The sequence below is a fragment of the Suncus etruscus genome, chromosome 18, assembly GCF_024139225.1.
Source record: "Suncus etruscus isolate mSunEtr1 chromosome 18, mSunEtr1.pri.cur, whole genome shotgun sequence".
Classification (NCBI taxonomy): Eukaryota; Metazoa; Chordata; class Mammalia; order Eulipotyphla; family Soricidae; genus Suncus; species Suncus etruscus.
Genome location: NC_064865.1, coordinates 54,170,546 through 54,277,166, shown reverse-complemented (window position 1 = coordinate 54,277,166; position 106,621 = coordinate 54,170,546). Strand labels below are relative to the sequence as shown.

General features: G+C 46.8%; 4 protein-coding genes across 5 annotated transcripts; 2 read left to right on the top strand and 2 right to left on the bottom strand.

Annotated features, from left to right (window-relative positions):
- The first annotated feature begins 27,870 nt into the window (after positions 1 to 27,870).
- Positions 27,871 to 39,194, top strand: C18H6orf62 (chromosome 18 C6orf62 homolog). Its single transcript, XM_049765047.1, has 5 exons — positions 27,871 to 28,550; positions 30,555 to 30,731; positions 32,483 to 32,605; positions 33,490 to 33,624; positions 38,795 to 39,194. The coding sequence occupies exons 1-5, from the start codon at positions 28,422 to 28,424 to the stop codon at positions 38,918 to 38,920; spliced, it is 690 nt and encodes a 229-aa protein (XP_049621004.1). The 5' UTR covers positions 27,871 to 28,421; the 3' UTR covers positions 38,921 to 39,194.
- A 2,226-nt stretch (positions 39,195 to 41,420) lies between these two features.
- Positions 41,421 to 54,479, bottom strand: ACOT13 (acyl-CoA thioesterase 13). Its single transcript, XM_049765065.1, has 3 exons — positions 54,337 to 54,479; positions 44,148 to 44,332; positions 41,421 to 41,646 (listed from the first exon to the last, which is right to left on the bottom strand). Exons 1-3 carry the CDS (start codon positions 54,415 to 54,417, stop codon positions 41,478 to 41,480), a joined length of 435 nt encoding a protein of 144 aa, XP_049621022.1. The 5' UTR covers positions 54,418 to 54,479; the 3' UTR covers positions 41,421 to 41,477.
- A 384-nt stretch (positions 54,480 to 54,863) lies between these two features.
- TDP2 (tyrosyl-DNA phosphodiesterase 2) lies at positions 54,864 to 71,074 on the top strand. 2 transcript variants are annotated; one of them, XM_049765006.1, is made up of 7 exons: positions 54,864 to 55,064; positions 55,358 to 55,440; positions 58,789 to 58,962; positions 61,342 to 61,433; positions 65,440 to 65,558; positions 66,606 to 66,776; positions 70,383 to 71,074. In XM_049765006.1, exons 1-7 carry the CDS (start codon positions 54,876 to 54,878, stop codon positions 70,662 to 70,664), a joined length of 1,110 nt encoding a protein of 369 aa, XP_049620963.1. In that variant the 5' UTR covers positions 54,864 to 54,875; the 3' UTR covers positions 70,665 to 71,074. The 2 variants fall into 2 exon arrangements, with proteins under 2 accessions (XP_049620963.1, XP_049620964.1); XM_049765007.1 differs by having other exon boundaries at positions 54,869 to 55,001.
- Positions 71,075 to 85,003: 13,929 nt separating this feature from the next.
- ALDH5A1 (aldehyde dehydrogenase 5 family member A1) lies at positions 85,004 to 103,705 on the bottom strand. The gene is made up of 10 exons (XM_049765119.1): positions 103,385 to 103,705; positions 99,723 to 99,806; positions 96,932 to 97,102; positions 94,876 to 94,992; positions 92,431 to 92,574; positions 91,776 to 91,919; positions 91,028 to 91,186; positions 88,984 to 89,153; positions 87,726 to 87,784; positions 85,004 to 85,359 (listed from the first exon to the last, which is right to left on the bottom strand). Exons 1-10 carry the CDS (start codon positions 103,661 to 103,663, stop codon positions 85,154 to 85,156), a joined length of 1,533 nt encoding a protein of 510 aa, XP_049621076.1. The 5' UTR covers positions 103,664 to 103,705; the 3' UTR covers positions 85,004 to 85,153.
- Between the last annotated feature and the right edge of the window lie 2,916 nt (positions 103,706 to 106,621).

Below are 106,621 nucleotides of genomic sequence, written 5' to 3'. Positions count from 1 at the left end.
GAATCCAAGCTCCTTTGTGAAAGTTTCAGCACATCTATTTCTAGCCTAACTTCAGTGCAGAGAAGGAGAGCGGTTTGCTACTGGAAAGGCCAGGAAGTGGTGGTTGTTTTTCTATTTTTTACAAAAACCCAGAGGGTAACTATCATAGGCTTTCTCTACTGCACAGTCTGTTCCTTATTAGAGCCCTTATATTATTTTAAATATTATAGCTTTCAGGTAGCACAAAATTATACCTTGGCTTGACCTTGGCCTAGGACTATATTTTGCTAACCTTTGTTCCAGATAATTGACTCTCTCTTAAATTGACTGAAAAGAGATGACGAAGAATATACCAGAGATGTTCAAGTCACTTCCTACCATTCTTCATAAGACGATCCTAAAAAATTTGATCATTAATTTTTTTTTCTGTTTTTTTTTTTGGCCACACCCGTTTGATGCTCAGGGGTTACTCCTGGCTAAGTGCTCAAAAATTGCCCCTGGCTTGGGAGGACCATATGGGACCCCAGGGGATAGAACCTCGGTCCTTCCTTGGCTAGCGCTTGCAAGGCAGGCACCTTACCTCTAGCGCCACCTCAATGGCCTCTGATCATTAATTTTTTTTGGGGGGGGGTCACACCCGGCAGTGCTCAGGGGTTACTCCTGGCTGTTTGCTCAGAAATAGCTCCTGGCAGGCACGGGGGACCATATGGGACACCAGGATTCGAACCAACCACCTTTGGTCCTGGATCGGCTGCTTGCAAGGCAAACACCGCTGTGCTATCTCTCCGGGCCCTGATCATTAATTTTTAAATGTATATGTGCATTACTTTCTCCCTACCTACTGAACAACGAAAGGGCGTTTATAGGCCAGGAAAGACAATTTAAAAGATTGAATACATGCTTTGTATGCAGAAGACTTAGGTTCAATTCCTGGCACCTTGTGTTCCCCTGACACTGTCAGAAATTATTCTGAGCACTGAACAGGAGTACATGTAAGTACTGTACGGTGCAAACCCCCCCTCAATAAAAAGAATGCAAATAAAATGAATCAAACTAGATAACTGGGCCTGGAGAGATGACCTGACAATTACGGGGTTTGAAAGGTCCGGAAGTCCTAATTTTAGCTGCCCGGCGCAAAGAAATGAAGAGGCTTATGAGTTCCAGCAGATGCTTTAAAAAGTGCTTTTAATACTGACCATTATGAATGGTCAGGGTCTATGAATTCCCACCAGAATCAAAGACCTCGTGGGTCCCTCGTTACCCCCTTATATAGGATGGGAAGTGGGAGGGGAAGAAGAGTCCTTGAGGGCTGGACTTCCGCTACGATAACACCAATGATTCGTGAGGTAGGGGTAGAGGTGGGGCCGAGGCAGTGACGACTTCCTTAAGGGGCGGGGCACCCACCAAGGTTGGTGGGGGGGGGCTGATTTCCCTTTTCAATCCCCACTTCTTGTACTGGAGGCTTCTAATCCTAGAAGCCAATGTGATTTTGGGGCCTTTACTTTCTGATATTACTGGTCATAATTATTTGCATGAGCTAACCCTGCATGGGCCAATGGCTACCAGAAGTAAAAAGGCTTAGGAGGGGCCCCAGTAGGAGTATTAGATAGGGGAGAATTCCATGCCATAAAGACCATAAGGGACCATTTAATAGCTTTGTATCTTGGCCAGCTACTCTTGATGGTGCTTGATTTTGTTTTACACATTTGAAATTAACTTTTGTGAGAGTTTGTTATTTCTGTTTAGCCCTGCTAGTTTTGCTTTTCCAGTTACCAATTTTCCTGCAACTTCTGAGCCCTACCAGTAGAGTGCTCAGACCTAGGAGTGCCTAAGAAATGTATGCTAGGCAGAGGGATGGGCTCTGTTCCTGGGATGATGTTAATGTTGGGGAGCACTAATGCTGGGATGCATAAGCCAAATTTTTACCACATATTTATATCCGTTTCGGAGGTAAATACCCTGGGCTAGAGGGATCAGGCAGGACTTTTGAGCACTGAGTACCTTCTACCTGACCCAGGTTTACAGATTTGATGCTGTTATGAATAGCAAACAGAAGATTTAAAGCTAAACGGGATTACCTTTTGACATAAGTACAGGTAGAAGAAGCAAAGGTTAGATTACCTAGTGAGACAGGGACAGCCAGAGGCCAATTTCCCCCACCCCCAAGAGGGAGGCAAAGGCTGAGGTTTTGCTTTACACACCCATTCTGGCCCCCCAAACACACACATGGGAAGTAGAGGACCGGAGGTAAGCAGTTCGAGCCCTTCCTTAGCAAGTGCCAGGGAGAGCATTTTCAGAGTTAGTGAGTGCATTAGGGCTGAAGTGTGCCCGCCAGACCCGTATCTTGAGAGGATCCTCAGTGTGCTTCACTTTTCAGGTTTTGGATGGAAGGCGTGAACCCAGGAAGCATGCAGTTCACCTTGACAGCAGTTCTTTTCACATAGGCTGTGAATTCCACAACGAAAATAAGGAGGTTTCTGCTTTCTTTTCTTCAGTTTTGCAACTTAAACAGCTGTTGGGGTAGAGAGCCCTAAACTCCAGTTGCCTTTCCTGCACTGGGTTAGACAGAGATGAAGAAATTTTATTTTTATTAATGACTGTTTTACTTTTTAACATTACCAAGAGAAGCATAATTTTTGCTACCTGCTTTAACCTCTGGGATAGATAGGCATAATGTTATTCTTAGTAGTTAACTTGGCTTATTAATTTCTGCGGCCTTTATTTTCCCCTTATAGTTTTTTTTTCTTTGATGACCATTTTGCTTTAGAGATTTCATTACCCTAGAAGTTATTAGAGGGAACGTGGTCGAAGATCAATCTTCTGTAGCTACTTCAGGCTGACAGGGGACTGCAGTTTCAATCTCTAGATAGGGTGAAATCTCATATTTCCCTAAAGGAGCAGTTAACTGGTTTACTTTTACAGTTTTAACACCTGAAAAGGATTAGATTAATTATACAGGGGAATATTACTTAACCCACTCAGGCCTTGGAGCAGTAAATAGCACAACTTGAATGGCATAGCTGTTCTTATTGTCTGTAATGATAGCACAAATTAATTAACAGAAAACAAAGCATAATAGCATTATGAATAAACAGTTTTGAGTTACTTCAGTTAGACTAACATTTGCATTTGCAATTTATGATTTGGTTTAATACAACTAGTAAGAGCATTTTTACATAAGTTACTTTAAAGAAGTGGGTTTTAAGTTAGGCCCACTAGAATTTTAATTAGCTACCAAAAATGGTTTTTCTCTCCACCTTTACCTTGTACCTTACCCGGTATTTGAATAACTTGGCTTTTTTCTTTGCACATATACAGCACTGTTGGAGAAATCTCCATCTGGGGCACCCCCATTACTTACAGAGCTTTTTTGAGGATAGGTTGTGGACACTGCAGGTTTTTCACAGTTACTCAGGTTTGGCTGATGAGTTGGTCGGTTCAGCATGAGGTTCTTTCTGGCTGGGCATCTCACCCTCTGCAGGAATTTTTAGAGGTGACTTGTCTGTTCCACTCCTCTCCAGGTTTGGAAGAGACTGACCTCGAATTCTCTTCTGAGCTTGAGGGAGAGAGCAGGGCCCACAGGCTGTGATAATCTTCTAGGAAAATCTTCAATTTCCTTACTCAGGCCATTTATTTCAGTTTCTCGCCGGTGCCTGCTTGTCACACCGCCTCAACTCCAATTATTCCTCTGAAAGAGGGCTTTGGGGTTCCCTTACTAATTTTTTTTGATTTTCTGTTTGCATGAGGACTACTCCCCATGCAGAGAGAAAAGCCATTTGCTTGTATTCTGTGCAAAGCAACATGATGCCATGACATAAATGGTACTAAAAGGTTCTGGGAGAAGAGAAAAAGCAAATATTACTTAAATTACTTAGATAATTTTAGAATTTTTTTCTGCAACGAAACATTTTATACATTTTCAAATAAAACCATGACCAATTTTATAAAACCTCCTGTGATACTGTTAAGTTCAGGAGAACGATGCGCCGTTCAAAGACACCAAGACCACAATCTCTCATGCAATAGCAGAGGGTTTATTTTTCTTACAAGCATGCAGGGGCTGTCAGAATCCAGCATAAGCCAGAATCTGCCAGCCCTGAACCATGAGCTTACAAGCTATATATAGTATTTTAAACAATAGAAAGGTACAGTAGATTGATTTGCTTTAGGAAGTACATGACATCTGGCATTTTCCCACAATTGTGAATGAAGGGGGTGGGTAATCAGGGCAGTCAGGAAACTCCCAGAATTGTCATGGATGCCTGTACGACCCCAGTGTTTTTGAGGGCCACGTCTAGCCCACTTTCCTGTCCTTGCCTGATGGCTGTTTCAAGCTTCCTTTACATTCCCCCCTTTTCTTTTGTTTGATCTCTAATCCTAGAGATCTGGGTTGTTTGATTAAGTGCCTTATATTGCTGCCTAGTAATCATTAGGTTCTATAGTCAGTAATAGCAGCAGGAGCACAAGCGGGCCTGTAATGGCAGACATTAGAGTTGTTAGCCAGGGGGACTACTTGAACCAGGACTGAAACCAATTGTTTTGAACCCGGAATTTTTGTTTTAGCCTTTCTTGAAGGGGGGTGGGTGATTACTGATTTGATTGGCCCCCCTTAAGAGCGCAGTTAATTAGCACACAATAATGGAAGGTCAAATTAAAAACTTCAAGGGCAATGCAAGGCATTTCTCTTGCCTGACCCCTTCCCCAGCTGCTTTTTAAAAAGTGTGATTTACTACTAATCTGGTTATTACGATTCAGTTCCAACTGGAAGGGAGCTTCCAGTATGCCTGACCGGTGGTTTTACAGTCCCATGCTGTCATCTGGTACAGTAGGTGATCTTCATTTTGCCCCGGTCCAGGAAGTTGAGTCAGATGGATATGCAGGGGGGGTCCTTTGTAGTCTGTTCAGGCCACTGACCATTCAAGCTGCGGGCTTCTGAGAAGTATCTGAAAAAGACTTATGAAGAGGTTTTCCGGGGGGTTTCTTACTTGTTCTGTATCTAAGGTTTTTTACACCTAGTGTGTAACAATTAATGATAACACAAGTTAAACAACAGAAATTAAAGCATTATAGCATTATTAACAAACAGCTCTGAATTATTTTTAGTTAGACTAATGCTTACATTTGTAATTTATGATCTGTTTGAGTACAATTAATAAAAAATGCTTTTACACCTAGGTTACTTTACTTTAATTATAAAAATTATTTTTCTCTCCACCTTAACCTTGCACCTTACTAGATATTTGAAAAAATTTTGGCTCCTTCCTTTGCATAAACACAATATTACTGGAGAAATCTCCATTTGGGGCACTCCCAATACTTACAGAATTTTTGAGGATAGGGTGGGGACACAGCAGATTTGTCACGTTACAGTTACTTAGGCTAGGCTGATGTAAGAACGAGTTGGTTCTCGGATGGCTGTTGTCTTCTCACCCACTGCAGGATTTTCCTAGAAGTAGCCTGTTCCACTCCTCTTCAGGGTTGGAAGAGACTCTGACCTCAAGTTCTTTCTTGAGACTGAGGGTGAGGGTGAGAGTGGTCGTGGCCAGTTAGTGCAGGTTCAGAAATCTGCCATTTCCTTTTTCAGGCCATTCATCTTGATGTTTTCCTGGTTTTGTTAGCCAGATGCCTAACGGTGCCTGCTTGTTACACCACCTTAAGCCTGATTATTTCCCCAAAAGAGGGCTTTGGGGTCCCCTTATTAATTTTAAGATTTCTTGTTTGCACGGGGATTACTCCTCATGCAGAGAGGAAATTTACCTGTTTGTATTTCATGCAAAGCAAACTGATGCCATGACATAAAAATGATATTAAAAGGTGCTAGGACGAGAGAAAAAGCAAATGTTACTTAATTTTGCACAGAAAATTTTAAACCTGATTATTGTCTGGAGGCTTTTACAATAAGATTTACAAAGTTCCTTGTGATACACTTATTAATATTCTTGGCAGTAAATAAATTTACATACAGAGAGTAGAAGTTTGCTTATTCTTCTGGACTTAGCTTAAAGCAGAAAACATATTAGACACCAGCAATTTAGCAATTTATATTTTACAAAATTTTCTGGCAGACTTTAGACCTTTTTTAAAAAAATAATCAAAAATTTAAAATATTGAAGTTCAGTTTAAAGGTGTTTAAAAATATATTAGCTATGCTTTAGACCAAAGCAAAACATAAATTTTCTTAAAAGTATTTTAAATTTACAATTTAGAGGAGTTATAGTTTTTAAAGTTTGATTTTTTTTTTACTTAATTTTAATTACTTTACTTTTCTGAACAACTTAGTACATTATTCAAAATGGTTTTTTGTTTTTTAACTATTTCAAACATAGCATTTTGCAGTTTCTAAAAATTTATTTTACAATTTTTTACTACTTTATAACTTATCATAGGTTCAAATGAGTTTACTACAAATATACCCTGTTTATTGATTAAAATGCCAAATTTATGACAGTGTTCAGAACATATTATATTTTAAATTCCAGTTACCAAGTTACTTAAGCTTTACAAGATGCAACTTTAGCAAATGAGAGGTAGGTATTGTAACCATCCAAGCACTACAGTATAACTTAAGTTATAAAAACCTTAGAGATATTAAATATGACTAATTTTACTTTAATTTTAAAAGGTTTGCACTTTATACAAATACCTAAAACTTTTATTTCTTTTATTTTTCCCAATTAGAAAACAAATTGCTAGAATTACTTTTATCTGACAGGACCAAATTTTTTTTGTTACACTTAGTAAAGACAATCTAGGCATTTTTACATTAAGACCTTAAAACTACATTAAATTTTATATTGTTATCTAGATTTAGGCATTTCAACAATATTAAGCGTTCACAAGATTAACAATATTATCAAAATGCTAACCACAACATTTTTCACACAGTTTTGGCCTTTTAAAATTAATATTATTTTTAACAGACATAGAAATACAAAAATTTGTATTATTCCCACATTACAATGCTGTTGGAACCTGTTTCTGAACTGATTGATAATTTCTTAGAGTTGGTGAAATTTCTTATGGCAGGTGGCATTTTCCAGTCTGTATTAGAACTTAGTTTCATCCCAGCCACTCCCAATTTCTTCTTCGATATGTAAACCAGGGGGGGGAAGGGAGTTTGGTAAGTTTTCCTTTCTTGGATAAGCTCCAGTAAAGAATTTTTTTTTAACTGACTAATTTCTTAGCTTCCCAGCCAGAAGCAACAAGACGGCAGCTTCCAAGATTTTTCTGATTTTTACCTTTTGGCTGAGGTGTTTAGTTACAAAGTCCAGCCCCTCCAGGACAAATTTAAGTCCTGCTGGCCAGCAAAGAGGCAGAGTTTGCGACCACCACCTTGCCCTGTCTCTAACAGAGCCTGCCTTGAAATACAAAAACACAACGAAACAGAAAATAACAAGGAAGTATAGAAATTGCCACTTAACACCAATTTTTGCACCTCTGGGAAGTTTTCCAGCAAGAGACCTTGGACTGAGCAGTCTGAGCCTGCTTCATGGTTGACTGAGAAAAGGCAATAGATAATAACAATCAAGAAATCAATTATCACACAAATTCCCCACACATTTTGCCAAGCACTTCACCACTCACACTGACCGGTCTTCACTCTCACGTTAAAATTTACAAATTTCTTTTGCTCTCTGGGCCATGCCCAATGAACTCCACACCTCTCCAGGACTGGGAGGGATTTTTCCCTCACTGAGTAACTTCCAGTTTTGAAGAGAGAGACAGGAGAAAATGAACCAGAGAAGTGGAAAGCCAAAAAATAAACCAAAACTAAAAATGAGATCAAAATGAAATCAAACCAACCTGAAGGATCTGCGAAGGGCTCACACCCACTTTGGAAAGCCCGGCCGGGACTTGCACTGATCCTTGGAGCTCCGTGGAGTCTCCTACGTTTGGAGCCAAGATTTCTGTTCCTTGCTGAGGAGGCCTCGCCCGACCTCCTCCCTGATGAGAAGGGCCCCTCTGGCCACTTCTCCCTAGGGCTCCTCAATAAAACCAAGTCACACAAGACAAGGAGAAACAACTCACACAAAACGGTAACAGACAGACAGACAAACAGAATCTGACCTAGGTCCCGATACTTGGGCAGTTTACCAATGTATACCCCACTAAGGGTCATACATACAGAAGGGCTCCCGAGCGTCCTCGGGATCCCCAAACCTCACTGAGGCGTCCCTCAGATCTGTGACCTGCGGCCCCCTAGACACGTCTGTCAGCCGCCACCGAGAACCCTCACGGGCTCGTACGGCAGTCACACTGCCCACACCAAGTGCACATTTTACCTCCTAGGCGCCGGTTTTCTCAAAACCCCGAGGTGAAGCGTTGATGTCCCTGAACAGGCGTGAATATCTCGCTGGGGCCTCCAAATGTTAAGTTCAGGAGAACGATGCGCCGTTCAAAGACACCAAGACCACAATCTCTCATGCAATAGCAGAGGGTTTATTTTTCTTACAAGCATGCAGGGGCTGTCAGAATCCAGCATAAGCCAGAATCTGCCAGCCCTGAACCATGAGCTTACAAGCTATATATAGTATTTTAAACAATAGAAAGGTACAGTAGATTGATTTGCTTTAGGAAGTACATGACATCTGGCATTTTCCCACAATTGTGAATGAAGGGGGTGGGTAATCAGGGCAGTCAGGAAACTCCCAGAATTGTCATGGATGCCTGTACGACCCCAGTGTTTTTGAGGGCCACGTCTAGCCCACTTTCCTGTCCTTGCCTGATGGCTGTTTCAAGCTTCCTTTATGGTTTTTCTCTCCACCTTTACCTTGTACCTTACCCGGTATTTGAATAACTTGGCTTTTTTCTTTGCACATATACAGCACTGTTGGAGAAATCTCCATCTGGGGCACCCCCATTACTTACAGAGCTTTTTTGAGGATAGGTTGTGGACACTGCAGGTTTTTCACAGTTACTCAGGTTTGGCTGATGAGTTGGTCGGTTCAGCATGAGGTTCTTCTGGCTGGGCATCTCACCCTCTGCAGGAATTTTTAGAGGTGACTTGTCTGTTCCACTCCTCTCCAGGTTTGGAAGAGACTGACCTCGAATTCTCTTCTGAGCTTGAGGGAGAGAGCAGGGCCCACAGGCTGTGATAATCTTCTAGGAAAATCTTCAATTTCCTTACTCAGGCCATTTATTTCAGTTTCTCGCCGGTGCCTGCTTGTCACACCGCCTCAACTCCAATTATTCCTCTGAAAGAGGGCTTTGGGGTTCCCTTACTAATTTTTTTTGATTTTCTGTTTGCATGAGGACTACTCCCCATGCAGAGAGAAAAGCCATTTGCTTGTATTCTGTGCAAAGCAACATGATGCCATGACATAAATGGTACTAAAAGGTTCTGGGAGAAGAGAAAAAGCAAATATTACTTAAATTACTTAGATAATTTTAGAATTTTTTTCTGCAACGAAACATTTTATACATTTTCAAATAAAACCATGACCAATTTTATAAAACCTCCTGTGATACAAATATTAATGTTCTTGGTAACATATAATGAAAAATTGCAAAATAATATTTTAATTATGCTTAATTCTAAATATAGAAATTCACTTAGTTTTCTAAACAGAAACACCAGGAATTTACGTTACACAAATTAATGTTGAAAACCAGAAAGAATGAATACTTACTACTTTTGGTAGAACATGCTTAAAAACATTTACATTTTTTTTTAACCTAGAGACATATTAATAATTATTTAGATTGATTATACACATTTTTATTACACATTTTTAATTTTTTTACACCACTTTTCTTTCTGCATGCAAGGCAAACGCCCTACCATTCGGCTCCTTCTCTTTTTTCTCCCCCTTTTTTTTTTTTTTTTAAGCTTCGCCACTCATTTTTTTGCAGTGGTTTCGCTGCTAAAAATTTTCACGTGCACCGAAAAACAAACAAAAATAACAACAGTAATTTGCAACATTTTCTTATTAATTTTTTTAAGAAACCTTTAAGTTAGAAATTTAAATGCTTAAAAAAATTTTTTTTTTGACTTCCAAACCATTTGCTAGATTTTTCTTTGATATGTAAATGACCTACATTCCTCAGCCAGGTGGAGCTGGGAGGACAATAGTTTGCCCTGGGGCGTGGTGAATTTCTTCACCACGTGGTGAGTTAAAAAGCATTTTTTTTTTTTTTCGGCTAGAAAAAAAACGGCCAGTTGCTCTTTTTGGCCTGAACGCATGGCAGGATAGTTGGGGAATTGCAAAGTTCAGAAATTCTCCAGGAAAATTTATTCCCGATGGCCATTTGAGAAATCTGGGATTTGCAATTTCCAACACCCCCCGCCAAGTCCCTAGTGTGGACCTTGCATGCGCCAGCTTCCTGGTTGGGTGGGGAGCGGGTTAGGCGGGTTTCGGGCGCCCTCTCGCCGCGCCGCGGGCGGCGGGGGTTGCGCGTTTCGCTGCTGGGACGACTGACGGGCGAGGGAGACGCGGGCTCACTGGCGGTCGGCCCCTTTCCCCAGGGGTCGGCCCTTGAGAGGGGGTCGGGCTTGCGTCCCGTGGTCAGACCAAAAAAAAAAAAAACATAGAACACACAGACAAGAAACAGACAGACAAACAGACAGCGTGGCGCCACAAATAACCAAGCAAAATGCGTTCAAGTAATCTCTGCATTCCACAATAAATCCTAGACAGACAACTATGCCAATGACCAAGTTCTTGAGCTCCAAAAATCACAGACAGACAACCTCTTCAGCAGCTCGGAACGTCTTCCAGCTGCTCTTACTAAACCCCTGGGGTACCACCAGGGTCGTGACCTAAGCAGCCAAAGTTCGTCAACCTCTTGCCCATCTGGTATACGCATCAGATGGGGAACCACACACACCTGGAAACGCATCAGGTGGAAGATTCCTTAGTCACCCGGGGGGACTTTAACCCCCCTATGAAACAAAGTCTGCTTCTACTCGGTTTCCACATCGAGCAAAGAGCTCATAACATTTGCCAAACCACCACAAAGCTAGCTTCCCACTGGACACAGAATACAACATAATCTCAGACTAAGACAGACACGAAGCAAAGCGTGCTCACACACACACATACACACATCAGAACTCACCAGACACCTTTTCATAGCTTTGTGCCGGGCAGAATGAGTGAGGACTCCTGGTGGCTCGCCAAAATGAAAGGTCCGGAAGTCCTAATTTTAGCTGCCCGGCGCAAAGAAATGAAGAGGCTTATGAGTTCCAGCAGATGCTTTAAAAAGTGCTTTTTGATTTCCCTTTTCAGGTTGAAGGTTCAATCCCTGCTACCTCATGGGCTTGAGGTGCTAGAGAGATCGTTCAAATGGCAAAGCATGTGCCTGATATGCTTGATCCTCTGAATTCAATCCCTAGAACCACAGGCCTGAACTATCAGGCACAAAGCAGTTAGCACTGCTGGGTGGAAGAAGGGAGGGAGGGAGGGAGGGAGGGAGGGACGGAGGGAGGGAGGGACGGAGGGAGGGAGGGAAGGAAAGATGGAAGGGAGGAGGGAGGAAGGGAGGGAAGGAAGGAGGGAGGAAGGGAAGAAAGGAGGGGAGGGAGGAGGAAGAATGGAAGGAAAGAGGGAGGGAGGGAGGGAGGGAGGGAGGGAGGGAGGGTGGTTGGTTGGTTGGCAAACATTACTGAGAATTTATGTTGGCCCAGATGGTGTGCTGATTAAGTTTCAGGGTAACCCAAATATGGGAGCAGTGATGGACTCAGAGGCTTAGCTAAAGGGCCTCATTTCCCTCTTGGGACAGGATCTCTATAAAGATCCCAACCGGGGGCCGGAGATAGCATGGAGGTAAGGCGTTTGCCTTGCATGGAGAAGGACGGCGGTTCAAATCCCGGCATCCCATATGGTCCCCTGTGCCTGCCAGGGGCGATTTCTGAACATAGAGCCAGGAGTAAGCCCTGAGCGCTGCCGGGTGTGACCCAAAAAACATAAAACAAAAAAACAACAACAACAAAAAATCCCAACCAGCAAAAGAAGCAAAAATAGTGCAGAGAATAAAAAGTTGCCTTGTATGCAACTGACCCCAGTTAGAACACTGATGTTGGATGCCCTCTGTGACTCTTTCTTGGCAGAAGGAAACCCTAAAAAAAAAAAAAAAGCTATTTGTTCCAGGGGCCCCTGTAGAGGGATTGTTCCAGGATTCTCCTTGAGGCTGAAAGCTTCCAGAGACAACACCTCGCCAGAGATGGAGAGGGACAGCACAGAGGGATAGCACAGAGAGGCACAACACTCCCCACTGATTAGTATTCTTTTTTTTTTTTTTTTAGTAGCGGTATTTGGGCCACACACAGCAGTGCTCAGGGATTACTCCTGATGGCTGAGATCAGAAATCGCTCCTGGCAGGCTCAACGAATGATTTGGGATGCCAGGGAACAAACCAGGGTCCATCTTGGGTTGTCTGCTTGCAAAGCAATTGCCCTAAGGCTGTGCTATCACTCTGGCCCCTGATTCGTATTCCTAATTGGGCTTGACCTTGGACTGTCCCTCCTTCCTCACAGAGTCATGGTTATAATGCCTATCAATACTGCCTTGCTCCAGGACACCCTTAAATTTCATTGTTCATCAGAGCTTCTCCCTAGTAAGTACTTTACCTTTCTATCCCCCTGGGCTATGTCCTGTTATCCTTCAGATATCCCAGTTCCTCTTTTGGTCCCATAGAAACACTGTTGAAAGGGAAGTGAATAAAATGTCTGGTTATCAGGCTGGGACCCATTCTTTTCAGCTTATGAGCTGGGGTGAAACATCCTAGGTTCCTGGAAGCACTTGAAGAGGAAGTTGACCCTTGCTGCCCGACAGGGTTGGCACAACTGGCACTGCACAGAGGTCCCAAACACCTCCAGTTGTGACCCATGAGTATGACCACAGGTGTGTTCTCACCTTTCCATCCACCCCCCAAAATTGGGTTGGGATTATAGCTCAAACCTAATACTTGCCCTGGGCTTGATCCCTGGCACCACAAAATATTTATGAAGAAAAATCAAAAGGAGAGAAAGAAAATAGCTAAGGTAGGTAGGTACCCTAAAATAAAAAGGAAATTATGGAAATTATGGGTATCTTCGGTCAGTGCTCAATAGGCTGAGTTCATGCCTTGCAGGTAGATGGGGGGGGGGCTTGTGGTCCCCAGTATCAAATGGTCCTGAGAGCATTTGGTTCACCACCAGAAGCAGACACACTGTAACAGCCTTTGGTACCTCTGGATGTGACTCAAGGCCCAGAGGAAAAAAAAATTCAGCAAGCTAGAAATGGTATGCTGCTTTGTTTGTCTTTTAGGAGGGGTTGGCTTTGTTTTAGGGGCCACACCTGGCAATGCTCAGTGCTTACTCCTGACTGTTCTCAGAATCAGTTCTGGAGCGACTCTGGGGTCAATATGAGCTTCAGGGGCTCAAACCCTGGTCAGTCATATGCCAGGCAAGCACCCTTCCTGCTACTATCTCTCCAGCCTCCCAGGACCTCAATCTTTCCTTATGGTTTTTGGAGAAGGGGACAGCAATAGTACATTGGATAGGGCACTTACTTGTCTTGTACATGGCCAATCCGGGTTCAGTTAGTGGCATCACTAATGGTACCCTGAGTAGAGCCTGGAGTAAATGCTGAGCACCAGTGGGTCCGGCTCTCAAACAAACTGAACAACTAAAAAAAAAAATTTAAATGTGGAGAGGCCCTGGGAATTTGGCTCATTGCTAGAGGGCACATAGAACTGGATTCCAGGGACAGCAGAACAATGAAAGAATCAAAGGGGGGTGAGTGTCATAGTTACAATGGCCAATGGCTGGTCTGGAACAGAACACTCCACAGTGATGAGTCATCTCCCACGATGTCCTTGGCCACAACTCCAACAGTGACAGATGAATCCACAGTTTGGACCATTGAACAGTGTTGACGAATTAGCACATCCGTGTCAGCCTCTCCCATCTGCCCTGCACTCCTGTTGGCCAATTTTACTGAGAATTTATGAGTTGGCCCAGATGGTGTGGTGATTAAGTTTAAGGGTTATTCAAATGTGGGGGCATTCGTGAACTCGAAGGTTTCAACTCTCTCCTAGATCCAGATTTCTATCCCAATCAATCAACATATTTTTTTATGGGGAGGGGGGCTTAAAGTGCTATTTCCCTGAACCCACTTTTTTTTTTCCCCTAATAGATGAGAAGGCTTAAGCAGAGTGGGTAAGCATGCCAAGTACTTGGGTCCCATCCTGGCACTACATATGGTCCCCAGAGCCCTTCCTGGAGTGATCCCTAAGAGCAGAGCCAGAAGTAAAGCCTGAAATCTGCCAAGTGTGGTCCCAAAACAAACAAACTGGATGAGGAAGGGTCCATTTACAACGTTTTTGCCTGCCTCTGGCAGTTATATCTGCCCTTCTTTAGGCTGGAGGCTGACTTGATAAATGTCTCTACCACCCACTCTTACTGCCCGGCTCCAGAGAGAAACAAGGCCCTGAATGCAGAATGCAGAATGCAGAAGCAGAGAAAAGAGCCCTGAGCTCAGAGACCAGCAGCTGCTTTCCTGCTCTTCAGAGCTCCCACGCTGGCTGTCCAGGCTTTGGTAAAATCTCTCTCCTTGTCCTTCACTGACCTCCAAAGGTTCCCTCTACACTGTATTTATCTCAATAGGCTTCTTCCTTAGCTCAATCCTTCCTTCAGGAACTTAAGAAGTTACACTCCATCAATGAGGCATGAGAAGACTTGCTTTCTTGCACTTAGGGATACTGCCAGGACTAACATGTTTTGAGTTACTCCCTAAACCTCTCCTTAAATTATTTTTCTCCTCTGCACCAGTGCCATTAACTGTAGTAATAGTAATAGTAATTTTTGAATCAGAACCAGAGTGTTCCGGGTTTACTTCTGGTTAAATCCATAGGGAACACTCCTAGAGGTGCTGGGAATAGAATCCAGGTCAGCCATGTGCAAGGTAAGCACTTTACCACTTCCTTGATTATCTCTCTAGACCCTATTTTTATTTTGGGTCCACAGATGGTTGTGCTCAAAGGAACCTTTATGAGGTAATGAGGACCAAAGGAAGCCATATACAGATATAAAGATGTTTTTCTTTTGTTTTTTTGAGCCACACTCTGAGGCACTCAGGGGTTACTCTTGGCTCTGTGATCAGAAATTACTCCTTGACAGGCCTTGGGGACCATATGGGGTGCCAGGAATTAAACTTGGGTCAGCCATTTGCAAAGAAAGCAAATGCCCTACCCCTTATACTATCACTCAGGCCCCCAGATTTTTTTTTGTTTGGTTTTTTTTTTTTTTTTGGTTTTTGGTTTTTGGGTCACACCCAGCAGCACTCAGGAGGTATTCCTGGCTCTATGCTCAGAAATCGCTCCTGGCAGGCTCAGGGGACCATGTGGGACACCGGGATTCAAACCACTGACCTTGTGCATGAGAGGCAAATGCCTTACCTCCAAGCTATCTCTCTGGCCTCAGATTTTTTTTTGAACTGAAACATTCGAAAGTTTTCATACTTTGCTTCCTCTTAAGTTTCCCTTCTTTCAGTTTTAAATTTTCCCACACAGAAGCCTTTGGCATGAATTCCTTGCCCCTGAGGCAACCCTTCTAAATGGCCCCAGCTTGATTTTTTTTTTCCAGTTGAAGGACTAAAACATTTTGTTCCTCATTAAAAGTCCAGAAGACAGAGGCCCTTCTCTGTGAGGGCGACCCCACAGGGCTGTCTGCTTCTCAGGACTCCTTGTTTTCCAGCCTCCTGTTATGTCCAGGCTTGACCTTCAAACGTCCCCAAACACCACCCTCAGAAGCTGTTCAGACCCAGGAATGTGGACAGAGCAAAAGGCAAGTTTTCACATTGAGGCCTTGGGGGAGAATACACAATCAGCCCGTTTCATTTCTCAGTTATGAAATTTTGAACTGTAGTGGATAAAGTTCTGTAAAGTCTGGTCCCTCTCCCCCTAGAACTTCAGGTCTGTTCAACTGACTCATCAAGAACCCCACTTCTGTTGCTTCCAGTGCTCATGGACTTAAGCTGTAGGGCGTGAAAAAGCTGTGTTAATCTTTTAAGCACCCAAAGAGAAAAGCTGGTTCAACTCTCGGTTTCACTTGGGTTCTAAGGGCAAGTTCCCTTCAGGAGTTCCAAGCTAGAGAAGAGACAACACCTCCTGCTGGGAAAAAAGGGCCTGAGCTGAGCAGAAGTGGGTCTTGGCTTTGGGGAGAGAAAATGAACCAGGATAAAACCAGAGGCATCATTTATGATAGGGGAAGGAAGGGAGCTTAATTCTTGGGTAATATTGGGGGAGAAATAAAAAAATAGGAGGTTGGTGCTGAAGAGATATCACAGCAGTAGGGTGTTTGCTGATCCAGGACAGAAGGTGGTTTGAATCCTGTCATCCCATATGGTCTTCGAGCCTGCCAGGGGTGATTTCTGAGCACAGAGCCAGGAGTTACCCCTGAGCACTGCTGGGTATGGCCCAAAAACCAAAATAAAAGGGGTGGGGGTTTAAATCAACAAAAGTACAGCAAATAACTTAGTATATGTAAGATCAGAGTGAATACTAATGTGTTAAAGTTTAAAAGAGGAACTTAAAACAAAGTAGCTTCCTTTTTGCTTTGCTTTGCTTTTCCAAATATGGTTAAGACTGTGCTAGCTACAGATTTTACAAAAGCAGAAACAACTGACATTAGGAAGTCACAAATGCATCTTGGCTGACTTTTAAAAATAAAAGAATGCTTACCTTGTCACTTTTCTCCTGTGTTTCTGGTTAATTTGGAAAGAAAAACAAACTCCAAGGATCAGCTGCTGTACAGATAGGCTGCCATTAGCACCTGTGGGTACTCTTGGGGTGGAAATCACTGCTTTGTGCACCAAATAATTCGTCTTTATTTATTTATTTTTTTTGAAAATTAATAAGACAGAGCCAGAACAATAGCACAGCGTGGAGGGCGGACCATATGGGATGCCGGAGATTGAACTCACGTCCGTCCCAGGTTGACAGCGTGCAAGGCATATGCCTTACTGCTGTGCTATTTCTCCAGCCCTAATTCATCTGTTTTTTTTTTTTTTAATTAATAAGACTGGGCCGGAGTGATAGCACAGCAGGGAGGGTATTTGCCTTGCATGTGACCAAACTGGGTTCGATCCCCAGCATCCCATAGAGTCCCATGAGCCTGCCAGAGTAACCCGAGTGTCACCGGGTGTGGCCCAAAAAAACAAACAAACAAAAAGAAAATAAGATACAAAAAAAAAGTTTCAGAAAGATGCATTTCATCAGAGCATATAATATAGATTTCATGTTCCTCTCTAAGGGAATAGAGAATAAAGCACAAAGACATTGACTGGGATGCAGCATTTAGAGCAGTCCTCCGTGGCAGGGCTCAGCTCTCTGCAAGCATCCTCCTATCTGCCTTTTCCTGCTTTTCTACTTTGCACCTTCCTTCGTGGGTGATTAGCTCTCTCCCTGTTTAGCTAAGGCATATTCTTTTATTGTTTGTTGTAAATGAAGTCTACATCTGGTCGTGCTCTCAGGCTATTTCTGTCTGTGCTGGAGATGGAACCTGGGTCATTCATATAATAGGCATTGCTCTACCTGCTGTACTCTCAGTCCCCAGACATAGGTATTGTTTTTTGTTCATGTTTTTCCTTTTGGAACACACCTGGAAGTGCTCAGGGGTTACTCTTGACTCTGCACTCAGTAATTATTCCTGGCAGGTTGTGGGGACTATATGGGATACTGGGGATCGAACCCAAGTGGGCCCTGTAGAAGGCAAATACTCTCCTCATCATGCTATCACTCTGGCCTCAGACATAGGAAGCCTCAGGCATGGAATTCTGACATAGGACAGTAGTGGGATGTAAGATCCAGTTCTCAGGTCTTTGAGATTTGCAGAATATCTATTTCAGGAAAGATCATTTCCCTTGCAAAGAGTAGCCCCAGGAGGATGAAGTGATTTGTTTTGGTTTGGTTTTAGTCCACATCTATCAGAGCTGGGAGCTTCTCCCAACTTTATGCTCAGGAATTTCACTCAGAGATACCCAGGGGACTGTGCAGTGCTAGAGATTAAACTCCAGTGGGCCACATGCAAGGCATGTACCTTAATCTCTCTATCTCTCTGGTCCAAGAATAAAGTTATTTTTTGGGGGGTAGGACCACACCCAGCAGGTTACTCCTGTCTCTGAGCTTAGAAATCACTCCTGGTGAGCTAGAAAGAGCTTATGGGATGCTGGGGATCAAACCCCTGGTTGGTTGTATGCAAGGCCAGTACCCTGCTGTATTATCACTCCAGTCCTAAGATACAAAATTTTGCTTTCACTGCCTTTGCTTTACCTTTGGCTGTACCTGGGATGGGGGCTGGAGGAGCGCTTAGAGGCGATGACTTGACAAAAATAAGGACTGGTATGACAGAAAGAGTGTGTGAGCTGTGACTCTGAGCTGCTGTGTGAATACCAGCTACCAAGTTGCAGAGTGACTCATATTTTTCACTGAAAAGTCTTGGTATTTATTTCAGGCTTAGGATATAAAGAGGTTGACTCTTGGTTCGCAATATATCTTCTCTAAAGCTTTTAACCATTTGTCTTTGCAGACAATATATTGTCTGCAATGAATAGGTGATTTAATATATACTAAAAAAACTTCTTGATAAACTTTTTAGCTTTGTGTTATGTAAATGACTCATAGCTTTTGGCTCTACAGAAATGGCGATGCAGTAATAGAAATTGAACTCTGCTGCTTAGGAGTCACCATCCTGGTAATATGAGGTGTGTGTGTGTGGGGGGGGGGACCATATGACGCTGGATAGAGAACCTAAACTTTGATCAAGGCTTGTACTACAGCTCATTGGCCTATCACCCTGCTTCAAGGTCACTCTTTTTCCTTGGAGAGGGAAATATGGTGCCACAACTTGTTGTTTAGGGGATTATATGTAGAGCTAGGATTTCAGGTTCAGTGTACATAGGTATCTTAGCTTCTGATTCCCCAAAATAATTATTGTTTTTTGTTTTTGGATCACACCCAGCAGCATTCAGGGGTTACTCGTGGCTCTGTGCTCAGAAATTGCTCTTGGCAGGTTCGGAAAACCATATGGGATGTGGGGGATCGAACCCGGATCTGTCCTGGGTCACCAGAGTGCAAGGCAAACACCCCACCTCTGTGTTATTATGCCATCCGCGTCCCAAAAAAAACTTTTTTTTTTTTTTTGGTTTTTGGGCCACACCCGGCGGTGCTCAGGGGTTACCCTTGGCTGTCTGCTCAGAAATAGCTCCTGGCAGGCACGGGGGACCATATGGGACACCGAGATTCGAACCAACCACCTTTGGTCCTGGATCGGCTGCTTGCAAGGCAAACGCCGCTGTGCTATCTCTCCGGGCCCGCAATAAATCATTTTTGATGTATTATGTCTTGAAGAGATTGACTGAAAAGCCCTTGGATATCTTTGAATCAACGGATAGTCAGGAATTTGATTCTGAAGAGGAAATTACTGATTCTGAAGTGGAAGACTCTGAGATTGGGACACGTACTGAAGAAACTGGTCCCCTGAGCCTGCCAGGAGCAATTTCTGGGTGTAGAGCCAGGAGTGACCCCTGAGCGCTGCTAGGTGTGATCCAAAAACCAAAAAAAGGAAGAAAAAAAAAAAGAAATCGCTCCTGGCTTGGGGGGGCCATATGGGACACCGGGGATCGAACTGAGGTCCGTCCTGGGCCAGCAGCATGCAAGGCATTAAATGCCCTACCGCTGCGCTATTGCTCCAGCCCCCATATCTCCTTTGGCACGCCCCGGAGACCATATGGGATTCCAGAGATCAAACCCTGGGTATACTGCATGCAAGGCAAACACCCTACCTGCTGTGCTATCACTCCAGCCCCTCTATCTCCTTTTTTTAGTCTGTTGTCATTTGGGCCATACTGGGTGGTGCTCAGGCCTACTCCTGGCTCGGTGCTCAGGGATCATTCCTGGGAGTGCTCAGAAATCACCGTGTGGTGCTGATGATCCAACCTGGGCTGGATGGTTGCAAGTCACTTGACTTCTCTTACCTGATATACTAAGTCTTTCTCTTCTGAAAAGATGTAAGAGGAGAGAAAGAGAAGAAATAAATGCAAAACATGGAAAAGGCAAGCAAAGATGTGCCATTAAAAGCAAACAAGATCTGTGTTCAGGGGAGAACATGGGCTTAAAGAACAAGCCCCAACTCAACCTTTTTTTTTGTTTCTGTTTTGTTTTGGGGCCACACCTGGCAATGCTCAGGAATTACTCCTGGCTCTGCATTTAGAACTTAATCCTCGCAGTGCTTGAGGGATCATAAGTAGTGCTGACTTGAACTTGGGTTGGCTCCTTGTAAGGCAAGTACCTTAACCATCTACTGTCTCTCTGACCCAGCTCTGAACTTTTGTCCAAAGCAATAGAATGGGACTGGGATGGGTACAAGTACCGAAGCACCAGCCTTGCGTTGTGGAGGCTTGACACCAAATAAATACAACACATTTTTCTCCTGTCTGTGCCATCTCTCCTCATTCCTCCCCCCAACCCCAGCACCACAAACTGTGTTTTTGTTGACCCAATGACCCTGCCCTAGCACGGCTCCTACAAGAACAATAAGAAGCATGATCAAAAGTTTAAAAAATGCTCAACATTGGAGCCAGAGACAGCACAGCGGTAGGGCGTTTGCTTTGCAAGCAGCCGATCCAGAACAGATGGTGGTTCTAATCCCAGCATTCCATATGGTCCCCCATGCCTGTCAGGAGTGATTTCTGAGCGCAGAGCCGGGAGTAACCCCTCAGCGCCACTGGGTGTGATCCAAAAACCAACCAATCAAACAAAAGTCAAATCCAAATCATTATAAAATGCCATCCTGTACCTACTAGGATGTTTGTCATCAAAAAGACACTTAATAAGAATTATTGACAAAATCACCCTCATATCACACCTCATACCAAACCTCAGTACCAGCAGGACTGCAAAGTGATGCTACCTCTTTGGAAAAGTCTGACAGTGCTTAAAGTAATTAATTTTTTTTGTGTGTGTGTGTGGTTTTTGGGTCACATCCGGCATTGCTCAGGGGTTATTCCTGGCTCCAGGCTCAGAAATTGCTCCTGGCAGGCACGGGGGACCATATGGGATGCTGGGATTTGAACTGATGACCTTCTGCATGAAAGGCAAACGCCTTACTTCCATGCTATCTCTCCGGCCCCTAAAGTGATTAATTTTAAGACAGAATTGACATTCTGTTCTAGTGATTTTAATCTGAAGTTTAAGTTCATGCATGCCCAAGAGAAATTAAGTGTCTACACAAAAATTCTCATCATAGACTTTTTCTAAGAGCCAAAAAGCATAAACAATCTAAATATTTATTGCCTGGTGAACAAGATATTGGATATCCATGCTAGGAATATTATTTGGCAACAAAAAGGAATCAAATACTGAAACAAGCCAGAACATGGATAAAACTCAAAAACATTCTACTAAGTGTAGAAGTCAGACAGAAAAGAAACCATGTCGGTAGATTCTATTTCAATGCAATGCCCAGGGAAGCAGATTACAGGAAACAGACAAGGGGCTGTTAGGGGCTGCAGAGGAAGAGAGGAAGTGATTTATTTGGGTGGTGAAGATGTTCTAAAATTGTGACTGCAAAGAGCAGGTGGTTCAAAGGGCTAAAGCACACACTTTGCATGCAGGAGCCTGTTGTTTTTGTTGTTTTGTATTTGGGCCACACACAAATACACACACAGGGATCAATGCTTGGTGGTGCTGGCGAATGGGTGTGGTACAAGAGAAGCACTCTTATCCACAGAAGCTTTATTTTCTCTATGGCTCCAAGGCTTGAACCCCTGAACCAAGGAATCCCTTTCCACCTCACTGCCTGGAGCAGACACCAAGCAATATCAGGTGTAACCACAAACCCTTAAATAATTCAATAGTAGCTATAGCTGTACAACCCCAAGAACAGCCATTAATGAGTACACTTTAGGAAAACTTGTAACTTATTTAAGAAATAGGTACATGGGGTCAGAGCAATAGCACAGTGGGTAGGGTATTTGCCTTGCATGAGGCCATCCCAGGTTCGATCCCTGGCATCCATATGGTTTCCCTAAGTGATTTCTGAAAGCAGAGCCAGGAGCACTGCCTCTGAGCACCACCGGTTGTGATTCCCCCCCAAAAGAAATAGTTACTGTTAATTATATTTCATTTTCGTTATTTAAAAGAAAAGTCTTCCATGGAGATGATAACTGATACACATCACTATGAAGTTCAAGGAGGCATGATGCAGTGCTAGTTTTTCTGAAACTTTTAGAACAAGAACACAAACATCATCATAAAGCTAATTGAAATCTTTCCCTTTCCCTTTGTAAGTTGACCAACTACTGTTATATAATTGTAAAAAAAAATAAAGAAAATGAATCAGGGCAGCACGTTCCTAAATTAGAGTTGATAACTTGAACACAGCAGAAATCTCATTTTTTTAATTTTATTTTTGGGTCACACCAAGGCAGTGCTCAAGGGTTACTTCTAGCTCTGTGCTCATAAATCGCTCCTGGCAGGCTCGGGGGACCATATGGGATGCCGGGATTAGAAACACCTTCCTTCTGCATGCAAGGCAAACACCCTACCTCCATGCTATCTCTCTGGCCCCAGGAATCTCATTCTTTAGCAGTGGATCCTATTGAAGGATGGATCTCAATGATCTTTTTTTATTTGGCTTATGGCTGGAAACAAAAAATGACTGCAGGTAACCTATTTTGATTTTCCAAGCTGAGAGTGGCAACTTAGAAATTTATTAGACTTATAAAATCCACTACCGTTTCATGAGAAGAGAGATGACTTTGTTAGTCAGGTATTAGGTTTGACAACCTATCACTTATGTCTCTTTTGCATGTTTATCAGCATTAGAGCTTTTGGAAAGTGGGTCTCAAGGCTCTTTGGTGCCAAGGACCAAGAGTCAGCAGCAGCAACCATCGAAAGGTAAAATAAATGAAATAATTTTTTTTTTATGAAATAATTTTTCTCTGCAACTTCCTGAGGACTCGCCCTTGATGCCCTGGATCCCATCCCTCCCTAAAACCCAAGAACTTGCTCTTGACCAAAAAAATACATTTTTTTTTTTGTTTTTTGTTTTTTTGTTTTTGGGCCACACCCGTTTGGTGCTCAGGGGTTACTCCTGGCTATGCGCTCAGAAGTCGCTCCTGGCTTGGGGGGACCATATGGGACGCCGGGGGATCGAATCGCGGTCCGTCCTAGGCTAGCGCTTGCAAGGCAGACACCTTACCTCTAGCGCCACCTTCCTGGACCCCCAAAAATACTTTTTAACTGTTGCAAACCTTATGACTTGTGGTTATCTAAATCTTGCAAAAAGATAACTGAGCAAATGTCAAGTGTCACATACTCCCTAAAATGGACCACCCTACTGTAATTTTTCACTGTCTGAAAAGCTATATAAAAGCTTGTTAAATCTGGTTCGAGGCTCTCATCCTCTGGTTTATGTAAGGCCACGTTGAGAGCTCCTGTATGCTTATATAATAATGCTTGCTTTTGCATGGTCTCTGCCTCTTGGAGTCACTAGAGGGGTTGCGTGTGGAATTCCCAACCTTATCACCATCCTGGTACCCTCCTGATTGTGGAAGACAGATCATCTGATAAGACCCAAGTTTTAGGTGCTGGGGGATGGCAGAAAAAAAAAAAAGATCTATGTCCTGAATGAAAAGGGGGTATGGAGAGAAGAGAGAAATCCAGGGGTCCAGACGTGCTGGCAATTTGCTGAAGTTCCCAATGGCGTCTTTGACCTTGTTGGGGGGCTGGAAACACTCTAGGGCTTGTGTGGAGGCGGAGACAAGTGAACCACATGGGCCCAATGTTGAGCCAGCCACAGCCAGGTTTAACAGTCAGTACATTGGGGGCTGCAAGCAAAGAGTCAGTGGGTTGCCAAAAACCAAAAAAAAAAAAATAATAATAATAATAAAAAATAAAGGAAAATAAAACTTCATGAAACGAGCCTCGGATCTCCTAGGCCCTTCCAGCATCCTCCATGGCTTGCACATTGACCCTGCAAATTCCACCCAAAAGGCCCAGCCTGAAAATAGCCTATGCAAACAATTGCCACTCTCACACCCTTATTACTGTATTAGTTTGACTCTTATCTTAAAAAAAAAGAAAAAAAAAGAGAAAGAAAAGGAAGAGCTTGCTAAACTTTCTGCGAGTGCTTTCATGAGTTCCTTGGTGACACAATCCTTTTCAAAAAATAAACTTGCTATTCCACTTTGTTTTCTTCTTTCCTTTCTCTTCCATCTCTTTTAGTTCTTCCAATGTTCTATTTCTTCTTTGAAAAATCATGTTACTTTGTCAAACATATACTTGCTACCGAACCTCTTCTTTCTCTTCCATCTCGTTAGTTTTTCTATTGGTTTTAAATAACTTTGCCTTTGTTCTTCCTGAAACAAACGTGTTATGATCAATGTGTCAACGATGTGATATATTTTCTTTAAATAAATAAAAAATATATCATGTTGCTTTGGGTCTTCCTAAGGCAAATGGATTAGGATCAGTTATGTCCATGATGCATTTTCTTTTATTCATTTATTTTTATTTTATTTTTGTTTTCTTCTTTTTTTTTTTTTTTTTTTTTTTGGGTCACACCCGGCGGTGCTCAGGGGTTACTCCTGGCTGTCTGCTCAGGAATAGCTCCTGGCAGGCACGGGGGACCATATGGGACACCGGGATTCGAACCAAACACCTTTGGTCCTGGATCGGCTGCTTGCAAGGCAAATGCCGCTGTGCTATCTCTCCGGGCCCTTTGTTTTCTTCTTGCATTTTCTTTTATTTATTTATTTATTTATTTATTTATTTATTTATTTTGGTGTTTGGGTCACATCCAGCAGGACTCAGGGTTTACTCCTAGCTCTATACTCAGAAATCGTTCCGGGCAGGCTCGGGGGACCCTTTGGGATGCCGGGATTCGAACCATCGTCCTTCTGCATGCAAAGCAATCGCCCTACCGCTATGTCAACTCTCCAGCCCGAAAGATTGTCTTTGAATAAATTAAAAAACAAACAAACAAACACGGAAGTGCGACTCCATCCGGGTCCTTACAAGCCCGGGCGCCAAGAGGAAGGGAAGAGGGCGCGGCTTAGTGACGTCACAGAGGGCGAGGCGGGGCGGAAGAAGGAAGCAACTCTTCCTTTCCCCGCCGCCCCTGGAAAACTCCCATCTTGCATCCACCCGAAGAAAGCCGCTCCAGTCGTCTCCAACTTCCCCGTCTCCAAGGCCACATAGACGTAGTAAGAGCTCTCAATTCTTCAGAGCCAGCCGCTTCTTTCCTACACCTCCTTCACCCATCTATCTCCTTTCTCCTCTCCTTCCGGCCATCTTTAGTCAGTCTTGTCCTGCGCGCTTTCAACTCTCGCGAGACTTTACCGCTCGCATCCACGTGACTTCCGGCTCCGGGGCGGGATCCAGCGTTGCGCGCAGGCGCAGAACATCCGTAAACGGCGCCTGGCGCCAGCGCCTGCTTGGCCGCTCGCGAAACTTACACACGTGACTTCTGACTCGGGGACGGGATCCCGAGTTGTGCGCAGGCGCAGAACGCCGGGGGAGGTGCCTGGCAGCGGCGGCTTTGACGCGGACCACGTGACTTCCGGCTCCGGAGAGGGAGCCCGCTTGGTGCGCAGGCGCAGAACGCCCGGGGCGGTGCCTGGCGCGGGCGCGAGCTGACGCAGCTGGGCGCGTCGCTGCCATTTTAAGTCGTTTGTTCTCGCTGCTCTGCCCAACAGCCACTCTCTCTCCTTCCCCGGACCCGGGAGGAGCCCGAGGCCCGCGTCGTCGTCGCCGTTGGGGGACGAACGAGGCCGATTGCTGCCTGTCCACCCACCGCCTGCGCTGGCTTCGGCCTGGGCCTGGTCCCCCATCAGGGCCTTGGCAGAGGACTCGCGAGCCAATGCTCCTTCCACGACCCCAACTTTTTTTCGGTTTTATTTTTTATTTTTTATTTTTCCTTCGCTGACTGACTGACCGATCGACTGACACCCCACTTCCCTTCCCCTCTCACTCTGGTAGAGCAGGGCGATCCCCCCCATTTCCCCTTTTTTTCCCCCCTCCTGCCACAGAGGCCCCAGGCCTTCCTTGGCCTCTCTTGTGTTGGCCTGCTTGCTCCTTTGGGGTCGTTTTGGATTTTGATTTATTTTATTTTTTTTGATAGTGATTATTTTAAATTTATTTTTTTGCATTTTCATTTTTTTTGTGCATTATTTCGATTCTGATTTTTTTTTCTTCCCTATTTCCGCCTCCTCCGTCCAGCCAGCCCACCCCCAGATTTTAAAGCATGGGTCTCCCCACGTCGGGGGTGATCGGCGGCAGCATTAGCACCAGCAGCAGCACCAGCAGCACCAACAACACCAGCAGCAGCAGCAGCAACGCGGGCCTGGAAGGGCGCCCTGTGCGCTCGGCATCCGGCCTGGAGGGGCGCCGCGGGCTGGTGCTCTTCTCTTGACATGGCTCCCCCCGCCCGAGCCGCCGCCTGTTCTGCCTCTGCCTGCTCCTCCTCCTCCTCTTCCGCCACCACCGCTCAGCCCGCCGCCGGCTGCGGCTAGAGAGACAGAGAGAGAGAGAGACAGGGTCCCGCCCGTCCCAGCGACGCTCCCGGGTCGTGTCGTGCCGTTCCGTGAGTCGCACGCGGGGGGCCTGGGGAAGGGGACACAAGGCCAGCCCCCACCCACTCCCACTTTCTGCAGATCAGGATCCTCTCCCCACCACCCTGGAAGAAACCTTGTCCGGGTAACTTCACCTCGGCCATCGCATCCCCCCCCCCCAACCCAACACCCGTGCACCCCCAATCCTGCAAAACCAACCATCCCTGGACTCGGGGGGTGCACACGCATACACGGTGTGTTGCACTTGAGCAAGAGCGAGCACACTAGGAAAAGTTGTCCTTTTTATTATTATTTTATTTTTGCATTTGGCCCGGATCTTTGGGGGCCCCTAGGCTCTTCTCCTTCAGACAAGTGTTTTATTTTCCTCCTCGCCCTTTGATCCTGTCCATTTGGGGCAGGGTCTTTAGGCCCCTAGCTCTTTTTCTCTTCCAACTTGTCCCTTGATCCTGTCTTGCGATCACCTCCTTTTTTAATTTAATTCAATTCAGTTTTTTATTTTTCTTGCTCCCGCCGCCTCCTCCACCCCGGGTGGGTTGCTTGCGTTCGAATCCACGCTACCATGAGCGAGCCGGGCCTGCCCGCGGTGCGAGTGGCTTAGTTGCCGGGGCTGCTAAAAGCAGCAGCAGGAAAGAGAAAAAGGGAAAGGGGTGCAGATCTACCTCGAGGTGCGGCTGCGCCCCTGCGGCTTGGCTGTGGGAAAGGGACCCCGACCCCAGCACTGCGCTCCCCTGGCCTCTCTTGGCCACGGCCGGGTTAAGGGAGGGGGAGGGATGTAGGGCGCTTCGGGCCGGGCTCTCTCTTGGGTCTTGACACCCCATCACCACCACCACCCGTACCCCAAACGCCTTCTTTCTCCTCCCTCCCCAGCTGGAAGGATCGTGCCGTTCCGCTCGCGAGCTTCATCCACCCCACCGCCACCCCTGGTTTCGTTTCCCGCTGCCATCATGATTCTCCTCCCGGGCAGCCGCGTCAGCAGCCGCCTGCGGGTGCAAATGTGGGTGCCGGGGACGTTGGCGATGACTCCGCGCTTTTCCCTCCTGGCCTCCTCGGGCACCACCTGCCCGCCCCTGGTAGACACTGTAGTTGATGGCAGGGAGACCCTGTGCCGCTGCTCCCCTTCCTTCTCGGCCGGTTCCGCCCTTCTCTCCTGGCGCACCACCCAGTGTAACCAATAACAAGCACTGGCGATACATAGCAATAGTGAAATCTGAAATAACTACGACTTAATTACCTGCGACAGCCATGGGTCTGGCTGGGTAAAATCCAATTGGAGATCTATTTCAGTTTCATTCACCTACCCTGTTCTTTTTTCTTTTTTTAAATCCCCCCCAAACTTTTGGGGAGTGATTCCCCCCCCCCTTTTTTCTTTTTATTTCCCCCGTTTTTGGAAAGCAAGGGTCACATTTACCCCCATCCCTTTCCTTTTTTGGTAACTCCTCACCAAAAGGGGGAGGAAATACCCGAATGGATTTTAAGGATAGGATTGGTGTCAGCTGTGTTACATTGCACACCTAAATCCTGATAATAGGCTTTTCACGACACCCTCCCCAAATCCTGGGCAGTTAAGCCAAATGTGTTTTCCGAAAATCTAGTTCGGGTATCATTTTTCTCTTCCCGTCTTCCTTTTTTGGCCCATCTCGCCCCAAACATTCTTGTCCAAACATGACTGGACAGCGGCTTTGGTTTCGTGCCCCTGTAATATGACAGTCTGCTAATACTGCCAGAAGGTGCAGTGTTTGGGTTACAGTCGTGATTTTTAGCTATTCAATCATATTAGCAGGCAAAAAAAAAAAAATGACTTGTTTCTGTTGTACTTGAGTCTTAAGAAAAAGTGCCCATAGTTTAGTGACAATTTCCAAAGGCTTTAGTACCACCTGTATTTTCAAAATGGGGGACCCAAACTCCCGGAAGAAACAAGCTCTGAACAGACTACGTGCTCAGCTTAGAAAGAAAAAAGAATCTCTAGCTGACCAGTTTGACTTCAAGATGTATATTGCCTTTGTATTCAAGGAGAAGGTAATTGAAAGTTCTTAATGCGTATAATTAGCACAAGTGGGTTTTCTAAGCTTTTATTATTTCTAGTTTTTAATGACAATGTTAGAGTCACAAGTGGTTGGGGGAAGAGATGAATTCCAGGACTGATGGTTTAACTGGGATCAAGCTTGCATATATGCAAGACCCTGAGATCGGTGCCTGACAGTGCAAAAAATCCATCCATACATATATATGTATAGGTATATAATGCTGTAACTGCTGTGTTTATCTCTGAATGTAGTAGTTGCAGTGTAATTAAATGGCTTAGACCTCTTTGTGTGTGGTTTTTTTTTTTTTTTTTTTGATTTTGGGTCACACCCGGCAGCACTCAGGGGTTACTCCTGGCTCTATGCTCAGAAATTCGCCCCTGGCAGGCATGGGGAACCATATGGGATCCCGGGATTCAAACCACTATCCTTCTGCATGCAAGGCAAACCTCCATGCTATCTCTCTGGTCCTGACCTTTTTGGTTTTTGTTTTATTTTGTATTTGAGCCTACCCCATAAGGCTCAGTCCTGTCTCTGCACTCAGGAATTAATTCTGGCAGTGCTTAGGGGACCATATGGGATGCCAGGCATGGAACCCTGGTTAGCCACTATACTATCTCTACCTCCCGAGACTAAATCTTGAACAATAAATTTCATCTAGGTGGAGTTAAGGAACTTTTTTTGGGGGCCCACACCCAGGTTCAGGTTATTCTTGGCTCTGTGCCCAGAAATCTCTCCTGGCTTGGGGAACCATACGGGGTGCTGGGGATCAAACTAAGGTCCTGGGTTAGCTGCAGGTCAGCCGCGCGCAAGGCAAAACGCCACGCCACACCGCTGTGCTATCGCTCTGGCATTAGTTAAGAAACTTGCATTTTATAAAGTAAATTTAATACCTTAGGAATAAGAAGGATGTTTATGAAAAGTAAATGAGAATAAGTTTTATTTTAAAATCAGTTAATTTTGGTACAGGGGGCAAACTGGGACTCAGACACGGACAGTTTGTGCTAAATTGTGAGTTAAGTGAGATCAGAAGTATATTGGTAGCTAATATTTGGATGTGTTCCCAGGTTACTAGCTTGACTTCTAAGGATTATTAGTATTTACGAATGTATGTGGCTAAACTGGGTTCTGTCTTTGGTTTCCTATGTGGTCTCCCAAGCACCCCCAGGAGTAATTCCTGAGTGTAGAGCTTAGAGTAAAACCAAAGCATAGCCGAATGCGGATCCCAAACAGTACAACAGCGAAGGAGGCCCGCCTACCTGGGTTCTATCCTAGGCACCCCAATGGTCCCCTGAGCCTGCCAGAATGCAAAACCAGGAGCAAGCCTGAGCACTGTGTGGCCCCCAAAAAGCCTGCATTGGCTGGTAGTGTATAGCATTTTAAAAAGGTTGCAAAAAAGTTTTGTTTTAAGGTCACACTTGTTTCACAGGCCACCCCTTGTTCCGGGGTCAGTTTTGGGGGTGTAAGATGGTCTGAAGTAATTTTGCAAGATGTAGAAACAAGAACTAATTTGATGTTTTTCTTTTTTCACTAATAAGTCAAGATTAGGCTAGATTTTAGTTGCAGACATTAAAATAAGCCTATGAGTAATTAATATTGCTCAGGCTTAGTACTTAATCCAAAAGACCTCATTGTACTATATAATTCTTTAAAGAAAATTTCTATTTAGGTTTTCTTTTTGGTTGTATTTTCATTCAGATGTTGACATTTACAGTTAAGTGGTGTCCAGGAGTATTGCAAGTAATATTAATTAAAACATTTCATGTCTTGGTATTTGGTTAATGCACTTTCACATCAGGGCTCTGATCTTAGCCACTTTTGTCTTGTGGCTGGGGTAGGAATTGAGGGATGGACATCTTCCTATCTGAAAATGTTCAATAAAGGATTATTTTTGGTTATGAATTTTGCTGAGTTAGAACAAAGGTACATAACAGTGTAATATGAACTGAGCATTAAGAGATTATTGCATTGAGTTAATGATAGCCTGTTTTTCTTGTAGAAGAAAAAATCAGCACTTTTTGAAGTGTCTGAGGTTATACCAGTCATGACAAATAATTATGAAGAAAATATCCTGAAAGGTGTGCGAGATTCCAGCTATTCCTTGGAAAGTTCCATAGAGCTTTTACAGAAGGATGTGGTACAGCTCCATGCTCCTCGATACCAGTCTATGCGAAGGGTAAGTTCCATTGATTTCTTCATTTGGTACCTTTTTTATGAGGTGAGCATGCATTTCTTTCCCCCAAGAATTGTTAGCTTCTGTGGCCTCTTATTTATGTTTTGGTGTTTGGGCCACACCCAACTGCACTTAGATTACTCCTGGCTCTGCACTTAGGAAGAACTGGCAGGTTCAGGGTACCATATGGAATGCTGGAGATTGAACAAGGTTGGGCTGTGTGCAAGGCAAACACTATACCCGTGTGCTATTTCTTTGATCCCTGTGGCCTCTTTTATGTATTTAATTTTTTCTCTGTGCTCAGAAAATTACTCCTGGCTGGCTTGGGACCATAATGGATGCCCTTCAGAATTTGTGCAAAGATGCACTAAATAGGGGAGGGGAACTTAAAGGAGATAGCTTAAAGGGTTTATAATCTTGTTTTGCATGTGGGACCTTGGATTTGATCCCTGGTGTTGCCTTGCATAAAATTAAGTTTTGTAAAAGAGGGGAAAAAAAGTTTTGATGTGAGGAACATTGCAGTGTATGTGGGCTCTTGGTCTGGCTCATTGATCATTCCTGGCAGGCTCCAGGGATCATATATGGTGCTGAGAATTGAAACTGAGCCATCTGGGTGCAAGGAAAGTACCCGACTGGTGATACTATCTCTTCCTCTCTTGTGTGAGGTGGGGGACATCTTGTGGTGCTCAGGATTTACTCCTGATGAGTGGGATCATATGGGTTGCCAGGGATTGAATCTGGATTGATCATATGCAAGGCAAAGTACCTTTCTATTGTACTCTCAGGCCCCATGAATGCACTTTTTTTTGGTATGTACTTAAGATAAAGAATTAGAAATAGGGGCCAGAGGGACCAAAGAGATAGCATGGAGATAAGGCATTTGCCTTGCATGCAGAAGGTCGGTGGTTCGAATCCTGGTGTCCCATATGGTCCCCCAGCGAGCCTGCCAGGAGCAATTTCTGAGCGTGGAGCCAGCAGTAACCCTGAACACTGCTGAGTGTGACCCAAAACAAAAACAAAAACCAACAGAAATAGGGGCCAGAGAGATAGCATGGAGGTAGGTCATTTGCCTTGCATGCAGGACAGTGGTTCCAATCCTGGCATCCCATATGGTCCCCTGAGCCTGCCAGGAGTGATTTCTGAGCATAGAGCCAGGAGGAACCCCTGAGCACTGCCGGGTATGACCCAAAAACCAAAAAAAAAAAAAAAAAAAAATTAGAAAGGATTATGGGATGATAGCACAGCAGCAGTGCATTTGCCTTGCATGTGGCTAATCCGGGGCAGACCCAGGTTCGATTCCCAGCATTCCACATGGTCCCCCCCCCACCCCCCAGCCTGCCAGGAGCGATTTCTGAGCACAAAGTCAGGAGTAAACCTTGAGTGCCACTGGGTCTGGCCCCAAATCTAAATAAATAAATAGATGTTTTGAAAAAAATGTGGGGCTGGAGTGATAGCATGGCAGGTAGGGCATTTTTGCCTTACACATGGCCGACCCAGGTGTGATCATCATCCCTTGGGCCTGCCAGGAGTATCCTGAGCTCAGCCAGGAGTAACCACTCAGTACCTCTGGGTGTGGCTCCAAAACCAAACAATTACAATTAGATTATGATCTGTTTAGATGATGTGTAGTTCTGTTACTATTACTATGACCTTGGTGTATGGTGGGGTTTGTCAGCTTAGGAAATGTTCGTATAGTTACAGTTTCATCGCTCTTTGTTAGGATGTTGAAAGTATTTTTTGTTGTTATTTTATAGGATGTAATTGGCTGTACACAGGAGATGGATTTCATTCTTTGGCCTCGGAATGATATTGAAAAAATTGTCTGTCTCCTGTTCTCTAGGTGGAAGGAATCTGATGAGCCTTTTAGGCCTGTTCAGGTATTTTATTCTAATAAGAGTGGTAAGCACTTGTATAAATCAAAATTGGGAAAGGGTATAACTTAGGCAGATGTTTGTTTTCAATAATGATTTGTAGTAACTCTTAAATCTTTTCTCTCTAGTTCCTTTAAATAGTTCAGGGAGTGAGGAGAAAGCATTTGGGTTATAGAATCTCCTGAGACTGAGGTTCTAATTACCCGATGTATCTGTAGTTATACCCAGAGAGAGTCTGAGATAAAATTTATTGATTAGACAAGGGAGCACAAGGATGAGCCTCAGAACATCTCTTCCCTCATAGTTTCTTGAAATAATACAAATAATATACTGAACTTCTCTAAGAAGTCTAATGTATGTATCTTGAATTTTACTACGTGGAGTAGAGAGTGATTGCTCTTAAAGACTTTGACATCTTGCTGACTTCTTGTGGGGTGTTGTTTTGGTTACACCCTGCTGTGCCAAGGGCTTCTGTCTTTGGCTGTGTGTACCCGTACTTGGGTCACATGAGTAGGCTATGGTAGGAGATAATGAGTGGGTTTTAAAATCTGGTTTTATGAAGCGTACCTTAAAATCACTTAGTATTCACTGATGCAAAACTTTTATTGAAGATACATAATAATGAAGGAAATAGGTCTTTATTTAAAATACTTCAAAATACTGGCCACAAGCTATATATGACTACAGAATAATTGAAGTGTGGCTAATATTAGAGAACTGAATTATAAATTGCACTGAATAGAGGTAAAATGTGCTCACTATGACTTCGGTTAGGTATATGTGAGTACTGAAGATAATTCAAAAAGCCACGTGTGTCTGGTTACTTACAAATGTTTGTACTTTTATTTTTTTGTCTTTTGTTTCTTATTATGTTTGTACTTCTTTAATAGGCCAAATTTGAGTTTCATCACGGTGACTATGAAAAACAGTTTCTGCATGTATTGAGCCGCAAGGATAAGACTGGAATTGTTGTCAACAATCCTAACCAGTCAGTGTTTCTCTTTATCGATAGACAGCACTTGCAGGTAAGCCTTCTTGAGTTTGGGAAACAGTTAAAGGGTTCATTTACAATTTGCATCCCTGGCCTTGCATGGTTTGCTGAGCACTGCCAGGAGTGACTTTCCAGGGTTTGTCCTTGATTACCTCCTGACCACTGCTTGGGAGGACTATAATCCTGAGACACTACTGTGCATGCCAGGCAGATGTCTTGGAGGATGATCTTCATTCTGGGGTATTCTAGTTTCTGTCTGTGGCACTGTATGGTCCCCAGAGACTGCTGGTGTACCCAAACAACAAAACACTTAGCAAGCTGGCCCTTAATCTCAGAGGGTCTGCTCGGAGACTTGGCGGCTGGTACTGGCAGGCTATCTGGCCTTGGCAGTTCAGTGCTAGCTTCAGTACCAGGCCCCTTATTGCCAGAGACCGCCAGCACCACACCAGCAGTGTTGGATGAGAAATGTGCTAGGATATCTCCTCCTGGCCTGTTTTCTTTCTCACTGTTTTGTATGTTTATTTAATTTCATTTTCCTCTTTAGCATGTACACTTTTTGTTTGTTTTGTTTTGGGGCCACACCCAGTGATCTCAGCTCAGGAGTTACTCCTAGCTGTGTGCTCCTGACTCGGGACCGTATGGGACGCTGGGGGTCTAACTGTCAGACATAATCCCAGCCTAAGATTGCTTTTCCTGCCTCCAATCCTTAAGTTTAAAAACAACTCTGCGGCCGGGCGGTGGCGCTGGAGGTAAGGTGCCTGCCTTGCCTGCGCTAGCCTAGGACGGACCGCGGTTCGATCCCCCGGCGTCCCATATGGTCCCCCAAGAAGCCAGGAGCAACTTCTGAGCGCATAGCCAGGAGTAACCCCTGAGCATCACAGGGTGTGGCCCGAAAACCAAAAAAAAAAAAAAAAACAACTCTGCAACAGCAATTTGTACAATGTTGCATATTAGAATTATCTGGGTAGTTTCACGGCCATACCTGAATGTTGTCATTGTACTTATTTTTCATTGAATCCACAGTGTAGGTTTGACACTATGCTCAGGGATCCCTTCTGACGGGTCTTAGGGGAGGGGACCATGTCTGGTGTTGTGGAGTGAACCTGGATCAGAACCTACCGACTGCACTGTCTAATATTACTGGGGAGCTTCTTTGTTTTGGGGGAGCAATCAGCAATGTTCAGGGTTATACCTGGCTCTGCACTTAGGAATCACTCCTGGCCATACTCAAAAACTGTATGGGATGCCAAGAATTTAATATGCGTTGGCTGCTTGCAAAGCAAATGCCCTCTTTGCTGTGCTGTTTCTCTCTACTGAGCAATTTTATTTTGGTGGGTCAGGTGGGTATGTGTTGAGCCACACCTGGCAGCACTCCGTGCAGGCTAGGGGGACCATATGAAATGCCTGGGATGGAACCTGGGTCAGATGGCTTGCAAGGCATCTGCTGTGCCATCACTCCAGCCCTACTGGGGAGCTTTTAAAAGACAGTATTCTAGTGTGCAGTACTTGGATTTATTGGTTTTTGTTTTGGGACCACAAACTGGGGATTTGAACTGGAGTTAGCAGGATGAAGGGCAAAGCTTCAGCCCCCTGTCCTAACTCTTTAGCTGCCTAAAGTACAGTATTTTGAGAACCACTGTCCTAGATCTTTGTTTTTTTAAGCACTCCCATAGTACTATGCGGCTTTACTTAGGTTGCTCAGGGGACCATTTGTGGTGTCAAATGAATTGGGTAAGCCCTACGCATGACAAGTGTTTTGCTATGTAAGAACATCAACAGGTATGATAACCTGAGAACGTAAATTTCTATGCTCCATTCTTGCTTAATAATTTGCATTATGAATCTTGGGTGGTTCATAACTCAGATTTGGACATGGTCTTGCCTAGTCCTTAGACATCTGGTTGGTTGGCTTTTTTTTTTTGGGGGGGGGGGAGCACACATTGCAGTACATAGGTGTTATTCCTGACTACTCAGGCTCCTGGAAGAGATCTTGGGACCATAGGGGATGTGAGAGATTGAACCTGCATCAGCTGCTTGCCTTCCCTGCTGTATTATTATTTTCTTTTTTTTTGTTTGTTTGTTTTTGTTTTTTTGTTTTGGGGTCACACCTGGCAGTACTCAGGGTTTACTCCTGGCTCTACACTCAAATTGCTCCTGACAGGCTCGGGGGACGATATGGGATGCTGGGATTCAAACCACTGTCCTGCATGCAAAACAAATGCTTTACCTCCGTGCTATCTCTTCGGCCCCCTCGCTAGACTATTTCTCTGAGCCCTTTACCTACACAGTTTAAATCAAAATCCAAAGGGATGGACATGTGTGTTAAGATCACTGTATTATATTTTATTAAAATCATTGTGATTTACAAAGTTCTTTATGGTTGGGTTTCAGTTTGAGTTACACTTGGTGGTGCTCAGGTCAGGATCATTTTACATAACCATAGGGGGTGCCAGGGATAGACCCTGAGTTGGTTGCATGCAAGGCAGGCTTTTTTTTTTTTTTTTAATCCCTGCTGCCCCCATTAAGCTTTCCATTCAAGTATACTTAAATCACTTTCTCAGTGAGAGCTAATTAACATTAGCTGGGTGCTGGAGGCATAGCATAGTGGTAGGGTGTTTCCCTTGCAAACGGCCAACCTGGGTTTGATCCCTGACATCCCATCCCATTTGGTCCCCTGAGCCTGCCGTGCGTGCGTGCATAGTCTGGAGTACCCCCTAAGTGGCACTGGGGGTGGCCCAAAAACAAAACAAAACACCAACTGTCTGATTTGTTTCTTGGAGATAATTACTTGAATCCTTTCTAAGTTGTAAACTAATCTGAGTTGTAGATAAAGTCACCTGTAGTTGGTGCCTCTCCCAAGCCCTGGAAACACTTCATGTATGCCTGGCATCGGGGTGGTTGATCCCTTAGTTGTGGCTGAAGTTTGCTCTTGGGTGTTGTTGGTTGGGGGATGGTGCTGCTCAGCCTGTGGGTCTGAAGGTGACAGCGGAGAAATTCCCAAAGCAGTCAGTTGATGTTCCAGGAGTCAGCCAGATTTATTTCACATTCCTAACCGCCATGTGCATTTCCTCACATGGCTTCTCTGCTAAACCTTTCCAAGCAGCCACTTCTCTGTCCTCCTCGCTCTCTGCCTCTGTCTCCCATTCATCTGCTGTCTAGGCTTCCTTGCTGTGCCCTAGATACTGTGCTATGTATTGGAGGAGGTGTGAGTTCCTTTACTTCTCCCAAGGAAGCGCCTTCCCTTACAGGTGTTTCACCCACATGTGTTTGAAATTGTTTTTTTTTTTTGTTTTTTTTTTTTTTTTTTGGTATTTGGGTCACACCCGGCAGCGCTCTGGTTACTCCTGGCTCTATGCTCAGAAATCGCCCCTGGCGATTTAGGAGACCATATGGGGTGCAGGGATTCAAACTACCGTCCTTCAGCATGAAGGGCAAATGCTTTACCTCTATGCTATCTCTCCGGCCCCTGAATTTTTTTTTTTCTTTTTTGGTTGGTTTTTGCATCATACCTAGCTGATCTCAGGGTTTACCCTAGCTCTGTTCTCGGTAATCAATCCTTCTGGGCTCGGAACGACCATATGCGATGGGGAATTGAACTTACAGCCACATGCAGGGTAAAGCCCCTCCCCACTGTACTATCTCAGATCCTCCTGGCAAGGCTCATGGCACCTTTTGGGATGTCAGGCACTGAATCTGGGTCCGCCGTGCACAAGGCAAGTACTCAAATTGCTGTGCTGTCATTCCAGCCCTTGTATGTGGTTTTTGTTTTTTAATAATATACATATAAGTATGACATAGTATTTTGTCCCATTGAGATAACTGCTTCTGGGGCCGGGTAGGTGGCGCTGGAGGTAAGATGTGTCTGCCTTGCAAGCGCTAGCCAAGGAAGGACCTCGGTTCGATCCCCCGGCGTCCCATATGGTCCCCCCAAGCCAGGGGCGATTTCTGAGCACATAGCCAGGAGTAACCCCTGAGCGTCAAACGGGTGTGGCCCAAAAACCAAAAAAAAAAAAAAAAAAAAAAAGAGATAACTGCTTCTAATCCAGATTTTTTTTTAACTTGTATTTTTTTTGGGGGGGGCACACACCTGGCGGTGCTCAGGGATTACTCCTGGCTGTCTGCTCAGAAATAGCTCCTGGCAGGCAGGCTTGGGGGACCATATGGGACACTGGGATTCGAACCAACCACCTTCGATTCTGGATTGGCTGCTTGCAAGGCAAACGCCGCTGTGCTATCTCTCCGGGCCTTTTTTTTTTTTTTTTTTTTAAATTTGGATTTTTGGGTCACAACGGCAGCGCACAGGGGTTACTCCTGGCTCCATGCTCAGAAATCGCTCCTGGCAGGCTCGGGCCCTCAGCAGTGGCACAAGCAGTAAGGCATTTACCTTGCATTCGATAACCTAGGATGGACCGTGGGTTGATTCCCTGTTGTCCTGTATAGTTCCCAAGCCAGAAGCAATTTTTGAGCACATAGCCAGGAGTAACCTGGGCGTCACCAGGTGTGGCCAAATAAACAAAAACAAACTAAAATAAAATGTATGTGGTCTATAATTCTGGTAATTTCTATATTTTGTGTGGCAAGTTTGTTTTAATTTTCTGTTTTTTTGGTGTTTGGGACTCCTGGCGCTGCTCAGGAATTACTTCTGGTGTTTCTGAGGGACTTTATGGGATGTTTTGGATTGAACCTGCTCTACTGTCTCTCAGGCCCCAGATTCTGTTTTCTTTTTTTTTTTTTTTTTTTTTTTTTTTGGTTTTTGGGTCTCACCCGGCAGTGCTCAGGGGTTATTCCTGGCTTCACGCTCAGAAATTGCTCCTGGCAGGCACAGGGGACCATATGGGACGCCGGGATTCGAACTGATGACCTCCTGCATGAAAGGCAAACGCCTTACCTCCATGCTATCTCTCCGGCCCCACTGTTTTCTTTTTTGTTGTAGTTTGTGGTAGCAACTCAATTCTTACTCCTGCCAGACTCATGGGACCTTATGGGATGCTAGGAATCAAACCCAGGTTGGCTGCATTGCAAAGCAAACAGCATACCTGTGTGATCGCTCTGGCCCCTGAGGCCCCCCTCCTTTTTTTTTTTTCCTCCATGTTACATGATCAGGTAGCTTGTGTTCATAGTTGCCTAATTGTAGAGGTGGACTCTTGACAATTTTGGTCAGTTATATGTCGTCTTTGAGAATTTTAAACCTTTTCTCTTTCCAGACTCCAAAAAATAAAGCTACTATCTTCAAGTTATGCAGCATCTGCCTCTACCTGCCACAAGAACAGCTTACTCACTGGGCAGTTGGCACCATAGAGGATCACCTCCATCCTTATATGCCAGAATAGAGTCCGGACCAGCAAAATGGCGAAGATCAGAGTGCAGCAGGAAATCTTGTCTTGTTTTCTGACCACTTTATTCTTTCAGAGTTTAAAGAAAATGGACTCATGCACAGAACACTATGCATTTTGAAACTTGTTCATCCTGGATTTTTTTTCTAATCATTTGTATCTCAGAACTTAACAAAATTTCAATGTCTTCTGCACGGACTGTGTGAAAGAAGATGCTTTGCATATTTGCTGCACTGCATCGGCATCTTACTAAAATGTGAAATGAAAGGACTCTTTGTACACTGAAATGCTTAATTGTATCTGAAAGCACAAGGTGATACTCGTTTTTGATGGTCTTTCCATTTGCGCTGGTTTTTGCCTCTCTGACATCTGCCATCAGTATTTAGAGGGTGAGGAATATATGTCACAGTATAAATAATCTAAAAAATGCAATAGCTTTGTTATAATCACTGTTGATCCAGAACACTGTCAGATTCACTCTAGTGACCAGAAGTGGTTGTTCTAAAAAGAAACTACAACCACGGGAAAGAAATCTTAAATGAAAAAAAAAGCATCTCATTGGAGGCATCCTTGCCTCTTGACTGGGCCATGTTTGTTTCCTGGTACTCATGAATATATGTCTTTTATTTCCAGATCTTTCCCCAAGTTGCTGTTATAAAAGAGTCTTCTGGGGCCGGGCGGTGGCGCTCGAGGTAAGGTGCCTGCCTTACCTGCGCTAGCCTAGGAGACGGACCGCGGTTCGATCCCCCGGTGTCCCATATGGTCCCCCAAGCCAGGAGCGACTTCTGAGCGCATAGCCAGGAGTAACCCCTGAGCGTCACCGGGTGTGGCCCAAAAACCAAAAAAAAAAAAAAAAAAAAAAAATAAAAGAGTCTTCTGCTAAGTGTGGAAACAGTAATACACTTTCTTAAAGCAGATTTGGAGTCTGGAGTAGCGAAAGCAGCTATTCTAAAACTGAGAAATACATTCATAGCTGCAGAAACCATGCTAGGTAAAGGACTTTCCTTTTGGGTTTTTGTTTTCTTTGTTTTAAGAGAAAGGATTTTTTCATTGCAAAGAAATTCCAGTGAATTGTGCAGACGTACTGATTCTACACAACCGAAAGGAAAACGTATCGTAGGGTTTTGAGAAGCAGATAAGTTATTAAAAGTTGGAATCTTAAATTGTCAAAGCAGCCATGCGTGTCGAAGTTCAAAAACAACTCATTTCGTGCAATGAACACGAGGAAAGACTACTGTATAGGTTTTTTTTTTTTTCTTTAAAATGAAGAAAAGCTCTGCTTCAGGGTTGCATACTTTTATTGGAGTAAATCTGAATGATCCTACTCCTTTGGAGTAAAATTTAGTGCTTATCAGTTTCCAATTGTATTTAGCTTCTGGTTGGAATTTGAAAAAAAAAATGAAAACCTAAATAAAATAGGTGAAAGTTTCCTGACTATTCAGGTGAATACACAAAGCTTGAAGTGGTAACTTATTTTTTTCCTAAGTCATTGGGTAGTTGACTGACTGAGGGGAAGGAATGGGAAGAAATGAGAAGACAGCACAGTTTTGGGCCACACCCACCTTTGTTCTAGGGGTTGCCCCTGGCAGTCTAAGGACTATATGGGATGCTGGGGATTGAATCCAAGTTGGCCATCTACTCCTTGTACCTCTCTTTGGGCCTTATGTTTTTCACAGTAACTTTGTTTTATTTTGGGACCACATCCGGTGGCATTTGGGTTATTCCTAAGGCAAGCACCCTACTTACTGACCTATCACTCCGACCCCCCACAGCTAACTATTATGGCTCCACATATTCTTCAAGCTGACTGAAAGATAGGATTGCAAAAGAACAATTGGATGCTCTAGGGGCTGTTGTGTGGATATAGATGCAGAGGTTTATTAGTCACCTTGCTGCATGAGTACAGGGAAGACAAAACCAGACATGGGTGCTGGAGACTGAATACACAGTGGGGAGAGTTCCTTGCATGTACTTACTTGGCCCAGGTTTGATCCTCAGCATCACACATGGTCCCATGAGCATTTCGGGAGAGATTCCTGAGCATTGTTGGGTATGGCTCCAAACCCGAAATCAATTTTTTTAGTTTTTGGGCCACACCTGGCGGTGCTTAGGGGTTACTCCTGGCTATCTGCTCAGAAATAGCTCCTGGCAGGCACGGGGGACATATGGGCCGCTGGGATTCGAACCAACCACCTTAGGTCCTGGGTCGGCTGCTTGCAAGACAAACACTGCTGTGCTGTGCTATCTCTCCACCCGCCCCCTCACGCCCCCGCCAAATAAATTTTAAAACCCAAGTAGTCTTGGTTCTAGGGGCCAAGCTCTGCATGATCTGTGCATTGAGAACATGGGCTTGGAGAGCGAGAGACCTAGAACTGAGAATGTATTAGACTCCAAGTCTGAAGAGACTTCAAAGGAATAGACACCACATTCCCCACTTGGTCACTCATTCTGCCCCAAAGAAAGGTCTTGTTACTGTGGTTGTACTGATTTATTTGAAAAAAACATCTGTTGAGTCGAAGGCATCCATCATGGGTCTCTAGGCCACCAGGGAGCTTCAAAGCGCTTGTCTGGTGCCCACGTGTTTTGTGTGTCTTCCTTGTGCTATCATTTTCCCATTGGCCTTGTTGGTCAGATCCACAGAGGCGAATGCAAGTGTTTTCCCTTGCTTTAGAATATATGCTGTAATCACAATATCATCTCCAAGCTTAGCAGGAGACATGTACCTGGGAAGGAAGCATTGAAACGAGTTAGCAGAGTTTGGGTTTTGGGCCACACCTAGCATTGCTCAGGCTCTACTACAGGATCACTCCTGGGAGGGCTGGGGATTGGATTGGGCCTAGCGAGTCAGGATCTTTATCCTAACCCTGGCACTGTCTAGCCATGGCAGCATATATTTGGCTTTTACTTGGCATATATTTTGGCTTTTAGACAACACCTGGAAGTGCTCAAGAGGTTCTGCTGTCGGGGATCACTGAGAGGCTGGGGGTGGGGGATGGCCTATAGGTGCTGGGGATGGAACCTGAATTAACTGCATGTAAGACAAGTTCCCTGCTTGCTACACTATAGTTCCAGCCCCTGTGAAAGTATTGTATTTTTTTGGTTTTTGGGTCACACCAAGGCTGTGCTCGGGTTACCCCTGGCTCTGCGCTCAGAAATCACCCCTGACAGGCTCGGGGGACCACATGGGATGCTGGAAATTCGTCTCCTGGATTGGTTACCTACAAGGCAAATGCTCACCGCTGTGCTGTCTGGCCCTCTGAAAGTATTTTAGAAAAAGTTTTAAAACAGGGCTGGAGTGATAGCACAGCAGGTGGGGAGTTTGCCTTGCATGCTGCTAACGGGTTTGATCTCAGTATTCCCTATGGTCCCCTGAGCCTGCCAGGAGTGATTCAAGTGCCATTGGGTGTGGTCCCAAAACCAAATAAATAAAATCTGTGCTAAGGGATTACTCTTGGCTCTGTGCTTAGGGATCACTCAGGTGGTACTTGGGGAACTTTTTGTGGGTCCTGCTGTGTTATGGCTCTTCCTCCACTCCTTACAAGAGCTTTTAGCAGTCATCAGCTGATCTTACCCTGCCATGAAGTATGGCCAGTATTTTTTTTTTGTTTTGTTTTTTTGTTTTTGGGTCATACCTGGCAGCGCTTAGGGGTTCCTCCTGGCTCAGAAATCGGGGGACCATATGGGATGCCGGGATTCGAACCACCGTCCTGTGTCTAAGGCAAATGCCTTACCGCTGTGCTATCCGGCCCCGATGGCCAGTATCTTTTTTTTTTTTTTTTTTTTTCGATGGCCAGTATCTTTTTTTTTTTTTTTTTTTTTTTTTTTTTTTTTTTTTTTTTTTTTTTTTTTTTTTGGTTTTTAGGCCACACCCGGTGACGCTCAGGGGTTACTCCTGGCTATGCGCTCAGAAGTCGCTCCTGGCTTGGGGGACCATATGGGACGCCGGGGGATCGAACCGCGGTCCGTCTCCTAGGCTAGCGCAGGTAAGGCAGGCACCTTACCTTGAGCGCCACCGCCCGGCCCCGATGGCCAGTATCTTAAGCAAAATGTTTACACTTGAGAATTCCTTTCTAGGGCCGGAATGGTGGCACAAGCGGTAAGGCGTCTGCCTTGTGTGCGCTAGCTGCAGTTTGAGCCCCTGACATCCCATATGGTTCACCAAGCCAGGAGCGATTTCTGAGCGCATAGCCAGGAGTAACCCCTGAGCGTCACCGGATTTGGCACAAAAACCAATTTATTTTTAGATGCCAGAGAGTGACTGGATCCAGATCCTCCCCAGTCATGGCTGCATTTGCCACTGAGCTGTGTCCCCCTAATCCCCTAACACTTAATTTCAAAACACTGTATCTTATGGCTGGCTCATTGCATCTGCGACTTCCTTGCACAGTAAACAGGGCATGGGTGTTCCATATTTACACATGTACAAAATATAGTTAATTTTGGCTTTGGGTCAAACCTGATGATGCTCAGGAGTTACTCCTGGCTGCACTCAGGAATTATTCGTGGCACTGCTCAGGGGAACATAGAGGATGCTGGGAACTGAACCAGGGTTAGCCACATGCAAAATGACACCTGAACCAAAAAAAAAAGTCAATGACAGGTGGGGCCCGGAGAGATAGCACAGCGCCATTTGCCTTGCAAGCAGCTGATCCAGGACCAAAGGTGGTTGGTTTGAATCCCAAAAAAATTCCAAAAACCCAAAAAAAAAAAAAAAAAAAAGTCAAAATGACACCTGACCTGCTGTCCTATTTCTGATCGCCAATCCTACTCATTTTTTTTTTTGTTTTGTTTTGTTTTTGGGCCACACCTGGCATTGCTCAGGGGTTACTCCTGGCTGTCTGCTCAGAAATAGCTCCTGGCAGGCACGGGGGACCATATGGGACACCAGGATTCGAACCAACCACCTTTGGTCTTGGATCCCCTGCTTGCAAGGCAAACACCGCTATGCTATCTCTCCAGGCCCCAATCCTACTCATTTTTTAAAAGACTACAAAATCTAGCTATCTAGCATATACTTCCATAAACTGAATCTCTGTTGCTCTCACTTAGCAGACTGGCTTCCCCACTTCACTCCTGCCTAATCAGCTTCCTGGGTACAAGAGGAATAGTAAGAGGGGAGGTGGGGAAGGCTATGCATTTGGTTTATGTTTTATATATAAAAGCAGCTGAGTGTTTAGATCTCCTTTTTTGAGCATGTTCTTGGGGGTCGAGCGTGGATACGTACGTTATGTTCATATCAGTGCTCACTCCAGGTATCCCCACTTCTGTGCACAGCAGGGCCATAGTGGATATGCTGTCCACCAGCGTGGCAGTCAAACCACCGTGGAGGGTGCCCATTCTGTTAGTGTGCTCCTCTTCTATTTTCATTTCACAGACCACCTTCCCAGGAGCAGCAGAGACAAGCGTCACCTATGGAAAAACCAAAAAGTAAATAAATAAATAAAGCACTTTGATATTCTTTGTCATAAGCCCAAAAGCCCATCAAGGGGCCCGGAGAGATGGCACAGCCGCGTTTGCCTTGCAAGCAGCCGATCCAGGACCAAAGGTGGTTGTTTCGAATCCCGGTGTCCCATATGGTCCCCTGTGCCTGCCAGGAGCTATTTCTGAGCAGACAGCCAGGAGTAACCCCTGAGCACCGCTGGGTGTGACCCAAAAAGAAAAAAAAAAAAAAAAAAGAAAGCCCATCAAGAATGATCATTGAGGGGACGGCCAGAGAGATGATAGCACAGCGGGTGGGCGTTTGCCTTGCAAGCACCTGACCCAGGGCAGACGGTGGTTCGAATCCCAGCATCCCATATTTTCCCCCATGCCTGCCAGGAGTGATTTCTGAGCTCAAAGCCAGGACTAACCCCTGAGCACCTGCGGGTTGTGAGCCAAAAACAACAAAAAAGAATGATCATGGGGGAGGGCGGGCAGAGTGATAGTAGCACAGCAGTAGGATATTTGCATGCAGCTGACCTGGGACATACCCGGATTCAATCCTGGCTAACCCAGGTTTGGTTCCTCTATGGTCCCAGGCAGTGCCTCCAGTAATTCTATGTGCATCCAGGAGTAACTAGAGCATCATCAGGTGTGACCCAAAGCCAAAATTACATATATTTTACACACATATAAGTATGGAACATCCACTCCCGAAATTTACTGTGCAAGGAAGTCACAGGTGCAGTGAGCAAGTCATAAGACAAGATACAAATGCTGTTTTGAAATTAAGTATTAGGGGACCAGGGGATACACAGCTCAGTGGCAAATGCAGCCTTGACTGTGGAGGATCTGGATCTAGTCACCCCTTGGCATCTAAAAAGTTCTGGGGCCTGAGCAATAGCACAGCGGTAGGGCGTTTGTCTTGCATGCAGCCAACCCAAGATGGACTGGTTCGATTCCCGGCATCCCATATGGTCCCCCAAGCCAGGACCGATCTCTGAGCCCAGAGCCAGGAGTAACCCAAGCATCGCTGGGTGTGGCCCAAAAATTAAAAAAAAAAAAAAGTTCTGATGGGGGCACATCCGGCAATATTCAGGGGTTACTCCTGGCTCTGCACTCAGAAATTGCTCCTGGCAGGTTCAGTGGACCATATAGGATGCCAGGGATTGAACCCGGGTCCCGGATCGGCTGCATGCAAGGCAAATGCCCTACTGCTGTGCTATCACTCTGGCCCCCTGCTAAAACATTTCTAAGGGGACCATTAAGTTTTCAGGTCATCATGCCACCTATTGCTGAAAACTCAGATGAAATTTTTTTTTTTTTGGTTTTTGGGTCACATCCGGCAGCATTCGGGTTCCTCCTGGCTCTACACTCAGAAATTATTTCTGGCAGGCTTGGGGGAGTAACCCCGGTGGCACTCAGCCCAAAAAGCCCGAAAGCCAATAAATAAATAAATAAATAAATAAATAAAGCCACTAGCTGTGAAGTCCCATGATGGCAAAATTCCTCAGGGAAGATTTCCTCATCTTGAGAAGTGGACAGCATAGCACTGCCCCTTTGGGGCGGGGGTTGGTTTTCTTTTTATTGGGCAAGAGCTTGCTTGGGCCATATCCAGCCATGCTGATGGGTGGGGTGGGTGATCAAACGTGGTGCTGGGGATCAAACCAGGCTGAGCAACATGGAAGGGAAGTACCTTCATCTCAACAGCCCGTTTATTAGTTTTTTTTTTAATTGAGAGAAAATTTAAATTACAGCCACTAGCACTGGGTCAAATAAATATGAGACGATCAATTAACTTTAACATCCTTGCCTGAGGATGATTAAAATAAATAGCTGCCCTCCCCCCAAACAAATAACCAAGGGAAAGTCTTTGTGGTTTGGCACGAGGTCTAAGAAAGAGCACAGTGTTTACTAACAAGGTCAATAATGACTTAATCCCTAAATTCAATACATACCTTTCAGCCCTTCCCTAACCTGGCCTCTCTCTGCCCTGGCCTTCTGCATGCCCCTTGCCAGGACCCAAAGCTCATACCTGGAGCCTTTTTTTTTTTTCAAATTTAATTTTTGCCACACCCAGTGGTACTCAGGGGGTGACTTTCACTTTGCACTCAGCAATCACTCCTGGCAGTATGTGGGGGACCATATGAGATGCTGGGGATTGAACCCAGGTAATGTCCTTATCTGGGAACCTTAGGCCAACCCGTCACTTACTCTTGCAAGACAGATGCCCCAAGGCAGATGGCATCTGGGCTTCACTCAAGGGCACAGGGCAGGTTCTGTCAAGTTCGGCTGGTTTTGTAATCTGGGCTTTGAAACAATTTAGGTTTAGATCCTCCTTCCCAGCTCTAAGACCTGAGGCTGGTTAAGCTTGACCTGACACTGGTTAAGCTTGAATTTTCTCACGTGTCAAAGGGGAAAGCTCCGTTGGAGGGGTGAGAAGAGTAGGTGAAAAAGTATTGTTAGTGTTGTTCAGTAACTTTTTTTTTTTGGGGGGGGGGCACACCCAGTGATGCTCAAGGGTTACTCTTGGCTCTGCATTCAGAAATTGCTCCTGGCAGGCTTGGGGAACCATATGGGATGCTGGGGATTGAACCTGGGTGGCCCTGGCCTGTTGTTCAATCAAAATGCTAACCAGTGATTTCTTTTTTTTTTTTTTTTTTTTTGGGGGGGGGGGTCACACCCGGCGGTGCTCAGGGGTTACTCCTGGCTGTCTGCTCAGAAATAGCTCCTGGCAGGCACGGGGGACCATATGGGACACCGGGATTCGAACCAACCACCTTTGGTCCTGGATCGGCTGCTTGCAAGGCAAACACCGCTGTGCTATCTCTCCGGGCCCAACCAGTGATTTCAATGACTTCTCTACCCCACTTTACTTTTCCGTCTCTCCTTTTTTTTTTAGGAGGGGATGGAGATCAAGTCTAGGGTCCATCCTATACATTGGGCTGTGTACTCAGGTCAGCTTTTCATCTTTTTTTTTTTTTTTTTTTTTGGGTCACACCCAGCATCGCTCAGGGGTTATTCCTGGCTCTACACTGAGAACTCGCTCCTGGTTGGGCCCAGAGAGATAGCACAGTGGCGTTTGCCTTGCAAGCAGCCAATCCAGGATCAAAGGTGGTTGGTTTGAATCCCGGTGTCCCATATGGTCCCCTGTGCCTGCCAGGAGCTATTTCTGAGCAGACGGCCAGGAGTAACCCCTGAAAAAGAAATCGCTCCTGGCAGACTCGGGGGACCGTATGGGATGACGGGATTCAAACCACCTTCTGCACGCAAGGCAAAGGCCTTACCTCCATACTATCTCTCCGGCCCCAGCCTTTCAACTTATTTTTTGTTTTTGTTTTTTTTTGGGGGGCCACACCCGGCGTTGCTCAGGGGTTACTCCTGGCTGTCTGCTCAGAAATAGCTCCTGGCAGGCACGGGGGACCATATGGGACACCGGGATTCGAACCAACCACCTTTGGTCCTGGATCGGCTGCTTGCAAGGCAAACGCTGCTGTGCTATCTCTCTGGGCCCAGCTTTTCAACTTATAATCACAACTTAAACTCCGCTGAGTTTAAAAGCCTTGAAGAACCTTGCAAAAACCCAGGAACTGTCAGATCCTGCATTCCACTTGGGCTCCGTTTTTATCGAGTATAGCTTCTGTACCCGAGGAACAGGTAAGCCTTTTGCTATTGTGACTCAGAAGTCTTATACAGAGTGTGGAAGATCTTTTTTTTTTCCTTGGTTTTTGGGTCACACCCGGCAGCACTCGGGTTACTCCTGGCTCTACACTCAGAAATCGCTCCTGGCAGGCTCGGGGGAACATATGGGATGCCAGGATTTGAACCACCGACCTTCTGCATGCAAGGCAAACACCTTACCTCCATGCTATCTCTCCGCCCCCCCCCCCCCCAGATCACTTTTAATCACAGAACAGACCAGACCAAATACAGGCAGGTGAGTGATGGTTTTCAGGGCAAATAAATGACCTTGGAAATCTAATGGCCTTAGGGGCTGGAAAGATAGTACTGTGGCTAGGTGCATACCTTGAGTTTGAACCTCAATTTCCTAAACAAAAAATATCTGGCAAAAGGGCCAGAGCGGTAGCACAGTGGAGAGGATGTTTGCCTTGTACGCTGCTGACTCTGGCATCCCATATGGTCTCCATGAGCTTTCCAGGAATAATTTCTGAGCACAGAGCCAGGAATAACCTTTGAGGACTGCTGGGTGTGGCCCAAAATCAAAACAAAAAGAACACAAACTGGGTAAACGGATAATATATGAAATTTGGGGGGGGGGGGGTGCTGGACTACACCCAGTGGAACTCAGGGGTTACTTCTAGCTCTCAGGGTTCACTCCTGGCAGGGGAGTGCCGAACATCACACCTAGGTCAGCTGCCTGCAGACATCCTACCCTCTGTCCTATCTACCAAGACCAATATAGCAATTTCTTACAATCTTTCAGTGTGCTCTTTCATTTTGTTTGTTGGGGGGTGGGGGGTCACATCTGGTAGTGCTCAGGGGCTACTCCTAGCTCTGCACTCAGTAATCACACCTGGCAGACTTGGGGAACCATATGGGATACTGGGGATCAAACCTGGGTCCATCCCGGGTTGTCCACGTGCAAGACAAGCATCCTATCACTGTGCTATCACTCTGGCCCATTTCAGTGTCGTCTTGAATGAATGATGTAAAATTATCTTTTAGGGGCTGGACAGATAGTATAGTAGGTTATGTGTTTATTTTGAATGCAGCTGATCAGGGTTCAATCCAGACCACACAGCAAGGAGTAAACCTTGAGCATCCACCCCCCCCCCCAAAAAAAAAATTCAGGGGGCCGGAGCAATATCACAGCAGTAGGGTGTTTGCCTTGCACACAGACAACCCCAGATGGACTCCAGTTCGATTCCCAGCATCCCATATGGTCCCCCGTGCCTGCCAGGAGCGACTTCTGAGTGCAGAGTCAGGAGTAACCCCTGAACGCCACCAAGTGTGACACAAAAACCAAAAAAAAAAAAAAAAGAAAAGAAAAGAAAAGAAAATCAGAGGTTGGCTTTCAATACACCTACTCTTCCCGTGATATGATTTTTATCTGGGCATTCCATCTGCCAAAGTTACTGTGAAAGTGGATGAGGAGGGGCTGGAGAGATAGCACAGTGGTAGGGCATTTGCTTGCAAGCAGCCAGCCAACCCAGGATGGATGGTGGTTCGAATCCCAGCATCCCATATGGTCCCCTGAGCCTGCCAGGAGCGATTTCTGAGCATAGAGGCAGGAGTAACTCCTGAGCGCAGCTAGGTGTGAACCAAAAAACAAACAAAAAAAAAGAAGTGGATGAGGAGATACTGGGAGAGACAAACATGAAGCAACAGCACTTTAGGTCCTCGGGCTTCTTCCACACAGAAACATGATCCGTTTGCCTATTTAAAAAAGCAACCAAGAGCATAGATGTGTCTAGAAAACTTACATACCCTCAGTCCAACTTATATTTTTTTGTGGTGCTCAGGGGTTACTCCTGGTTCTGTGCTCAGAAATTACTCCTGATATGGGATGACGGAGAGTGAACCTGGGTCGGCCCTGTGCAAGGCAAACGCCCTACCCGCTGTGCTCTCTGCCCCCCAACTTATTTTTGAATGCTGATCTTGCATTGAAAAGTGAGCATTTGGGGCTGGAGAGATAGCATGGAGGTAAGGCTTTTGCCTTTCATGCGGAAGGTTGGTGGTTCGAATTTCGGCATCCCATATGGTCCCCCGACCCTGCCAGAAGTGATTTCTGAGCGTAGAGCCAGGAGTAGCCCCCCTGAGTGCTGCCGGGTGTGACCCAAAAACCAAAAAAAAGAAAGAAAGAAAGAAAGAAAGCATTTATGGGGGGGGGATGATAGTATAACAGATAAGGGTTTGATCTCCAGCACCCCATATGTTCCCTGAACTCATCAGGAGTGCTCCCTGAGCACTAAGCCCTGAGCATCACTGAAAGTTACCCAACCTCTCCTCCCACCAATTCCTCTTTTTGGGAGGGGTTTGGGTCATACCCAGTAGTGCTCTGAGGTTATTCCTGACTCTGCGCTCAGAAATCACTCCTGGCAGGCTCAAGGGACCATATGGGATTCTGTAAATTGAACTCATGTCCCTCTGGGTTGATTGTGTGCAAGGCAAACACCCTACCGCTGTGACTGTGCTATCTCTCTGGCTCCCACCAATTCCCAAACCCAAGAAAAGACCCCCCACTCCATTTTTTTTTAAATAAAACAAACACTGTTTGTCTTGTAAAAAAAAATCTCTGGTGTAATATACTTGATAACTGAAGGACCAATGACCTCGCATAAAATACAATAACTTTGTCAGTCAAGGCGCAATGAGGCAAAAGGAACAGCAAGTAGCATACAAAGAGAAAATCTACAAACATATGAAGAGACTTGAGCAATGGAGATGCGTTCACGGGAGGTTAGAGGAAGATCACAGTGTTCTAGCCAGGTCCAGTGTGTGACCACTGGAACAGCCGACTCAAAGTTCAGTGCAGCTTGGTCTGCATTTGCAAGAGAGTAATTTGGTTGCTTTGGATCTGGGATAAAGTGAACAGGAGGATGGTGTGAGTTCTAATCAAGCGCCATAGGATAATCCAGGGGGCCACAGAGGAAAATGCTACAGAGAGCCATCCTCCTGAACGAGGGGGTCCACTGGTAGGAGACGGGGTTGGGAGCAGGTCACAGAAAGGAGGGAGAGGGGCACATTTGGAAAAAGTGTTGAGAAACCCTACCTGCAGCCAGGTGTTCCCTCCCACACAAGGCTGCAGGATATTTACCGTGGCCAGTACTTTTTTACCTTCCCATTGTGGTGCAATATCACTGGACTGAGAGCCACTAATCTAATTACTTAAGTCAAATAAGTTTAAGTTTTACAGTATGGGGCCAGAGCGATAGCACATGGGTAAGGAGTAGGGTAGGGCATTGGCCTTGCATGCTACCAACCCAGGATTGATCCAGGTTCCATCCTCGGCATCCCATATGAACCCCCGGGCCCGCCAAGAGTGATTTCTGAGTGTAGAGCAGGGAGTAACCACTGAGTACCACTGGGTGTGGCCCCAAAACAACATGACAAAAAGGAACAGTGTGACTAGAATTTATGGAACATAATCAACATAATCTTGAGCCTCAGCGACTCTCCCACTTGAAACATTAAATCCTTAAAATCACAGACACTGACTGCTTTTATCTTTGCAGTAATACAGTGGGCAAAACTGCCACAAATGGCAGTGCTCAGGGACCACTCATCTGTGTGTGTGTGTGTGTGTGTGTGTGTGTGTGTGTGTGTGTGTGTGTGTGTGTGTGTGTGGTGGGATGTACTGAAAATGCAACATTTAGATTTCACATGGCACACACATGTAGCTTGCATTGTATTAGACATGGGAGGTGTTAGTGTTCAAGTTTATTGCAACTTCAGGGAAATTCTATATGTGCTTCAACAGGTTGCTAATGAGATTTAAGAAATTCAGTTACCGGGAGCCAGAGTGATATAGCAATTTGCTTTGCATGTGGCCAACCTAGGTTCGATCTCCAGCATCCCATATGGTCCCCAGAGCCTGCCAGGAGATTTTTGAGCCCAGAGCCAGGAGTAATCCCTGAGCACTGCTGGATGTGGCCCCCAAACAAAAAACAAACAAACAAAAAGAAATTCAGTTACCACCAATGTCAGCTCAGGAATACACAGGGTTACCTCTCTACCTGTGGCAAGAGCCTTACACACAGTCAAGTTCAATCCCTGGTACTACAAAATTTCCCCCAAACCCTTCCAAGAATGATTCCTGTGCACAGAGCCAGGAGTAAGATCTGTACCAGTAGTTCCAAGGAAAGCAAAAAGGCAAATTCAACAAATCCAACCAAGTTGAGACCATCTAAAGGCATGTAACCCTGAGAGCTTAACATTGAAAACTATCACAGATGTTTTTTTTTTTTTTGGTTTTTGGGCCTCACCGGGCGGTGCTCAGGAGTTACTCCTGGCTGTCTGCTCAGAAATAGCTCCTGGCAGGCACAGGGGACCATATGGGACACCGGGATTCAAACCAACCACCTCTGGTCCTAGATCTGCTGCTTGCAATGCAAACGCTGCTGTGCTATCTCTCCGGGCCCCTATCACAGATGTTTTTCTGAAAGGAATTTCAACTTCTTATGCTAATACTTTTTTTTTTTTTTTTTTTTTTTTTAGATTTATATCCTTCAAGAAGTTACTCTGAGGGGCTGGAGCCAGTAGATTGTTTGCCTTGCACGTGGCCAACCTGGGTTTGATCCCTGGCATCCCATATGGTCCCTGAAGCTGGCAGGAGTGATTTCTGAACACAATCTAAGTCTGAAATAGTGTATATTTGGATTGTATGGTATTTATTAGAGGGGTCAGAGCAATAGTAGGGGGCTTGACTGCCACAAGGCTGAAGTGGGTTTCATCCCTGGGATCTCATATGATCCCCCATTCAACATTAGTGATTCTTTTTAGTTTGTTTATTTTGGGGGGCCATACCCAGCGTCGCTCAGGGGTTAATCCTGACTCTGAAGTCAGAAATCACTCCTGGCAGGCTCGGGGGACCATATGGGATGTTAGGGATTGAACCTGGGTCTTTCCCTGGATGGCTGCATTCAAGTCAAACGCTCTACTGCTGTGCTATCGCTCCTTCCCTTCCACCAGTGATTTTGGAATGCATAGACAAGAGCAACCCCTGAGCACCACCAGGTGTGCCCCTCCTCAAGAATTGCTTATTTGAAAACATCAGATACATTAGCCTATTATGTGGCTCAGCAGGAGAGCAAATGACATGGGACTGTGGGACCCAATCCCTGCAAAAAAGAAAAGACACTGGGACTAGAGAAGCAGTGCAGAAGTTAAGGCACTTGCCTTGCATGTGGTATACCAATTTGACTACTAGAACCAGCACACCATCCTGCCCGAAACTCACAGGAATGATTCCTGACCCCAAGCCCTGAGCAAAATTTTTGGTGTGACCCAAAAGCCAGAAGATGAAGAAGAAAAAAAAGAATGTACTGAAACTGGTCCAAAAACAGATCTTGGTCCAAAGTCCTATGTTCTTCCTTCAAATGCTGCAGCTGATGCGCCTTTAAAAATTCCACTTTCGGGCCCGGAGAGATAGCACAGCGGCATTTGCCTTGCAAGCAGCCGATCCAGGACCAAAGGTGGTTGGTTTGAATCCCGGTGTCCCATATGGTCCCCCGTGCCTGCCAGGAGCTATTTCTGAGCAGATAGCCAGGAGGAACCCCTGAGCACTGCCGGGTGTGGCCCCAAAACAAAACAAAACAAAAAAATTCCACTTTCCCCAGTTCCCCAGCACTCGGCTCCCTGAATCAGAAGGAAAAAACAGGCCTGCCTCAAAAATAAACACAAGGCAAATTTGCAAAGCTTTTAGATCTGATAGAAACCAAGAGGCATCTGTCATTCTTTTTGTTTTTTTGTTGGGTTTTCAGGAGTTCCTCCTGGCTCTGCACTCAGAAATCGCTCCTGGCAGGCTGGGGGGGGGGGGGGGGGACGGACCATATGGGATGTCGGGGATCGAACTCCAGTCTGTCCTGGGTGGGCAGCGTGCAAGGCAAAAATGCCCTATCTCTGTGCTACCTACCACTCCAGCCCCTCATCTGTCATTCTTACCTTGGAAAAGCCTCACCAGGACGGAGCTGGCCCAGTTTGTCCTTGTGCAAAGGGGCAAGCAAGGTTGTGCAAAGGCCTTCCCCAACTGCAGCTCACCCCTAGGGACCACTAGGCTTTCCTACTTGCCTCTAGGGCTCATTTCCATTTAATTCCCTTGCAAATTCTCTCCCAAAGGCCTACCCTCCAGTTGCCCACCGTGCAATTCTGTCCTGCACCGGTGACAGCCACTTTGGGGGGGGGACCATTGCATAAGGTCATCCAGGCGCTGGACTCGGCCCTAACAGTGCTCCAAGGAGGCCTGAGATCCTGAGATCCTTGCAACGACGATGAGCAACACCTGACACTCCCTAGAGGGCTTGAGGCTCCGGTACCTTGTCCAAAACTCGGTCAAAACCGCTGACGCCCTTCATGGCCTTCAGCACCTCCATCATGCTCTTGGTTACAGTGCTCATCGTGCACCGTTTCGCGAGCGGCCGATCCCAGCCCAGGAGGGATCAAGTCCTTGATGCAAGGATCAAGTCCGGGAGCCGGACTGGAGCGCACAGCGCCCGCCCCGTGTCCGCCCTATGCCCGCCCCGGATCTGCCCTGCGCCCGCCTCCGAGGACCTCCTTGTCATCTACTTGTCAACGCGGAGCGCGTGCGCATGCGTGTACGCTCGCCGCCGGGTCTCCCCCAAGCGAGCGCGTTCCGGACCGCGCAGGCGCAGAACCGCGAGGTCGCACAACACCGACCCCTCCACGGGAGTGCCTTCCGGGCCGCGCAGGCGCAAAGCCACCAAACCGCGGAGCGCAGGCGCAGAACCGCGAGGCCGTAGGGCGCAGGCGCAGGGTCGCGAGGTTGTAGAGCGCAGGCGCAGAGTCGCGAGCGCGCATGCGCGCGGGCGCTGGCTGAAATAAGCGGCGGGAAGCTATGGAGGCTGGCGGTTTTCCGGAGGCCGGGCTCGGCGCTGAGCTGGGCAATGACGATGACGATGACGAAGACGAAGGCGTGCCCGAGACCAAGAAGCGGAGGCTGCAGTGCGCCGAGTTCGCGAAGGTGGCCGGGTGCGACTCCGCCGTGGCGCAGTGCTACCTGGCCGAGAACGACTGGGAGATGGAGGTGCGCGCTGGGCCTGGATCCTGCTCCGCGCTTGCGCAGTTTGCACGGATTTGGCTGGGATGCTGCTGCTCTGGGCTGGTGATGCTCCGTGCTCGGGGGAGCTTATGGGTTTGGTGCTCCTGGCTCTGTGCTCTGGAAATCACGCCTCAAGGTGCTCCAGGGACCTTAGGGGCGGATGCTCCTGGTTCTGTGCTCGGGAAATAACGCCTCGAGGTGCTCAGGGTACCTATGGGATGCCAGGGATCGAACCCGGGTTTATTGCATGCTCAAAGCCTCCCCTGTTTGTTTTGCAGAGAGCAATCAACTCTTACTTCGAGCCTCCGGTGGACGAGAGCGCCCTGAAAGGCTCTTCCGGGAGCCCCCAGCAGGCCGAGACGTGAGTGCAATGGGGCACGGGGCTATCTGGGTATACGGAATGAGGGAGCTGTAGGGGGGCCCGTGGTCCGAGCTTTCCCAGGAAACCCTTGTACCTGGGATAACTGGGAGTTCAGGGTGGAGAGCCCTAAAATGTGACTTTGTTTTGGTGCTCAGGGGTTGCACCTGGCCATGCACCTGGATTTGTTCAGGAAGGAGGCCATAAAAGGGAAGCTGTTGATTGATGGAATCCCGGTTCTGGCTTTGCACCTGCAAATGCACAGAGGACAATAACGGGTGCTATTGATTGATTGAACCTCAGGGATTATTCCTGGCTCTGCGCTCAGAAATTGGTCCTGTCTGGAGCCTGAGAGATAGTGCAGAGGTAGAGCATTAGCCTTGCATGCGGCTGACCCGGGAGATATTCAGTTCCAGGTATCCCTTATGGGCCCCCAGCCTGCCAGGGGCGATTTCTTTTCTTTTCTTTTCTTTTCTTTTTTTTTTTTTTTTGGTTTTTGGTTTTTGGGCCACACCCGTTTGACGCTCAGGGGTTACTCCTGGCTATGCACTCAGAAATCGCCTCTGGCTTGGGGGGACCATATGGGACGCTGGGGGATCGAACCGCGGTCCTTCCTTGGCTAGCGCTTGCAAGGCAGACACCTTACCTCCAGCGCCACCTACCCGGCCCCTTCTTTTCTTTTCTTTTCTTTTCTTTTCTTTTCTTTTCTTTTCTTTTCTTTTCTTTTCTTTTCTTTTCTTTTTACACTTTATTTAAGCACCATGATTACAAACATGATTATAGTTGGGTTTTAGTCACAAACAGCACACCCCCCTTCTCCAGTGCAACATTTCCCCCAATTCCCCCTTCCTTTCCATCCACTGCTTGTATTCAAGACAGGCGCTCTACTACAGTTATTTTTTAAAGTTCATTAAGCTGTTTTCTTTTTCTTTCTTAAAAGATACGTATTAAAACAAATACAGTAGTAAAGGTGTGAAAGTGGCAATCGCCTTTGTTTGCATAGGCCCAGCAAAATGTGGGGAAAACGGGAAAAAAAATCCTTGACCTGATTACAAGAAGGCCTCACCCCAGAAGTTTATTGGCATAAGACCGACTCTGGGCTCCAGGCATACCAGTCTGTCCAACCCCTGAGTCATTCTCCATGGTCCTGGTGATGCTTTTTCCGCACTTTAGCTGTTGTTGGTGTCAGGTTCCTGGATTCTGTACATTTCCTTCATCAAAGTCAGGCTGATGTGGAGCATCCTCTAGTTTTACCTTACCTTAGATGTGGAGAGACCTGCCCTGCAAGCAGGTGTTGAGAGCATTCTTTGGAGTAAGTTAACGCCAGAGCAGTAGTAGGGCCTTCCCTGGTAGAAGATTGCATCCTGGTAATGTTACAGTCAATTGTGGTTGTTTCCATAGATGGTATCCATTGTTCGGGAGTGTATGGGCAATGTCCATTCTTTGGAGGCCTGAGCCACGTCAGAGTTCAGGGTTTAAGGCCTAAGTGCATTACAAAATTTGTGTTCCCATCTCTATTAGATAAGAACCTATTTGAATATGTAATATTTTCCCATTTTAATGTGCTTATGCAAAAGAGAAACAATGCCGCAAGGTATTGTTGGCGCATCTGAGGACTGAAGGAGCAAGTCCAACATTCCCCGTAACTTGGTTCTGACATGATTTCTAAACAGAGATACTCTTCTACCAGCATTGCTTATTGAACAGATCTCAAAGTGGAAAAAGCAAATGCCAAAAAAAAAAAAGGGGGCCCGGAGAGATAGCACAGTGGTGTTTGCCTTGCAAGCAGCCGATCCAGGACCAAAGGTGATTGGTTCAAATCCCGGTGTCCCATATGGTCCCCCGTGCCTGCTGTTTCTGAGCAGACAGCCAGGAGTAACCACCGCCGGGTGTGGCCCAAAAACCAAAAAAAAAAAAGAAAGAAAAAGAAAAAGCAAATGAACAAACACACAAAACTAGTGGGCAGAATTGTCATTGTATAAGAGGATATTCAAAAAGAGTTATAGATGTTAAGGGAATCCGTCAAAGATATATAAAGAAGGTACACATGTCCCTTCTATGTTTTAGAAATAGTCATGGGGGGGGGAAGGTATTGTTTCCGCGACACCACTTTGGTCTTTGATTTGGCCACCTGGAGTCTGTAAACAGTTCCCAGGGTCGATTTCTGAGTAACCCAAGTGCCGCTGGGTGTGGGCCAAGAATCACTAAAGTTTAAAAAAAAATCACACCTGGCAGCCTCTGGGACCGTATGGGATGCCTGGTTCGAACCCAGGTCCATCCTGTGTCAACTGCATGCAAAGCAAATGCCCTCCCGCTGTGCTATCGCTCCTGCCTTCAACTTTTTTCTTTTTGATACTGATATGATTTTAGGGGTGGAGGTATTGGTTTGTTCTCGATGTTAGATTAATACGAGATCGACAGCCGGTGTTCATAAAGATTGGGGCTCCACCCCAAGCAGATAATCAGGCTCCTATGGAACAAGCAGAACTGAGGAGGAAAGAGGAAGTAGGCTGAGTCCAAAGGGCAGGGGAGGCCTTTCTTGGAAAACAGAGAAGACCCTAGTTCTCCATTTGATCCTTGGCACCGCATATGGTTCCATCCTACCCCACCTTTAGCATCTTAAGAGTGATCCCCTGACTAACAATGAGAGAGACTGGAACCCAAGTCCCAGGAGACAATATGGGGTGCCGGTAGCATGCAAGGTAGATGCCCTGCTCATTGTACGATCTCTCTAGTCCCTATAAAGACCTTTTAGTGGCACATGCCCTCAAAGAACAGAAAACTGCTTTTTTTTTTTTTTTTTTTGGGTTTTTGGGTCACACCCGGCGGAACTCGGGTCACTCCTGGCTCTATGCTCAGAAATCGCTCCTGGCAGGCATCCCATATCATGCAGGGGTCCTCAAACTTTTTAAACAGGGGGCCAGTTCACTGTCCCTCAGACCATTGGAGGGTCTGACTATAGTGAAAACAAAACTTATGAACGAATTCTTATGCACACTGCACATGTCTGATTTTGCAATGAAGAAACAAAACAGATACAAATATAATATGTGGCCCGCGGGCCATAGTTTGAGGCACTGCATGGAATGCCGGGATTCGAATCACCGTCCTTCTGCATAAAAGGCAAACGCCTTACCTCCATGCCATCTCTCCGGTCCCAACAGAAAACTGGTTCTAACTGGTAGACATTTAGTAGAAAAAAAAAAATCTTTTCCTTAATCTGCTCTTTTATAGGTCATTGCTTTTAGGGGTCTTTTCATCTCTCTGTAAACCGAGAGCTGCAAATACAGAGTAATTAGAAGTCAAGATTTATAGGTTATTTCCCAGATGCATTTCATTCTGATTTTGCAGTGTTGACCTGACCAGTGAAGAAACAACGGAAGTCGGTAATTCTCAAACCAACTCATCTGAAAAGACGGAGGAGGAGGATGCCAGCACATTCTCTGTCATCACCTGGAACGTTGATGGGCTGGACCTCAACAATCTGCAAGAGAGGGCTCGAGGGGTCTGCTCATACTTAGTTTTGTAAGTATGACCTAGGTATTATTACTTCTTTTATGTTAGTTCATGCCATGTTTTCTTTATCTACAAAATGGGCAACAGTTCGTGGTTATAACCTTTGAAGTTCAGAGCCTAGTTCACAAAGGAAACATGCGAAAGAATGGAGAACTGGGGGCCGGTGCAATGGTAGGGCATTTGCCTTGTATTCGGCCGACCCAGGATGGACAGTGGTTCAATTCCTGACATCCCAAGGAGCTATTTCTGAGCACAGAGCCAGGAGTAACCCCTGAGTGCTGCAGGATGTGGGCCAAAAACTGAAAGAAAAAAAAAAAAAAGAATGGAGAATTGGGCCAGAGGGATAGTACAGCTGGTAGGTGCTGGCCTTGAACACAGCTGACCTGGGTTTAATTCCTGGGACCCCATATAGTCCACCAAACTCTCCAGGAATGATCCTGGAAGTATGGAACCTAGAGTAAACACTGAGCACCACCAGGTCTGGTTCCCCCAAAAGAATCAAGAGTAATTGCCCTTGGAACAAAATGGTAGCTAGGAATGCACCAGAAGTACTACATTTAAGAGCCTTCTAGTAGAATTTAACCTAGTAAACGTCTTACACAACTATTTCTATGAAAATCAAATTGCAAAAAAGATCTTTGCCTGCCATATAATGGTACTTTCACACTGATTGGCCACTAAGTTCGCTAAATCAGTGTGGATCACTTCATTATTGAGGACTTGTGAAGAGTGAAAGAGAAATTTGGAGACAGCCTATTAAAGGGAGGGAGAACCATTGTGGACTCTCATTAGACTGAGTTCCATTGTCAGTGATCCAAATCATTTATTTTAAAAGTGTCATGTGATTATACAGAAATTTACACTGCGGGGCTGGGGCTGTGGCTTGGTAGAAAGTTTGTTTCCATGTGTGAGGCCCTGGATTTGATCCCTAGCACAGAAAAAAAATTTACTATTGTTTTTTTGTTTTGTTTTTGGGTCACACCCGGCCACGCTCAGGGATTCCTCCTGGCTCTGTGCTCAGAAATTGCTCCTGGCAAGCTCTGGGGACCATATGGGATGCCGGGATTCGAACCACCATCCTTCTGCGTGCAAGACAAATGCCTTACCTCCATGCTATCTCTCCAGCTCTTACTATTCTTTATAGTCTTATAGTAGTATAAATATTAGGAGATTAGAGAGATAGTATAATGTGTAGGGGGCATGGGGCCAACTTGGGGTTTGATCCTCAGCATCTGACATATGTAGATATGGTCCTTCTTCCAAACCCACAAGGAGCGATCCCCTGAGCACAGCCAGGAGTAACCCAAAGAACATTAGGTGTCCCAAAAGGTAGTATTTTTGTGTTTCTTTTATCTTGTGGGTTTTTTGTTTTTGTTTTTCGGCCACACCCAGTGACTCTTAGGGGTTACTCCTGGCTATGCGCTCAGAAATTGCTCCTGGCTTGGGGAACCATATGGGACTCTGGGGCATTGAATGGCGGTTCTTCCTAGGCTAGCTTGCGCAAGGCAGACGCCTTACACCATGCGCTGCTGCTCTGGCCCCTTGTGGGTTTTTTTTTTGTTGTTGTTTGTTTTGGTTTTTGGGCCACACCCGGCGGTGCTCAGGGGTTACTCCTGGCTTATCTGCTCAGGAATAGCTCCTGGTAGGCACAGGGGACCATATGGGACACCAGGATTCGAACCAACCACCTTGGGTCCTGGATCTGCTGCTTGCAAGGGAAACACCGTTGTGCTATCTCTCCACCCCCCCCCCCCCTTTTCTTTTAAGTTCAAACATTTTATTTGGAAATACTGAGGAAAGAAAGAGGAAGAGAGAATTACTCACCCAAGGGAGAGTGGACAGTGCCCAGGTACACAATCCAGTAGGGAAGTAAGAAAGTTCACTTTTGGGGCCGGAGAGATAGCATGGAGGTAAGGCGTTTGCCTTTCATGCAGGAGGTCATCGGTTCGAATCCCGGCGCCCCATATGGTCCCCTGTGCCTGCCAGGAGCAATTTCTGAGCCTGGAGCCAGGAATAACCCCTGAGCACTGCCAGGTGTGACCCAAAAACCAAAAAAAAAAAAAAAAAAAGAAAGTTCACTTTTCAGGAGGGGAGATGTGGGCACTGTGTGCCTCTTGTGGAAGTGTTTTAAATCTAGCTAGTGATGGGGGCTGGAGTGATAGCACAGCAGTGAAGCATTTGCCTTGCACATGGCCAATCCGACACAGACCCGGGTTTGATCCCTAGCATTCCATATGGTCCCCCGAGCCTGCCAGGAATGATTTCTGAGCAGAGAGTCAGGAGTAACCCCTGAGTGCTGCCAGGTTTGGCCCCCAAACAAACAAAAATCTAGGTAGGGACAATCGAAGTGGTATACCTGGTTTAACATCAATTAATGTTTCAAATTAGGTACAACCCAGATGTGATATTTCTACAGGAAGTTATTCCCCCATATTTAAGCTACCTAAGGAAGAGAGCAAAAACTTATGAAATTATTACAGGTAACACTTTTTCTATTATTTCACTTGTTTCTTTCTTTAAAAAAAATCAAAAGAGAATCCAAAATTAGCCTGTTGTAGTACAGACAAGAAAAAGGTACAAGTAATATATTTGAGATAAATAAGGCAGGTGCCAGGTAGTAACTGTATGAGAATGTTCTAGGAGGCTGGAGAGAGAGAAGTGGGGTAAGTCACTTGCCTTGCCAGGCTGGTCTTGGTTCGATGAACATTATGGCATGGTCCCCCCAGCTCTGCTGAGGTGACCTCTGAGTCCTTTGTGTGATCCCCCCACAAAGATGATTGAAGTGACCTTCCAAGAAATTATCAATTGTTGGGGGCTGGTGTGGTAGTACATTGGGAGGGCATTTGCCTTGCAAATTCAACTCGGGTTGAATCCTTGGTATCTAATATTGTTACCCCGAGAACACCCAGGAGTGATCTTTGAGCGCCGAACCAAAACTTAGTCCTGAGCACCATCTACTGTGGACCAAAAAACTATTGAGTAAATTGACAGTGATCAGTGATGTTGAAAGAAAGCTTTTTGTTTGTTTCTGGGGCACACCTAGCTCTGTCCAGCATTTACTCCTGGCTCTGTGCTCAGAACCATTTGTACTGCCAGAAACTGAATGAAACGAGGTCTGGCACCCGCAGGCAAGCATCTTCTCTCTCTCTCTCTCTCTCTCTCTCTCTCTCTCTCTCTCTCTCTCTCTCTCTCTCTCTCTCTCTCTCTCTCTCTCTCTCTCTCTCTCTCTCTCTCTCTCTCTCTCTCTCTCTCTCTCTCTCTCTCTCTCTCTCTCTCTCTCTCTCTCTCTCTCTCTCTCTCTCTCTCTCTCTCTCTCTCTCTCTCTCTCTCTCTCTCTCTCTCTCTCTCTCCTCTCTCCCCCTCCCCCTCCCCCTCCCCCTCCCCCCCCCCTCCCCCTCCCGTCTCTCTCTCTCTCTCTCTCCTCCCCCCTCCCCCTCCCCCTCCCATCTCTCTCTCCTCCCCCCCCTCCCCTCTCCCCCCCTCTCCCCTCTCCCCTCTCTCTCCCCCCCCCATCTACTTCTATCTTTCTCTCTCGTCATTTCCTTTTAATTTATTTTGCCTGTCCTTTTTTCTTTTTTTTTTTTTAGCTTGAATAGCCTAACTTTCTACTTTGTTCCTGTTTATTTCTATCTCTTTTGCATTCCACATACACATTATCTGTATTTTGTGATTTTTGTTAAAATCTCATTTTTTGGTTTTTTGTTTTGGGGTCACACCTGGTGGCACTCAGTGGTTACTCCTGGCCTGGCTCTGAGCTCAGAAATCGCTCCTGGCAGGCTTGGGAGACCATATGGGATGCCGGGATTCAAACCACCATCAAACGCCCTATCTCTGTACTATCTTTCTAGCGCTCCCCCCAAATCTCATGTTTTATATGACTTTGTTTTTATATAGTATATGATTTGATCTTTGTTTTTGTGTCTGTTTTTTGTTCATGGGCCACACCTGGCAGTGCTCAGGGATTACTCCTGGTTCTCTCTCAAATCACTTCTACCAAAAAAAAAAAAAAAAAAAGTGAAAGGGGGCCGGGCGGTGGCGCTGGAGGTAAGGTGCCTGCCTTGCCTGCGCTAGCCTAGGACTGACTGTGGTTCGATCCCCCGGCGTCCCATATGGTCCCCCAAGCCAGGAGCGACTTCTGAGCGCATAGCCAGGAGTTACGTAACCCCTGAGCGTCACCGGGTGTGGCCCAAAAACCAAAAAAAAAAAAAAATAAAAAAAAAATAAATAAATCGGGGCCGGGCGGTGGCGCTCGAGGTAAGGTGCCTGCCTTACCTGCGCTAGCCTAGGAGACGGACCGCGGTTCGATCCCCCGGCGTCCCATATGGTCCCCCAAGCCAGGAGCGACTTCTGAGCGCATAGCCAGGAGTAACCCCTGAGCGTCACCGGGTGTGGCCCAAAAACCAAAAAAAAAAAAAAAAAAAATAAATCACTTCTGGAGACCAGAGAGATAGCCTGGAGGTAGGGCATTTGCCTTACATGCAGAAGGACGGTGTTTCGAATCCCGGCATTCCATATGGTCCCCTGTGCCAGTCAGGAACGATATCTGAGTGTCGAGCCAAAAAAAGGGGGGAGGGAAGGAAGAAAGAAAGAAAGAAATCACTTCTGGCAGGCTTGGGGAACCATATGGGATGCCAAAGATCGAGTCCAGGTTGGCCGCCTGCAAAGCAAGTGCTGCCCACTGTGCTATCACTTTGGACCCATGTTTTGAACTTTGATTTTAATCTAGAGTCGCTAAGGAGAGGACATTCTTGTCTCTCTGCCAGTTTTTCTCTCTTTGTTATACCACTTTTCCGCAGTTTTATTAAGATTCTTTATGCCACTTCTGTTTTGGGTTTTGTTTGTTTGTTTTGGACCATACATGGCAGTGCTCACGACTTACTCCTGACTGACTATATAGGATGCCGGGGATCAAGCCCAGGTCTGCTGCCTGCAAGGCAAGCCCCCGCTCTACCCCCTCTCTCATTGTTCATGCCCTGTGTTGGATTGTTGAACTTTCTGCCTAGGTTTATTTGACCATTTTGTTGAGCACTTTTAAGAAATAGAGTATGGGCAGGGAAATTTTTTTTTGAGTTCTAGCATCTTTGGAGTGCTTGCTCTGTTCTCACAGTTGGTTGATGGTTTGACGGGACATAGATTTCTAGGTGTAAAGTGACTTAATCTCTGAAATTTGGAGGCATTATTTCAGAGTTTGCTGGTTTCCTCTTTTTGAGAAAGCAGGTATCAGGCCAGTCCCTGGTTAACTAGACTGGCCTGGACAGGACAGGTCAGCACCATGGTACTGGTGACCAGCAGGACCCTTCCTGGCAATGAGTGGGAGACTGTCTATCCATGGGGTTGAACCGGGCTGAGTGCTTGCAAGGAAGACCTTTCCCCTTTTGCTGTCGCTCTGGGTTGTGTGTTCATTCTTAGATTCTTTCCCTTTGTCTCACTCCTGGTGGTGCTCAGGGGACCATATCCTGGAGTGCCAGGATATTGAAACCTGGATCAGCTTTGTGCAGGACAAGCACGGTATTATCTCTCCAGCCCCCAGTTGAAACCCAGGTATATTAGAGGGGAATTGGTTTTGTGATTGACACGGTCTCTTCCCCCCTAGTCCAAAGTCCAGATCTTTCTGCTCATTAACAGTTTATTCAGGGGCCAGAGAGATAGCCACTGTGCTATCCCTCCGGTCCTCGATTTTTATTTGTACATTTCTTCTATACTTCCAGTTACAGAATATTTTGGGGAGGGGCAGCTAAATACTATACCCATTTTAAAATATTTTGAGATAGTTTACTTCGAATATCCTTTTAAGTTTGTTATTAAAAGGGCTCGGAGAGATAGCACAGCAGCGTTTGCCTTGTAAGCAGCCAATCCAGGATCAAAGGTGGTTGGTTCAAATCCCGGTGTCCCATATGGTCCCCGTGCCTGCCAGGAGCTATTTCTGAGCAGACAGCAGGGAGTAACCCCTGAGCACCGCCGGGTGTGGCCCAAAAACCAAAAAAAAAAAAAAAAAAAAAAAATTGTTATTAAAAAATATCTTCAGGGCCCGGAGAGATAGCACAGCGGCGTTTGCCTTGCAAGCAGCCAATCCAGGACCAAAGGTGGTTGGTTCGAATCCCGGTGTCCCATATGGTCCCCCGTGCCTGCCAGGAGCTATTTCTGAGCAGACAGCCAGTAGTAAGCCCTGAGCACCGCCGGGTGTGACCCAAAAACCAAAAAACAAAAAACAAAAACAAAAACAAAAAAAAATATCTTCAGGGCCGGAGAGATAGCATGGAGGTAAGGTGTTTGCCTTTCATGCAGGAGGTCATCGGTTCGAATGTGCCTGCCAGGAGCAATTTCTGAGCCTGGAGCCAGGAATAACCCCTGAGCACTGCCGGGTGTGACCCAAAAACCACAAAAAAAAAAAAAAAAAAAATATCTTCAGCAGAAGAATTTGCGATAAGATGCAAATACTCTTGACCTCTTAGCCTCATTTTTTTTTCCCTCCACAAACATTTGAAGGTAATGACCAGGGATATTTCACAGCTATAATGTTGAAGAAATCAAGAGTGAAATTTAAAAGCCAAGAGATCATTCCTTTTCCAGATACAAAAATGATGAGAAATCTTTTGTGTGTGCATGTAAGTAATTTTCAGAAACCATCGCTTTAAAATATACTGGATAAATCATGTAAAGGGGTCACTCTTATGGTGAAGGATAGAATCATACTTAAGTGATAAACTTAAAGCATTAGAAATGTCTGTCATTTATAATGATGCACACTTGGAGCCCAAGTAATATTATAATGAAGTCCTCAGGAAAATATTTCTTTAAAACAGAGACTTGACCTATCTGTTGTACTACCTCTCCAGCTTCTCTAGCATTTTTGAACTAAACATTTGCTGGGTTTGAGATCATGTTTGATAAATAAGAGAACCGTGTGTCTTCAGTTGACTCAAAACTTTGTAGGATATAAATAATTGTGCTTCAGTATAGCTTAGAAGACTTTAAAAACGTCTTTAGGAGGGGCTGGAGAGATAGCACAACCATAGGGTGTTTGCCTTGCACGCAGCCAACCACGGATGGATGGTGGTTTTGATTTCCGGCATCCCATAGAGTCCCCTGAGCCTTCCAGGGGCGATTTCTGAGTGCAGAGTCAGGAATAACCCCTGAAACCCCGCTGGGGGTGTCCTCCCCGAAAAAATATCTTTAGGGGCTGAAAAGGGAGTTCAGTGAATAAGCTGCTTCCTTGCACATGGGTTTGATCCCGAGCATCTTATATGTTCCCACAGGCCTTGACAGGAGTAATTTCTGAGTGCAGAGCTGGGTGGATTAACTCCTGAGCACCTCCAAATATGACCCCCAAGCCAACAAAATAAAGAAATTTATAGGAGTACAAAGGGCAGGCGAGTGACCTAGGGAAAGACTCGTAATAGGGGTTACATTGATGTTGGTCCTAAAGTCTTGGGGGGTGGGGTGCTTGCTAGAGTCATCTTTGGAAGGGACGTCTTTTGGAAGGCACTGGGAGGGAGCACTTCAGACTCAGCTGGGAAAGCCAAGCATAGCTCTGATGTTGTGGTTTTGCTCCATAAAGTAATAATCCCATGAATAATTGCTGATTCCGCTATCATAAGTTGGGCTTCGGTGGTTACTGGATGATTTTAACGCCTTCATTTGTCCTTTTGCAGGTGAGCATTCTGGGAAATGAACTTTGCCTTATGACCTCCCATTTGGAGAGCACCAGAGGGCATGGCCAGGAGCGAATGAATCAATTTCAAGTGGTTCTGAAGAAAATACAAGAGGCTCCCGAGGGAACAACCGTTATCTTTGCAGGAGATACGAATTTAAGGGATCAAGAGGTGAGTGACACAGTCAGCAGCCAGTGCCGTCGTTATGGAAACAAGCTATGGAAACAAGCTTAGTGCCGTTTGTCCAAACTAGATAGAACCTTTTATGCCCTGAAAGTATCTGAGTCCTCCCAGGTGCGCTTCAGCAACGATTTACTCATCTGTGCTATATGGCCAGAACCTGGAAAGCGGAGGCTCTGATATATTATTGGGGAAAACAAGGACTTTATATAAGACACTTTAAAAAATCAAGACGCCTGTGAGTCTAATCATTTGTTGGGATGTAGAGAAAACAATTATTAGAAGAATATGGCAAAGCCATTTTTATTAGTGTCTCTAGTGCCGTGCCAACAAAGCTGTGACTAGTATAGCTATCCTTAACCTTTCTGAAGCACATGTCCCACCGTTTTATTTTCCTTTTTTTTTTTGTTTGTTTGTTTTTTGTTTTGGGTCACACCCAGCAATGCTAAGAGGTTACTCCTGGCTCTTCACTCAGAAATCACCCCTGGCAGGCTCAGGAGACCATATGGGTTAACGGGAATTGAACCCAGGTCCGTAGGGGTTGGAAGCATGCGAGGGAAATGCACTACTGTTGTGTTACCCTTCCAGCCCCTCTTTTATTTTTCTTTTTTTTTTTTTTTTTTTTTTTTTTTGTGGTTTTTGGGTCACACCCGGCAGTGCTCAGGGGTTACTCCTGGCTCCATGCTCAGAAATTGCTCCTGGCAGGCACGGGGGACCATATGGGACGCTGGGATTCGAACCGATGACCTCTTGCATGAAAGGCAAACGCCTTACCTCCATGCTATCTCTCCAGCCCCCTTTTATTTTTCTTTTAGCTACCTTTTCCTGCTACCATTTTGTCCAGATCTGAAACAAAGTCTTTTTTTGGTTTTGTTTTTGGACTACTCCTGGCTTGCTCTGCACTCGGGGATCACTCTTGGCAATGCTTGGGGGACCATATCAGTGCTAGGGATTGAAACCAGGTGAGCCAGCACAAGACAAATGCTCTACCCACTGTACTATCTCTCTGGCTCCTGAAACCAAGTCTTTCCCCTTCGTTCAGATGAGATACGCAAGGATTCTTCAAGTCCTGTGTAGGTCTAGAACATAACAAAGCTATTAACCTGCTTTCCCTTGCTTGCACTAAGCGGAAACCATTGAAAGGTCAGCAAGGGGCCAGAGAGGTAGCACAGCGATTGGGAGTTTGCCTTGCACGGAGTGATTCATATGATTCATACCCCGGAGTAACCCCTGAGCGCTGCTGGGCGAACAGGTGCCCTGGATGTAGACACCTGTTGCTAGTTGTTAGATCACTTCCTGCTTCCCTTTTTCTCCATCCACCTTTACAAGTTGGAATAAAACCACCTAGGCTTGATTAGAAACCTATGTAGGTTTTATTAGCTTAAGTACTTTGCTTTTTCTTAACTATGTTTCCCCCCCCCCCCCAATGAATGACCTTTGTTCTGGTCAATAAAAGCTAGTGGGGAAAGTACCCAACTGGCTGTCCCAGTTCCATCCCGGAAGCCTGTGCCCTTGGCCCTGTGCTCTTCTCCTCTGGACCGGTCTGTTGTATCCTGCGGCGCCCCTGCTGCAGATGCACCCATTTGGGGTTGGACTACGGCGAGGGGGAGCCGCAGTGTCTGGTGCCCACTCTTAGATGAGTTTTTGACAACTCAAAAAAAGATGAATAGGGGAAAGGAAAAGCCAGGAGTGATGTAAGACAAAGGCTTACCAGGCTAGTTCTCTCGGTGCATCTGAGTTCTTGTACACGGAACTTTTTTGTTTGTTTTTGGTTTTTGGGTCACACCGGACAACGCTCAGAGGTTACTCCTGGCTCTATGCTCAGAAATTGCTCCTGGCATGCTCAAGGGACCATATGGGATGCCGGGATTCAAACCACCGATCTGCATGCAAGGCAAATGCCCTACCTCTATACTATTTCTCCAGCCTGAGCATTTTATTTGTAAGTCAGTGATAAAAAGGAAACCTTGAGGCCAGAGCGGTGGTGCAAGTGGTAAGGTATCTGCCTTGCCCACACTAGCATAGGATGGACTGTGGTTTGGTCCCCCATCATCCCATATGGTCCCCCAAGCCAGGAGCGATTTCTGAGCATATAGCCAGGAGTAGCCTCTGAGCGTCACTGGGTGTGGCCCAAAAATCCAAAAACAATAAATAAATAGATAAATAAATAAATAAATAAATGAATGAATGAATAAATAAATGGAAGCTTATTTCATAGTACTGTTAGCTGTTTTACTTTGGGGGAAAAATTGTGTTGAAGAACTTGGATATCCTTATCCAAAAACACCAAAGTTAGATCTGAGTTTATACCATATATGACAGTTTGCTCAAAATGGATCAAAACCCTAAAGGTCGGGGTCAGAGAGATAGCACAGAGGTACTGCGTTTGCCTTGCAAGCGGTCGAACCAGGACTGACATTGGTTTGAATCCCAGTATCCCATATGGTCCCGTTGCCTGCCAGGAGTGATTTCTGAGCACAGAGCCAGGAGTAACCCCTGAGCGTCACAGGGTATGGCCCCCCCCAAATAATAATATTAACATTGTGATGCAGAATTTGGTAGTGACATCTTGAATATGATACCAAAAGCACCAAGGTCAAAATAAAAACAAAAATTAGATAAGGTGGGGCTGGAGAGGAGAGAACAGTGATTCTTACGTTGCACATGGCTGCCACAGAACTTTTTTCCTTTTAAGGGAGAGGGAGGGAGATAAAGAGGGGAAGGGAGAAGAGAGAGCTGGGTTTGGGACCAGTTCGCTGACACAGATTTGATTCCTGTCACCTCCATTCCAGAGCCCTTCCAGGAGTGAGCCCTGAGCATCATTGGGTGTGGCTCAAAAATAAGCAAACAAAGGGGCCGGAGAGATAGCATGGAGGTAAGGCATTTGCCTTTCATGCTGGAGGTCATCGGTTTGTCCCATATGGTCCCCCGTGCCTGCCAGGAGCAATTTCTGAGCCTGGAGCCAGGAATAACCCCTGAGCACTGCTGGGTGTGACCCAAAAACCAAAAAAAAAAAAAAAAAAAAGCAAACAAAGAAAATTTAGATGAAGTGGATTTCATCTAAGTTAAAAGCTGTGCATCGGGGCTGGAGAGATAGCACAGCAGTAAGGTGTTTGCCTTGCATCCAGAAGGACTATGGTTTGAATCCCAGCATCCCATATGGTCCCCCGAGTCTGCCAGGAGCGAATTCTGAGCGTAGAGCCAGGAGGAGTATCCCCTGAGCGCTGCCGGGTGTGACCCAAAAAACAAACAAAAATCATGCTAAAAGCAGTAGGGCGTTTGCCTTGCACACTGCTGTCCCAGTACCAAGGTGGTTTGATTCCCAGCATTGCATATGGTCCTCTGAGCTTGCCAGGGACGATTTTTGAGGGCAGAGCCAGGAGTAACCCCTGAGTGCCACTGGGTGTGACCCCCCTCCCCAATACCCAACAGTTTGATTACCTGTAGTTAAAATGCTTGGTTGGCATGTCTGTGTTAGTAGCTGGCAACTTTCTCATTTGAAATGTGCTTGGAGGTGGTACTAGTGCAGACAGACCCTTGTTAATAGACGCTGTGGCCAATTGCGAATCTCACAGCCTTTTTCCATTTTCTTCTCAGGTTGCCAAGTGTGGTGGTTTACCTGGCAACATTTTGGATGTCTGGGAGTTTCTGGGCAAACCTAAGCATTGCCAATATACGTGGGACACACGCATGAACTCGAATCTCGGAATAGCCGCTGCTTGTAGGCTTCGTTTCGACCGGATATTTTTCCGAGCAGCTTCAGAAAGTGGCCATGTTAGTCCTCAAAGCTTGGACCTCGTAGGGCTGGAGAAACTTGACTGTGGCCGATTCCCTAGCGACCACTGGGGTCTTCTCTGTAATTTCGATGTCATCCTGTGAAAGGCTTTTCAGGCCAAGAGTTGTAAAATTTTCCGCGTTGTTTTCTATGGAATTTAACCAATTTTTACTTGATTGGAAGAGTAAGTCTGATGTGGAAGAATGAATATACTGGATCATAGTTTCCTAAAACTGTCGTTTTATTATGAGGTTCGATTGTATCCTCAGCTTCTAGGACTACATAATAATGGTTTTTGAAAGCATTCCTGTTAGGAAGAGGAGGTTCCAAATGATGGGACACAGATCAACAGCTTTTTGGGGTGAGCCTAAGTGATTGTGCCCAAAGTGGGAGCACCACAGCCAAGTCCGAGACAGCCAGTATCACAGCCTGAGCAGTCAGGGCAAAGGGAAGTCTTCGAGGTTGTCCTTTGCACGAGATCCATGTTCTGTAATAAAGACTCGTCTCTAGTCTTTTTATGTTTTTTTATGTCTGTTTTCATGCTCATGAAGCTGTTGAGGTGCTGCCTTTTCCTCTTTGCGAATGTATTGCTGCTGCTTTGTCATCTTTGCTATCACCCTGCCCAGAATGATCAAGAAGGTTCTAGTTGAAGCCAGAGAGAGAGCACTGTGGTGGGGTGTTTGCCTTGCACACAACTGACCCAGGAAGGATGGTGGTTCAAGTCCTGGCATCTCATATGGTCCCCGAGCCAGCCAGGAGCAATTTCTGAGCACAGAACCTGGAGTAACCCCTGAGCACTGCTAGGTGTGACCCAAATCAAAACAAAACAAAATGAACATCTGGGTTCTGTAGTTTGCAAAAGGGAAGAGAGCCAGTGGGCTAAGTACAGAAGCGACATGTTTATTGTGGCCCGGAATGTTAAGATGAGCTAAAACCGAATCGAAATTTGTACACCCATAATCACTAAAATAAGGGAGACTGGAGAGAGAGTGCAGAGAGGGCGCTTTGTGCACATGGCTGATCCAGATTAGAGCCTAGCAGCCCAGATGGTCTCCTGAGCACTGCCCGGAGTGCAGAGCCAGGAGTAAGTCCTGAACGCAGCCTGGTGTGACCCCCAAACCAGAAACTTAATCACTGCCCTTGTGATCACTGGCACTACAATGTGTCCACAACCTAGTGTGAGTCCTAGACTGCAGGGGTTAGGTTGGGGCGAAATAATCCATGCTAATGTTTTAGTCATATTTTCCAAGCAGCAGTGGCTGGAGAGATGGTCTGAAGCTAGGGCACCTTGCACGCATCCAGCCCTGGTTAGATTCCTGGCACTCCTTGGTTCCTGACGATTGCCAGGAGCTGCTGTTGTATGGATGAACGGACGGTCTTGAAATGGGGGCGCTGTGCAGATGAAAGAAACAAGCATATGTGAGAGAAGCGTTGAGGGAGAGGGGTCTTACAGCCTTGGGCAGTGAGCCCAGACTCTTGCAAGTATAGTATTAATTGTTTGGAGCTATTAAACACAGGAGCACAAATATTAAGTTACTAGCTAGCTAATAAAAACTGTTTAGGCTTTTACGGATCAGAGGGCCCTGGGGCAGGTAATGTAGACAAGTCTCTGGAAAGGTCTTCTGGGAGAGATGGGAGATACCAGAGTGAATACAGGTCTCCCACCAAGAGGAAGGTGTTCCTAATGGTGCTAGCATTCTGGTAATTAGGGTCCGTACATCACCTTTCCCACCTCCTCTTCAGACTCATCTGATGTTTCTTAGATGTCTGCATAACCCACATCCCTTACTATCTATCCCTTACTGCCCTCAAACTGAAAAGGCAATAGGGGTTTTGGGGCACATTAAGAATAAGAATGGGGGTGGGGCTAAGGAGAGATAACACAGGAGTAGAGTGTTCGCCTTGCTTGTGGCCCACTCACGAAGGACCTGGCTTCCATCTCCCATCTCCGGAATCTCATTTGGGCTCTGAGCCTGCCAGAAGCGATTTCTGAGCACAGAATCAGGAGTAATCCCTGAGCGCCTCTGGGTGTGGCCTAAAAGCCAAAAAAAATAAAAAGAATGAATCTGGAGTAATAGCACAGAGAGGAGGAGGGTGTGTGTGGGGCCAGGGATATTGGGCACAGAGATAAGGTGAGGGAAGAACATTGGGAACAGAGACATGGCAGTACCACAGGCAACCAAGGCAAACCATCCAGTGAGAGCGAGCACCACAACGGTGAATGACCCTCTCAGGAGATGCATCTAGAGAAAGATCCCCATAGCCCCTCTCTGCTATGCAACTTTGATTTTGGGGATCCCAGCTCTTAGAACTGTGCGGACACATGTCTGCTGGAGTCAGTTTATGTAGTCATGTAAGAGAGCCTGGGAAACAAAGGCTAGTGATGTGGAGAGCGGGGAGATCAGATGGCATGTGGGAGGCCCTGAGTTTCATTCCCAGCACCGCAGTGTCCCCAAATTCCTGGGTTGGCCCCAGTAAGCTAAAGCTGCTATTAGATGGTTCCGAACTCAGACGTTTCTTTCCACTCTCTCCACAGGTGGGGCATTGCTGGAGTCACTCCAATGCCCTGCTATGCTCTCACCCAAAAAACAAAGCATTAAATAAGCACTTACCACAGTGTTCATTGTAAATAATTTATAAGCATACATCAAAGTGCTTATAAGTCAGTAAGCACTTGATGGGGCCAGAGAAATAGCATTCAGGCTTTTAAGAGCCAGCAGGACAATTTGCTCCAAATCTTTTGTTGGAATCAATGTCAAGATCAATATAATCAATTTTTTAAAGTTTTGGGGCCACACCTGGCGGTGCTCAGGGATTACTCTTGGCTCTGCGCTCAGATATTACTTACGCCTGGCAGGCTCAAAAGACCCATTCGGGATGCTGGGGATCGAACCCAAGCCAGCTGCGTGCAAGGCAAAATTTTTGCCTTACTTGCTGTGCTATTGTGCTGGCCCCTCAAACACAGTTGCTTTTTCTTTTTTTTGGATAAAACACGTCTAGAAAGTAGGAAAATAAAAGGTAAAAAGTGATAAAAATTATTTTATGGAAAACAATGACAAGAAGTAAGATGTTTTACAAATTTCCTACATAGATATTTCTCATGCTTAAAGCTGAGATGAGTGGGATATTTTTGGGTGAGGTGAGGCTTCCGGGATGGACGATGGGTTATACACGTGAAGCAACTCAGGACAGAATGAAGTTTAAGAACAAAAAGTTGGGGCCAGGGCCTGGAGAGATAGCACAGCGGTGTTTGCCTTGCAAGCAGCCAATCCAGGACCTAAGGTGGTTGGTTCGAATCCCGGTGTCCCATAGGGTCCCCCGTGCCTGCCAGGAGCTATTTCTGAGCAGACAGCCAGGAGTAACCCCTGAGCACCGCCGGGTGTGGCCCAAAAAACCAAAAAAAAAAAAAAGTTGGGACGGAGAGATAGCATGGAGGTAAGGTGTTTGCTGTGCATGCAGGACGGTGGTTTGAATCCCTGCATCCCATATGGTCCCCTGAGCCTGCTGGGAGCGATTTCTGAGTGTAGAGCCAGGAGTAACTCCTGAGCGCTGCCGGGTGTGAACAACAACGAAAAAAATCCATGGGGCTGGGCGGTGGCGCAAGAAGTAAGGTGCCTGCCTTGCCTGCGCTAGCCTTGGACGGACCACAGTTCGATCCCCCGGCGTCCCATATGGTCCCCCAAGCCAGGAGCAACTTCTGAGCGTTACCGGGTGTGGCCCAAAAACCAAAAAACAAAAAATCCCGCCCCCCCCCAAAAAAAAAAACCCAAAAAACTGAAAAAGAACCAAAAGTCCCATGGCCGGAGTGATAGCACAACATTAAGGGCATTTGCCTTGCATGCAGCCGACCCATATGGTCCCCCAAGCCTGCCAGGAACAATTTCTTGAGTGTAGAGCCAGGAGTAATCCCTGAGCTCCATCGGTATGGCCCCAAAACAAAAGAACAGAGACTCAGGCCCAAACAAAACTATCAGGAGCCCAAAATACCCCTGAAACGCACTGCTTGTGTTAGAATAGCCTTGACAAAGGATTTGTGTCAGGGCTGGAGAGATAGCATGGAGGTAAGGCGTTTGCCTTGCATGCAGAAGGACGGTGGTTCGAATCCCAGCATCCCATATAGTCCCCTGAGCCTGCCAGGAGGGATTTCTGAGCATAGAGCCAGGAGTAACCCCTGAACGCTGCTGGGTGTGACCCTCCCCCCCCCAAAAAAAAAAGGATTTGTGTTTTCCTAAGGAGTGAAATTTAACTCATGTATTAAGTCATAGTTGAGTGGTGTTTCGTTTAGGGAGAATCAAAAATACTGATGCAAAAGGATGGAAAAAGGACTAGGGGACTTGACTTGCCTTGCACGCAGCCAAACCGTCTTTGATCCCCGGCATCCTATGTGATCCCTACAAGCACTTCGAGGAATGATTCCTAAGTGTAGAGCCAGGAGTAACCTCTGAGCATCACTGGGTATGACCCAAAAAAGAAAAAGGAAGGGGAAAAAATCAAAAGGAAGAAAAAACCTCTCATTGGTTTTTTGATCTTGGGATGGACATTTCTCTCAGACCTGTAGATGGACAGATGGACTCATGCTGCATTTATGGGAGAATACACCAATTGGTGCTACTTCCCTGCCTGGTTTTAACTTGTCAAGCCATATTCTGCTTGCTAGTCATTCCATGTGATCTTTGATGAGAATTTGTTTTAGAAATGAGGCAAGCTTCCTGGGAGCTGGGAGTCTAGCAGGAGGGGGATTGGCAGGCCACTGCCATGCCAGAGGCCTTCCTAACCAGGCCTATTGGGGGTGCGGGACTTGGGTAACCCCAGCACCCCTCTACCACCTTGCTCCAGATCTCCAGGGCTTCCCCGGGCCACATGCCTGGGCAAGCCGGTGAGTTGGGCCCCTTGGTGGAGCTTGAAGGTACCCTCGGCTTTCCCCCATTATCCATTCAGCTCCTTAGGGAGCATCTGGGTTTCTTGAAGTCACTGATAATCTCTGTCCAGTCTATATTTTCAAAATCGTGGGGGCTATGCCCCCACGCGCACAAGAAACATTAATAGTACTCACTATCATTGAATTATGTTTTTATGTATTCAGAATGTCCATTTTGGGGCAGGGTGGTGGCGCTAAAGGTAAGGTGCCTGCCTTGCCTGCGCTAGCCTTGGACGGACCTCGGTTCGATCCCCCGGTGTCCCATATGGTCCCCCAAGCCAGGAGCAACTTCTGAGCACATAGCCAGGAGTAACCCCTGAGCGTTACCGGGTGTGGCCCAAAAACAAACAAACAAAAAAAAAACAAAAAACAAAAAACAAAAACAATGTCCATTTTGTACTCTGCCCTTTTGCATACCCCTTCATAAGATCATATTTCTCTTTAACTTCCTTAACTCCTATCATCATTACTCCTCATTTACCCTTTCTAACTTAAGTACTGTAGAGTCCTAAGTCACAGATCAAAGTGGTGCCCTGTAGTTAACACCCACCCAACTATTTTAAAAGGCATAAAAAGGACACTTATGTCTCTTCAACATTTTATGGGTGTTTTCTTTGATGGCTATAATTTTTGCTGAATATTTTCTTATACAGTGATGATCCCCCCCCATGTTTTTTATCTTCTCTTTGTGAACTGCTCAATATGAAATTTGGTGTGAAAGAATCCCTCAGTTTAATGCTTATGTTTGAACCAAGTCATGGGTATTGTTGGAAATGTTCTTACGCCCCCATATATCTGATAGCACCACGTGGCTTTATTTCTTGTTTGCTTAGGCACACTAAAATGGGAAAATACTATACATACCAATAAGTTCTTATCTAATAGAGATGGGAACACACAAATCTTGTAGTGCAATGAGACCTTACACCCTGAACGTTGACATAAAGACCTGGTACAGGCCTCAGAAGAATGGGCATTCTCCATTCACCCCTGTTCTAGAGAAGACATCTACAAAACATGCAAGGTTGTATATAACATCACCTGGAGGCATTCCTCTACCAGGGAAGACCCTACAGCTACTCTGACATCGATCTACTCAAAAAAGACTTCCCTTAACACTAAGAAGACTTAACAAAAACAATGACCTGCTTACTGGACAGGGCTTGCTGTATTGCCCCTTAATTGTGAGGTTTGTCTATAACCACCTGGAAGCAATCCTCTACCACGGAAGACCCTACCATGCTCAGACATCGTCCTGCTGAAAAGAGACTTCCCTTAACAATGAGAAGACTTAACAACGACCTGCTTACAGGACAGGGCTTCCTGCATTGCCCTTTCATGGTGAGGTGAAATGAGAAGACACTCCACATCTTGACTTCAATTTAGGATATGCAGATTCCAGAATCTTTTTTTTTTTTTCTTTTGGTTTTTTGGGCCACACCCGTTTGATGCTCAGGGGTTACTCCTGGCTATGCGCTCAGAAATCACCCCTGGCTTGGGGGGGACCATATGGGACGCCAGGGGATCGAACCGTGGTCCGTCCTACGCTAGCGCTTGCAAGGCAGACACCTTACCTCTAGCGCCACCTTCCCGGCCCCAGATTCCAGAATCTTTAATACAGAAACATGATACCAACAACAGAGACTGTGTAAAAAGTGTATTGGCACTACAGACAATGTCTTGGATCAGACGATAACTTGCCTGAAGCCTAGAGTTGGTTTATGCCAGGAAACTTCAGGGGTAGGATCTCTTTGTATTTAGGCCAAGGTTATTCCTTTCCATGCCTCTCATATTTTGGTGGGCCTATGCAAACAACAATTGCCACTCTAACACCATTTTTACTGTGCTCCTTTGACTCTAATCCTTAAAAAAAACCCACTTAAAATTTGAGGTTAACTTAAGCTAATATGCATGTACATGGAAATGTAAAAAATACTATGCCTCTAATGTTTAAGGACTTACGTAAGTTTTATGGCTTTAGATTGCCTTGTGTGCTGTTAAGAAATATTATAATGTGCTACAATCTGGGGACTTGAGGGACAAAGTAATTGTACATGGATTCTGTTTTATTTATCTCAACGTTCTTTGGCTGAAAGTTCAAAGTTAAGATATCAGCAAGGGGACTTCTTCTGAGAATTATGTTATGGCTGATTGTCCTTCCACTGTAACTTTACCTTGTCCTCTTTCTTTGCATCTTTTGTTCTCATAATTCAAAATAAAAAAATTAAAAAAAAAGAGTAGAGAAGAAATCACTATGACAATTATAGTTGGAATTTATCTATCTGGACAAGAATTTTGTACTAATTAAAAATAAAGTGAAATGCACAGTACTCCTCATTAACAATAACCATAATGTCTACAATAAAAAAATAGAGAAAGAGAAGAAAAATGTCTGCCACAGTTAGGCTTTCAGGAGAATGGAAGGGAAACTGGTGACATTGATGTTGAATGAAAAATGTGAATTGATGAATTGTGTGGGGCATTGTATGACTAAAACTCAATCATGAACAACTCTATAATCATTGTGTTTAAATAAAAGTAAAACAGAGAAAAAAAAAGAAATGAGGCAAGAGGTCAACTGTGGATACTCTAACACTTCGCTGCTTGGGGTTCTGAAGCTGCTGTCTGAAACCCAACTATAAAGGACTTTGTAAATCACGATGGTTTCAATTTAAAAAAAGAAAAGGAATCACTTCTGGCAGGCTCAGGGTAGCATATGAGATGCCAGTGATAGAACCCAGCTTGGCTGCATGCAAGACAAACAAATGCCCTCACTGCTGTGCTATCCCCTTTGGCCAGGCCATCACCTGCTTCTGATCTAAATTGTCTTTTCTTTGAACAAACAGTGGTAACAGTCTGGTTAACCTGGGGTTCATGGGCAGCCCATTGGGCCCAGCTACTTCCAAAGTCTTTTATAAACTTACAAACCTGTCTACCCAACAACTGGACAAAGTCAGCAATAGGATGATGCCTGTTTCACAGCAGAGGAAGCTGAGGACAGGAGGTTTCACAAGACCCCCAAATAGCAGAACTGGTGAGTGCTCAGGGCAGTGACATCTGTTCCTCTGTGCTCTGTTTGAAAGTGCAGTCAGTTCCTGGGTGTACCGTACTCTTCCTTCCAGCCTACACATTGGGTTTTATGCATTCCTGGGGCCCACAATTCAGTCTCAAACCCCACTTTCATGGCTTCCCTTGTCTTTATGGCCCTTTTTCTCAGTCCTTACTCTTGTTCACTTTTTCTTCCAAAGAACCATTTTTTTGTTTTTGTTTTTGTTTTTGGGTCACACGTGATGGCACTCAGGGATTCCTCCTGGCTCTGAGCTTAGAAATTGCTCCTGGCAGGCTCAGGGGATCATATGGGATGCCGGGAATTGAACCGTGGTCCGTCCTGTATTGGTGGCATGCAAGGCAAGCGCCCTACTGCTGTGCTATCTTTCTGGCCCTGGGTTGTTTGTGTGTGTGTGTGTGTGTGTTTTGTTTTTGAGCCACACCTGGCAGTACTCGGGCTATTCCTAATTCTGCATTCAGGAATTACTTGTGGCAGTGCTCAGGGAACCACATGGGATACCGGGGGTTGAATCCGGGTTGGCTGTGTGCAAGGCAAACACCTCCCTGCTGTGCTATCACTCCAGCCACATATTTGAAAAATTCTGAGCTAAGTCAGCTTCAGCCTAAGACACCACATAAAGCTCCCCCCCCCCCTTTTCCCCTTACCCACATAAAGCTCTTATATAAGTTAAAGATTTCCCCAAAGCTTGCCGACCTTGGAGTTACAGAAAGGCCTGTCCCTCAAAAGTCCCATTGGTAAAGTCTTTTGCTCCTAAGGGCTGCTCGGGGCTGTGCTGTCTCTTTCTCTACCTATTCAGCTTGTTGGGACAATCAGGGTGTGTTCACTTAAAGGCTTTTTGGCGTGTAAGTTTTATTGCAAGGACAAGTTAGAACAGCCACAAAAGACTGCCAAGTGACTGCACTTTTCAAGCCAGTCTAAAGGGAGCCGGAGGGATATTCTGGGTGGCAAAGAGACTGTGGTTTTGGGAAGGTCTTGGAAAGGTCTTTTCATTCTCCATGGATTTGTTCTGGGCTTTGGGAAAGCAGAGAATCTGGATGGACGCTGAACTGTTGCAGCATCGACCCAGGAGATGGAATTAGTGATAGCAAAGTAAGGGCTTGGATAGTAGTCAAGCAAGATCAAGGTAGACAGTACACAAATGTACATAGGGAAGTGATAACATTGAGCAAAACTACACACACACACACACAGAGTGCATGTAAAAACTGGCATCATTGGCTTACATAAGTGTCATGTAAGAGTTATGTAACATGGAATGGGAAAGGACCCCTAAGGCTACCTAAGAGTGTTACCAACCCGGTTTGGATCCCCAGCAACCTATCTGGTCCCCAAGCACTGCCAGGAATGACCCCCTAATCACAGAGCCAAGAGTAAGCCCTGAGCTTACCACATATGATCTCAAACCAAAAAATAAAATAAAAGGTTAAAAGATGTTGAGGGTAAATACCCAATGAAGTGAATATATTACTATTTTTGTTGTTGTTTTGGGGCCAACTCAGTGGCGCTCAGGGGTTACTCCTGGCTCTATGGTCAGAACTCACTCCTGGCAGGGTAAGGGGACCATATGGGATGTTGGGATCAAACTCAGGTTGGCCAGATGCAAGGCAAATGCTAGTGCTCCGGCCCCAAATATATTACTTCTTTATCCAGTCATCTGTTGTTGGGGGGCTTTGGTTATTTCTAGTTCTTGGCTACTAAAAAGATTGTGGCCATAAAGATGGGTATGTGGCTCCCTCTTCTAGTCAGTCTTTATTCGGGGGTGTCGAAACCAGATGGGAGTCGGTGAAATTTGATTTCTCTTCATCACATGTGGTCCTCCAAATACGGCCAGGGTGAACCATGAGCACAGAGCTAGGAGTAAGTCAAACACAGGAAGTCAGGCTCCAAGAACATCTTTAACCAAGAAGCTAGAGTTTGTGGAGAAATGACAGGACACAGGCAAGCAGAGGTGGATTTTCCCGGTGAAGAGGATGGTAGCTGCTGGTTTCTTTTTCTTTTCTTTTTTTTTTTTTTTGGTTTTTGGGTCAAACCCAACGGCACTCAGAGGTTACTCCTGGTTCTACATAGGCTCAGAAATTGCTCCTGGCAGGGTTGGGGGACCATATGGGACACCGGGTTTCGAACCACCGTCCTTCTGCATGCAAGGCAAATACCCTACCTCCATGCTATCTCTCTGGCCCCAGCTGCTGGTTTCTTATGAAGATTTCTGATGGAAGGTTCTTGAATTGTGGTGACTGTCCTTCCTGGCAGAGGGGAAGGAGGGATAACCTTGTCACTTTGAGTTCTGCTTTTAGGCCAATGGGGGGAGCAAGTGGAGCTTTTCTTCTCTGTGCTGCTGCACAAGCATTTTCTTTTTTTGGGGTGGGGGGATGGGGGGGTCACAGCTGGCAGCGCTCAGTGGTTGCTCCTGGCTCTTAGCTCAGAAATCACCTGTGGCAGGCACTGGGGACCATATGGGATGCCGGGATTCGAATCATTGTCCTTCTGGATGTAAGGCAAATGCCCTCCCTCCATGCTATCTCTCTGGCCCCTGCTCAAGCATTTTCAACTCACAATTGGACCCTTCTGCCCAGCAGCGTATTTTGGGGTGACATGTTCTAAACTCCCACAGCCCTATTTTGGGGATGGCAGAATCTTGCTACCTACTTCATACATATCTATATTGGTCGAATCATTTCCACAACTAACTCAAACAGAAGCTGAAACAGGATGTTCGTTTAACATTTATTAATTAATACAACTCTGCAGACAAAACAGTCAGTATACAATTAGCACAAACTTGCCACGTGGGCTGGCATTCTTACACACAATGTAGCATGAGAAAAATCATAAATATTATTCAAGTAAAATGCCATCTACAATAGCTGCACTTACAGTTAGAATCAACCACTGGCTCAGGTACTCATAGTCAAGGGACATAATTCAGTTAACAGGTTAACAGTAAAATACAGTTATTTGCATTGTGTTTCTCTGCTATTTATTTTCAGTGGCTCCTATCCGTAAGAATAAAGGTAGAATTTAGGTGCTGTTCTGAATTCTTTTGGGCCAGACCCAGTGAAGCTCACTCAGGATTATTCCTGGCAGTGCTCGGGGACCATGTAGGATGCTGGGGATTGAACTTGGGTTCGCTGTGGTGTACAAGGCAAATGCCCCACCTGCTGTGCTATGGCTCAGGCCTCAGCATTTGAATTCTTTTTAATGAAATTTCCTGAATAGGCTGCAGAAAGTAAACCAAACCTGTTTCTAAAAGGCTAAAAGTTTCTCCCAATCTAGATAAATTTATTTTATTTTATTTTATTTTATTTTTGGCCACACCCGGTAACGCTCAGGGGTTACTCCTGGCTATGCGCTCAGAAGTCGCTCCTGGCTTGGGGGACCATATGGGACACCGGGGGATCGAACCGCGGTCCGTCCAAGGCTAGCGCAGGCAAGGCAGGCACCTTACCTCTAGCGCCACCGCCCGGCCCCTAGATAAATTTATTTGAGTCGCATTATAATCTCTAGAAAGTTCTTGACAACTCATCACTGGAACAATGCTGAGAAAAGTATTTTTTATACAGAAGGTATCAATGAAATGAAATAATGCCTGATAGATGTCTAGATCAGAGATGGCAAGTTTTTCCTGTCAAGAGTTCATGTAAAGATTTTATGTTTCATGAATCACACAGCAAATGGATGGGATGCCTCTGTGTGCGTAGAGAGAATGAAATCTGAATTTCATGTCACTTTTAGGTGCCAGGGAACGGGATAATTTTTTATTCCTAACCATCTAGAAACACAAAAGTCCTCCCCCCTTTTTTGGGCCATAGCCAGTGGTGCTTAGTGGTTATTTCTTGGCTCTGTACTCAGAAATTACTCCTGGCAGGTTTGAGGGACCATGAGATGCCGGTGGTTGAACCTAGGTGGGGTACGTGCAAGGTAAACACCCTCCCCACTGTACTATTGCTTCGGCCCCATAAAAGCCCTCAGGGTTACTCCTGGCTCTGTGCTCAGAAATTGCTCCTGGCAGGCTCAGGGGAGCATATAGAATGCCAGGGATCAAGCCTTGGTCAGCCGTGTGCAAGGCAAATGCCCAACTGCTGTGCTGTCGCTCTGGCCCATAAAAACCAATCTTAACTCCAGGTTATATAAAGCTGGGTGGCAGGTCAGACTGGTGCCATGATTTGCCCAATTTGATCTAGTGGCCCTTTCCCATTTCATGTAATAAAATATATTTTTTGAAAAAGTCCCATCTATCATATGTAGTGAACTTACTGAAAAAACAAAAAACAAAAACCCAAAAACCAAAAAACCTCCCTATGAGTGTCTGGCTAAAATCATGTCTCTTCCTAGGACAGTTTTATGGAGTAATATGTTATTTTCTTCTCAAATTCGTTTAATGAAAAATGAACAAGAAATATTGCATTGAGTTCCCGACTCTCAACGTGTATATATATATATATATATATATATATATATATATACATACCAGGTGAGCCCAACAAAACTCAAAATATGCCACCAGCTGAGAGATCCACTGTTGATAAAGGGACTTATTTAGCTGCATGTCATACTACAAATATCCCAAACATATGCATTCAGACTTCTAAAAAAACCCCAAATAATTATTGTTAACAGTAAACAGATGGACACATCCAAAACTAGAGTATTGTAAAAAAATATTTGAAAACTAAAACCAGCAAGAATTGTCACTACGCTGAGGCTGTGATTCGGGCCCTGGATGGCTTAGGTCACTTGAAACAGACCGGCTGGCTCCTCCTCCATCTGGGTCTTTTCTGGGGACAGTGTCCATACTCCAAACTACAAGCAACACAGCTCCTGACCTGGTTATGGTTTCTCTGCGTTTTGGAACATTCCAGAGCCATAGTCTGTTCACATCCAGGGCCCATGGAGGAATGCTAAGTTCTGCTGAGGGTTTTTTTTTTGGGGGGGGGATGTCCACTAGATTTAGCGACATTTTCTTTCTCACCCTCCTCCCACCCCAGGGAATACACAGGGCAGAGAAAGTGGGAAGGGGAGAAGCATCAAGGCCTTCGTGCTCAGCCAGGAATACCCTGGTTGCATTCTGAAAGCATTCTCAGTGACCTCACAGACTGGCCATACTAGTGACCACCATGAGACCCCAAAGAAGAATGTGTGTGTCGTGGTTAGGGTGCTCCTGACCGTACCCCCAAAATACCAGCATTCCTCTGGCAGAGTTTTTCATAGTGAGAAGGATCGTTGGTCATTGGAGTATTTTGTTTTTGTTCAGTAGGGGCTCCTGGGGGTACCTGTGGTGGAGTTGGGGGTGGCGGGCAGAGATGCAACTCTGGACTCTACAATTGCTCTATGACTTGGGCTGTATCCCCAGCCTGAGAATTCTAGTGTTTTAAAGTTGAGTTGGAAAAGCAAATTTTTATTTTATTTTGGGGCTCTACCCTGTGGTGCTCCAAGACTACTCCTGGTTGAGTGCTCAGGGGACCGTAGGCAGTGACAGTGTTTGAACCCAGGTTGGCTGTACGCAGGGAGAGTGGCTTAAGCCCGTCAACACTGATGGGAGAGCAGATACCTGAAATTCAGGACCTTGTACTTTTGGCAATGATCACGGAACATTCCTTTCCTTTGGGGGTTCCCAGGGTGGATGTGCTTTGCTGTTTTGGAGATGCAGAGCAGACTGGGCGGGGGACAGAACGACAGGCCACCTGCTGGTGACAGCCAGGGACTGTGTGTCCCCCTAAGAAACAAGGGGCCCCCCTCTCTTTTGAGGTCTAGAATGGGGCTGGGACAGGGTCCCAGGACCAAGGCTCTTGCTGAACAAAGGAGCTGGGCTCAGTCTTATGCACCCTCTGAGACTTTACTACACTCTGCTTCATTTCCTGGAAAAAGCCGCAACTGGAAATACACTCTCAGGTCACCAAAGACAAGTTTAGTCCAGGGCCAGACACGGGGAACAAGGTGTTATCTTTCATGCCTTGGAAAAACTCACCATTTGGTGCTCAATCTGAAGTCTTAAAATCCATTTCTGGGGGCCAGAGAGATAGTATATCTTTCATGCCTTGGAAAAACTCACCATTTGGTGCTCAATCTGAAGTCTAAAATCCATTTCTGGGGCCAGAGAGATAGTATAGTGGGTAGGACACTTCCTTTACATGTGGGGTCAACAGGGATTCAATCCTGGGCATTTCATATGTCCCCTGTGCACAGTCAGGAGTCACCCTTGAGCACTGGCAGGTATGGCCCCAAAAACACCCCAAAACCCCCCAAACCCCAACATCTATCCTTCTTAGCATGAGTTCCCATTGTAGAATGGTTGATAAGGAGTCTCCCTTTGGCCCCTCACAGCCTGCATAGCTCTACACAATGGCCCCATGAGTGTACCTCAGGGATGGGTTGGCTATCTCACCTTAGGATGCCCACAAAGTCTGGGGGCCCCTTTTGAGAACCGGGGAGCTGCTGGAGAGTTTTGCCATCACATAGGCATGAATTGGTCCCTCGTTGGGTCAGGGGAGGAGAGGATGAGGGTCTGTCGAGGCTTTTGAAGAGACGAGATGAGAGTCCCAGACTCCCGTCGAGGGGAACAGGGAGAGGCAGGTCGGCCTTGAGCACCCCGTGGGAGCATCCATGGTCTAGAGGCCACCTAGGCACACATACTTGATCTCCAGGTATTCGTCGATGCCATACTTGGAGCCCTCGCGGCCCAGGCCTGACTGCTTGACGCCCCCAAAAGGGCACTCAACGCTGGAGATGAGGCCTTCGTTCACGCCCACCATGCCCACCTCCAGCTGTTCGGCCACCCGCCAGATCTGCGCTGGGTCCTGGGAGTAGAAATAACCTGCGACAGAGGACAGGGAGCTCAGGGTTGTGCCAGGACCTGGTGCCCCATGAGGGGTGTTTGCTGAGTTGCCTGGGCCTAGAATTGTCCCTCCCTGCTGGGGGGCGTCTGTCCCCTATTGAGTCCAGAGCATGACCTGTTTCCTGCCTTGTGCCCTGCAAACATCCTGGGCAGTCTCCACCTGATTTTGTTTGTTTGTTTTGGAGCCACAGCCACCAGTGCTCAGAAGTTACTCCTGGCTCTGCACTTAGAAACTGCTCCTGTGGGGCCGGGCGGTGGCGCTCGAGGTAAGGTGCCTGCCTTACCTGCGCTAGCCTAGGAGACGGACCGCGGTTCGATCCCCCGGCGTCCCATATGGTCCCCCAAGCCAGGAGCGACTTCTGAGCGCATAGCCAGGAGTAACCCCTGAGCGTCACCGGGTGTGGCCCAAAAACCAAAAAAAAAAAAAAAAAAAAAGAAACTGCTCCTGGCAGGTTTGAGGAATCATATGGGATGCCAGAGATCGAACCTGGGTCTGTCCTGGGTTCACCACATGCAAGGCAAATGTCCTACTGCTGTGCTATTGCTCCGTCCCCCCTACCAGATGCTTTTGTCTAAACCTCCCTGTGATGCTGATGAGCTAAACAACTGGGGTGAAGGGGCCGGAATCATACATAGCACAGCAGGGAGGGTGTTTGCCTTTCATGCAGCAGGTTAGATCCCCGGCATCCCATATAGTCACCCAAGCCTGGGTGTTATTCCTGAGTGCAGAGCCAGGAGTAAACCTTGAGCAAAAACGACCATTCTGCCCCCAAAATCCACTAAAACAGGGGTGAAACACCTAGTGGGCATTCAAAGATGCCTGGATGTGCTTTCAGTGAACAGTCAGGTTTTTCTTTTCTCTTTCCTCTTTCCCCTTTTCCTTCTGCAGCTATGAGTGGGGTGGAGTTGGGGAGAGGTCACACTTCTTTTTTTTTTTTTTTTTTTTTGGTTTTTGGGTCACACCCGGTGACGCTCAGGGGTTACTCCTGGCTATGCGCTCAGAAGTCGCTCCTGGCTTGGGGGACCATATGGGACGCCGGGGGATCGAACCGCGGTCCGTCTCCTAGGCTAGCGCAGGTAAGGCAGGCACCTTACCTCGAGCGCCACCGCCCGGCCCCAAAACATGTCTTTTTTTTTTTTTTTTTTGTTTTGGTTTTTGGGCCACACCCAGCGGTGCTCAGGAGTTACTCCTGGCTGTCTGCTCAGAAACAGCTCCTGGCAGTCACGGGGGACCATATGGGACACCGGGATTCGAACCAACAACCTTTGGTCCTGGATGGGCTGCTTGCAAGGCAAACGCCACTGTGCTATCTCTCCGGGCCAGGTCACACTTCTGACTGTGGTATGCAGGGGGTGATGCTGGGGGCCATGGGGCAGTGCCAAGACAGAAGCTGCCCCTCATTCATGCAAGGCAGGGCCCCACCATGTACTTTCTTTCCTCAGCCTTCTCCAAACAACCACATTCTCCTCAGCCTTTCTTTGCTCAACTCCCTCAAGGCCAGATCATCTCTTCTCTGCTCTCTATATGATATCATTCTTCTTCTTCTTTTTTTTTTTTTTTGGTTTTGGGCCACACCCGGCGGTGCTCAGGGGCTACTCCTGGCTGTCTGCTCAGAAATAGCTCCTGGCAGGCACGGGGGACCATATGGAACACCGGGATTCGAACCAACCACCTTTGGTCCTGGATCAGCTGCTTGCAAGGCAAACACCACTGTGCTATCTCTCCGGGCCCAGTGTCATTCTTATTTGTTTTGGGGCCACACATGGCGGTGCTCAGGACTTACTCCTGACTGAGCTCAGAAATCACTCCTGGCAGACTCGGGGGACCATATGGGATGCTGGGATTCGAACCACCATCTGTCTTGGATTTGCCGCGTGCAAGGCAAACACACACACTGCCGCTGTGCTATCTCTCTGGCCTTTCCGCTAAGTTCTGGCTCTGGCTGCCTTTGTGCTCTTACTGTGGGTGCTACTCCGAACTCTTTGTCAAGTTCCTCAGTCAGGGTGATGGATTCATACGTCACCACAACAACGTCCCCACATTTCCCATCCTGGCTATCTGTCGGGTCTGTTGCCAGCACTCGCTCTTCTGTGCAGGCTGCAGGGATTCCGGCGGAAATGGGACTAGGGGTACTTGGCATCTCCAGGCATGGACGTCTCTGGCAAGATGGACCCCCAAGTGAGTCATGCCCCACCTAGAACCAGCTGCTCCCCAGCTCCCCAAAGTGGACATGGAGAAGATGAGAGGACACGGCCTGACCTCAGGAAGCCCCACATTCCAGGCTCTCAAACAGGGCCAAAAGAGAAGATGGGGTAAGGGAACCCCGAAAGCTGCTGGCACTCACCTGCCAACCCCACATCTGTCGCGTTGGCAATCGCCACTGCCTCCTCCTCCGTGTTGAACCTGCAAAGGCAGATGGAGCATCAGCAAGATTAGGGGGATAGGGCCCGGAGAGATAGCACAGCGGCGTTTGCCTTGCAAGCAGCCGATCCAGGACCAGAGGTGGTTGGTTCGAATCCTGGTGTCCCATATGGTCCCCCGTGCCTGCCAGGAGCTATTTCTGAGCAGACAGCCAGGAGGAACCCCTAAGCACAACCGGGTGTGGCCCCCCCAAAAAACCAAACAAATATTAGGGGGATAGATGGAGAAGTAAAGAAAAAACAGCCAAGGGCTGGGAACAGGACAGCAGGGAAGATGCTTGCCTTGTACGCAGACAACACAGGTTTGATTCCCCACTATCTCATGTGGTCCCCTAAACAATGCCAGGTGTAATTTCTAAGTGCAGAGCCAGGAGTAATCCCTGAACACGGCTGGGTGTGGCCCCCCCAGAAAATAAAAATAAAATAAAAAAGGGTAAAAAAAAAGCAGCTAATATGTTCATCACCAGTTCACCACCCAAGCAGAGAACCCGTGTGGGGTTCAGTGCACACAGCAGCCGGGCCGGGCTCCCCCAGGCCAGGTCAGCTCAAGGTTGGTGCGATTCTTGGGAGAGTGAGAAACAGGTGGCAAGATCACATGAGATGCAGGTCCCGGGGTTCAGGAGAATGCTTGGCTCGTGATAGGCCCCAGTTTTTTGTTTTGGGACCACAGCCGGTGGCACTAAGTGGTTACTTCTGACTGTGCTCAGAAATCACTCCTGGCAGACTCAGGGGGCCATATGGGATGCTGGGGATTGAACCTGAGTCAGCTGCATGCAAGGCAAATGCTCAGCCCTACCCATTGTGCTATTTTTCTAGCCCCCTGGACCATGGTTTGACTTCAGCACACCTGGTCCCTGAAACACCACTGGGGTACAGTGACCCTAAGCTTCACACGGTGTGGCCTGGAGCACATGGCAGGGAATGTTGCTTCTCCAGAACTACTAAGAGGGGCCATGTGAACACCTCCAGGAGGACCCCGGCACTCACACAGGATCCCTGTTCCTGCACCCACTGTGGCTACACAACAGAAACTGCTCTGGAAGTGGCCAAATGATCTGCGTGTGTGGGACCCCAAGGAAGCCTCCAGGTTCTGGGGATCTATTAAAGTGAGCCACTCTAACCACTACACTCTCTCTCTGGCCCTCCTGTTCTATCATCTCCTGGGTCACTAAATGCTCTTACTTGATCACGGGGGCCAGAGGCCCGAACGTCTCCTCCTGGGAGCACAGCATATCTCGGGTGACGTTGCTGAGCAGCGTGGGCTCGAAGAAGTTGTGGCCCAGGGTGTGGCGCTTCCCGCCCAGCACCAGGGTGGCCCCCTTGGAGACCGCGTCGCTCACCTGTGCCTCCACCTGTGTGAATAGAGAAAAGAGAGCACTGGGTGAGGAGTTGGGCAGAGTCTCTGAGCACAGATTGAGGCTGTGGAGACCTGTGTGAGGGCTTCTCACTTTTATTTTACTTTAATTTTTTTTTTGGGGGGGAAGCTTTGGGGTCACACCTTGCAGTGCTCAAGGATTACTCCTGGCTCTGTGCTCAGGGATCGCTCCTGGCAGGCTTGGGGGACCATATGAGATATTGGGGATCTAACCCAGGTCAGCTGCATGCAAAGCAAAGGCCCTCCCACTGAGCTATCCCTCTGGCCCCTCTCCTTGATTCTTAGCTCAAAAACCCCCTTGATTCTGTCTTTCATCCTCACAATCTAATTCTTTGGTTCCTTCCTTTGGGGGCTACATTAGCATGCAGAGCTGGGAATGGAACCCGAGAATCTAAGCTGTACTCTAGTCCCCTCTGCCATCTTGGACCTTCCCTGCAAGCCCCCATGTGGGCTACCAACATCTTGCAGAAGCATTTTTTCTGGCCCAGAGCAAATGCGTTCGCAGGGTCTTGCGTGTGTGGTGGGGCTGAAGGCCTGGAAAGCCAAGCAAACATGTAGCCATGAGCTCCTTCTCTCCTGGCTGCACCTGCTTTCTCTGCCAGCCAACCCAGGAGAAGGTTATGTCTCTGGCAGGCATTATGTCCCCATCGGCATGGCAAATTTCTCTAACTCAATCCCTGCCACTTCACTGCGATCTTTGGTTCATGGGGTCCTCCCTCACTCCATCCTTTGAGCTGAATGCTTGCAGAATCAAATTTAGCCCAGCCCAGTCCAGCCTAGCCCCATGAGTCAGGCTGTTTTTCAATAAACTATAGCTAAATAATTACATTTAACAACCTGCTTTAAAGTTTCCACCTGCCCTGTTCTGGTCACGAGAAAGATGATGTGCAGTTTTCCTCCCTGGAATTCCCCTTCTGATGCTCCCCAGGCTAATTTCAGAAAAAATGTTTCCTAAAACATTTAGAATTCTGAACTCACAAAATCAAGAAATCCTTCAACTGTCCTTGCGGAATCTCTGGGGGGAAACAGCACCCTCTAGAGAACAGCGCCTGGAACTTCGTGTAGGTGGAAAAGAATGGTTTCCCAGTCTTGGTGCAAAGTAGAATTATGATTTTTTTAAACTTTATTTATTGATTGATTTTGGGCCACACCCAGCAATGCTCAGGGATTACTCCTGGATCTGCACTCAGAAATCGCCCCTGGCAGGGGCCGGAGAGATAGCATGAAGGTAGGGCGTTTGCCTTGCATGCAGAAGGATGGTGGTTAGAATCCTGACATCCCATTTGGTCTCCCAAGCCTGCCAGGAACGATTTCTGAGCCTAGAGTGAGGAGTAACCCCTGAACACTGCCAGGTGTGACCCCCCCCCCAAAAAAAAAAAAACACAAAACAAGAAATCAACCCTAGCAGGTTGGGGGACCATATGAGATTCTGGGAATCGAACCAGGGGGTTCCTCCTGGGTTGATCATTTGCAAGGCAAATGCCCTACTGCTGTGCTATCTCTCCGGCTCCTGCAAAGTGGAATTAAACTAGGACATTTCAAAAAGCTTGTCCTAATCCACTCCATGCTTGTCCTAATCCACTCCATGCATGCCTTTGCTTTTGTGCTCGTTAAAGCCAAGGGATCAGCTGTGAAGGGGAACAGATCAGGCAGCCCTTTTGCAGAGCCAGGGTTTGTACCCCTGATGTACATGACCCAGTTGGAGAAGCTTCAGCAGTGACCTGGGCTCCAGTGTTCAGACAAACTGGCAGATTCCAAACCTTTGTTCCAAATACATGCCAGGCACCTGCACGAAGTTCAGTTGTTGAGAGCAAACCCAGGAAACGGCTTCCCCAGCCTAGACCCGCTCACCTTTTCCACAGCTCTCTGGTTAATGAGAGGCCCCTGCGTGGTTCTCTCTTCAAACCCGTTCCCCACATGCAGCTGGCCCTTCATGGCCTCAGCAAACTTCTTTACGAAGGAATCATGGATGCCTTTTTGCACCAGGAAACGATTGGAGCAGACGCACGTCTGGAAAGAAGAAACAAAAATCCTAAGCATGCATTTTTATTTTTTTGTTGTTTTGTCTTGTTTTTTTTTTTTTTTTGGGGGGGGGAGGGCTACATCTGGCAGTGCTGAGAAGTTAACTCCTGGCTGTGCACTCAGGAATCACTCCTGGCAGTGCTTGGGCAATCATATGGGATGCCAAGGATTGAACTTGGGTCATTCGCATGAAAGGCAAACATCCTCCTCACTGTGCTATGCTACTGCTGTGGCCCCCATCCTCAGGATTTGAGAACAGGGAGGCTGAAACACTCCTGGAAAAAGTCAGTGAGGGAAGAATGAATGAATGATGAGGCCAAGGAGACAGCACAGATATGAATGCACTTGCCTTGCATGTGGCCAAGCCCAGTTCAATCCCTGGCACTCCCTGGTCCCTAAGCACTGCCAGGAGTCAGCACAAGAGCTGGGAGTAACCCCAGAGCGCCATTGTGTGTGGCCCAGATTCCCTACCCCAAAAAAGAAGAGACTGATAGAAAGAACCCACATTTCCTCCCAGGGGGATACGGAGGTACACAGACATGCCGTGCTCCTCACTGACAATCCCAACAGTACTCACCTGCCCGGAGTTTCTGAATTTAGAGGCCATGGCGCCTGCCACTGCCTGCTCCACATTGGCGCTGTCGAAGACAATGAAGGGGGCATTGCCGCCCAGCTCCATGGACACCCTTTTCACGGAGTTGGCTGCGTGATGCAGCAGGACCTGCCAGAGAGGCGAGATGGGGACATCCTCATGGCCCGTGTACCCCTGGGTGTGGTCCAATCAGGAATCAAGTTCCCCAACAGTGGAAAATGCCAGGGTGGAGCAGGCTGGAAGGACATAATCCCAGTGTAATGGGGTGAGCCTGGGCATCATCAGAAGGATGAAGGGGCAGGAGACAACACAGGGCTAAAGGCACCTGCTTTGCAATCACCCTGCACCAGTTTAATCCCTGGCAACCCACATTGTTTCCCAAGCCCTGAGCACTACCAGCTGTGGCCTAACTGCTTCCTCCTAAATTTCTTTGAAAAGGGAGACAAAAAGAATAAGGCAGTTGGGAGAGATAGTACAGCAAGACGCTTGTCTGCTCACGGCTGATGTGGTTTGATCCTGGCATCCCATAGGGTCCTCTGAACCCCTGTAGGAGTGATACCTGACTGTAGAACCAGGTATATCCCCATCCCAAAGCCAAAAACACCTCACCAAGCCCCCCCATGTTTCCTTAAGCACTTGCCTTCCCAGTAGCTGTGGAGCCAGTAAAGGAAATTTTGGAGACGAGAGGATCGGTGCAGAGCGCCTCTCCTACTTCCTTGGCCTTCTTTTGTGAGCAGGGGACCACATTGTAAACGCCAGCGGGAATCCCAGCCTGGTTTGCCAGCTGCAACGACACCGGGCCACCAGGGGACAGTACACACTTAGCCACAGCGAAATAGACAACTGTCTTTTCATCCCCAAAGGGGAAGGAAACTAAATAGAGAATATATTACTTGAACAAAAACAACCTGGCAGGAATATGAGGGGACAGGAACCCTCATCCATCCACTGCTGGTAAGAATGTCCACTGGCTGGTCCTTTTGAAAAAACAATGTGAACAGTTTTCAAAAAACTAAGAACTGAGCATCCATTTTGACCCACTTCTTGGCATTGACCCCAAAAAGTCTATTCAGAAAAGACCTTGATCCCTGTATTTACTGTTCACTATTATTTACAATAGCCAGAATCTAAAAACAATCCAAGAACAGATGACTTGCTAAAGAAATGATGATACACGTACACGCAACGGGATATTACTGGGCTATAAGAAAAATAATAAAATCATGCAATTTGCTGCTCCGTGGGCAGATCTGGAGCACCATGCTGAGTGACGCTAGTTAGAAAGAGAGAGACAGGCACAGAATTATTTTCCTCATTGTGTGGGACATAAAGAAGCATAATAAAAAAAACAACAAAAGCCCACAAGCAAGAGAAGCAGAGAACTGATCTAGAAAAATAAGGCCCTGGTGTGGGTGTGGGGATGTTGTAGATTGGAAGACATTCTGGTATAGGCTGTGATGTCAGAAACACTGTATCCATGAGACCCCAACATTGGCGGTATTGTGAATCATGGAGTCTAAAATAAAAGTAAGTGAGGTCATTAATAAGAATTAAGAATAGGGCCCGGAGAGATAGCACAGCGGCGTTTGCCTTGCAAGCAGCCTATCCAGGACCTAAGATGGTTGGTTCGAATCCCGGTGTCCCATATGGTCCCCAGTGCCTGCCAGGAGCTATTTCTGAGCAGACAGCCAGGAGTAGCCCCTGAGCACTGCCGGGTGTGGCCCAAAAACAAAACAAAACAAAACAAAACAAAAGAATTAAGAATAAAATACAGGAAAAATGAAGCCATGAAGTTTTCCTATACGTGATGGATATGGAAACTATTATGCTGAGTGAAATAAGTCAAAGGGAGAGAGATTGACACAGAATAGTCTCACTCATCTATGAGCTTTAAGAAAAATAAAAGACATTATTGTAATAATGCCCAGAGACAATAGAGATGAGGCCTGGAAGGACCAGCCCATGATACGAAGCATACCACAAAGACTGGTGAGTGCAATTAGAGAAATAACTATGCTAACAACTATCATGACAATGGTAGTGAGTGAGAGAAATAGAATGCCTGTCTCAACACAGGGGGAGGAGGAGATAGAGGGCATTGGTGGTGGGAATGTTGCACTAGTGAATGGGGGTGTTCATTTTTATAACTGAAACCCAACTACAAGCATGTTTGCAATCATGGTGTTTACATAAAGATATTAAATTTAAAAAAAAGAAAAAGAATGATTTGGTTTTTTGGGGGAATGAAACCTATTAGCAGTTTGTGGGAAACCTGGGGTTCACTCAGTGAGATGTATGGCCGACTGGGTCAATGGGTCAATGTCAAGGGTCTAACGAGGGGGTGCCCCCTGACCCTGTGTTGCTGGACCACCAGGGTCTCATCCCATGGCAACACAAACTTAGGAAAGCTTGCAGTGCTGGGAACTGAACCCTGGTCATGTGCCTGCAAGGCCCAAGCCTCACCCTAGAATGATCTCCTGGTCCCCAGAATATATTTTGAAGTGAAACAAGATCTCACCAGGAACCAGACAAGAGTAGGTGCATGCATTCTATAGAGGGAGGTAAAGAAGGGGCTCCCTGGCTGTGTAAACACCCACACTTTAGCCCTATCGCTGTCTTCTAGCCAGCACATGGGCATGTGGCCACCTTCAGGGAGAGCTAAAAATCCACCTCTCCCACAGATGTCACGGCCTCCCCAGGCCTGGTCTTTTCTAGAAGAAGCAATAGCTATTCTGGAAGGCTTTGCGTGGTTTGTAAAAGGAAATGTCACAGGGGACCTGAGAGATGTAGAGGTAAGGTACCTTCCCTGCAAGCGATGACCTGGGTTCAATCCCCCACACCACGTCTAGACCCCTGAGTTATGCCAGGAATGATCCTTGAGTCAGGAGTGAGCCCTGAGCACAAAGTCAGGAGTAGCCATGAGCACAGCCATGAGCACAAAACCAAAAAGAAAGAAAAGAAAACATGCATATGATAGATCCAGGATGACAGAAGTCAATGCAACACCAACCAGGCCTTGAGGCAGAGGCTGTAAAGGAGAGGAGGCTACAGCTACCCTGTAGGGGTACTCATGCACAGTGCTCACCTCGGCAAGGGCCAGGGCGGAGAAAGGGGTGTCCTCAGCAGGTTTCACCACCACGGTGCAGCCGGCAGCCAGCGCAGCGCCCACTTTCCGTGTGATCATGGCGCTTGGGAAGTTCCACTGGAATGAGACAAGCAAACTGGTGGGTGAGAGAAGGGACGTGCAGGGGCCAGACTCCATGGCACAATAGTTACAAACTGATCTTGGTCTTGACCAGGTGAGAACATGCCCCCCCCAAGTCCCCCAAAATTGGGCTTGACAAGGTCCATAAAGGTGGGATGTTGACTCTGCTCTGAAAGGGGACGGAGAGCTCCTCGTTAGATAGGGCAGGATATAAATAAAGGTCATCTGGTCATCTCCAGGGCAGGCTTGTGAATGGGCATGGTGTTGTTTCAATAAAACTTTAGGGCCATGGGGCTGGAGAGACAGCATGGAGGTAAGGCGTTTGCCTTTCATGATGCAGAAGGACGGTGATTCGAATCCCTGCATCCCATATGGTCCCCCGAGCCTTCCAGGGGCGATTTCTGAGCCTAGAGCCAGTAGAAACTCCTGAGCACTGCTGGGTGTGACCCAAAAACCTAAAACTAAACCAAACCAAACCAAAACACTTTAGGGCCAGACTGAGAGAGTACAGCAGGTAGGGCATTTGCCTTGGACGAGGTAAACCTGGGTTCGATCCTCAACATCCAATATCATTCCCTAAGCCTGCCAGAAGTGACTTCTGAGCACAGAACCAGGAGTAAACCCTAAGACCTACTGGGTGTGGCTCAAAAACAATAAAAAAATCCAAACCATTTACAGGGGCCAGGGAGATAGTACAACAGATAGGGCACTGGTCTTCCATGTAACTAACCAAAGTTAGATCCTAGGCATCCCTGATGGTCCCCCAAGCCCTCTCTCCAGGGGTGATTCCTGAATGTAGAGCCATGAGTAAAATGATCCCTGAGCACAATGGCTCCCTCCCAATAAAACTTTATAAACATAGGCATGAGATTTTACTGGTTTTCTGGGAGAAAACATCTGCAAAGTTGACCGATAACTTTTCACTGACTTTTTTCTTTTCTTTTCTTTTTTTGGTTCTTTTCTCTTTTTTTTGGGGGGGGGTAGGGGTTATTCCTGGCTCTGTGCTCAGAGTTGTTCCTGGCAGTCTGGGGTAGGGAGGGACCATATGGGATGCTGGAATTTGAACCAGGGTCTGTCTTTTGTTGGCTGCGTGCAAGGCAAGTGCCTCACCACTGTGCTATTGCTCTGGCCCCATCCACGTACTGTTGTTTATAGACACCCATAGACCTTGACATATTTCATTCCATTTTCATCTTCTTAGTTTTTCCCCAACTGCTGTGCTGCTCTGCACAGTTCTCAATTAGACTCGGGGAAATCCTATCACAACCCAGTGCTCAGTTTAGGGAAACTGAGGCAGAACAGTTCAGTGGCTCACTCGTGTTACACAGCTATTCCACAAGATCAGACTGGAGGTTGTTTATGGGGGGCTGTGGTGAGCAGGGAGGGACAGTGATCCTGAAAACAGTAAATGACCTGGCCTTCCATTTCCCTTTCCTTAATCCCGGGGTGCCCACACTTGGTCCACTCCCGAGGTGCTTGCCTAACTATTAGCCAAGAGTCAATGAGGCAACATGGCCTTGGGAAAACTGGGGTTTATCTTGAGTCCTTGAATGGGCCAGGTCTTATTAGAGGTGGAAGTCAAGGCCTTGGGTTTGACCCCAGCACCACCTGGTCTCAGGCCAAGTCAGACCTCAGCCCTGGGAGTTCTCCATTACTACAGGCAATAGAAGACAGAGATCCCCATTCTCCCACTACCCTTCACCCCTGCATATCAACACTCACTCCTGTCACCCCTCATCCTTCCAGAGCCCACAGGATCAGGAAAGATGACTCTGCCTGTCATCAGTCAAATCAGGAAACCAGGAAGGGGTGAGGGAGGTTCACAGACAGGCTGAGGAACCTCTCGGCACCAGGAAGATAGGATCATTTGCAAGCACCTGCAGGCCCCCACCCTGGGCTCCATCCTGGTACCTCATCCCCTCACCCCCACACCCACCGGGGTGATGATGGCGGCCACACCCAGCGGCTGCTTGAGCACCAGTGCTCTCCGGTCCCTGGCGGGAGGGTAGATGATGTCCCCGTAGATGCGCCGGGCCTCCTCCGAGAACCACTCCAGGAAGAGGGCAGCGTAGACGACCTCCCCCTCGGCCTCCTTCAGCGGCTTCCCCTGCAGCCAGGCAGAGAGAGCAGGTGTGAGCCCCGAGACACCAAGTTCTAGAGCCTTCCAGACAGAGGCAGAGATGACAAGTCCCCAATGAGAGAACCTTGAAGAATGTTTGAACACAGCACATGTGAAAGTCGGGAGTCATCCCGAGACACAGCCGCTCAGTAACTGCAGATGGGGGACGCACATCCTCTCTGGTGGACAGAACTGGGGTGCGAGGTGCCCAGAGCATCATGAGTTAAATGATTTACCATTGAGTCACCTCCCAGGTCTTTCTTTCCTTCCTTCCTTCCTTCCTTCCTTCCTTCCTTCCTTCCTTCCTTCCTTCCTTCCTTCCTTCCTTCCTTCCTTCCTTCCTTCCTTCCTCTTCTTCCTCCCTCCCTCCCTCCCTCCCTCCCTTCCTTCCTCCCTCCCTCCCTCCCTTCCTTCCTTCCTTCCTTCCTTCCTTCCTTCCTTCCTTCCTTCCTTCCTTCCTTCCTTCCTTCCTTCCTCTTCTTCCTCCCTCCCTCCCTTCCTCCTCGCTCCCTTCCTTTCTCTATTTTTCTTCCTTTCCCTTCCTTTCTTTTTCCTTCCCTCCCTCTTTTCCTTTGTTCCCTCCCTCCCTCCCTTCCCTCCTTCCTTCTCCCTCCCTTCCTTTCCTTCCTCCTCGCTCCCTTCCATTCTCTATTTTTCTTCCTTTTCCTTCCTTCCTTCCTTCCTTCCTTCCTTCCTTCCTTCCTTCCTTCCTTCCTTCCTTCCTTCCTTCCTTCCTTCCATCTTCCCTCCCTCCCTCCCTCTTTCTTCTCTCTTTCCTCTCCTGTCAGTGCTCAGGGCTTACTCCTCGAACACCAAGGCATCATCCTTGTGCTTGGAGCACCACTTGGGGAACCAGGGATCGAAATGCAGATCTGTTGTGGGCCAGGCAGGATCTTCACTCACACACTCTCTCTATGACCCCTCATATATGTAGATCTTCACAGGAAGCACACTGTCTATTAGGACAGGGCAGCTTCAGGCTCTCAGGAAGGTGCTGTCCATGGATCCAGGTTCCAGGACTGACCATCTGGCCTGAACCACTTTTCAGCCTCTATGTTCCTTTCATCCTCTGAGCTCACTATAGTAAAAGCCTTATGCCAGGGACCCGCTGGGATAGTACTTGGCATAGACTTGGCCTACTGCAATCACCGTCCCTCCTCTTTGTTCCACAGTTTGGATCCAATAGACATGATCATTTGGCCAACAAGGACTCTGGGCATTGTGGGGAACATTCCAGAGGTGCCTGTACTCCTATTGGAGCCTGACGATGGGGGCAGATGAGGACAGATCTAATGGTCCACTGCACAGGTGTGTTTCTAGGGCCATAAATGCTGAAGCTGCAAACACAACCAAGGTGGCTGCTGTGTACAAGTCATTGCATCAAATATCTTCTAATATTGTGACTGTGATATTATATATAAGTATAACTTGTAGACTTATTATATCCAATTCATTTTTAAAATAGGCAAATACAGGGTTCAAAATATGATATTGGGGTTCAGGCTCTTGCATACAACTGAGCCAAATTCAGTCCCCAGCATTCCATATGGTTCCCCTGAGTACTGCTCTCAGTGATCTTATATTCTTTTCTTTCCTTTATTCTTTTTTAGATTTATTTATTTATTTATTTTGGTTTTTGGGTCTCACCCGGCAGCACTCAGGGGTTACTCCTGGCTCTATGCTCAGAAATTGCTCCTACCAGGCTCAAGGAATTATATGGGATGCTGGAATTCGAACCACCGTCCTTCTGCATGCAAGGTAACTGCCTTACCTCCATGCTATCTCTCCGGCCCCAGATTTATTTATTTATTTATTTATTTATTTTTATTTATTTTTTTTTTTTTGTGGTTTTTGGGTCACACCCGGCAGTGCTCAGGGGTTATTCCTGGCTCCAGGCTCAGAAATTGCTCCTGGCAGGCACGGGGGACCATATGGGACGCCGGGATTCGAACCGATGACCTCCTGCATGAAAGGCAAACACCTTACCTCCATGCTATCTCTCCGGCCCCAGATTTATTTATTTTTAATATCTTAATATTGCCTGCTTCATCCTCCCCACTTCCCATTTCAAACCTCTCTTCTATCATTTTTTTAAATTTTTCTTTTTGTAAACACCGTGTTTACAAACATGATTGTAGTTTGGTTTCAGTCATACAAAGAACACCCCCTATCAGTGTCCTTGAGCACTGATATAGGAGCACAGCTAGATGTGGCCCCCCAAACAAACAGCAACCAAAATGTACAAGCACTACAACAAGAAAAACAAAAGAATGAGGTCAGAGGAGCCGGAGAGATAACATGGAGGTTGGGCATTTGCCTTGCATGCAGAAGGATGGTGGTTCAAATCCTGGCATCCCATATGGTCCCCCGAGCCTGCCAGGAGTGATTTCTGAGGATAGAGCCTGAAGGAACCCCTGAGCACTGCCAGGTGTGACCCAAAAACCAAAAAAAAAAAAAAAAAAAAAAAAGTGAGGCCAGAGTGATAGAACAGTGGGTAGGGCATTTTGCCTTGCTTGTGGCCCTTCCGGGTTTGACCCCCCACAGATCAGAAGCTGTCCCCAACATTGGACTAAAGATTTCTGGGTAATTTCCCAGGGTCCGGACTTACACTTTCTGCTGTGATGATCTTGGCCAGCTCTTCCTTGTTTTGTATCATTAAATCATACCATTTCCGAAGTAATGAGCTCCTCTCCTGAAACAAGAAGCAAAAAGTTATGGAAAGAACAAAACACCCCATTTAAGAGAGACCCAATGGGGCTGGAGCAAAGCACAGCATGTAGCCGACCTGGGGTTTGATCCCCAACATTCCGCATGGTCCCCTAAGCACTGCCAAGAGTGATTCCTGAGTACAGAACCAGGAGTCAACCCTGAGCACTGCAGAGTGTGGCCCCCAACCAAAACAAAACAAAAGAGAGAGAGAGACCTGGGGGTTTGCTTAATTGGCTCAGTGGCACACGCCTTGCAGGCCTGAGACCTGGGTATGATTCCAGGTGCAGACAAAAGGTGGAAGAGACTAGAAATGGTTGCCAGGCCCCCATGTCACCAGCTGTGTGGTCTCCTTCTTGGGGAGACCTACATTGAACTTTCTCCAGTGTTAGCTGCCTGAAAAGGTTGCACAGAGGCCTATCCGGGACAAAGAGAAGACAAAGGAGGTTTGAGAAACAGATGCTTTCGGGTGGCCAAGTAGCTTTCCCTTCATCACAAAATGAGAGAACCTACATTTTGAAAATTATTTGAGTCTTGCTTTATTACAGTCCCTATAGCCAGGGGGTGCTGAGGATTTACTCTAGTGCTCAGGGAGGACTCGTGGGTGTACTTAGGGGGCCATTTGTGGGGTGCCAGGAATAAAACAGGGTTCAACTGCCTGTGAAACAAGCACCTTAACTATCTGCTGTCTCTTGAGCCCATCCATATAGTTTGGGTCTACACCTGGCAGTACTCAGGGTTTACTCCTGGCTCTGTGCTCAGAAATCGCTCCTGGCAATGCTCTGAAGACCATCTGTGATGCGGAGGATTGAACCAGCCTCAGTTGCATGCTAGGCAAATCCCAGCAAGATCTTTTTCAGCCCCTCAAAAACAATTTTCGATAGGGGCAAGAAAGAACACACCATCCCACCTGCTTCCTCTGTAGGTCCTGTAGGGTAGCTCACTTGACTTTTGTTTGTTTGCTTGTTTTAGTTTTGGGGCCACACCCAGCAATGCTTACTCCTGGTTCTGCATTCAGGAATCACTCCTGCTGGTCCTTGGAAGACTTTATGGGATGCCAGGGATAGAACCTGGGACAGCTGAATTTAAGGCAAGTGCCCTCTCTGTTGGATTGTGGCTCCTTCCCTCTAGCTGCCTCTCTGTCATGTCATGTGCATGGTTCAATGACATGAGGTGTATTTATCTGCCTATGCAACCATCACCCCCAGAACTGTCCTTCACACACTGACACTCTGCACTCCTGGGACACCAACTAGCTCGGCATTTTCTCCCTATCCTAGTCCCTGCTGCCAGCAACGCTAGGTGGACTCTGTCCTTCACTGGTTGACATACTTCAGCCAACTGTAGGACCTCGGCTCTAGGCCTCTAGACCTCATTCTGACAGCTGATCGGCAAGCTGGACTCCTCCCACAAACTGGGGTGCAGACTGGGGCACAGGCGATGCACTAGCATGTCCCACTTAAGAGCTCCCAGCACGGGGTCAAAGAGATAGCATGGAGGTAAGGCGTTTGCCTTTCATGCAGAAGGTCATCGGTTTGAATCCCGGTGTTCCATATGGTCCCCCGTGCCTGCCAGGAGCAATTTCTGAGCATGGAACAGTAGTAATCCCTGAGCACTGCCTGGTGTGACCCAAAAACCACACACACACACACACACACACACACACACACACACAAGAGCTTCCAGCATGGGGCCGGAGAGATAGCATGGAGGTAAGGCGTTTGCCTTGCATGCAGAAGGACGTTGATTCAAATCCCCATATCCCATATGGTCCCCTGAGCCTGCCAGGAACGATTTCTGAGTGTAGAGCCAGAAGTAAACCCTGAGCGCTGCCAGGTGTGACCCAAAACAAACAAACAAACAAACAAACAAACAAAAAAGAGCGCCCAGCACAATGCTGTGAAGACTCCTGATAACTTCCAACCTGACAGGACAGTGATGCGACAGTTTGTGCAATGAAACAAAGGCCACAGATGAAGGTCAAGATGAGAAGAAGGGTTTCTAAGGAAATAAGGCAGTGCAAAAATAAATGAAAAAAAAAAAAAGTTGGATAGATAGATAAGAGCGTAAGGCAGTTGCTTCGCATGTGGGTTCGATCCCCGGCATCCCATATGGTCCCTGAGCACTGCCAGGAGTTAAGTAAGCCTTGAGCACAACTGTGTGTAGGCCTTAAATAAACAACAAGAAACAAAAACTAAACAGGCATAAAGTCCAGGTTAAACACATCTACCCAGAGGCCAAGAGCCTGCCTCCAATGCAGAGAGAGCCAGAGAGCAAGAAAGAGGGAGAGAGAGACAGAGACAGACACAGAGACACAGAGAGCATGAGAGCACAGCCATTACTTCTAGTAGACCCCAGGGTAGGGTTCAGGAGTGTCCTTGTAGGTGCCTGCAAGAGTCACATGTGGACCAGACACACACACACATTCATGTAACATCCTCTTCCCATGCAAACACACATATATACACACCATCTCCTATTTCTCTCTCCCCTCGCTTTCTCCCCCATCTGTCCCCAACATACACACACACACACACACACACACACACACACCAAGACAGACAGACACATTCATAAAACATCCTTTTCCCAGGCAATCACACATATACACACACCCTCTCCTATTTCTCTCTCTCCCTTCTCTCTCTCCCAACACACACAGACACACACACACACACAGACACAGACACACACACACACACACACACACATACCCAAGACCCAGTTCCTAGGGCACACACTCCAAGACAGACATATACATTTCAAGACAGACAAACACACCAAGACCCCCACTTCCTAGGGCACACACACACACACACCCCTCTCTCCAGGAGTGTCCTTGTAGGTGCCTGCAAGAGTCACATGTGGACTGCACGACACACACACACACACACAGAAACACACAAACTCTCCCTCTCTCCTCTCTGACTCCTCTCTCTCCTCTCTCTCTCCCTCTCTGTCTGTCTCTCTCTGTCTCTGTCTCTCTCTCCCTCCCTCTCTCTCCTATCTCTCTCCCTCTGTCTGTCTCTGTCTCCTCTCTCTCCTCTCCTTCCTCTCTCTCCTCTCCTCCTCCTCCTCTTCCTCTTCTTCTTCTTCTTCTTCTTCTTCTTCTTCTTCTTCTTCTTCTTCTTCTCTCTCTCCCCCTCTCCTCTCTCTCCTCTCTCCCTCTTTCTCTCTCTCCTCTGTCTCTCCTTTCTCTCCCTTTCTCCCTCTCTCTCCTCTCTCTGTCTGTCTCTCTCTCTCCTCTGTCTGTCTCTGTCTCTCTGTCCTCTCTCTGTCTCTTCTCTCCTCTCTTCTCTCTCTCTCTCTCTCCCTCTCTCTCCTCTTTGTCTGTCTGTCTCTCTCTCCTCTCTCTGTCTCTCTCTCTGTCTCTCTCTCTCTCTCTCCCCTCCTCCTCCTCCTCCTCCTCCTCTTCGTCTTCCCTTCCTCCCTCCCCCCAAGACCCACTTCTAGGGCTCAAAGCCCAGGCCCCAAGTCCCCAAACTCAATGAACCGTCTCCGCGTCCCTCGTTGGGCGTCCTAGCGGGGGTCCCGGGTAGGGCCGGAGACCAGGGCGCCCCTCACCTTGGCCGCGACTCGCTTCCAGCGCCCGAAGGCCTCGTGGGCGGCGCGCACGGCCTGGCGGGCCTCGGGCGCCCCGCAGTCGGCCACGGAGCCCAGGCTGGCGCCGCTGGCCGGGTCGAGCACCGGGAAGGCGGCGGCGGGGCGCACCCAGCGGCCCCCCACGAAGCCGTCGGGCCGCAGCAGCGCCGGCGAGAGGCCCGCGGGCCCGGACGAGCAGCCGCGAGCAGGAGGGAGGCGCGGCGGGGCCCGGAGGCGTCGCAGCCCGGAGCCGGTGGCCATGGCCCGGCAGGAGGCGGCGAGAAGCGGGGACCGGCGGGGACACCCCGGCGACGCGCGCTGCGGAGCCCAGCCGGCCCGGCCCGCTGCAAGCGCCGCCCCGCCTCGCTCCCGGCACAGGCCCGGCCTGCACGCGCAGCTGCTGGGGCGCGATCGGGGTTCTCTCCTTTCCGTGCACCCCGTTCTTTGCAAGCCCCGAACCCCGCTTTTTGTCTCTGCGCAGCTCCTCCTCCAGCAAGCCCACCACCCCGGACTCCTCGCTGCGTGCTCTGTTGCACCCGCCCGGTGCTCTCTCTCTCTGTGTGTGTCCCAGTTTGTCCCAAGGGCAAGGTCGCGTTGCCACCGGCGCCCTGGCTCCTGCCTGCAGCGGGGGAGAGAGAATATTTGGGGAGCGGGTTCTTGCAGGAGTTTATGGGGGGTAGGTGGGTGTCTGGGTGTTTATTGTATGAATGGCCAGTTGTGTAGCACCGTTGGAGACTGACTGGCAGGCAGGCAGAAAGACAGGCAGGCAGAAAGACAGAGAGACAGGCAAGCAGGCAGGCAGAAAGACAGGCAGGCAGAGAGACAGACAGGCAGAAAGACAGGCAGGCAGACAGACAGATAGACAGGCAGAAAGATAGGCAGACATGCAGGCAGAGAGACAGACGAACAGACAGGCAGGCAGGCAGACAGATAGGCAGAAAGACAGGCAGACAGGCAGGCAGACTGACAGGCAGGCAGAGAGACAGACAGGCAGAAAGACAGGCAGGCAGACAGACAGATAGACAGGCAGAAAGACAGGCAGACATGCAGGCAGAGAGACAGACGAACAGACAGGCAGGCAGACAGACAGATAGGCAGAAAGACAGGCAGGCAGGCAGGCAGGCAGATAGGCAGAAAGACAGACCGGCAGGCAGGCAGACAGACAGATAGGCAGAAAGACAGACAGATAGGCAGACAGACAGATAGACAGGCAGAAAGACAGATAGGCAGAAAGACAGACAGGCAGACAGACAGATAGACAGGCAGAAAGACAGACCTGCAGGCAGGCAGACAGACAGATAGGCAGACAGACAGATAGACAGGCAGAAAGACAGACCGGCAGGCAGGCAGACAGACAGATAGGCAGACAGGGAGGCAGACAGACAGACAGGCAGGTAGACACAAACTTGGATCCCCGCTGGAGAATCTGGTGGGACTAGCTCTGACTTAACTGCAGAACCTCAGCGTAAAGTGCTCCCCCAAACCCCCCCCCCCGGGGGGGTGTCTTTGCTGAGATCACTTCGATCCTCCAAATTCAGCAGCTCCCCAGTGCTCAGTGTTAGGGCTAGTCGCTGAAACCAGGCCAATCCCAAGAGGAAAATGAGGCCACCGAGGAGTTATTGGAGTCGTTTGTCGAAACCCAAGCTCCCAGGGCAGAATTAGGGTCCTTTGGAGGGCAGATTTCACCCCTCAGTCCCCCCACTCCCCAGTTTTATCAAAAGCTCAAACTTCAGAAACAGCGGGGTGCTAGCAAGGCCTGCATGGGTGAAATTGAATCCAATCAGGCACAGAGAGGAGCAAATGTCCTAACATAAAGTCGGTCCTCTTCTCTGTACCTGCGGAGTGGAAGGCCTCTGGTAGCTTTTCAGGGGATATATATATTTAATATATGCATATATACAAATATTTATACATATAATGTGCAGATATTTATATTAAATATATATTTGATGCACATATTTAAAATATGCACACATATAAAATAACTTATTATTTAAATAGTAAGACATTTAATACACACATACAGATATATACATACTCACATATGTATATAAAATAAAAACATTACATATATTGGACTTAGAGGCCACACCCAGCAATGCTCAGGGCTTATTCTTGGCCCTGCACTCAGGGATCATTCCCGGTAGGTTTAGGGCACCATAAGGGATTCCGGGGATCACACTCAGGTCAGCTGTGTGCAAAGGAGAGGTTCTACCCACTGTGCTATCTCTCTGGCCTCAGGTGTTTAATATTTTCATTTTTCCTTTTGTTGAGTCAAGAACAAGTTTTCTCTGAGTCATTCACATCTGGCAGATGTGGGAGAGAAGAACTTAGTTGCGTGTGTGTATGGGGGTGGTGGTGGGTGAGATTAAAGTCCGTTTCCTTCCGGGTTTATTGAAGGAATTGGGGACAGAAAACCTTGGTACAGTTGAGAAATACACTTTGGGCTGCCAGTAAAAAGGGCGCGTTCCCATCTGTTGCCTGCAGAGGGCATGCTACATCCGCTGGCTGATTTCTACAGTCTGGGCAAATATTTCTGTGGGGTAAACTGAGGCCCTGAAAAATGAAGAAATCAACCTTGGCTGTTTCTCTGGATCTGAAATGACTTTATCTTTCTAAGGTCTGTATCAGGTGGTTCTCCTTACTCTCTCTCCTAACTAACTCTATTCAACTCAGTAGGCCAAATAGCATCTAAAACCAAAATACTTAACAGGGCCACCATCACTTGTTTTCATTTTGGGCTGGAGCCATAGAACAGTGGGAGGACACTTGTCTTGCATGTGGGCGACCTGGCTTCATCCCTGGCATTCTATATGGAACCTGAGCATCACCAGGGCTGATTTCTGCTAGCAGAGCCCAAGAGTAATGCCTGAGTATCACCAGGTGTGGCCCCCAAACCCAAAAATAGAAACTATTTTTTTTATTTCTTCTATAACCAGAAGAAGAAGAAGAAAAGAATGTCTAGGTTTCATGGTAAATAACGTCAGAAGGAAAAGGTGATTCATTTACGGGAAGGATGGCTGCCCTGTGGGCTGATGTCCTTGGGACCTTCCTGCTTTGTCACGCTGTTGTGTGTTTTGCTGGGCCCACTCACAGCCAGTATTTCCCTCCTGGTTCTGTCTGTCTTCCAGGTCCTGATGCCCATCCAGATGGGCTGGTACTGCTCCCTAGATCCACAAGGTTTACAAGGGCCTTTCCTTCCTTGCTTTGTAGCCCACC

Coding starts and splice junctions, on each gene's coding strand:
- C18H6orf62 (XM_049765047.1), top strand. CDS start 28,422: ATGGGGGACCCAAACTCCCGGAAGAAACAAGCTCTGAACAGACTACGT. Junction 30,732..32,482: donor GATACCAGTCTATGCGAAGG/GTAAGTTCCATT, acceptor GTTATTTTATAG/GATGTAATTGGCTGTACACA. Junction 32,606..33,489: donor AGCCTTTTAGGCCTGTTCAG/GTATTTTATTCT, acceptor CTTCTTTAATAG/GCCAAATTTGAGTTTCATCA.
- ACOT13 (XM_049765065.1), bottom strand. CDS start 54,417: ATGAGCACTGTAACCAAGAGCATGATGGAGGTGCTGAAGGCCATGAAG. Junction 44,333..54,336: donor TTGACCGAGTTTTGGACAAG/GTACCGGAGCCT, acceptor GTTTTTCCATAG/GTGACGCTTGTCTCTGCTGC. Junction 41,647..44,147: donor AGCACTGATATGAACATAAC/GTACGTATCCAC, acceptor CTTCCTTCCCAG/GTACATGTCTCCTGCTAAGC.
- TDP2 (XM_049765006.1), top strand. CDS start 54,876: ATGGAGGCTGGCGGTTTTCCGGAGGCCGGGCTCGGCGCTGAGCTGGGC. Junction 55,065..55,357: donor AGAACGACTGGGAGATGGAG/GTGCGCGCTGGG, acceptor TTTGTTTTGCAG/AGAGCAATCAACTCTTACTT. Junction 61,434..65,439: donor AACTTATGAAATTATTACAG/GTAACACTTTTT, acceptor AAACATTTGAAG/GTAATGACCAGGGATATTTC.
- ALDH5A1 (XM_049765119.1), bottom strand. CDS start 103,663: ATGGCCACCGGCTCCGGGCTGCGACGCCTCCGGGCCCCGCCGCGCCTC. Junction 99,807..103,384: donor GGAAGCGAGTCGCGGCCAAG/GTGAGGGGCGCC, acceptor TTCTTGTTTCAG/GAGAGGAGCTCATTACTTCG. Junction 91,920..92,430: donor GCTCCACAGCTACTGGGAAG/GCAAGTGCTTAA, acceptor CCTCTCTGGCAG/GTCCTGCTGCATCACGCAGC.